We start from the raw sequence: 144,179 nt of genomic DNA on the forward strand, positions 1-144,179 counted from the left end.
CCTGTATCAGCTAGCCATTGGAACATTGTTCTTAACTGCTCATTTTGTTGGAGGAAGTCTTCATGTTCTTGAGGCAGATCACCTCCCTAACTCACTGATGGGTGTGAGACCTGTCAGTTATCTTCACCCTGGTTTTGCCTGTTTTCTTTACAGAGGTGTGGCCACAGTGGCACATGCTACAGCTTTTTGGAGGCACAGGTGAAAACTGGGTTATTGGTACACACCAAAGGTGGATGAGCAGCCCTGAAAAATGCTCTGGCAAGATCTCACAGCAGATGTTCCAGTCCTCCTGAACACTCCCATATACCCTTAGATGTATGATTAGATAAAAGATTCTAGGATACATAATGTACACACCCCACACTAATGGGATGCATTTTTAGAAGTAAATACAGGCCAAGTGTCACACAAATTACATCAGCCAATAAGTCAACAACCATTTTTTAACAACTTACTATGTAACAAGCACAAAAAGGAAAAAAAAGCATTTTTTAGAGTCTCACAAATTTAATAAAAGGACTTTAAACTGAAACAAAAAGTGCTGGCAGAAAATTGTTTATATATATATGTATATATTATATATATTTATATGTATATATATATATATATATATATATATATATATATATATATACATATATATTTTAATTATGATCCAGCAGCCAGTTGCCAGAGCACTGGCACAGCTCATCCTGTCTGCTTGGTGCCCAAGTGATGAGGAAATGACATCAATAGACTGAGTCTCTTGAGCCAAACATGTCTCTAGAAAGGTCTCAATAGCATTTAAGGAGAAACCAGCCTAATTTGCAAAGGCAGAGGGTTTAGGATACTACTGCTACTATATTCACATTTGTGTATAGACATTTGAGACCATGTGTTTTATAGATAATCCCTTTCTTAGATTTTGTTTCTTGTACATGTCTGGCTCTCTCCAGTGATATTTTTCTCTGGAGTATCTGATAGATACTCCAAGTTAGTCCATATTTATTATTATAATGTAATGTAATGTAATGTAATGCAGTGCAATGTAATGTAACAATTATATTATTATATATTATTGATCTGCCTCAATAAATATTCTTTCTCCATTTTCCTTTTTAGTTCAAAGCTCTTTTTGTTAAATTTGTGAGACTCTAGGCAAATTCAACTCACCAGTCCTTGCTTACATAGTAAAATTACATCACACCCCTTGTAAGGACTTGCCTGACATATCTATATTTTAAGCTATAAGCCAAGAATTGAAATTGGACACCATCTTCTTTACAGGATATTCACCTGAATCTGCCTTTCTCTAATGCAATCCTCTTCTTTTAATTGGCAGTAGTGATGAAAACACAACTTAAAATGAAAGCACTGTTCCTAAAGTCTTCAGTTTCCTAAGATTTCATAATCCTTAGTAATGCTTTCTAGTTTCTTTCTGGTAGAATTTGAGAGTTGGAAAGCATTTCAGAGGTCTTCTAGTCCAAATTATAAATGAAAGGAATTTCCATAATAATATACCTGACAAATGATTATCTAGCTGCTGGTTGATCATCTCCAAGAAGGATGGACATTCTTCACAAATGTCAGTTCATTGCACTTTTGATAGTTATCATTGTCAGAAGTTTTCTTGTTTGTTTTCTTTTGTTTTCTTTTCCAGAGATGAAGCCTAAAATTACTCTTTGCACCAGACACCTGTTACCATTGGCTCTGTTTTCTGAGGCTAAAGAAAATAAGTCTCTTCCCTCACATGACAACCCTTCAAATACTTCAAGATAGCTATCATGTTCCTTCTAAGTCTAAACATACCATATTCTTTCAACTAGTCCTTGTATTGAATTTCACCATCCCAGGTACTAGCTGCCTTCCTTTTCACATGCTCCAGCTTATCAATGTCTTGTCTTAAACTGTAGTGTTAAAAATAATAATAAGGAAAACAAGAACTAATATTTACATAGTACATACTATATGCCAGATACTATGCTAAGGGCTTTACAATTACTATTTCAGTTGATCCTCACAAAAACCCTAGGTAGGCAGGTACTATCATTATTCCCATTTTACAGATGAGGAAACTGAGGCAAACACTAGTTAATTACCCAGGGTCATACAGCTAGTAAGTGAACTGAACACAATACTGCAGATGAAGTCTAACAAGTGGAGAGGACAGAGGAACCATCAGCTCCTTATTCCTGGATGCTATCATTCTATTAAGGTAGCCTAAGATGACATTAGATTTTGAGGTTTCCATCCCACACCACTGACTCCTATTAAGTCCACTAAAATCTCCAATTTTTGCACATCCCCTCCCATATTCATCATTTTCCTTTTCTCTCATATTAGCGATATGATAGGTATGAAGTGGTATCTCAGAGATGTTTTTACTTGTGCATTTTTCTAATCAATAATGATTTAGAGCATGGTTTCAGATGACTACACATAGCTTTGGTTTCTTCTGAAAACTGCCTGTTCATATCCTTTGATCATTTATTTATCAGTTGGGGAATGGTTTTATTCTTATAGATTTGACTCCATTTTCTATATATTTGAGAAATGAGGCCTTTAGCAGAGAAAATGAACAATTTCTTAATCTGCTAGAGAGGTTTATGGGGCTTTGCTCATTAGATAAGGGCAAAGACATCACACGGGAAACATTTTGTCACTGATTGAGAGAATCAGATATCTGTCTTCAGTTCCATGTATAAAAATAGCAAGTCACTCAAGGAGTTTGCCAATCCAATAGTAGAGGACTAGAGTTCAAAGATTCATTAGATTGGAAGCTGAAGAGACAGACCTTTGTGACATTCTGTTCTCAGCACCAGGTCCATACTCAAATACTTTCTAACATGTGATGACCTACCATATTTCACACTTAGCTTGCACAGACTTTAAGAATTCAAGTTTACCTCCAGGTCAGAACAATAAATTTGAGGAAGATTGGGAAAGTCTTGAAAAACTGTAAGATAAAAATTTTTATCTCCTTTAAAGTAAACAGTGCTGTAAAACGATACTAAAGAAATATGAGCAGAACAAAAGAGAGGTTTTAACTTTTAACTCAGAATATTAATTTAAGATCAGTAATTTTTCATAGAAATATCATAACATTTCAGAAAAAAGGATTAAGGACCAACAACACTAAAGTTTTACATGTTGTAATAGTATATAGGTACTTGATCCCATAAGTGAAAGATTTTTAATTTACATTTGTTAGGTATGATCTTTTGATTTACTTAGTTTTACCATTTCTTTAGTGTTCTAGAGACATACCATGAAAGAAAATAGCATGTAAGAAATATCTAAATACTATAACATCTTTTTATGCACAGCTGACAGAAAATATAGCATTTTTTGCTCTAAATCACTTTTGATTAGAGAGATGCAAATCAAAACAACTCTGAGGTACCACATCACACCTATAAGATTGGCAAACATGACAGAACAAGAAAATGATAAATGCTGGAGAGGATGTGGGAGAGTTGGAACACTAATTCATTATTGGTGGAGCTGCGAGTGCATCCAACCATTCTGGAGAGCAATTTGGAACTATGCCCAAAGGGCTACAAAAATGTGCATACCCTTTGACCCAGCAATATCACTACTGGGACTATATCCCCAGGAGATCATAAAAATGGGAAAGGGTCCCACATGTACAAAAATATTTATAGCGGCACTCTTTATAGTGGCCAAAAACTGGAAGTCAAGGGGATGCCCATCAATTGGGGAATGGCTGAATAAATTATGGCATATGAATGTAATGGAGTACTATTGTGCCACAAGAAACGATGAACAAGAAGACTTCAGAGAGGCCTGGAAGGACTTATATGATCTGACGCTGAGTGAAAGGAGCAGAACCAGGAGAACTTTGTGCACAGCAACGACCACAGTGTGCGAGAGTTTTTTCTGGTAGACTTGGAATTTCGTAATAATGCAAGAACTTATTAAAAAAAAAAATCCCAATGGTGGATTTCTAAGGCAAAATGCCTTCCACACTCAGAGAAAGAAATACGGAAGTCATTTGCAGAATGTAGCAGATCATGTTTGTGTATGTGTATGTTTTTGTGTATCATGTTTTGATTTGTTATATGATTTCTTCCATTTATTTTAGTCTGACTACATAACATGACTATAGTGAAAACGTATTCAGTAGGAAAGTATATATAGAACCTATACAGAATTGTATGCGGTCGTGGGGGGGGAGGGGGGTAGTGGGGGGTAGGTGTGGGGGGGGTAAAATCTTAATTTTATGGCAGCGATTGTAAACCATTAAAAATTAAAAAAAAAAATAACATGCTGGGGCTGATTCCTGATGCCTTTTAATGAAGAGCATATGTTTCCTGAACCCCATCCCACCTGAGTACTTAGGGCTCACATCTAGTACTCCATTTCTACTTGGCCCCATATTATTTGATATAAAGTTCCTTCCAGCTCAAGTGCAGAAAGCATGATCAAGAAAAAGAATCTGGAGGATAACTTTCTTTCCCTCAGTGTTCAGAGGTGAGGGGCCATCACTCATTGGGAAAAACTGTCTAACCTATGTTTACGAGCAGGCAGTGATGGCACCAGATGAGGACTCTGATGATGTTGAGGGGAAGACTCTCTCAGGGAAAAGGCTTAAAATGCAGGACAGTGGTACAAATGGACGAAAGAAAGAGAAGCACAGACCTGCACAGGAAAGTGTGGAGTTCAAGGCCTTTGTGTTTTGTGAGTTCCAAGATGCCCCCAAGTAATTAGCAGAGAACTGAACTTGGAGATATCAATAAGGTTGTGGAGCAGGAATTCAGATGGTGTCCTGATTACCTTGCAGCTAAGCTGAGTCCTTCCACTTACTTCAGCTTGCTCTTCCAAAAGGCCCACGTTTACCAGAGATGAGAGAACACTGATATCAGATATGGACCTGTTGACAATTTTCTCAGCCTCACTGCTCTGAACCCACCTAGGGAATAGTTTCCCTACCTTATGTGTTTTCCTTAGGAAAGATCTATCCCATTTCCCTTCTGGGGAAATGTATGGAATTAATATCTATTTGTATATGGATGTAGAGAATGTTTTTTGTTACTTGATTTTCCTTATATGTTATTTGTTTCATAGTGCTAATTAAATTCATTTGCTATTGAAAAAAAAAAGAAAATATAGCATTTTTATGAGAGGAACTGCCAGGCCTAGAGGCCTGTGGGCTACCCGAGTCTTCCCTTACCTCTATCGGAGGTCTTCGGTTGGCCAAACCGGATGCTCGTATGAGAGAAAGGACGTTCCAGAGTGGAACAAAGGTTGAGCTTTATTTCAGGGTCTAGTTACAAGTGCAGGGGAATTCTTCCTTAGGAGGGAGCGAAGAATCTCCCAAGGAGGCAAAGATCTTACAATAAGAGATTGGAAGTAGAAGTATAAGTGGGGAGAGAGGGGGAGGGGAGAGAAGAGAGAGGAAAAGTGGAGCCTTGTTGTCCTCACACGTGGCCCCTCCGCCCAAAAGAACTTTCAGGCTTTCCTGATCCTACTTAAGCTCTCCAGCCGCATAGTTTGCATCTGAATACCGTGCCTGTTAGGTAACTAGGTGTGCCCAGATCTGGGACAATCTCGAGGGCGGGGAGAGCTCTCTCCCATCACGTCTCTCACGGGAAGAGGTGGAAATACACGAGATAGCTCGGTTCACCTCGATTCCCAGTCGTTTCCTGGGGGGGCCTCGTGAGAACTCTAAGATTTAGAAGTTCCCACCTTTACCCGCCCGAGACTGTCCACATGGAATTGAGCTTCCATCCCCAGCATCTCCCCCTTTTTGTTTTGCGCAGCGTGCACATGGCTCTAGAGCAAATAGTGGCTGGATGCTGAGTGGATTAGGAAGGCGTTTAGCATATGAGTACCCCACAACAAGACTTCATTCACACAGAAATCTGCAGCTAGCACAACTGACAAAGAGAGGCATCAAATAAAACAAAGATGAAGCTAAATGGCTGAGTTACAACAAGAGAAAGGGCAATCACTAATTCCAAAGCATAATCTAAGAGAAGCAGCTAGTGCTGGCACCTTACACATCACCACCCCCTCAGTCATGCAAATGGATCTCAACGGCCAAGCCTGAATGGCCAAGCCTGTGGTATTCAGGCGAAAAGTTGGTCATCTCCCGAAAAGTTGGTCACCCCTTCCCCCCCCAATGTCCTGGGTTTGTGATATCAAAGTCCTCCTTCAGCCGCTGGAAAGAGATGCCTAGATGGGAAGCTGTCAGCAGCAGTGTCTGCGGTTGTGATGAGGGCTGCCTCCTCTCTGGGCAGCAAGGTTAAAGCTGTCAGCAGCAGGCTCAGGTGGTGCATGATCCTTCTCCGGGGTCTCCGGGCTCTCTGGGGTCTCCGCCTCCTGCGTCTCCATTGTCTCCAACACCGGTTTCCACCTACGGATCCTTCTAATGGGAATCCACGCATCCCCTTTTCCTGTGGAGACACAAACATACCCTGGGCCCCATATTAGTATCTTATACGGACCTTTCCATTTCCCTGAGGCCATATCCTTTACCATGGCCCATGTGTCCTTATTTCCAGCCTGGGTATTACTTTCCTTGTGGGGTTGTCTTGGAATAGTCACAAAATGTCTCATAGCTGGAGTAGTATGTGAATTTTTTGAGATATGCAAAAATTGTGTGTATACACAGCTGTATCAAGCTCTGATTGTGTTAGGCGACCTCTTAATCTCCCCCTTTTTTGTTTAGCGAGAATCGCCTTTAAGGTGAAATTGATAAGGCTGCATACTGGCTGTTTATTTTGGTATAGCTGCTGCCAGGTGCTTACAAATGCTTGATTAACATCTGTAAGGAACCTGAATTTCCCGGATTTTTTCTTTATAACAAACACAGGAGCATTCCAGGGTGACTGTGATGGCTCTATATTTCCTTTTTCTAATTGCTCCTTAACCAATAGTTGTAGTGCCTGGAGTTTTTCTGGAGTCAGGGGCCATTGCTCCACCCAAATCGGGGTGTCTGACTTCCAATTCAAGGGTGGGGACTCCAGTAAAACAGCAATGGCCCTTACTAAAAATTTGATAGCTTCATCCCCAGGCGGCTCATGATGTCTCTGCCCCAGATGTTAAAACTAAGTCCTGGAATCACCAACGGCCATACGGTCCCTTGGCGATCCTCTGCCTCCCACTTTACTGGGTGCATTGTCTCTAAGGTATTTTGGCACCCTCCTATTCCCCACACTGGTCTCTGGCTTTCTTTAAGCTTCCGGTGCCGGGGTACTGAGCGACCGCTAAGGCAGGTCCTATCCGCTCCAGTATCAAGGAGGCCAGTCATGGGAATTCCATTGAGCCAGATTGTACACTCAGGTCTATTCTGTCCTATTTCCTTTAGTAACAGGATTTGAACTGAGTGCTTTAAGGGAAGGGCAATAGCTATGGGAAGCTGATCCTGGCCCCTCCCTGTACTTATTTCTTTCTGCCCAGGGGTAAGGCAGGCTCTGGCTAAGCTCTTCCAGTCATTAGGAGTCAGAACGAACTGACCACTGAGAGTCTCAAGCATGGCTATGACAAAGGGTGAATTGGGGCCGTGCTTGGTACAAGCCTCTTTGAGAGTTGCTACTCTCTTCCACTCTATAGGTACGTGGCTCCTCCAAACCCCACCGGGGACACTGGGGTCCGCTATTTTTAGCACAGGAAATGTCCCTACGTCTTCTCCATTCTCTATAGCCTTTCGTATTCCCTTTTCCAAACTGGACTGTGGCCCTAGACTGTCTGACAAATGGAGCATGCTATAAGGAGGCGCAGAGGGAAGACACGGCGTATGCTCCCCTGCTTCGCCTTTCCCATCAGCTAGATGGAGCTCCGAATCTATTTTTTCTCTACACTCCTTAACTTTCTGCTTACCAGGGTTCTCCCCTCCCCTCTCTCCGCTTCCACTCTCATTCCAATCCCGCCCTGGCCTCTCCGGCCCTTCCAAAAGGCTCTTAATTACACCGAATATCAGGAAATCTAAATCCTCCAGCTCCCCGGGGCATTGTTGCTCATAAGCGGTCATTTGTTCTCCGACCGATCCCCATTTTCTCTTGATATTCCTGTCGGCTCGAGCCAAGGAGAAACTTTCCAAATCCTTTTACAAAATTCTCGGAGGTCGTTTTAACTCTATAGTGACCCCCGCCTCCCTGCATTCCCTGTAAAGTATCTCAGCCCAGACCTCCTGTTCCTCTGGCTTTATTACTGGCAATTGATTCCCCATCCCTGCCCTTTTCCCATGGGTGTGGGAAGCTACTCTCACTCTTTCTCTCCTTCCGAATCTAGGCTTCAGGACTCGCGTCTTTCACAGCCCCTTCCGGGTGTTCCCAAAGCACCCAGGATATCTGTGCTCCCAGTCCTCTGTTTGGGGCGCCAACTGCCAGGCCTAGAGGCCTGAGGGCTACCCGAGTCTTCCCTTACCTCTATCGGAGGTCTTCGGTTGGCCAAACCGGATGCTCGTATGAGAGAAAGGACGTTCCAGAGTCGAACAAGGGTTGAGCTTTATTTCAGGGTCTAGTTACAAGTGCAGGGGAATTCTTCCTTAGGAGGGAGCGAAGAATCTCCCAAGGAGGCAAAGATCTTACAATAAGAGATTGGAAGTAGAAGTATAAGTGGGGAGAGAGGGGGAGGGGAGAGAAGAGAGAGGAAAAGTGGAGCCTTGTTGTCCTCACACGTGGCCCCTCCGCCCAAAAGAACTTTCAGGCTTTCCTGATCCTACTTAAGCTCTCCAGCCGCATAGTTTGCATCTGAATACCGTGCCTGTTAGGTAACTAGGTGTGCCCAGATCTGGGACAATCTCGAGGGCGGGGAGAGCTCTCTCCCATCACGTCTCTCACGGGAAGAGGTGGAAATACACGAGATAGCTCGGTTCACCTCGATTCCCAGTCGTTTCCTGGGGGGGCCTCGTGAGAACTCTAAGATTTAGAAGTTCCCACCTTTACCCGCCCGAGACTGTCCACATGGAATTGAGCTTCCATCCCCAGCAAGGAACCATTTATAAAGCTTAATAATTTCTCCATTCAATTAATTTTTTTATTTTTTAACTTAATTTATTTGTTTTGTTTTCTACAGTCACTTCCATATATCTTTGATTTTCTACTCCTTCTTCACCCCCTCCCCGAGAGGGTGTGCAATCTTACGTAGGCTCTATACATACTTTCTCAATAAATACATTTTCATCTTAGTCATATTGCATAGAAGAATTAAAATGAATGGGAGAAACCATGAAAACAAAACAAAACATAACACAAGAGAAAAGAGTCTGCTTCATTCTGCGATCCAGTTCCACAGTTCTTTCTCTGGATGTATAAGGCATTTTGCCTCAAGAGTCCATTGGGAATTTTTTAGGTCCTTGCATTGCTGTAAATGGTTAAATCTACCAGAAAAATTTCTTGCACACTGTGGTAGCTGCTGTATACAAGTTTCTCCTGGTTCTGTTCCTTTCACTCAGCATCAGTTCATATAAGTCCTTCCAGGCCTCTCTGAAGTCTTCCTGTTCATATACCACAACTTGTTCAGTCATTCCCCAATTGATGGGCATCTCCTCAATTTCCAGCTCTTGGCCACCACAAAGAGAGTGCTAAAAATATTTTTGTACATGTGGGACCCTTTCCCATTTTTATGATCTCTTTGGAATACAGCCCTAGAAGTGATATTGCTGGATCAAAGGGTATGCGCATTTTTGTAGCCCTTTGGGCATAGTTCCAAATTGCTCTCCAGAATGATTGCCAATTACTTTATTTAAATAGGCCAAAGCAATGCAAAGACCTAAAACATTCCCAAAGGATTCTTAAGGCAAAATGCCATCCACATCCAGAGAAAGAACTATGAATCAGAACACAGAATGAAGCAAACTATTTTCTCTTGTGTTGTGTTTTGTTTTGGTTTTTCTCATGGTTTCTCCCATTTGTTTTAATTCTTCTATGCAACATGACTAATGTGAAAATGTGTTTAATAAGAATATATGTCTAGAACCCATATGAGATTGTAAGCCATCTTGGGGAGGGAGAGGAGAAGGAAAGGGAGAAAATTTAAGACTTAAGAAAGTGATTGACGAAAACTGAAAACAAATTTTTAAAAAAGATCCAAATTTTACATTAAAATAAATTATAGCTTATCAGAGCTTTCATGGTAGATTTTTTAACCAATCGCTTAATCAACAGGCATTTATTAATCACCTATGACATACCAGACCCTATGCTAGGCACTGGGGATAGGAAGACACAAGAAAAGAGTCCCTTTCCTCAAGTAACTTACAATCTTTCAACCTTAGTTTTTGTTTTTCTCTTACAAGCACTGGGCAAATAGGACTTTCACCAGGGCACTAAAAATGAATGCAAAGAGGAACACATTTCATTATAAGAAATCTACCTCAGAGTCCTACACTGATCTGCTGTGTCATACATTGAAAATGACTTCAGGGATAACACACTCAAGGTCCTATTACCCTGTTCCTCTCATTCACTTACTCTCTAACTCCCACAGGGAGTAAAGTCAGTATCTTTCCTAGGATGATGGTTCCCCCAATCCAACTTTCTCCTTTGCCACTGCCACCTCCAAAAACTTTTTACTCTAGGTAAAAAGTTCCTAACTGTGGCTCTGCTTTATTACATACAAGGACCTCAAACTAAGAAATCATCCATGAAAAATTAAGTCATCTGATTCTATCCCATGATTTTGGACTAGAAGCATGAAGGTCTAATTATTTCATATACGAATTATCTCATGAACCTCACAACAATCCTACGAAATGGTTACTATGGGTATTATTATCATTCCCCATTCTGCAAACAAGGAAATGGAAATTCAAAGAGGTTAAGTAAATTGTGTGTGGTCATACAACCAACAAGTACCAGAGGCAGGATTCATGCCTATGTCTCTTATAATTCCAAGTTTAACTATTTTGATAATCTAGAAAGAGGAAGGAAACAAGAGAAAAAGGAATATAGGTGAGAAGAAGGGAGAGAAGAAAAGCAGGAGGGAGGGAAAGAAGGAAAGAAAGGTAATGAAAATATATTCTTTTTACTTAGCTCTAGAATATAACTTCCTACCAAAGTTAACCAATAAATAATGTTCATTTTCACTATTTAGATAGTATGTAATATATTATTTCATTTATGTTGAATCACTCATAAACATTTGTTGTTATTGTTGACATCATTGGTGAGACTAATATTAGTATTTGCACATTCTGTTGAAAGGGTCAAGACGTCCTCTCAAAGACTATATTTGTCCATTTGTTTTTGTGCCCTATGTAACAGAGAACTGCACACAGTTAGACATTGAATAATGAGTTGGAGAGGATGACAGTAGTATATGACTGAAGGGGCTATTTGCATAGTGTTTCATTTGCATCTCTCCTTGATGGGTCTATAGTCTGCTCAAACTTATCAGAGAGAGCTTCTCTGTTCCACATAGCTCTGCCATCCCAAGACTGTTTCTTAAAGGAGAAAAATGCTTGTATTTCAAGAATATTTCACACTTTTGTTGTACTGTTTTACTTGTGTTCCAGGATATCCTGCAAGGGTTTCTTCTGCCTTCCCTCCTTGAGATGAACAATTTCTTGTCAAAGGGGCAACTAGGTGGTGCAGTGGATAGAGCACCAGTGCAGGAGTCGGGAGGACCTGAGTTCAAATGTCACCTCAGACACTTGACACTCACTAGCTGTGTGACCTTGGGAATCACTTAATCCCAGTTGCCTTATCCTGGGTCATCTCCAGTCATCCTGATGAATATCTGATCACTGGATTCAGATGGCTCTGGAGGAAAAGTGAAGCTGGTTACCTGTACGGCTCTCCCGCACTCAAAAAACAAAGTCAAGTGCAAATCATATCATTTCTCTGATAGCATGGTCTTCTTCAGCAATAAAGGATGAATACACACTATTTCTTTCAAAGGAAGCAGCTTCTGAGTTTTTCTGCTTTTATTTATTCTCTCCTGGCATGTGGTGTCTTCAAACAAATGACTATTTTTTCTAAAGAAGAATGCTTCAGCATCTGGAGGTTTCATATTCTAGAACTTTGTTGGTGTCTGTCAAGTTTTTAGTGTGGAATGTTGGAAAGAGTGCTGGATTTGGAGTCAGAGGACCAGGGTTCAAATCCTTACTCTTCCCCCTTTATATTTATACCTGAATCATCTTGGGCAAGTAATTTAACCTCTGTATACCTCAGTTTCCTCAACTAGAAAAGGAGAGTGCTGGGCTAGATGTTCCCTATCATTCTTTCTAGTCCTCAATGGATGAGCTTATGAATGATTCATGAAACAGAACATCTTCTATGGTCAGGATGGTTGTGTAGAAAATTACAGAGTATTTTCTGCCAAACTTTGTTGACGCACTCTGTTGGTCAGCTTTTCAGGGGTCATGATGTTCTTCTTTATCAAGTTCTCTACCTCTTGGTTGGTCAATGAATCAATTGACAGCACAGTGACTAAAAAATATTTTTTTGTTGTTTTTGAGGGGAGAGATGAGGCAACTGATTTGCCCAAGGTCACACAGCTTCAAATGTCTAAAGTCAGATTTGAACTGAGGTCCTCCTGACTCCAGGGTTGGTGCTTTGTTCACTGCACCACTTACCTGCCCCTATAGAATCTGAATTTAATGATAGCTCCTCTGTTCTCTATCTAACCAACTTTACAAAGAAGTTTATTAAGGAAGACAGACTGGACTAGATGTGGCAGGAGCCCCAATTCAGCTATAATAGTAGTAGTAGTTACTTGTAGTAGTAGTAGTGGTAGTGGTAGTGGTAGTGGTGGTGGTGGTGGTGGTGATGATGGTGGTGGTGGTGATAACAATAATATACATGCATACAACACTTTAAACTTTATAAAATGCTTTGTATATATTATTCCATTTTCACCTCACAACAGCCTTATGAGGTAGCCAACCACCACAGGAATTATTTTTCCCAATTTAGAGATGAGGAAGCAGGTCTGCTCCCAGTCACATATAAACATCGAGTGAGTATCAGAGGCTGGATTCAAATCTGAGTCTTCCTCATGTAGGGGCAGCTAGATGGAACAGTGCATAGAGTGCCAGGCCTTCAGTCAGGAAGATCAGGAGCTGATCTCTCTCTGATCTCAGACATTTACTAACAATGTGACCCTGGGCAAATCATTTAATCCTGTCTGCATCAGTTTCCTCATCTGTAAAATGAGCTGGAGAAGGAAAAAGCAAACCACTCCAGTATCTTTGCCAAGAAAATGGGGTCATGAAGTGTCAGACATGACTGAAATAACTGAACAACAAAACAAATTCCTCATGTAACCTTGGGCAAGTGATTTCTCTATGGGTTTCCTCTTCTATGAAAGAAAACTGGTGTGTTAGAGTTCCAAGGTTCCTTCCAGTCTTAATGTTTGATTCTATGCATAAACTTATAATTCCATTGAATTTACCCACACAGTTGATGTTAACATTCTGTCTTCCCATCACTACTTATCCCTAACAAGGTGAGAAACAGATAAAATGAAGAACAGAAAATACAGATCACTAACATAAAAAAATCATAATATTCTTTGCTTATGTATCCCAAACTCTAACTGCTGAAACCTTTAAAAATGGAATTGCCATTCTCCTTTACTTCCAGAGCTAGGAAGATGTAAAGGAAGGAGGGTGGGGTGAGAGGGGCAGTGCCATGATCTAAATAAGTAATGGCACTAGCAGCTCTGGGACATCAGAAATGAGTAGGCTGAAGATATAAAGTATCTGCAGCTGGAAACAGGACAGATAACTAGGGAAAGTAGAAAAATGAAGGTTCTTTCTCATTTTAGTATCACTTTTAAAATCTTTCATATGTTCGAAAATTATGCCTTCTAGCTAAAAAAATAATTTTATAGTACAACATGCTTTAGAATAAAATTACATTACCAGAAACTGATTCATATTCTCATCTATTGAAAAATCAACATGATTATGTGGCCAAAGTCTTACTTATTTACTTATACCAAATTAGTATGGGACTCAATTAAATGAGGTAATTGGACTAGATAATCTTTAAGGCTTCTTTCATCTCTAAAGTTCAAAAGAACTTATAAGATATTTTCAGTAGGAATATATATTTTATAGGATTATTCATCATCATTATAATTATTCATATTTGTACAGTACCTTAAGATTTTGTTGTTATTCCGTGGTTTCAGTCATGATCAACTCTTCATGACTCCATATGGCAAAGATACCGGAATGGTTTGCCATTTCCTGCTCCAGTTCATTTTGCCTATGTAGAAAGAACTGATAAGTAGAAATATGCATAGTGTTGTTTTACATATATACATACACACATATATGAGAGATATATACATATACCTACAGATGTGTGTGTTTGTATGAGAAATGTTGGCCTTCTTTAGTGTAGGTTGGGGAGAGAGGGAGACAGTACGGAATTAAAAATTAACCAAAAAATTAATTAAAAAAAAGAATCTGAAGTTCTCAGTGTATTATAAAGAACTATTTAAAGCTTCCTAGGATCAGACTTAGACACAAAAGTTACCTTTTATAAAAGTTATCTACTCTCCCATATTTTACAGGTGAGAAAAGTGAGACCCAGAAGAATTCAGTGATTTGCCCAAGGTCATGTAACTAGTATGTGGTAGAGGCAATATTCAAACCCAGGTCCTCTGATTTCAAATCCAACACTTTCTTCAGTGCACCATGCTATTAGTTTTCACCTTTTAGTTGTTTGTTCTTTGTTTTAGAAGAGGACCAAGACATTCAGGAGGTGATACCATGACATGCAAATGAATTGGACTGGAGTTCTGCAAAGCCACCAGCCTCATTGTTTCCTCTGGAGTCATCTAGGTCCGGTGGTGATATATAGATTGGGGGAAGACTGTAACAGCTGGGGAGATTAGGAAAGGCTTGATGTAGAAAGTGGTGCTTGACCTGAGTCCTGAAGGAAACTAGGAATTCTAAGAGGTGTAGGTGAGGATGGAGTATATTCCACGAATGTCATTTTGGAATTACACCCCAGGGCTTAGCTGAACGGCCAGTGGCAAACTCATCTAAATGACTACATCTAGCTTGCCCCAGACCATTCTTCTTATTCATCCAGTTATCTTGGGATATCATATCATCAACTCTACCATTGTTTGAGGACTGTCGTTACCCCTAGGACTCCTTGTTATAGGAACTGCAAACAAATACCATTTTTAACAATGAAAACCACTTCTGGGCCCAAAGGGCTAGGCACTCTCCCTCTTCTAAAGGGTTCATCTGTTCTGAACTTAGACTTCAGCACTGGCTTCAGTAAGAAATTAGGCTTAGTCCTGAGAGAACTTGACCACCTAAAACAAATTTCTGATAAGAAGGGATGATAAATTTAAACAGGTACCACTAATAACTTAGGTCTTCTTTTCAGATATCCTAAGGATGTTTTTACACTAATAAAAAGATCTATAAAAATCATTCTTTTCTCTTTCAGGGGATTTGCTTTTGTTCTGTCCTTTGAAATAAAGTGAAATTATTACAAGAGGCATTATCACAACTTATGTCAAATTAATTTCACAACTCCTTCTTTATCAAAGTCCATTTAAGAATTGAATAGGTGATAGCTATTTCCAAGCTGATAGCTAGGCCTCCAGGTAATTAATAATGCCACAAAAACACTTTATTAATAGCACACAATGAACAGAGAATGCTGTACTAAGGCTTGGGAGAAATACAAGGTGCAAGTTTAATCCCTGCCCTCATGGAGTTTAATAAAGAAGAAAGATGAAAATGTAGACTGTTTCATGTAATGTTTGAAAACTGATTTAGAGATATAAAACAAAGTGCTATGTGAAGTCTGAAGGGGAAAGCTGGCATCAACATTAGGAAAATCTTCATAGAGGTTTGAGGGAAGAGCTGTTAGGAAGGTAGGATTCCTATTGCAGATCTAACTCAGGGGCCAGTCAAGTCACCTGCCTGAGCAAATTTTCAAACAGACATCCCTTTAGAAACAAAAACTCAAAATGAGAATTACAAATGACAAATTTATTAGCTCTTCAGCTTTTTAAATAATATCCTGTGAATGTAAAAATACCCTGGGATACAAAGTTAACCCAGAAACAAGCTTTCACCATAAAAGTGCAAATGCCCTTTAGGTTATAAGTACTATAAGTGAGACCAGATATTCATCAGGATGACTGGAGATGACCCAGGATGAGGCAATTGGGGTTAAGTGACTTGCCCAAGGTCAAGTGTCTGAGGTGAGATTGGATTCAGATGGCTCTGGAGGAGAAGTGAGGCTGGTGACCTGCACAGCCCTCCCTCACTTAAAACAAAGTGCAAGTCATGTCATCATTACTCTGATGGCACTGTCACACACATTAGACTATAAGTGTAAAAGAAATTTACCAAGGTTTTATGTATCAGTACCAAATTGCCACAGTATGTCAGTTCTATTATTTAAACTTCTGTTATTCTATATCATAATTGTTTTATTTTGCAATCAGCTATTTTAGTAAAATTGGATGTAAGAAGTTATCCTGAACATTCCATAATCTCATGTAATGACCATTTTTTACTGGAAGATACATTCTTATATTCTTCAAATTCATGTTTATGCCTTTCAGCTGCATTTTGAATTTGTCTTGAACTCAGTCATGTCATAGTCTTGAGTTTCATCGATTGACATGGATGGGGAATTACCATTTATGTAAATAATATTAAAATATATGCCTCCCTTTACCCTCCCTGTCATCTTTCTTGTCTATGCCAACCAAATTTCAGCTTAAGTAGGCCAGACCTCCCTTGTTTCAAACCCCAGAACCAGTTTAAGTGACATCTTTTGATGCTATTTTGGACCTGTTTTTCAGAATGGAAGGATGAATGCTTTCTTTCAATTCAAATGTTTTCAACTTAATTTATGCATTTGTGGTATCCTGATATCATGTTTCATCTTTCATAAAATTTGGAAACATTTTACCATTCTTGTTGCTAAGATTTGTGTTAATATAGTAACTGCCAACTGAACCACTATTACATTCTCTTGGAAGGTTAATCTCATTCATTTATTTAGATTTGGAGAGTTGATTAAATATTTCTCATCTCAGTATTTTCCTTATACTTTTCCTAATTCTCTGATTTACTCCTCTCCTCAAATTTAAACAATGAATACATGGTATTTTATTATATAGAGTTCATATATTTCATTTGGACTCATGGCAGGTCTAATTTATCTTCCAATTCACATTGTTCTCTTTCAATATAACATCCTAATCTCATATTATGCACATTTCCCTAGTTTCTTTGCACTATTTTCCTTTTCATTTATGGAAAATATATTTTCTCTTTTATATTCTGTAATAGATTTACATAGTTCTTAATTCACTAGATTCCTAAAGAAACATAGTATGTTTTGGACAATGATGAGTCATAAAGCCTATATCAAGAAACCAAAGTAAAAGCTTACTTATGTAGAAGCAGGGGTCCTTGCCCTCATCAGTATTCAGCATATTACTTTATGCAGAATATGTACTCAAAAATTATTTTTAAAAATTGGTATACCATTGGATCATGAATATGCTCCTAGAGCTTAAGGGGAAAACAGTATAACAGAATTCCAAGACAGATTTCACAGTCACTTTGTTTTCTTTTAACCACCAGTTGACAACTATTTCTCTCAAAATAACTAAATGAGAGACATTCCTGTGGCTTCTATGCTTTGTGTAAGTCCTTTCTTTTCTCTCTTCCTTTCTTATTCTTCCAGATACCATTTTTTCCACAAAAGATTGGATCACAGGATAATAGATTTAAAGTTGGAAGAGATCTTAGAAGTCACTGAATTAAGACTCCTCTGCAGATGAGGAAACTGAAGTCCAGAGTGGTTAAGTAATTTGATCAAGATCACTAAGCATGACAAAAGTCACAGAGCTCTTTAAATATGGGCAAAACTTGAATCCAGGCCTTTCTGATTTCAAATTCAGCCTCTATTCACTAACCCACACTACTAAATTTTTGCCTCTTGGAGTGTCTTTTTCCACTGCTTCTTTTGAAATATATTCTCAATTAGTGGAACCTTCACTGTTACTTAAAAATCTCAAAGGAGTTCAATAATTAATAATTAAGCTATTCTAGTTGTAATTCTATATTGCTCTGCCTAGAGTTATAATTCTAAATGACTTAGACATTCTCAATTTGTATGTAAATTAAGAATTATATGGATAAACCATTTAAAATAATGGGTACATGAAGAAAATAATATTAAATTTTTGAAGATTTAACTGACATATTTTCAGTGATACTTTCCAGTTGATGTTAAATTAAATTAACAGCAGTTCTCAAGACTTTAGTTCTAAAATTCATAGTCACTTTGCTAAGTAGATCATGTTCTGTAAACAAAGGCATCACATTCCATGTAAATTTGACACTTACAGGAGTTCTTTACTCCCTGAAGACACTCCCTAAAAAGAATTAGTTTTAAGGAATTCTGAAATGGGATAATAGTGAAGGTTAAATGTCATATGTGGGAAAATTTAAAACAAATGTTAACATCATGTCTCTCTACTACTTAGAAAGGGATTTTTGACAAGCCATTTCCTGTAGCACCAAAAAATATGAGACAAAAAATTTTGTCTTTATTTTTCCAAAGGGATCACCCACAATGATGTAAAATGAAAACAAATGGAACACAAATTATTGTGGCAGTTAAATAAACATTTCTGCTTATAACCCTTAATAATTATTCAATTTCTGAGCAGCTAAGTCTGATTTCAGCTGAATCTCTGCTACTTTCAAAGTCATTTCTCTGTAGATAGCATTGCTCAGTGTTAGGTTCATGCCCCAGGTGATTTGTTCCCTTTCCTGCTGAAGCTCTTCTCTGATCCACTGTACTGCTTCCTCCGTGCCCAATGAGGAAGCCTTTGGCATTCGGCTGCTATTGTTTTTCTTGATTATTTCACACCTTTGTGCCAAGTTGCTTTCAACTTCAGATACAGCTGAAGAAAAAGAATTCTTAAGGGTAACAATTTCCTTCTCTAAAAACAGTGCCAACTGGTTAGTAAGGAATTCCTTGCTTCCTGATTTTAGCTGTTTTATCACACAGTTTATAGGGAGAACTTGGGTGAGATTATGAAGGCACTGCAACAAAGCTGTTTGATTCCTGGAATGGAGAAAAAATCATGTTGAGTTTTCTGTACAGTGTCTCTAATATATTAAATTAAATTAGTAATTTATAACCATGGTGATACTGAAAAGAACATAATATACTTTTTGTTCCTACAGAATATTCATGTATAAATGTGGATTTATACATGGATTTTTTGTCTTCCATTCCTTGTCTTCCCATTCCCTTTCCTAGAAGCAAAGGTTTAAAAAAAGAAAAATAAAATAAAAAACCCAACCAGTATACAAACAGTGTCAATTTACGCAATATTCAAAATATCTAGAGGACCACAACTTGGAAGCATACAACAAAGGAGAGTGTCCCCTCATCCACAACAACTTTTTAAAATCTAACGAACCTTCTTCCATCAATAGTCATGGATACCTAGATGATAAGCTTCAAGTGGGATGAATGGTGAGTAAGAAGCAAAATAATAGTAGCTGAGCAAAGCTTTTTTTTTTTAGTTACAAAATGGCCAACCAACTTTCTTTTTCCCCAATTACTTTTTCATTAGTCTCTCCATATAGATTGTAGTATCTTCAATACTTTATTCAATAACTAGTAAACTTCTTTTTACTGGCTAAATTCCTTTGGAAGGTATCTGACTGTTGCCTTTTCTCTTACTTTCTTCTAAACTCTCTGCATTCTTGCTTCTGACCTCATCATTCTTTCCACAATTATCAATGATCTCTTAATTACCAAATCCCAATTTTTAGCACTGTTCATATCACTCTCTTCTGGATACTATCTCCTTTCTAGGTTTTCATGACACTAGTTGCCCTCCTGGTTCCCCTTCAACCTCTCTGATGACTCTTTCTTAGTCTTCTTTGCTGGATCTTCCCTCTGGTCACTTCCACTAACTACAGGTACCTTCCATGTCTCTGTCCTAAAGTCTCTTCTATTCTCCCTCCTTACAATCTCATATGGTTATCTCACCAGCTTACATGGGCTTAATTATCTCTAAATAGATGATTTCAAGATCTATATATCCAGCCTTAGTCTCACTTCCGAGTTACAGTCCTACATGCCCCATAGACATCTCAGATTCAACATTTACAAAACTGAACTCATCTTTCCACACAAGTTCTCCCTTCCTAATTTCCCTATTAATGTCAAATATATCACCAATGGTATTCCCAGTTACCCAGGTGTGCAACCTAAGTATTATTCTTGAGTGCTCAATGGTATTTGATAAATGTTTATCATGTGTATCATAAGTGATTCATCCTACAGACCTAAGGTGTTACTAACTTTTGTCTCTACCTTCATAATATCTTTCACATACAGACGACACCCTGGTATGGGTTCTTCCTCACCTCATGCCTGAACTACAGCAGTAGCCTGTTGGTTAGTCTTCCTTTCTCAAGTGTCTGTCCTTTCCAATTCATTCTCCATTTCTCTGCCAAAGTGATCTTCCTAAAGCACAGAACTGACCATGTCATCCCCTCCATTCAATGAACTTCAGTGTCTCCCTGTAACCTACAGGATCAAATAGAAAATCCACTGTTTGGATTTTAAAGCCCTTCATAACCTGACCCTCTCCTACCTTTCTAATATGCTTATATTTTACTCCCCTCTAATCAACAGTGATTTAGAGCATTTTTTTATATGACTATAGCTTTTGTTTCTTCTTCTGAACAGAACTATTCATATCCTTTGACCATTTATCAGTTGAAGAATGACTTGTGTTTACATAAATTTGAGAAATGAGCTTTTTATCAGAGATGTTTATTGCAAATTTTCCCCTTAGTTTTCTACTTTCTTTATAATTTTGGTTTGCACAGGTTTTGTTTGTGCAAAAAACTTTTCAATTTTATATAATCAAAATGATCTACTTTACATTTTGTAATGCTCTCCATATTTTCTTTGGTCCTAAAATCTTCCATAGATCTGCCAGATAAACTATTCCATGCTCTCCTAATTTGCTTATGGTATCACCTTTTATGTGTAAATCATGTATTCATTTTATCTTATCTTGGCATATGGCAGGCCTGCACAACCTGCTGTGCACACTAAAGGATTTCCTCTTTGTACAAAGGATGTTTTCCTCTATGTTTTTCACCCACTGCCCAAAATCCTTTGGTGTATGGCGAGCCACAAGTTGTACAGGCCTGGTACATGGTTTTCAGTGTGTACCTGGAAAGACTTACACGAACTGACAGGAAATGAACAGAACCAGGAGAACATTGCACATAAGAACAGCAATATTGTGGCTATTCTCAACAATGCAATGATCCAAGACAATCCCAAAGGACTGATGAAGCATTTTATCTTCCTCCAGAGAAAGAACTGGCATATTTTAATATGTACTGAAGCATATTATTTTCACTTTCATTCTTTTTCTTTTATTCACATCTTTTTCTATAAAATGACTAATATGGAAATGTTTTACATGATTGCACATGTATAACTTATATCTGATTGCTTACCATCTCAGAGAGGGGGAAGGAAAGATAGAATATGGAACTCAAAATCTTAAAAGAAATTTTAAAAATAGCTTGAACATGTAATTGGGGGGAAATTACATATATATAGATATATGTACATGTATATGTGGTATGTGTGTGCCCTTTTCATTGGCTATCCCCCATGCCTGCAGAGTATTCCCTTCTTACCTTCACAACTCTGGCCTCCTTCAAGATTCAGCTCAAATCCCATTTCTGGGAGAAGACTTTCCAGGTCCCTTCCTCCCACTCCCCCTAAAGTTAGTGCCTCCTCTTTAAGATTACCTTTCATTTACACTGAACATGTCTTTTACATACATAATTGTTTTCTATTATTTCCATTATTATTATTCCCTCAAAGAATGTGAGCTACCTGAGGGCAAGGAATGTATTTTTTGTTTGTTTTAAATATCCCTAGATTTCACAGTGCTTGATACCTAGTAAGTGCTTAACAAATTCATGTTTACTGACCAATGGTTGTTTTGAAGATCAAATTTATGTAATGTCTTCTGTAAGCCTTAAAGTATTATGTAAATGTTAGCTATTATTATTTACACTTCATAAATCTCAAGGCACTATGAAAATGTCAACTTTATATTAATTTACCTGCAATATACTATTAAAATTCCTTCAAAGGGTGTTTTTTGTTTCCAGTTGAAGAATGTTCCATTTAAAGCTCCTAGACTTTTACAAAGGAAGCTATCCGGAAATTCTTTGATTGTTTCACATTCCATGTGTTCAACAAGCCATGTTTTCACTGAACTCAATGTACAATCAGGTGATGTTATTTGAAAACAAAATTTGTGAAATACTGCAAGAAGTGCAAAGAGATCTTCCACAGGTTCTATGAGAAAAAAAATGACATGAACTAAAAATCTAAACTATTAAGCTTTTAAAATTTTCAGTCACCAAAAAAGATGATGCACCATGCACTAATAAAAAAATTACCTTTCAAAGGTTTATTCTTCTCTGGTAAGGTTACTGAATATTTTCCATTGGAAATGTCTTCTATATTTAAAGAAAGTCTCCCACAAGGTACAGTACAGCTCTCTCCACATTGGCCACTGTTTTCTCCCCATCTGGCATGTAGCATTACAATACAACAAAAATTATGGAATGCCAAAAGTGGTGAAAGAGCTGTAACAACTGTAAATACCTGGATGCAGTCAGCCTCAGATAACTGTTCATGAAAATTGCTTTTCCTTTCCTTGTTATGAAGGATCAATTTAATCCTTTTTGCTGCTGATTCACTTTCACATGGAGATGACAATGTAGGGAAAGACACCTTATCCAACCTGATCATGCTGTTTCTACACTGAATAAGTAGAGGGCTGGAAGTACATGCTTGATCCATTAACAATGATAAAGTCACATTATTTAGGAATCTGTAAAAACCACAAAGATTTATTGTAATCCAAGTTCATTTTCTAAAATCACACAACTATTATGGAGAATTGGGCAAAGAAGTATTGTGACATTTTGGGTTTTTTCCCCTTTCCCTTACTGAAGAATGTTTCAGATTTGAAAGCCATATCACTATAACATTCATGTATTTAACCCTGTTACTACTGCTCCTCTTGAAACAGACAATTATAAATATCTTAAAATATTTTATTCTTCCAAGGAGCTTAGTAGTAAGTTCCTTAAATCAATAAATAAATCATTTTCTAAGACTAACCAACACCTTGATTCTACTTCAATAATGGAGCATTAAAAATAAAAAAAAAAAAACAACTTAAACTATTCCTCAACTTTATTGCAAAGAAAAGTACAAAGTTAACAAGAGCATGAAATAGAAACATAAATCAACCCTCATCCTAACTTCTCTATTTTTGCTGAGGGCTCACTCAGTTTCACAATTTCATCATCCTTCAATTTTTACTATCCTTCATCCTACTCTTCTCACATCCAATTAGCCATTAAATCTTATCAATTCTACTTCAATAACATCTCTCACATCCATTCCCTTCTCTTTTCTACCCTAGTTTGGGGCTCTTGCCTGGATTACTAAAATTGTTTCCTCATTAGTCACTTGATTGAAGTCTCAACTCTTTCTAATCCATATCCATACTCCACATAGTTGTCAAAAATTAGATTCTTGAAGTACATAGGTCTGACCATGTCATTCCCCTACTCAATAAACTTTGGTGACTCCCTAACACCTTCATAAAAACTCTTATTTGACATTTATAGTTCTTCACACACTAGCTCCAACCTACCTTTGACCTTATTACACATTATTCTCCTCCAAACATTCTATGATACAAATTGGCTCACTTGGTTTTTTTGCTTGAATATTATATTTATTCTTAGCACAGAATGAGTAACTGAATTAACATTACATAATAAAGATGAAATAACACATAACAAAACATCAACCAACAGTTTTTTAGCTTCCTGCTAGACACTAGAAGTATCTCCCTTCTCCAAAGAGTACAGATGTAACTTCAAACCTAAAGGTTCTAAGAAATGCACATTTCTGAGTTCTCCTTTGAATATGCAAAGGAATGTTATCAAGTTATCAACTCAGTGTTCAAGGACTATTTGGCTCATGATAGAAAGTGAAGAAGTTCCGTATTCAGGATTTCAGCTCAGACTAAGGTGTAAAAATCAGAATTTGGTGTCTACTGAAACTCTTATTCCTGGACTAGAGAAGAATCTGTTTTCAGTTCTGAAAGTCTATTGATAGGCTATTAGTAGTACTAGGGGAGTGGAAGGCAAGCAGGTAAGTGTAGTAGACACAGATTAAACAATAACTAACAAGAATTTATAGTTTAGGCAATCATAGAGATGGGCAGGAAAGGCCATATAATTCAATCTCCTAACCTTAACAGAAAGAAAGATCTGCTAGTTCACTTTTCTAATTGCTAGCTCCTTCCACTAAGCACACTGTAGTTGTGGAGCAACTCTCACCCTGTCCACTATAACAGGAGCAACAGAAAGAAGGGAAAATTCTTTAATTTGTGGGAAGAGATACATTATAATTTTGATAATTCCTTTGCTTTTCTGTCCTGTCATTAATATCTTAAAGACTACTGATATCACTGAATGTATTAAACAGACATTTGACTATCTTGGTACTACCATTATTATCTTGTTCCAGAGAAACTGACTCAGCAATGTGTTGAATCTAAAAATCTTAGTATAAAAAAATCCCATTCTTAGAATATTAACTAGTCTAACTTGATGATGTCAGAGTTTATATTAACTTACGATATAAAAGAATTCTTGATTTCTACTCCAACAATCAAGTGGTCATCCAGCACACGACACCACATCTTCTCTATTATATGTTCTGAATCATGAGATATGTTTGATAGCTTTTCATTCAAGGAATGGGGAAGCTGTTTTTTATCACCACAGAGAGAAACGAGAATGCCCTTATGAAGAAAAAAGAAACATCTCTTTAGATCTAGTATGTTCAATATAAAGCAACTAACTTATTTAGGTCTTATAGTCTAAAATAATTTATTTTTTGTCTACTATTTAATTTCTTTAAAGATTTTCACATAAGTTAAACATGTTATCTCTATTAGATTGACAAATGAAGGAAGTTGGGGAAAGGAGAAAAGGTATGAATGTTTGATGACCTTTTTACCTATCAGGAAAGCTAATACAAGCTGTATAAAAACACAAAAGGGACAGATTTCTTCACATAAATAATAATAAGTGGAACCAAAATATTCCAATATTGATGACTGAGAGAGTTTTTAATTTTTCAAAATTTTAGCTATCAATCTATTTTATGAAACTTACTACTAAGCCATCTGCTTTTCCACGTAACTAATTTCTCTATTTGCATAGGCCTCTCATTACATCAATGTCAATTATAACAATTGCTTAGAAGTAAAACTTATCTTGGAAGTTAATCAAGCCTAAGATACAAAATTTTATCTAAAATAAAATAGGAATGATCCTCAAATTAGCACGAGTATTTAAGAATTTTTGTGTAACCCAATAAGGCTCTATGACCAGATTATTAGACATCCTAGGAAACTCTCTTTCCAGGTTCCCTACCAGATCTATCCTCAGATGGACAACGTATGAGCAAAGTGGGAAGAAAGTTGCCAAGGCCCTCAGGCATATAAATACAAAGACAAGAACAAAATGGCTCCTACCAAAGATGTACCTTAAAAGGTTCCTGTGGGTTTCCTGGCTACTTTCTTAGCTTCGTTTCAGCCTCTCAAGCCTTGCAGGGGGTTGCTTGGACCTACAAGTTTAGGGCTAAAGTGAGTTTTATATATTGATGTGATGTTTTATGGTGCCTTAAAAGTCTCTGATAGTTGCCTGGTCTTATCTCTTTAAAGAATTAGCAAAAATGTCCATAATTGTAAATTTGTAAATTATATTACAACACTTTAGTGATTACAATAAAAACTCCTTGAAGGAACTGTTTTCACATATCTTTGCATTCCCAGACTCTAGCACAGATCCTTCAATATAAGAGGATAAATTAATAATGTTTAACTAATAATGTTTGTTGGACTGGAATTAAGAGAAAAAGAAAGTCTGTCTTTTGAGGGAATAGTCCCAACAGACTTCTTACGCTTTCATAACTCACTTTCTGTTGAATTTGTAAGATCAACCAACCTACAAGGGTTGGGATCTAAGGAAATTGCCAGAATAATTAGGGAATTATAGTTCTGCCAACTCAAAAAAAAGATAACTGTGAAAAATTACTTAAGAGATCCAGACATGGGGAACTATGTTAGACAAAATGCCTTATGGAAGACTGACTTAAGGCATCTATTTATCCTATTGAAACTTCTCATCAGAATCATGACATGGCCCAAAGGATATAATGTAAGGTTACAAGGATTACAGCAATTGAAAATTGAATCCTAAAAACTACTAGGTACCAAATTCAAGCATTCTATTATTTTAAATTTCCTAAATTTTCTGGGAAGTAAATAATTTTTTCAGATTGTAAATTTTTTTTTCCTTTTTAAGACTTCTGAATTTAATTACATAGATTATAACTGGAGAAAGCAAAAACAGACTACACTATTTTGGCAAAACAAAGAAGCTTATAAAAACACAGTGACAACGTAAGTAATTTGGATTCACATAGTCAGCAACTTTATTTCTCTGGAATTGTGATTAAATTCAGAAGAGTAAACAAAAAGGGACCCAAAAGCAGTCTAAGTGGCCCATCACTCAGAAAAATGTTACTCTTTCTTTATACACAGTCTTAATATGCTTGACTTTTCTTTTAAAGAAATGTTATTACTGTGTTTTGTTTTTACATCTCCTATAGTTCCCAATATGTTATTTTCTCATATTCTTCCCTGAGAACTATCCTTTAAAATAAAGAATAAGAGGAATAAAAATTCAGCAAAGTTAATCAACAACATACTGAAAAAATCTGATGTCTATATGCATGCTTGGTTTATAAGACCACAAGAGATTTAGAAACAACAGAAATTAGAAAGTGGGAAGGGGATGTTTATAAGCAAGCATCATGACAGCTAATAGCAAAATACGACACATCAAAACAATAAAAGGCAAACACAATACATTAAAAAAACACCTGACAATCTTGGGCCATTTAGCACAAAGGCAAGTGAACTTAGAGGATTTAGGCCCTGAAGACATCATTATATCATCACACAGTATAATACCTGATATTCAAAATGATGTCATTGGATAATCAAGAATAAATGTTCGTCAGTTTATAATTTTAAGAAGACAAGAAAGTGCAGAATATATTTTTAAAAAGATTTTTTTTTTATGGACAATAGTTAAAAGTTTTTTTAGTGCTTAAATGAATAACCCCTCAGTTCTCCAGTAAATCCAATTATTTCTAACAATAGGTCTCCTGAAGGATCTGCCATCATAATGCATTAATCAATCAATTAATAATGAATTAATAATTAATCAATAAATAGTATTCATTATTAATAATCAATTATTAATAACCAGTCATTATTTATTAAATAAAATTTAAAAATCGATAAATAATTAATTAAATGGGTTAATAATTAATACTAGTTAATTAATTAATAATTAAGGGTAAGCTACTAATAAAAAGTCAACCATTGCCTCTTTAATGAATTGTGCTTCTCAATCCATAAAGTAGTATTTTCTGATATATTGGTGATTGAAAAAGAAATAATTAGGAAATTATAGTTCTGCCAACTCAAAAAAAAATAACTGAAAAATTACTTAAAAGATTCAGACATGGGAAACTGCTTTAGACTAAATGTCTTAGGGAAGACTGACTTAAGGCATCTATTTATCCTACTAAAATTCAATACAGTAATTCACCTAAATACTAGAGTTCTTTCATACATCTCAATTTTCCATCTTATAAAGTGTTATAATGGTCATATAATTAATTTTACCTCCTCTTCACATGGTGGAACATATTCTTTCCCTTGAACAAGGCCTACTAAAGCTTTGCAAGATTTTGAAAGAACTCTTTCCTTAAGTAGGAGATGCTTCTGCAATTCTTGAATAGATGCCAAACCAATCTGTAAGGTTGAAGAAAAGATGTTACCCACAGTTATAATTTCAATAGAAAGTAGAAGGATTTGGTCAAAACTGAGAGTTGAAATGTTTTATTACACCATTTTCAAGCATTTCCATATTTAAAAAAAAACCTGCTATCCAATCATTCAAGTCATCTTTGAAGAATCTTTGTCTTGCAGTCAGTCAATAAGCATTTATTAAACACCTAGATGTACTAGACATGGTACTAAGTACTGGGGATACAAAGAAAGGCAAAATGATAGTTTTTGCTATCAAGTAGCTCACAGTCTAATAGAAATAGACAAAATGAAAATAACTATGCACAAACAAGCTATATACAAGGAAAATGGAAAATAATCAACAGGAGAAAGGCACTAGAATTTGTAGACTAGAAGATGGGATTTTAGTTGAGACTTGAAAGAAGCCAAGGAAGTGAAAAGGAGAGCATTCCAGGCATGATATGAGACAGCCAACGAAAATGTTCAAAGGGTATAAGGGAGATGGAGTGTTTTTTTTGCAAGGAACAGCAAAGAGGCAACTGGCCCTGGATCCAAGGGTATACAGGAGGGTATAAGGAGTAAGAAAACTGTAAAGTAAAGGATTTGGAGGGGCACATTACGAAAGGCTTTGAACTCCAAAAAGAAGATTTTTATATTTGATCCTGGAGGTGATAGGGAGTCACTGGAGTTAACTGAATAAGGGAGAGAGGAAGATCATGTTCACAGCAAACTGAATGAAGGATGGATTGGAGCTGGGGAGACAATTCTGGCAGAAAGATTAACTTGCAGGCTACTGCAGTAGTTCAGGCATGAGGTGATGGGGGCCTGTACCATGGTGGGACAGAGAAGAGAAGGGGACATAGCTGAGAAATATTAGGAAAGTAGAAAAGCCAGGACCTGACAACTGACTGGAGTGAGAAAGAGTGAGGTATCAAGGATGACACCTAGGTTTTCAGTTTATGTGATTGGGAGGATGATAGTACCCTCTACACTAATAAGAAAGTCTGGAAGAGGGAGAAAATATGATGAGAAATGGGAGAAATATAATGGGAGAAAATATAATGAGTTCAATTTCAGGCATGGTGAATTTAAGATGTCTGTAAGACATACAGTTCAAGAAGTCTAATAGGTACCTAGAGGTATCTATTAGGTACCTGGAGGTCATCTGAGAGATTAGGGCTGAATAAGCAGATCTGAGGTTCAATCAGCAGATCTATAACTGAAGATAGAGATAGTAACTGAATCCATGAGAGCTGATAAGATTACCAAGGAAAACAGCATTAAGGGAGCAAAGAGCCTACAGGTGACTTGGATGATGATCAAACAAAGGAGACTAAAAACAAACAGTCTGACAGGTAGGAGAACAAGGTGACAGAAATATCACAAAAACCTAGAGAGAAGACAGTGTCTAGGGGAAGAGGGTGAGCAAAGAGTCCAAGACTAAAGAGAAGTCAAGAAGAATGAGGATTGAGAAACGGGCACTGGATTTGACAGCTAAGAGATCATTGGTTACTCAGGAGACAGCAGTTTTGATGGAATGATAGGATCAGAAGCCAGAGCGTAAGGGGTTAAGAAGAGAGTATGATAAGAGAAAGTGCACTCATTAATTGTGGGTGGTCTTTTTCAAGGAGTTTAGTCACAAAGTGCACAAGAGATGCAGGGATGGAAGGATCAAAGTAAGGATGTTTTCAGGATAAGGGAGACATGGGCATGTTTGTAGGCAGTAGGGAAAGAGCCAGTAGACAGGAAGAGAATAAAAATAAGTGACTGAGAGGAAATAACAGAAGGGGAAAACTGCTGGAGAAGATGGGATAGAATGAGACACCTTGAGCAGACAGAGGTTAGCCTTGGCAAGGAGTAAAGCTACTTCATGATAGGAAATGAAGGACAAGACAGTGGCATAAGGTATCTGGGAGGCAACAGGGAGAAGAGGGAGCTCTTAGTAAATTGCCCCAATTTTTTTTTTTTAAGTAAAGTAGGGGGCAAGATTCTCAGCTGAGAAAGGGGGAAGAAGGTAGAGCCCTGGGAGGTTTGAGAAGTGAAAAGGTTTGGAAGAGCTGCTGTGGAAAATGGGATAGTAAGTTAATTAGGGATGTGTAAGAGGACTGCCTTGTAGCAGTGAGGCCACAGGTGAGGATATGTGGCCAATTAGCACAGTTTCATGATTTTCTGCACCCTCATTCAGCAGCATGTGAATAGGAGGGATGGCAGCAGATGGTGTGAATGATCCAAAGCTGAGTTTTAGAAAGGTAAGATATGACAAAAGGACAGGGGATTCAAGAGGGCAGTGTAGAATTTAACAGGGACAGAGAAAGGAGGACAGAATATTTAGTGTAGGGTTGATGGCCTGAAGGAGTGGAGGAGACAATATGGAAGAACATAGTTTGGGTCTGCAAGGCAGAGGGAGAGGTAGATTGACACTAGATCGTGATTACGTAAGGAAGTTTCAGAGTTCATGAATATGGAAGTGGTGCATTTGAGGGTGACAGCAAGATTGATATGACCATCTGTGAGTGACTGAGAAGTGGAAGAGGAGTAGGTCATGTGAAATTGAGATGAGGAACTGTAAAATTAAGATGTCTCAGAGTTATCTATATATGCTGAAATTCCCTTTTATAAGGGCAGAAGTTTGTGGAGATCAGGATTATCAGAACTCACTGAGGAACGAAAGGGAGTGTCCTGGAAGTCAGTAAACAGTAGCTACCAGAATTTTGATTTGATGGTATAGATTGAATGAACCTCACAGGAGGAGAGGTTATTGAATGAGGGTAAAAGGGGGAAACTGAGAAAGAGGAAGAAGGAATATTCCAACTCCCCTACCTCAACCAGTAAGTTGGGGTACTGAATAAAAGTGCAGCAAGTGCCTTGAAGTACAGCCAGGGAGATTGTATCATTGGAGGGAGCCAGGTGTCAGTGAGAGTTAGAAAATGGAAGAAGAACTGGCTGGGAAAATGCCCAGAGAAGGGGGGGAAAACATAAGACCATAGAAGGTTACTTTCTTGGTGAATAGATATCTCCTCCCTTCCTTTTGGATGAGGAAGAACAATGCTTACCATCAGGGAAAGACATAAACATCAAGGCTTCTGTATCCCAAACATCCAAAATAAATATTCAGTGGGCTCAGGCCATGGAAGAGCTCAAAAAGGATTTTGAAAATCAAGTTAGAGAGGTGGAGGAAAAACTGGGAAGAGAAATGAGAGAGATGCAAGAAAAGCATGAAAAGCAGGTCAATACCTTGCTAAAGGAGACCCAAAAAAATGCTGAAGAAAATAACACCTTGAAAAATAGGCTAACTCAATTGGCAAGAGATTCAAAAAGCCAATGAGGAGAAGAATGCTTAAAAAAGCAGAATTAGCCAAATGGAAAAGGAGATTCAAAAGCTCACTGAAGAAAATAGTTCTTTCAAAATTAGAATGGAACAGATGGAGGCTAATGACTTTATAAGAAACCAAGAAATCACAAAACAAAACCAAAAGAATGAAAAAATGGAAGATAATGTGAAATATCTCATTGGAAAAGCACTGACCTGGAAAACAGATCCAGGAGAGACAATTTAAAAATTATGGGACTACCTGAAAGCCATTATCAAAAAAAGAGCCTAGACATCATCTTTCATGAAATTATCAAGGAAAACTGCCCTGAGATTCTAGAACCACAGGGCAAAATAAGTATTCAAGGAATCCATCGATCACCACCTGAAAGAGATCCAAAAAGAGAAACTCCTAGGAACATTGTGGCCAAATTCCAGAGTTTCCTGGTCAAGGAGAAAATATTGCAAGCAGCTAGAAAGAAACAATTCAAGTATTGTGGAAATACAATCAGGATAACACAAGATCTAGCAGCTTCTACATTAAGGGATCAAAGGGTGTGGAATAGGATATTCCAGAAGTCAAAGGAACTAGGACTAAAACCAAGAATCACCTGCCCAGCAAAACTGAGTATAATACTTCAGGGGAAAAAATGGTGTTTCATTGAAATCAAGGACTTTCAAGCATTCTTGATGAAAAGACCAGAGCTGCAAAGAAAATTCGACTTTCAAACACAAGAATGAAGAGAAGCATGAAAAGGCTCTGAGGAGGTAAAGGAGATTGGAAATGGATACAACTTTGTGGCTTTGAAAGGTCAGGAAAATGAAATATTAGACATCCAGGATTTGTCAAAAGTCAGATGGGAAGGAATGAAGCTTAGATTGATCAGCTGAGTGGCAGCCAAGACTCAAATTCTTCTAGCAGCTATGTTATATTATGAAGTGAACTTGGTAGAATCAATTCTATACGAAAATTGCATTGTCTGAGATCACTGTTCCTGGTGGTACTGGGGAAAATGTCTATACTTCTGTTCTTATTGGATCTTTGCAATAAATATCCCTTTGTAAAAGCTAATCCATTTTGGTTGATTAAATGAATCTGGAAGCTAATCAGCAGCATTTAACAGTGGAGAGAAGTCACCAAAGTGGGGCTGTAGCTGACAGCTCACCTCTCGAAGATACCCCTGAGGAGAGAATGTAGTAAGTCTCATTCTGGGAGAGTGAGTCCAGAGTATTGTAATATGTAATATAAGTTGGACTTCAGAAAAACCTGGAAAGACTTATATGAACTGATGCTGAGTGAGGGAAGCAGAACCAGGAGAACATGGTATACAGTTACAGACACATTATGAGATAACTAACTCTGATAGGCTTGGCTGTTCTCAGCAACGTAAGGTTCTAAGACAACTCCAAAAAGCTCATGATGGAAAATGCTACATCCAGAGAAAGAATTATGGAGTCTGAATGCAGACTGAAGCATACTATTTGGTATCTTTCTTTTTTGTTTTGTTTTGTTCTGCTTTGTTTCTTCTTTCTCATGTTTCTTTCCATTGGTTACAATTCTTCTTTACAACATGCCTAATGTGAAAAAATATGTTTAATGTGAATACACATGTAGAGCCTATGTCAGATTGCACACTGTCTTAAGGAGGGTGGAGAGAAGGGAGGGGAAGAAAATCTAAAAAGTTTGTGGAACTGAATGTTGTAAACTAAAAGTAAATTAATTAAAAAAAGAAAAACATTAACATTAAAAAAAAAAAGAAAATGGAAGAAGTGGGAAGGGAAGAGATTTAAGATGAAAGTTTGTTGCCCATGGAGTTGGCATTCCAGAGAACATAGTGAAGGGGTGGGGCATTGAGAAGGGTGGTGTTGGTGAAGGGAATGGAAATTAGGAATTAAACAGAGAGGGACAGGGAAAGGGGTTTGAACAACCAAGGGGAGTTCAGAATCACTGGGATAGCAGGGTATGACCAGGAGGAATTTGTTAATTTTGGGAAGATTTTAGAAAGATTTGCCATGTCCACAGACTTTGGCCTCAAGGTAGAGTTCTCTTAGGGCCTTAGGCAATTCAATCAAAGGGGCAAGAGCTTGGAGTTGAGGGAATGGTATTACTATCCCTCCCTCAAACAGGAAAGCAGGGCACTAGGCTGGCAACTAGATGTAATGGTGTAACTCCTCTTCTCAAAGGGAGGTGTCTGGTGCTTAACAGAATGGTGTTTCTTCTCTTCAAACAAAAGGTTGGACACAGAGGAGATGTGGCATGATGGAATGGCACTCGCATTACAGTGGCAAGAGACTAGCACAATGGTGTGGCAACTCTCCTTTTCCTGAAAGAGGCTCAAGGTCATGCAGAAGATGCATGGTGAGATTCAACCAATTGACAACTACTGTCTATACTAAACAACAAAATCTCCTGGCATCTGTCGCCTTTCTTCTACTTCTATCACCATCCTATTTCAGGCCTTCATTATTTTTCATCTGGTTACCTGCAATAGTTCCCCAACTGGTCAGTCTACTTCCTGTCTTTCCCCGTTCCAATCCACCTTACAGACTATTGGTTAATTTTCCTAAACTACAGGTTTGATCATATCACTATCCTGCTCCAAACCATTAAATAGTTCCCCATTGTCTATAATAAAGTACAAATCTCTTAGCCTGACATTCAAAGACTTCCATGATCTGTCTAGTTTATTGTTCCAACCTTATTTTCCATCATCAACATCATTCCCAGACCTTCTGTTTCAGTCAAATTGAATTGCTTATCAATATCCCACAGTTTATCTCTTTTCTCTGCTACTAGTGATTTTTTCAAAAAAGTCACTGTTAAAATCCTAGTTCAGGACCCAGATAAAAAATCTCTTCTGCAAAGCTTTCCCTAATCTCCCCTTTACTCCTGACATTCCAAACACCTTTCATACTACTTGTCACATTCTGCTTCATGTATTAAATTGTTGCATGCATCTTGTTTTTTTTGTTAGACTACAGCTATCTAGAGCAGGAGCTCTTGACTTGGTTATCTGTGAACTTCCAATACAATTCATTTAGTTTGTGCAGTTGTTTATCCACTTAAAACCACTATTCCATGTACGGATCCATAAGTTTCACCTGATTGCCAAAAAAAGTTAAGAACCCTTGACCCAGAGAAAAGAACTGAGGACAAAACTAGAAGATTAAGGTCTTACTGGATTCCCTACACTGCTCCAAGCTTGCCTCAGTGGTAACTGCAGATACACCAGCAGCAGCATGTTCCACTGGAAGTTCTCCACTCCCAGGCATGGGTCTCTGGGCTTCCTGCCTTGAAAGAGAAACAGCAGGCACCAGGAAAAGGTGAAGAGCTTCTCCAAAGATGACCCCTCAAAGCCCATCTACCTGACCATCCTTCTGGGCAACAAGGCAGACATACATGACCCATATTGTTCGAGAGAGGCCTGGCTCAAAGGTCAACAAAAAGGAAGTGGTTGAGACTGTGACAATCTTGGAGACGCCCCCCACGTTCATTGTGGGCATCGTGGGCTATGTGCAAACCCTGCGAGGCGTGCGGAGCTTTAAAACCATCTTTGATGAGTGCATCAGTGAAGAGTGTAAGAGGCAATTCTATAAGAATTGGCGTAAGTCCAAGAAGAAGGCCTTCACCAAGTACTGCAAAAAGTCACAAGATGACAATGGAATTCCCCGTACTACCTAGTACCCAGTACCTAGTAAGAAACAAACAAGTTTCCTACACAAAGAACATACTCAATAATTAAAAAAACAATAATTACTTAAAATATTTAATAACAAGGAGAGAATGATTCCTCCCCACACACCCCATACTAATAAATGAAGAGTGAACAGCTGTAATTCCAAAATTTTTTTGCTATGCCACTGATTCATGGAGCCTTTTCTCCAAGGTGGCACAAATTTATTTTCCATAGGAAAACAGAAATGATAAAGCAAGATTTATAATTAAGTCTTATACTAAGCTTTTTTATTTAAAAGGAAAAAAATTACCAACATCCATTCATAATACATAAATATGAAAAAGAACTCTTCTGTACTTTCATCAAAGTTCTATCACTCACACTGCTGTGAGAACATCAAGATAGATGAAAAACAATTATTTTTTCAAAACATCAAATTTTCACAGTCTTTTCAAACAAAAGTTAAGTATGTATACATTATAAAGATGGCTTAAAATAACATAGGCCAACAGTCCCAAGATATGGAATGTGAATTTTGAACTCTAATAATGTACTAGAAATGATGTACAGATAAAATTTTTTAGAAGTTTTATAAATGTGGATTGGCTCCGGTTCATCTTCTTATAAATGGTCTCAAATTTTTAGGTACTGAATTAAGAATTGCTCAAGAAATAAGTGTTTAGCTATCAAATAAACTTTAGAACTACAACTGAGATTAATTGTAAGTAGCATTATCCCTGTTTTATAGGTGAAGAAACTGAGGGTCGGGGAAGTAAAGTGGTTTGCCAATGACCATGATTTATTTGTTCTGAAGATCTACTTTAAAGTCAGTAAGATCTGAGTTCGAATCTTGACTATGACACATATTGGACGTATCTCTATGGGCAAATCACTCAACATTGTCAGGGACCTAGGCAATTCTCTAAGACTCTAGCTCATTGAGGAGCTGGTGAAGGATGATCTCACTGGTAGGGGTGCTTTCCATACTGGGAGTTCCCTTAAACCATGAAATCACAAGCCATCTTTCCCCCTACCCAACCCCTTGCCCTTGCCAATACCTCCATTTACACTAGGAGATAGCCACACAAAGAAACATAAACAAAAAGGAAGCTTATAGACTAACTTGTAATCTTCTTTCCAGAGCCTGGACTGTAAGAGAATAATTCTCTTGCACACTGTCTTCAAATAAATCATTCTCCATGGGATCAAAAGCATCATTCTAAAAAAGAAGATACAGTGAAATTATAAAAACTATTTAAAGCACATAAAATATTTTGCTGGTACGAATAACTTTATATAGATTAACTTTATTTTCATAATCCTGTGAAGCCAGTAGTCCAAATATTATACCCATTTTATGGATGAGGAAATAATGAAAAAAATCTTAGATGTTATTATATAGACTAATCTGAAAGTTGATCTTATAATTTCTTGACCATCTTCTGGTCAACAGAAAATAAGCACTATGATTAATATTAGTAGCTTGATGTATAACCATGAACCTGTATGACAATTACTTCAATTATCAATAAGGTGTCAAAGTGTTATCAATTATTTCTAAGCCTAAGAAGGACAAATGCCTATATAATTAAATCACTACAGTAGGATAACATTGTCAATGAATAAATTTTATTGTTATTTGGTGTCCACAGTGGTTCTCTTATTTCACCTAAGATTAATTTTTATAGTGTATCACAATGAGAGTCAATAAAGGGCATTAAATAATATCTGACTTAAAGTATATTTAAAAATTTTTAAGCTTTCTTCCCCCTCACTATTAAACTAAAAACATTTTAAAATGGGAGTAGAAAAAACTTGCACATAAATAAGTCTAAAAACTTCAAGAAATAGAACTTACTGAATAGTTCACATTACCAAGATCTGTTAACTTGAATGAAGTCAGACAATTTGTATTGAATGTATCCTTAAAAACTAGCAACAGTTGTTCAGTTCCAGCGCCAATAAAGTCATCTACTAGAGCTGATTTAACTTTTTGCCACTTAGATGAAACCTGCAAGGAGAATTCAGTGAGACAAAGTAAAAGAAAGATGATGGTTAGAGAGCATTAACAGCACCCAAAGCCAAGAGGCCTGAAGGGCATGTTAGGAGAAGCACAGCGTTCAGAATAAGAGAGGGGACAATTCCATAATAACCGGATGCCATAAGATCAATATAACATAGTTTTTATACTTGTAGAACTCACTTTTTATGATATACATTGACAAACTAGAGTTTATCCAAAGGAAACCAGGATGATAAGGAGATTCAAAACCATGTCATATGAGAACTAGTTGAAAGAATTAAGGATTTTTAGCTTGGAAAAGATAAGTCTTGGCAAGGGCAAGTGAAAAAGGCATAACAGGTGTCTTCAAATATTTGAAAGGTTGCTTTAAAGAAGGATTATATATAAGCATTATATATGTTTTTCTTAGTCCTAAAAAACAAAATTATGGATGAGCTTCAGAGAGACAGATATGAAAACAAAATTTTTATTACAGCTGTGCAAAAGGCTGCCTGAGGAGATAGTGAGAACACTACTCCTAGAGTTCTTTAAAAAAAGGCTATCGGGGATAACTGCAGAGGATATTCCTGTTTCTGGCACAGGGTTGGACCAGATAAATCAGGGACATTTACATTAAGTGACTTCATTGCATTACTTGACACTCTTATGAGTCCAACAAATATGACAAATAAAAAATGATAGATATGATCTAAAAAAAAACCAGAAAATTGAGCCTGACTTTGAATAACCAAATATAAGCAACTAAAATGGCTTTGCAGGGGGCAGGGGATTTAACACTCATTCTTATTCATTTACCTCTGCAGTAGTGCATGGGTTATAAAGGAGTTTAGTTTTCTAGATCACACTTAAAAAAATGAAATCACATTCTTGCTTATAACATATAATATTTATCATTTATTGGTAATAAAGTTACTTACTTTACGTGCCAAAAGCAATGTAAAGAATACCATATGTCTACAATTAGACATGATTTACTAAATAAACAAATTTTTTATTCTTTACAAGTTTGCTTAAAAAGTAGATTAAAACAATTAACATATTTTTTGCTCTTAAAAAGGCCTTTAACAAAACTTTTGGCATCTCCAGAAGTCATGAATTTGGTTCAATTGCTATTATCATAAAGTGATTTGTAAAACTAGTTTCGAAGCAGTAAAAGTTTTAGCTTGTTATCATCACTAGGAAAACGTACTGATAAAGTAAAAATGTGTATTTGGGATTCTCTAGCACAGAAGTGGGGAAGCTGAGGCCTCAAGGCCACATGTGGCCCTCTAGGTCCTCAACTATGGCCCTTAGACTGAATCCAAACTTCACAGATTTCAGTCTAAGGGCCAATCCAAACTTCACAGATTTCAGTCTAAGGGCCACACTGAGGACCCAGAGGGCCACATGTGGCCTCGAGGCCACAGGTTCCCCACCCCTGCTCTAGCCTATTAATGATCTTCAGTATCAAATTAGAGCAGATTCATAAGATCCAATTTAGAAGCAGAAGAGACCATGGATATTATCTAGTGCAATACTCATTTTACAGATAAGGAAACTGAGGTCAGGCAGCATAAAAGGCTTGCTCAAGGTTCCAAAGGTGGCAGAGCCTGGAATCAAATCCATGTTGCATAACTCCAAATTCAGCATTCTTTCCATTGCACCACATGGCCTCTATCAGTGTCAAATTGCTCTTATGAACTAAGTGAATGATAAGATGCAGAAGCTAAGATGACACTATGTTCTTTGCATCTTGCCTTTTTTTATGGGACACAAAGGAGAATGTGTATATGGTATATCTTACATTGCTTTTGGGACATCATTTCTGTAGGGTGGGACCTGCCTATAAAATGCCTAGTTTAATATTACACCACAAGAATACTTAAATATTAAGTGTACTGAAATATGGGAAACTGATACACAAGTGTATCAGTTCGTCCTTCGTTGCCGAAGAAGACCATGCCATCAGAGAAATGATGACATGACTTGCACTTGACTTTCTTTTGAGAGGGGAAGGGCTGTGCAAGTCACCATCCTCACTTCTCCTCCAGAGCCATCTGAATCCAGTGATCAGATATTTCTCAGGATGACTAGAGATGACCCAGGATGAGGCAATAGTGGTTAAGTGACTTGCCCAAGATCACACAACTAGTGAGTGTCAAGTGTCTGAGGTGAGATTTGAACTCAGGTCCTCCTGACTCCTGCACTGGTGCTCTATCCACTGCACCACCTAGCTGCCCCACACACTTAAGTATAAAGCAGAAGGAGATACCCAAACACACATTTCTACCTCTCTATATCTCTAAATAGCTATTTAACTTCTGAAGAGAGAGACTATTTTGAGTAAATATCCAAGCTTTATGTTAAAAAACAAGATGTGCAGATAACCACTATATAGTATATAAATTTTTACCATTATTTTCTAAACAAAACAAAATAGCGAAAATTCTCCTAGCAAAGTTTTGGGAAAATATTTAACACTAACCAAGTATCACCATAAATAACAGATTGCACAATAAGTTCCATAAAGTGCCTTATATTCAGAGAGCATAATAAAATAAATAAATAACTCCATGTAAACTGATCATTTATTTTAAGCTGGACATCTGATTTAATTTGGTTCTATAACATAGTTTCTATAATAGGTAAATTCATATGATATTTTCTTATAAATAAAAATAATAAAACAAATATGTTTATTATATTATAAATGTCATATAGTATGTTATTATAAAATAATAAAATAATAAATCAAATCAAATAAAATCCATCTTATAAATAAAAAAACTTAGAAATACTAGCCTAAATTCAGTGCTAACTAGCTGTCCTTTTTAAAAAAGGTTTTGAGATATAAAACAAATATATATATATACGTATATAAATATATAAAACAAATAAAATAAATGATCAGGTAGCGTTTAAATAAATGTGTGAAAGCCATATAACAAAGTGATAAAATTGATACCTGAGTCCTCCTTTTGAAGAGGCAAGTCTGTCACTGAAAATACACTAAGATATACTCTATAGACTGAAGGAACATTTTTAAAAAATCCATCCCCTATAAGCAAAATAACTGACATTTTATGAGAACAAGTATTATACCTGAAAGCTTTTTTTCCAGATGGCACAAACATCACTGGACCTAAATGATACAATACAGAGTAAGTCTCCACTATCTGAAGCCATAACTTGTAATGCACACGGATCCTGAAATGGAAGCTGGCATAGATTTTTAGGGACACCATCTTGGAACCAAATAAGCTGATTCTTTTGAGTTAGAGCAAGCAGTGAAATTCTTAACATAGTATTCACTACTTTAGTTGCACAGATATGTATACAAGTTACCACACTGCCATAAGCATGAGGCAAAAAATATGCACCACTTAATATTTTTTGATTTTCAATAGAATATGCATAAAATTCAGTACCCCAAACTGCATAATCTGACTTTGAAGACCTCTGGCTACTTTCTCTCTTAGTGGAATGAGGTTCTCCTACTCCAAATAAAACAGTACCTAAATTTTCAATCTCCCCTGCCCACTTGATGGAAGAAAATTTAACCGGAGCACTGACAATTGTGTCATTTTGGGAAGAAATATAAAAGGAAGTTCTGCTATGTCTCCACAAGACTGATGGGCCATTAAGTATCCTTATGTCATCCTTCATCTCATAGTCTAATGTAAAATTTATTCGCTGTTCAAATTCATTAGAACTGTGAAGTAACAATAAAAAATATTTAAAAACACTTTTCTTTTTGTTTTTTCTTATCAAAACACAAGGGAGATTAATTCCTGTTCTGAAGTCTGCTGCACAGCTGCAACAAATCATTTCAAAACTTGAGTGTTCTCCATGCATGCTAAATATACCAGTGGACTTCTGAATGAATGCTCTTGTGCTTCTATTAAATGTCATTCTTCTTGCATGTAATTTGGATGTTTTTGCAGTCCTTTCTTCTGCCAAGTCTCCTTGTGACAATTGAAAAATAAGGACTTCTCCATTGTAAGATAAAAGCTTCTCTTGCTCATGAGATGACATTGCTCTTCTGCTGTTGTCTTTCAACAATATCAAATCTTTATGTGAATTTGATTTTAGGGTGCAAACTGCCTCAAAGAGGATGATTCCAGTCTTCAAAAAAAAAAGAAAGAAATGTTGACATTAATTAAAAAGACTGTTTTTAAATAGAATGTTACATACTCCCTACAGCAATGTTCACATTTACCAAAAAAAATAATCACCATAAAGTTGTTGATGTAGTTTCTTTCTCAGTCATGTTTTTTAAACTTTTTGATTAGGATGCAAATTAACAATCAGAAAAAGAGCTATAATACATGAATATATAAGCTTAAGGAAATAAAATTTAGGTAAACCCCTAAGAATTTTAACATACAAGTATTAAAATGGAGTTATCACTACTTCTACTCAAAGAAGGGGGAAAAAAATCAATGAAGGTTAATGATTTAATTATATATCAAAAAAACTTTTTGATCAAATCACTTATAAGAGACATAAAGGCAATCACGTACTTTTTAAAAATTAAAGTAGAGCTATAGGCACTTAAGTGAATGAAATATCTTGCTTTAGTTGTAAAACAATGTCTCTAAATTTTGATATTAATAACTAACCATTAGAAAATGGGAAAAAAAAAAACCTCTTTGTATTTGAATCTTTAGTCTACCTTTAGCAAACTACATTCTAAGAAATGGAAATGTATCTGTTACAAAGCATGACCCTTAAGTGAAACACAGAGACTGCCTATGTAATGGAAGTATAATGAGTATATGGAAATAAGTATACACTAAGTTATCTGTGAATATCAGGAGATCTCTTTTTTTTTCCCCAGGAAAAAACTCTCTATCTATATTTTTTTCTGTTTTATATGATCATCCTATAACTGCTGTTATACTTACTTGAATTTCAGGGTAACTTTCAAAATAGATGGGGCAGAAAATTCAATTTTTTCAAAAGGAACTGATGACTAGGTAATAAAAAAATTGAGTATGGATCTAATGTAAAATTTCCCTAACTAGATCAAAAGGTTGGGTATCTTCCAAAATGGTACCTTTCATTGTGGTAATTAAAAATTTGTCAGCATTCCAAAATAAAAAAAAATGTATGTAAGAATGATAAATTCTAAACTCATCTGGAATTGGTCTTCATTTTCTAGATGTGTCATTTCCAGAAGCAATAGCTTAGTAGAAAGGTGATTCTGCTAATACCTAGTTTGGGGTTTTTTCACTCCACTGTTATTAGAATTATGAACCCTTAATCAATGTTTGATTTCCTGACACCGAATCACATATACCCAACATATTATAGAAAAAATAATTTTAAATGAAAACAAAGTTTTTTTAAAGGGAATTTTGATACTCTTTATAGGCAACATAAGCAGAGTGATTAGGCATGATGGTATTCAAATCAAAGGTGTGGTTATTATTTTCAATAAAATTTAATTATATTATATAATAATAAAATATAATTTATAATATATATAATATAATATAATGATATAGTCAACTTACAATTTATTTTTCAAAGGATAGCATGAAATATTCTAATCCTATAAACACCTGTAGGGATGACACATGTCTATACTTCAAATGTGCCACAGTCACTTGGGATTTCTGGGAGGAAAAAAATAAAAAGCACTGCAAAGTATTCTGAAGTGATCTAGGGATTCATTTGGTGGAGAATTTTCCCTTTTACTACATATTCTTTAGTGCTCAGTATTCTAAAAAATAAAAAGGCCTACCTATTTTTCCAGTGCTTTTGCTACAAGGACTATTGTAAAAGTATCTCTGTTATTCTGTAAAGAACATGTGACTCTGAAATGGAATACATTCTTATTCAACAGTGGCTCTTAACTCTATATCTCTTGGACTGGGAGCACGATAATGCTGTGGAGATAAAGCCTTTGGCAAGTTTATGTATGACAAAAATTTTATTTTACACGCACACAAAGGGAAAAGGGTGAAGTGAGAAAGAAGTACAGAGCCTGTATATGGAAGATGAGCTGAGTCCAGAATTTAACAAGTAGGGGATAGCTGACTGAGTTGCCTTTTGGCAACTTTCTGAAGCAAAGGCCCATCTCTTTAATACCAGGATTCATCCCATTATGTTGGGTGGTTATGTGGCACAGAACACTATATGGTGGGCATGAGTCAGCTACAATATGTAAAAAAAGGAATGACAAAGTAGAAAAGGTGTAAAGGATGTTATGGGAAAAAAAGTATGACTAAAAAAAACCAGGTGGAGTAGCTAGGTGGTAAGAGATGATGATCAAGTTATTGGTATCCACAAAATGCTGACAGATCTGGAGGAAGGAACCTTGCAAATTATTTATGGGAGGCCATAAGTCACACAAGTTACACAATACAGGCAGGTGTGGATGGGCTCTGATCAGAATCACTAGAGCGATGTCCTCACCCTCCCCACTCTGTCCCCCCCCCCCCCCCCATCACCCTCAATTCTGTGATTCATCAAAGTATTCTGGAGTAAAAGAGTATTTTCTTTCCCTACATGGCCTTGGAGGGTATGTTTTTAACTTTGCAAAAGATATGATAAGAAAACCAGGTTCAATGTTTCTTCTTCCTATTTTAGAAATGAATTCTAGGTGAATTCATTATTATTTATTACTATCAAATTAGAGGGTAGACATTAGTTTTATAATTGGTTCCTTCAAAGAACTTGAACAAAATATTAGCAGAGTGACAAACAACTGAAAAAAAAACCTCTGAGGGAGGGAACCCCACAACATCTAACCATTAGTTTTAAATAACACATCTGCCACAGGCTTGCTGCACACATAGCACCTACTTAATAGGCATTTTCAAAGGTTTCCTAGATCTGAATAAAGCAGTTCTCAAAGGCAAAAACTACTGATGAAATAAATTATAAAGTTTTAATTTTCCCCCCATATTGAAAAGCTTAACACAAAAGATTCCAAATAATCACAGAATTCTCATTTTAATGACAAATTCAATCATCTGAATTTTGAATATTATACAAGTTAGATGACTTAATTACAGCACATTAGTTTATGAAAGTGAACATAAAAAGTTTTCTGTTTATAATACATTCACCATTTCAACACTTTTGTAATGTATAAAGTTGAGACTAAAAATGCTATTCTTCTGCAACACTAGTTTGAAGGCCAAGTGCTTTACAAAAATTTCTCAAAATTAGAACCCATTAAGTAGGTGATATTATTAATTCTATGGATCAAAACATGGAGTCAGAAGTAGCATAACTTACCCAAGAACAGTAAGCAAATCTCAATTCAAAAGAACTAAGTTATTTGGAGGCTGCCAGACTCAGCATAATGGGGGCAATCCTTTATTATTTTTTTAACTTTTTTTTTATTTTTGGAGGGGGGAGGTGAGGCAACTGGGGTTAAAGTGACTTGCCTAAGGTCACACAGCTAGTAAGTGTCAAGTGTGTGAGGCCAGCTTTGAACTCAGGTCCTCCTCACTCATGGTTGGTGCTCTATTCACTGCACCACTTAGCTGCCCAATCCTTTATTATTTTGAGGTTGACTTTCAGTGCAATAGGCTCTTTGTTCTTCCCTATTCCATCAGTGAGTGGGTAGAGAAGGTATAAAACGAAAAAAATCTGAAATCTTTGCTTCACAACTAAACCTCTGTAGCAAAAGCATTTGAGAGGAAGTTAAAATGGATGTTGGGGAGTATCTATGAAATTATATTATCAGGACTATTCCTGTTTTTCATGACCATAGGTGCTAGCTGATTAGGCTTTATATGGTGAAAATGAAACCAGGAATGGTTATATACTATAAAAAGTAACAGGCACTTCATTCTTTAGATGATCAGTAATCAAAGAATATGAATAGGCAGTTTTCAAAAGAAATCATAGCTATCTATAGTCATATCAAAAAAATGTTCTAAATCACTACTGATTAGAAAAATGCAAACTAAAACAGCTCTGGGGCACTACTTTACCACTATAAGATTGGCTAATATGACAGAAAATGAAAATGATAAATGTTAGAGGGGGATATGGGAAAACTGGGATACTAATGAACTGTAGGTGGAGTTGTGAACTGATCCAACCATTCTATTTTGGATTTAGAAAATAATTTGGAACTAAGCCTAAAGGGGCATAAAACTACATATCCTTTGATCCAGTAACACCACTACTAGGTCTGTACTCGAAAGAAATTTTTTTTAAAAAGAGAAAAGATCCTATTTGTACAAAAATATTTATAGCAGCCCTTTTTGTGGTGGCAAAGAATTAGAAGAGGGGATGCCCATCAATTGGGGAATGGCTGAACAAGTTGTGGAGTATGATTTACTACTGTGCTATAAGAAATGACCAGCAGGATGATTTCAGAAAAACTGGACAGATTTACATAAACCAATGCAAAGTAAAGTGAGAAGAACCAGGAGAATACTGTACATAGTAAGAATAATATTGTATAAAGAGCAATTGTGAATTATTCTACAGCAATACAATGATGCCAGAAAATTCCAAGGAACTCATGATGAACAATGTTATCCACCTCCAGAGAAAGAACTGATGGAGTCTGAATACAGATCAAAGCACACTATTATTCACTTTTTAAATTTTTATTGTTCTTTTTTGGGGGGCTATGTGTTTTCTTTCACAACATGGCTAATATGGAAATATGTTTTGCATGATTGCAAATGTATAATCTATATCAAATTGTTTACTGTCTCAAGGAATGGGGAGAGGATGAAGGGAGGGAGAGAATTTGGAACTCAAAATTTTAAAAAATGAATGTTAAAAATTGCTTTTACATATAATTGGAGAAAATATTCAAAATTTAAAAAGTAACAGGTATTAATCTAAATATAATAAATTGGAAGTTAATTATCCACCTTGTTTATTCCATGTTTTTTGATATCATCCTTCCAGAAGGATTTAGTACTGCTTGGTTCTATATCTGGGCTTTTCTTTCACATGATAATCAATTTACTTTGGCACAAGAAATGAAGTTTGGACTTAAAAGCATTGGATAAGAGTCAGAGGATTTGGGTTTATGTCCTAGTTTTTTCACATATTAGTTATGTGATCTTGATCTACAGCCTCAGTATCCCCAAGTATGAAATGGAAATGATACCTATTAAAAATTACTACAAAGATTGGAAGAAGACAATATCAACGTATAAAAATAACAGAAGACAGGTGAATGACCCATAGTTTCATAGGCTGAGATTGTGGAAATGACCTAGGTGTAGCAACTTACGAAAAATGATCTAATAAAAGTGAATCTTTGGAAAATAAGTGTACATAGGTGGGGAGTGGCATGAGTGGTAGGAAAAGAAATGGATTTGGAGTCAGAAATGAGAGTTCAAATTTTGGTTCTGCTACTTAATTACTACCCACTGGGACACTGGGAGTATCCTACAACTTCATTAGATCTGTTTCCTCATTTGTAAAACGTGAGAGTTAGTGGGTGGATTTCCAGCTCAAAATTCTGTTATGCAACCAATGAGCTCAAAATTCTATGTTATGCAACCAATGAGTCATAGTAGGTGCTAAACTTTCACAAGCTGCAGCAAAGTTTCTGCCATCTCATTGTATAATCTACACTGATTAGTAAATTCAGCCTTCTTAAGGAGAGCCCTTCTCTAATTTATGGTGGAAAGCATAACAGAACAGGGGAGATGGGAAGGCATAGGGATCTACTATCTTAGTAGACGAAATGTAGTGGATGACTTTCGGTTCATTCAAGGTGTATGAGCAGCCATGTGTGCTTGACAATGGAGGAGGCAATGCTGGAGGGGTCTAGACCAATACCATTAGGAAGGAAAACAAAGGGAGGACTCAGGATTCCCTCCAGGAGTATACAATGTGGTGAGGGAGAGAGCTTAGCATCTAGCCAGATGAATGAAAGAGGAAAGGAATATTAGAAAGTCAGTAGGAAGTTAGAGAAGGGGAGGAGGGTATGTGACTTGCCCAAGGTTACACCACAGACTGCATGTCAAAGACTGAGTTGAACCCAGGTCTTCCTAACTCCAAAGACCCACCTTCTATCCACTAACCATGATGCCTTAGAAAAAACTATAAACAATACAAACTAATGTAATTATTATTATTAGTTCCTCTGTGAAGCCTTACATGGTGTCCCAAGTAAAAATGTTCTCCCCTCATCAGATTGCTTATTATATATTTACAGGTTACATCCCTTCCCTGTGGGCATCAAGGTATCATATTGTATCTTTGTATTCACTGTGCCCAGGAGACAGGCAAACAGCGGGAGAGAGGGCCCACTTCTGAGTTCAAGTCCCATTTCTAATATCCTGGCTGGATTATTCTGGGCAAGTTGCAATCCTTAGCTCCCCAGGAAAATCTCAATACCATAAATTGCAGAAGGATAGCTAACCTGTATTTAAGAAGGGGGAAGATCTTCACAACTCCCTACACAGATGACATCATAGGTTTCAGAAAGGAAATAACCAAAACAACAACAATGTATAATTAACATTTATGTAGCACCTCAAAGTTTATAAAGCAAGTAGTGCCTTTATTGTACCCATTTTCTAGAGGAGAAAACTAAGCAGACAGAGGTTAAGTGACTTGCCCAAGAAGACACAGCTCACAAATGTCTGATGCCTGGATATGAACCCAAGTTTTTCTGGCTCCAGGTTCAGCACTCTTATCTACTGCACCACACCCAGCTGCCTTGCATATTCTTTTGTAGAGTAGACCTTTCCTGACCGTTGAAATAGGCATTGCCTAGTATTATTAGTAATCCCTTCTTTGAAGGAATGAAAAAGAGCTGGGGAGGGGTGGAGGGAGGCCCATGAAGATGAGAGAGGGATTTATGGTTCTTATATTCTATATATCCATCTGTGAGTGTATATATGTATATATCTACATACCTATACACACACACACATACACATGCATTTCTATATGTAGATGTATGCATAAAGACATTATATGTAAATGATATAAAATACATACATGTAAACATACAGGGTATCCCAAGTCTTACAAGTCTTGTAATGAAAACTATTAAGCTTTAATATTTTTAAAATTTTAATTTTAATTACGTTTTAAAATATAATATTTAAGTTTCAAGTAATTAATACTTAAAACGGCACTAAGACTTTTGAGTCAGCCGTATTTGATGGATGGCACACAGTGGGCACTTAACAAACGCATACTTTCCTCCCAGGAACGCTGTGAGGTGACATCTGACAGATAAGGAAGCCTCATGACCAACCCCCTGGGTTCGTGGGCATCTCAGACCCGGGACCTGGGCTCAGGTTTCCCGTTAACGAGGCAGCACGAGTGAAGTCAGCCCCTGAAGGGTGGAAGAGCTCCGACTTTCTGCCCAAAGGGCTCATTCACGGAGATAAGAATTGCACAAGTCTGATGCCCACTACCGATCCGGACAATGGGTACGCAGCGCGGGTTCCAGGACTGCGGGAGAGGGGGGTGTGGGGGGGAAGGAGACCCCGGCCTTCCCTCCCACTGAGGTGCCTCCTCCCCCACCACTCGGTCCACCAGGAGGTCAGAGGTGAAGTTTTTCATCATTCCTTCTTCCACAGCACCTACCTCCCAGCTCTCTCTCTTCCAACCGCTGCCTCCCACTCCGAAAAGTCCCGCGCCTACAAAGCATGCTGGGAACGAGGGGGAGGAAGGGGAGGCCTCCTAACCCGGAAACGAAGCCGAGAGTACTGGGAGGAGCTCAGAAGGGGAGGAGGGAAGGGCGGAGGAGGATGAGGAGTTTGACTACAAAACCAAAAGCGTCCAGCGCCGGGAGGGGAGGGCGTGGCCAAAGCCAAGGGGCGGATCAGGGGGCGGGGAAGGAGGAGGAGCCTCTATTCGGGGTGGGTCTTGGTTTCTGGAGGAGGGACACGAGAGGGCCGGGATTGAAGGAAACGCGTTCTGGTCCCGCCCCCAGACCCGAGGCGGCGGTCGTGGATTGGACAGCCCGTCAGGAGCCTCCTCCCTCTCCCTCTCACCTCCGTGCTTTGTCACGAGACCTCTCCGCCCCGCGGCTCCCTCCTGGCTGTCGCCCTTCTCCTGTTTGGCTTCGGCGGCCCCTGGGCGGGTGATGTGAGGCTGAGCGGCGGCGGCGGCGGCAGCAGCAGGGACCATGGCCCAGGTGAGCACCCGCCGGAGTCGGCGGGCGGGCTCCGAGCCCAGCTGGGCCTCAGGTGCCTCCCGAGGCCTAAGAGGCTCCTCTGGGAAGGGGGTGGGGGTGGGCAGGAGAATGCGGGCTCGGGGAGACCCTGGGGAAGGGGCCCCGGGAGGCATCCGCCCGTCTCAGCTTGGGCTCGTGTGTCCTTCCCCAGGTTCCCTCTCCGGAGAAGTCCAAGCTGGTCAGCGAGACCCGGAGGAGGTTTGAAGCCGAGTATTTGGCAGGTGGGTACCACGAAGGGCGTATCACTGTCTCTCTTCCCAACTTTTCTTCGGGGGCCTTCCGGGGGCCCCCCAGAAAACAGCTTGAGCTCTCACTTTGGGGGCGCTTTTCCTCAAGGATTCCTCTACCCCCTCCCCTCCGTGTCTTTAATCTCACGCCTTGCTTGGACCAAGTCACCCGAGGAGGAGTGGGTGTGTTGGGTTTGTGTTGCTCAGCTTAATCCTTGGATTTAAGAAATTGGAAGGAACCTCGGAGGTCACGTAGTTCAGGGCTTCTTAAACCTTTTTTGAGTGTCAAGGTCTCCTTGGGGGTCTATGGACCCCTAAGCCTATGAACCCCTTTGGAAATCTGACCCTTTGACTCGGAAATAAAGCCTATGGACCCTTTGAGCAGTCTAACACAATAAAGCCTGTGGACTCCTTTTCAGGATCTTGTATTTCAATGCATTAAAAAATATAATTTTAAAAATAAAATACATAGGGATGCAAAATAAACCAATTACATTTAAATGCACTTGTCAAGATAATGTTTCAAAAATTCATGAAGCACAAATTTAGAACCTCTCATTTTCCCAGCGAGGAAAATGAAGCCCAAAGGGTAAGCCCTGATGTCACATAGTAAATAACAAAGTCTGGATTGGAGCTTAACTGAAAAAGCAGTGATAAGTGGACTTGTTTATTCTGAAGTGGTAGTGTAGAGATATAAATGGACAAAATGTGTTGGAAGGTTTTTTGGTGGTTGTTTTGGTGTTTTATTGTTGTTGGGTTTTTTCTTTCCTTGGGGTGTGCCTGATTGAGGTGAGTAGGTTGTATCAGTGCTTCGTGTTAGAATACTTGACATTACTCTGCAGATGGTTTCAGTGCTGATAATTGCATCAGTTTACAAGAACAAAATATGTGCTGTTACAAAATGGGATGCCTCTAAATGTTCTGCTCTTTGGAAAGAAAAAGCCTATGTTTCTGTGTTGCCCATAGTTCCTACCATATAGATGCTTAGTAAGAAATACTTCTGTCTTGGGCAGCACAGTTGTCATGGTAATGAGGTAGCTTGACTTTTTGTGTTACCTGTATTGTATACTTTTTAAAAAGATTCCAGTTGTGTTTGTTTTGAAGTATGAATGATTAGTTGTATATTTTTGCAAGTAGCATATATCTTGTAGGCAGTAAATTCTCATTTGAACTATTTTAGCTTCCCATTTTATCTATAAGGAAATGCTCTAAGCTATAGGAGCTTGACACTAATGTTGAGGGGTTGTGTCATACTATTAAATACAGTTCTGGGTTAGATCCTTAGTAGTGACCTCAAACAAGTGATTGAAATCTTCACAACCTTCATATTTGAGGAACATTGTAAATTCTTAGCATCTGTTCTCTTTACACCCAGAATTTTGCCCAAGAAAGTTGTAAGAACTTTAACTTTTAGCTACAGATATAAGAAGTGGCCCTTGAGCCAGCAAACAAGTATTTATTAAGCAATTACTGTTTCAGACACTGTGCTAAAAGAGGCAAAAAAAAAAATCCTGCTCGCTTATGATTTCTCTTTGAATGGGATGGATAACATGTAAATAGAAAAATACTTGCATATATATACATACATACATATATATATATATATATATATACACACGTGTGTGTGTGTGTGTGTGTATGTGTGTGTGTGTGTGTATGCATAGTAAATAGGAAGGGATGGTCTCTTGCGGAAAGTGGAATTTGGGCTGACTTGAAGGAAGCCAGAGAATCCAAGAGATAGAGATGAAGAGAGAGCGTGTTTAAAGCATGAAAGATAGCCATTGCAGAAGAGGTAGAGCATTTTGTGTTAAGAACAGTAAGAACACCAATTTAAGCTGGCTCATAGAGGATAAAATAGTCTGGAAAGATAGGCATGTGCCAGGTTGTAAAGACTTTAAATGCCAGGGGACTTCATATTTGATCCTGGAGATGGCCATTGAAATTTGAGTACAGAGATAACGTACTTTAGGAAAATCCTTCTGGAAGCTTAATGGAAGGTTGATTGGATTGGAGAGAGACTTCCAGCATAGAGACCCACCAGAAGGCTTTTGCAGTAGTATAGGTGAGAAGGTGAATAGGTTGATATGTGAGTGAAGTGTGTACAAGAGACTATAAAGTTGAAGAGGATGCATAATCATTTTATGTTCTTTCTAAGATTACTTTCACTTATATGTCACTAAAACATTTTGTAAAAAATTGTAATTTTTTAATTTTAATTTTTAAAGGATCCCAGTACTTGACTTAATAAGTCACGGCTATAATTTACAAGTGATGCCCTGGTGAGTATGGTATGCAACCTAACTTATACGCTACCATTCAGTAACATAGGTTCATAGAATCGTAGAACTGAAAAAATGCTTTTAGAGATCACCTAATCATCTAATCCAGCATCATTTGGAAAATGAGGGGATTGAACAAGATGACCCCATAAGGTCCCTTTCAACTCTCTATAGTCCCTATGACCTGGGTCCCTGCAGATGATGGTTTAGACTTCCAGTGGGTCTCTTGTTCTCTTTTCATCTAGTATGTGCAGGTAAAAACATTAATCCACCAAAATTTCTTTTGCTTGTACAAAGAAAGGAAATTGATAAACCTCCATGTTCCTTAAGTGTGTATCTTTGAGTTATTTCCTGAGTTTAGGACTGAACAAGGAAAAGCCGAGGAAAAGAATATTTTTTAAAAGTGTTTTTGATTCTGCCTGCTAGAACTAGATCCATCCTTAAGTTAACTGTTTAGAAATTCCTATCCTCAGTAATTTGCTCTCCTCTTTTCCTTTGCCTTATTGCCATTTCCATTCCATTTGTGATGTTGTGGCCTGAGTAGAGCCTCTATATAAACAGAGGGGTAGATGGAAGTGTTTTGAGTATCAGTTATAAGAATTAATAATAGCAAACTGAAAAAATCACAAGGTACACACAGTCTTTGACTTAAAACTAGGATGTGTTCCAAAAGTTTGTAAGTCCTTTTGAAATGTTTTTAGTAGAAACAACAATTGGAATTTAGATTTGTCCACAGAAGCACAATTTATGATAATTAGGTAAATTCTACTAGAGTATTAATAGTCTTCTAGTGTTTAATTTTTTCCATAGGAAAAGATAGATGGCATGTGTTGTAAGATAAACCCGAATCAGGCCAGTCTAATGGTTCATGTTTGGTTTTGCAATGTTTTTATTACTAGTACATTACCTCTCCTTTTCTTTCTCTTTTCCTCCCTGCCTCTGTATGTAAGTCCTCCTTTATAATCTTAAGTATAGTCAAAACAAATCAACAGATTGGTTATGTCTAAAAATGTATTTCCTACTCTGATCACCTGGTATCCTTTTGTGTTTGGACTCCTGTTTCACTTGTTGCCTATGTTGTAATTATAAGTGCATGATTTTCTTTGATATAGAATGGAATGTGAAAACCAAGGAGACTGTTACTAGTTTGCTGTCTCCTTTTCATTATCAATTTCCAACTGGTCATTGGCTCGTTTAGAAAACTGTTATATTAGATGTGTTGACAGCATTATACTCATTCTGTCCTGACATGGGATGCCCATTTGATAGGTTTTATATTTTTTGTTTTCTCTCTACACTTAAGGTATCCTATCTATAATCAGTTTTGGTGTGATAAGATAATTTAGATTTAAGGAAGAGTTCAACTGAATGAATACATTTTCTTAACAAGTTTTTGGGGAAGGTTTTCACAGTTGTCACTTGTGATTATTTTTAGCTAAGTGCTAGAAATTCAACTGAGAATAGGAGAGGGAGAGAGAGAGTATGTGTGCGTGTGTGTGTAAGTAGGTGAGTGTAGATGAGGCAGTGCAATGTAATAGAAAGAGTTCTGAACTGAGAGTTGAGAAATGTAATGCTAGTGTAAGAATGGGCAGGTCACTTAATTTAACTCACAGGGTTATTATGAAGCTCAAATAAGAAGCTTCTGTAAAATATGTAGCTGATACATAGCACTTTAAAAGGTTTGCATGACAAAACTATTACTTTGAACTTGAACTGAAGAGACTTCAGAAGTAGTGCTACTTGTTTCATTCTTGTAGTTTCTTTCAGCATTCTCCATTTGCATTTTACATTAGATTACCTATTGACAATTTTTTGCTGTACATTTAGAGGAAATTAAAATGCATACACACAGCTCAGTGTAAAATTGTCTTGCTATATCCCTCCCACCTTGCAAAATAACACTAATCAAATTAGAAGTCACATTCAATTCATCTGATATTTATTAAGCCTCTTCTATTCACAAGAAGGCACTCTGCTAGACACCATGGTGAATGAAGAGATAAATGAGGCAATCTGCTTTATATACTGAAGCAGTTTGAAAATACAGTTTGTATCAATGCCACTATTTGATTTCATAGGTGAATTGATTTTGAAACTTTAAGTATTGTGGTTGGGAAAAGAAATTACAGAAGACATTATTATTATTCTTCTTGCCTAACCCTTACCTAAGTATTTATATTCCCATTTAATTTTCTACTTTTGTTTTCTTTTCCTTTTAAAGGTATACTAGTTTCTGCAGCATTTTTATTTTAGCCCTGCTTTAAGGAATGAAATCGTAATTGGACAGTTATAATAGATATAAGTCTGATATCTTGTAAGTGGTCTCCTTGACTCTTAATTTTTCTCCCCTCAATCAATTCATCACATTACTTCTAAAATGACCTTCATAATACATAGATTTGACTAGATCATCTCTTCTGTTTTACTCAGTAGTGTCATAGCCCCTATAAAATAAAACCTAAATAAATTAAATTGAAATCTATGTAATTAGTACTTCCCCTTCTTATGCAATTATTTAGTTATATTGAGAACTGACTGCAAACTATTCTCCATTAGAATTGCTGTATAGTATGTAGAAACAGGCAATAATAAATCTACAAAGAATTTACTTTTTAATGCAATTAGTTTAAAGGGGTGGAGATTTAATTTAGAAAACTGGATCACTGCTACACTTTCCTTGCCACCACTTAAAAACAAACAAACAAAAAACTTGCCATGGAATATACATTTATATGCAGACTGATTTGGGTAGCACATATTATTATGTTGTTAAAGCAACTAAAATTACTTGAACTCATGAAAAAAATTTTTTTTTCCCAGTTTATATGCCATATTATATAAAAAATATTTTGACCAAGGAGGTCAATGACAAAAACAGAAAGAGGCAATTAACATGGAAGTATTTATAGCAGTACTTTTTTTGTAGTTGAAAAGGACTGGAAACAAAGTAGTTACTGATCAATTGACTAAACAAGTTTGTGATCTATGAAAGTAATGGGTTATTGTTGCATTATAAGAAATGATGAATACAGAGTAGCATGAGAAGACTTACATAAACTGAAGAAAAGTGAAGTTAGCAGAACCAGAAAACAATATACTCATTGACTGTAACAAATCAAATAGAAACAACAAATAAAAATTGAATACCTTGAAATTGTTTTGACCAAACCTGGCATCTGAAAAGAAACCATACTGATGACAACCATTGCAACTTATTTTTATGCTATCTCACAGACATACTTTAATGTGTTCTTAGTGCGTTCTTATTGTTCTTAATTACTAAAACTAATAACCTCTTTTCAATTCTTATAAGAGATCACAGATTTAAAGTTGGAACAGATATTTAGCAATCACGTAGCCTAGAGATTCTTACCTAGGATTTGTGAGCTAGGCTATTAAAAAAAAGTTTTGATAATTTTATTTTTATTTATAACTGTATTTCAATATAATTGGTTTTCTTTGTAAATACTATGTATTTTATTTTTTATGTTTTATTCTGAGAAGAGTAGGTGTCCTCAGATTGCCAAAGTAGTTCTTAACTCATCTTATGCCTGGACTATTACAATAGATTACTGATTGATCTCCCTACTGCATGTTCTTTCCTATTCTAATCTGTCTTCCACTCAACAATAAAAATGATCTTCCCAAAGTCCTGGTCAGATCTTGTCATCTACTACCTTCCTTTTTGTTAAATTCTAGCAGCTCCTCAGTAAGTCTAAAATCAAATATAAAATCTTTTTTGTTTTTTGGCTTTTAAAACTCTTTGTAACTTGGTTCCCTTTATACTTTTCCAGTCTTCATACATCTTACTCCCCTCTACATACTTTATGTTCCAGTGACACTGACCCCCTTCCCTTGTGGTTCCTTTGCACAAGATACTGTTTCTCACCACTCTGCATTTTCACTGATTGTCCTCCATGATTGTAATCCTCTCCTTCATTCCACCTCTTGACTTTCCTGACTTCCTTCAAGTGTCATCTAGAATTTCATCATCTGAAAGAAGCCTTTCCTAAGTCTTCCTTAATGCTAGTACCTTCTCTGATTATCTCCAATTCATTCTGTATATATCTTGTTTCTGCATAGTTATTACTGTGATGACTCCCACATTAGATTGTGAGCTCCTTGAGGGCAGTTATTTTCACATTTCTTTGTATCTCCTAGGGCTTAACCCAGGGTCTGGCATATAATAGATGCTTACTGAATGCTTGATGAGTTACCTACATTTAAATGCTGGATGACTTGCTTACATTTTCCTTCCTAATAGTCTTGGTCCCTTTGAATTCCATTATTCTATTCTATCCTGTTTTTCCTCCTCTTCTGAATACTCTTCTTCCTTTTCTGGTAGTTCTCTCTCCTAAATTGGGATAGCTCTGAAGGCTCCATCTTTGATCCCTCTCATTTCCTTTTCTCTCCCTCCCCCCCCCCCCCCCCCCCCCGTCTCAATTTAAAACCATATAACTTGGTTCCTTCTTCCCTTTTCTAGTTTTATTACACATTGCTCCCCTCAACATCCTTTGCAGTCTAACTGACCTTCTTTGCACCTCACACAACACTTCATATCTTTATCCCTTTGCACTCTCTTCTCTGTGTTCCTGGAAGAGGAGAAGTAAGACCTTTCTGAGACCATTCATCTTTCATGTTCTGGTGCAAATGTCCTCTGAAGGACAGCAGTCAGGGATCAGATCAACTTCAGTAAGCATTAGTGCTACTTCTGTAAGCAAGACTTCTACCTCCTGCTGGATCTGCCTGATCACCAGACTTAGGTAAGAAGAGGAGCAAGACCTTGAGAACTTCCTTTGAGTATAATCACATGCCTTCCACCTCCTGCTGCCCGTGTCCCCTGAAGAAAGGCTGCTAGAAGCCAGGAGTTCTGCTTCCACTTGCACCAGCCCAAAGCAACTTCTTCCTCTTGCTTTCTTGATCTCTGGTGCAGGAGGAGCAACCTTACTTTTGACCTTAGGCCTTCCATCTCCTACTGCATCTGTCTCTTGAGGGAAAGGAAAGAGGAAAATATATGGTGTACATGACTTCTAAGAGAAATGGTACCTTCCATTCAATGATGAATATTTTCACACCTGGTCATAATGTACACATCCCAGTGATTCTGTACCAATTTAGGTCATCTAAATCCTTCATTCCTCATCCCCTACTATTTGATTCCTTATTTCCATCTTTCTCAACCCTCTTTCCCAAAAGTCCCAACCAAACACCACCCAACCCTTCCACTGTGCCTTTTGGAATGCTGGTTCCATAGGCAACAAACTTCCCTTCATTCTAAATCTTTTCTTCTTCCACTCATTCCATCTTCTAGCTATCACTGATACTTTGCTACCCCTGATGGCATAGCTTCCCTAGCCATGCTATTTGAGTACTGACTGCATCTTTGCTTATTCCCATCAGCTCACTGGTTGAGGTGGTGGAGTTGTAATATTCCATGCTCTGCATTACCACTTCTAGGTTCTCATTGCCTACCTCCATCATTCAGTAACCTCTCCTCCTTTGAGGACCATGCTATTCCTAGTTTATCACCCAGTCAGAATCGTGTTAGCTGTTGTGTACAGACCTCCAGGTCACTTTCTCTTTCCTTCCTCATTGAGTATGGTACTTGACTCACAATTTTTCTCTTTTTTTCAAACACTTGCTCTTATAATTGGGGACTTCAACATACATATTAACTCTTCAAATACTCTTAACCATCTCAGTTCCCATTACCATGCACCACCCTACCTCAGCCACACATAAAGATGGTTTTACCCTTGGTCTTACCATTGTCCTCTAATATGCCACCTGATGTCTTGGCATCCTACTTCTCCTGCCTTCCCTTACCAGATCCAACTCTTTGTCCACAATGACCTTCAATCCCTCTTTCCTCTAGTTTCCTCCCAAGCTATTTCTCTCCTGCACTTAGTCACTCTCTCCTCTTTTTATCATCTTGACTCCTTGATGAACTAATTTAACTCTATACCTTCCTCTTGAGTTCCTGGCCCCTTATATGATCAGCTGTGCCCTGTCAGACCTCAGGCTATCTACTATCCTTCACATATGCAGTTGAACATAGGTGGAGAAAATCACATAAACATTTATGTTTAGATTTATTTATAATTAGTGAACTGGATCTTCTTCAGATTTATGTTACACAACCTCAAATGGGCCATTGGTGTTGCGAGGCAGTTCTTCTATACCTCCCTTATCAACTCTCCTTAGCAGCTCTTCCAAACCTTTACATCCTTCCTCAGACCTTCCCTTCCCCCATCCCACCCTCTCAGCTGAGAACTTTGCCTCATATTTGGCTAAAAAGAAATTGAATGTTGAACTAAAAAAATTGAATTCACTGTGAGCTCCTTCTCCTCTCTTTCCTCATCTTCTTCAGTCTCTCCCTGTTTACTAGCTCATTCCTTTTTGCTTACAAACATGTCCATGTCTCTCCTGTCCTGAAAAATCCTTGGTTGATTCTTTTTATCTGCACTATTGTCCTATATTTCTTCTACTTTTTGTGGTTTAACTCCTTGAAACAGTGCAATAGATGCTTTACTTTCTCTCCTCTCTTCTTAACCCTCATAATCTGACTTTCAACCTGCTCTCTCTAGAGTTACTTGTGACTTCTTAGTTGCCGCATTCAGTGTTCTTTTCTCAATCTCATTCTCTTCTACCTCTTTAATATTTCTTCTCTTCCTTGTTACTCTTTTCCCTCTAGGTTTTCAGGACACAACTCTCTCCTGATTTTCCTGCTATCTACTTGACGATTCTTTCTCAGGCTTCTTTGCTGGACCCCAGTCTAGTTCACACCCTCTAACAATAGATATCCCAAAGGGTTCTGTCCTGGACCCTCTTCTCCAGCTATATTACTTCACTTTGTGATCCCATTAGCTCTAGCAGTTTCAATTGTATCTGTTCTGATGATTCTTAAATCTATTTGTCCAGCCTTAACCTCTCTTCTAAATTTTAGGCTTGAATCTCCAATTACCTATTAGACATCTTAAACTGGATTTCCTGTAAACATCTTTAATTACACATGTCCAAAACTAAACTCATTTCTCCCTCCAAACCCTCCCTTCTTCCTAGCTACTATGTAGGGAACTATCATCCTCAGCCATCTAGGCTCCCAACTGAAAGTTTCTTGATTTTTATATCTTCTCTTATTCCCTTTATCTATTCTGTTGCTAAATGCTGCCATTTTTGTCTTTATAACACCTCTTGCATATGCCCCCGGCTCTCCTCTGATGCTTTTGGGCCCTCATCATCTCAAACTTAAACAATTGCAGTAGCTTGCTTGTTGACTTGCCTACCACTAGACTTTTTCCACTACTGTCACTTGCCACTTGTCAAATTAATATTATCTGAGCACAGATCTGACCAGGTCATTCTCCTATTCAATAAACTCCATCCCTGTCATCTCTAGGATCAAATAAATAATTCTCTGATTGGTGTTCAAAGCCCGTTACAACTTGGCCCCGTCCAACCTTTTCAGTCTTCTTACACCTTATTCCTCAAAAGGTATTCTGCAACACTGTGACACTGGCCTCCTGGTTATTCTTGCACATGGCACTCCATCTCCAGACCTTAAATTTTCCCATGCCTAAAATACTTTCCCTCTTCATCTTAGCCTCCTACCTTTCCTGGCTTCTTTCAAGTCCATTAAAAATCCCAGCTTTACAAGAAACCTTTTCTGAAACACTTTGATGCCGGAGCCTTTTACTGACTATCTTCAAAATGTCTTATTTGTATATAATTGTTTTCATGTTGTCTCCTCTGTTAGACTGTGAACTTCATGAAAGCAAAAAATGTCTTTCACCTTTCTTTATATCCCCAGGTTCAAAACAATGCCTAACACAGTAAATGTTTAATAGGTGCTTTATTGATTGCCCAAACCATGAAGCAAAAAGCAATAGGGACTGTACTTGGAAAAAAGTAAAAAAACTTGTCTGAGGTCCACTATGGCAAAAGATTAAGAAGACCAAGAAAAGATATTGTCAGGTCTCCACAAACCTAGAACTTCATTAAATCAGAATGGGCCTTAGGGGTAATCTATTATAAACTCATTTTTACAGATGAGGAAATTAAGACCTAAAGAGGTTAAATAACAATAAAGTTGTATAGTTATTTGATGAAGGAATCAGGATCAGAACTCAGGTGTCTTCACTCTAATCTAAACTCTTCCAGCAACTCTTGTTGCTGAGGGAGAGACAGTTTTGATATTTGAAATGGAATTTTTGGTGTTGTTGTAGTGAACCTTGCATCATTAGAGGTGTCCAGAGGTGGAAAAGGGACAAGGAGTGGAAAAGTAAGAAATGGGAGGAAAAACTTGGCCTGCTCTATAGTTTTGCTTGGAGTTGACCTTACCTTACTCCTCCTTAGGAATATAAGACTTAGGAGGAGAGTTCCATCCTCTCAACTAACTTCCCCACAAGAGATTTTCTCCTCATACAGAGTGGAAAAGATAAAAAGTAAAAGAGGATAGAGAATTTCCTGTTCTTTTCTCTAGAGAACTAGTGAGAAATTGTGTCTAAGCACAGAGTTGCCACAGGTGGGAATAGGAAACTTAGCAGAGAACTTTTGGTGCTGGCTCCCCTCATCTTTCTCTCTTTTGCAGTGGTTGTAATCTTACTTCCCTCTCTTTACTGAGACTTCCATTTTTCAGGTCTTTGTGATGGTACCAAGGCAAAGGTTACTGGAGCTATCTATAGATGTGGTCATCCCTTAAGAGCTTTCATCAGCCATGCTATTGTCTGTTGCTGCTTGTTTACCTCACCTTCTTCTTGGTACTGTGAAGTTTATGATCTTACCCATCTCCAGTGATTGCATAGCTGCTCTTAAGGGTATGGAGTAGGGAGAATGAAGTCAGTATCAGGACTAGCCAGAGTATCAGAACAGGGAAGGGGCTTCTGGCAAGAATTCTGAGAGTTGTTGTGAATAGGCCTAGCTGCACCCTCCAGAACCTTAAAACAGCAAGAAATGTTCTAAGTTAAAAAAAAATTAAAATTGAAAAGAGAATTTCCATAAGAACTATTTCCCCATCACTGAGAGTAGAGACTCTGAGAAAATGAGCACAAATACAAATCAACACAATGAAAAGGATCTGGGGTTAAAGAATTTTAGGATGAAATTCTAAAAAAGAATAGTCAATATTTACATGTTGTTGTTATTTAATCCTGTCCAACTCTTTACCTCTCTATGGAGTTTTCTTGGCAAAGATACTGGAGTCCTTTGCTGTTTCCTTCACCTGTGTATTAAGGCAAAAAAAGATTAAGTGGCTAGAAGTTTTCATTTTGGGCTCTCTTCTAGGAGGGTGTTCGGTAATATCAAGGCAGTTTTCTTTGGTAATTTCTTGAAAAGATGATGACTTTCAGGTAGTCTAATAATTCTGAAATGATCTCTCCTGGATCTATTTTCCAGGTCATTTGTTTTTCCAAAAAGATATTTTACATATTCTCCAATTTTTTCATTCTTTTGATTTTGTGTTATTGTTTGTTGGTGTCTCATAGAGTCATTAGCTTCCACTTCCCCAACTCTGATTTTTAAGGAATTATTTTCTGAGCCATTGTACCTGCTTTTCCATTTAGCCAATTTTGGTTTTTGTAAGAGTTCTTCTCATCGCTGGATTTTTGTGTCTGTTTTATCATTTGGCATGTTGTTTTGTAAGGTGTTAATCGTCAGCATTTTTTTGTTGTTGTTGTTCCTCCCTTACCAAGATGTTGACTCATTTCTTTCCCCAGTTTTTCGTCTATCTTACTTGATTTTTACAAATCCTTTTTGAGCTCTTCTAGGAATTATTTTTACGGCCTGAGACCATTTCACATTTTTCTTTGAGGCTTTGAATGTAGCAGTTTTGACTTTGTTGTTTTCTTCTGAATTTGTGTTTTTATCTTCTCTGTCACCATAGCAACTTTCTGCGGTCAGGTCCTTTTTTGTTGTTTGTTCATTTTTCTAGGCTATTTCTTGACTCTTAACTTTGTGTTAAAGTTGGACTGTTCTATAGGGTGAAAGGGGCTTTCTCCCAAGCTTCAGGTTTTTTGTGTATCTGTTTTCAGAGCTAGTTCTCTGGATCTTTTAAGTTTTCAGTTTTTCCATACTGGTATGATCTAAGAGATGTATTTACTACTTTCCTGGCTTGTGCTCTGGTCTGTGAAAGATGAAGTCTTTTCCACCATGGAACTGTGAGCAGGGTCCCTTCTCCCTGTATATACAAGTTCTAATGTGCTAGTGCTTCTCCTCACCCTGGGACTGGGACCCAATACTGGGATTAGATCCATCTGTGGCAATGCAACAGAATCCTATATACCCAGTGCCAGCAAAGGGACTCCTGTAATCACTTTCTGAATAGTTGTCTAACCCCTCTGTGGGCTGAGAGTTCTGGAAGCTACTTTTGAAGATTTAGTGGCCTCCAAAGCCTGCTAATGTCTTGTGCTTTTTTCCCACTCCAGTACAATAGACTTTTCCTGCCAAACTTCAACGTTGCCTTCGGCCAAACAATTGTTTCACCCCTCCTTTTTTGGGTTCTGCTAGAATTTGTTTCACACATAATTTAAAGTTGTTGGGAGGGGAATTTGGGAGAGCTCAGGCAAGTCTTCCTTTCTCTACTATTTTGGCTCTGCCCCTAAGGATACTTCATATCTTTAGCTGTGTTTCTAGTACCAAATACTTACTCAGTAAAACAATAACCCTAACTTAGAGTCAAAATATCTTATATTTGTTTCCTATGATTAGAAGCCATAGAAATTAAGGATATATTTCTATCTGAAATTCTCTGAAGGAATTGTGTCTGTTAATATATCTCCCTTTATTTTATATAGCATCACTTTAATTTCCAGTTTTCATTCTTTTTTTCTCTTAACACTGTATGTTTACATTTGCATTTTAAATGGGTCTAGTTTAAGAAACACTTAGTTGTTAGTTATTGGCATAGTTGGAAAAAGAAAAACATTTTTGTTTAATGATTAATTGAAGTTTAGCTTAATTCTTAGGGCAAGCAAAGATCCCTTTTAACAGTACAAGTAGGGAATATGTTAATGAAACGTGTCATAGTTCGTTGGTGAATTCTCTTGTTAGATTTTGACTATATATATTTAAGAGTAATTATGATTTTGTAGAAATATACTTTCCTGATCATACATCTTCAGTTTAACAATTAGAGAATCAATATTCTTTGAAAGTGGTCTCTAGAAAAATATGAAGTTAAAGTTGTTTCTGACTTTGAAGTAAGCAAAATAAATCTAGAGGGTAAAATAAATTTGAAGGAAAGATTTGGTAATCTTAGCAGCCTTAGAAGGCCATGAAAAATATCATCAAATATTTTCTTTTAAATAAAGCTTTTGATTAGAAATTTTGTAAGCTAGAAGTAACATTTAAAAAATTAATACAATCAGGAAATATTTATAATAGTAATCCACTGTAGAGAGACAGTAATATAAACTTCAAATTACCTTTGTATCTTTTAGCAGAAAAAGCTGATTCAGTTTCTCTATGTTGAAGATTTTACAAGTTCATGGAGACAGGCTACATTAAACAAGGGAAAGAGCACTGGACTTGAAAGCAGGGTTGGATTAAAATCCCACATCAATTTTGTAATCATTGGCAAGTCACTTAAACCTTTCTGGATTTCAGTTTTCTTCATCTGTAAAATCAAGTTATACTGGTTTCTCTTCCTCCGGGGTAATTGTGAATAAATCACTTTGTAAACTTTAAAGTGTTATATAAATGATAGTTATTATTAGATATGCCTCTTAACCTAATCCTTTCTAGACTAAGACTTTTACTTTGCCTTGAGCCAACCAATATTATTTGTAAGATGTAGTGAAAACAGGAAGGTGTCACTGCCAAAGGCCTCAGCCTGGTACTCAGCCTTTGGAGTGACACAATAACTTACTGAAACACCTTGATGATCTTCAGTGACCTTAACTAAGCTAGGTAAAAGCCCTTTAAAGTGGCTTCTGGCTTGTGAAGAGTTTGTCCTAAAACTTGAAGTTTCTTTTGTAACTTCCCAGTTCTGTCTTCAACTCTTTTGAGAAATTGTGATTAACTTATACCAGTGTCTTTGAACCAATCTAAGTATCAGTTAATCAGAGTATTTCTTTACTTGACAGCCTCATAGTATCTATTATCAGTAAAGCTAATGTTATCTTCATTGTACTAGATTGTGGTAAAATTATTCTTAACTTCCTGAGATCTCTCATACTGTTTGTAAGTTTATAACTCCCCTATTCATTTATCACATTCTGATTTTTATCATATAGTGTCTTATCCCCAGTTAGATTTTTAACTATTTGAAGGCAAGAGTTACATCAGTTTTTATCTTTTTTTATATGCTGCCTTACAAATGGCTGCTTAACAAATATTTGTTGAATTAAAATGTGCATTTTCAACTTTATATTTCCTATTGAAAATCTCCTCCATGTCAGTACCAGATTTTTCTGTGATGGTTAGCCACAGAGTTTTTTCTGTTTCATCATATATTAATCACTGTTTGATGTATCTAGATAGTAAATCACTTCTTTTCCTGCTAATGATGTGGGATATGTTTAAATGTTTAAGTTTCTATCTACTAATAGTATGTTTTCTTCTTTCCTTGCTTCCTTCTTTCGAAACTTTCTTTCTTTTTTTCACAGTACTGTAAACCTGGTGTCTATTTAATCACAGTAGATTTAATAGGGCAGAGAATAGGACAAAAGATGTAAAATTTTGTGACTTTGGTTCATAACTAGGTCCTTAAGTAATCAGACACTTTAGTGAATCTAAAAATTGTAGCTGGGAGCTGTCCAGAACCTGTTTCAGAGATATATATGTATGAAAGCTATCTTTCAAATCACTAATGACTTTAAATGTAGGAAGTATGGTTTATAGAAACATACACTGAAAAATTGTTGTCATGTAACAGCAGTTTGATATAAAATTAATTCATTTTAAATGCCTTGTGTACCTGTGTTGATATTTATTTTAGATTGTTGTATAATCTTTATAATTTTCCTTCCAAAAAATTCTTGTGTCAGTGTCTTAAATTCATTGTAAAATGCCTTTCATTGATGTAGAGAGTAGAAAGGAGGAGAGAAATGGTAACTGGCAAAAATTTGTCTGGAATGTAGAAATCTTAGCAAACTTAGGATGTAGGTGGTACAATAAGGTTGTATAGAAGGAATACCAGTAAGGTATTAGTTTGAAGGAGGTCTTCACCTGAAATTGAGGGAAAAAAATCTCATTTAGGTTGTGTAAATTATTGTGGAAAAGGTGGGAGGAAACAAGAACCCTCCCATTTTTCGTAATATAAGTTATTTTACCTGTCACAGGGGAATGAGAGGACACCAACAAATTAAACTGTACTTTATTTTCTATATTAGGCATAAGTAAACTAATTAAAAAACGATATTGTTTCTCAAAGTGTCTTTAAAGACATCCTTCAGTACAAGGCTAGGAAAGTACAAACAAGGAAGCAGCCAACTATAAGCAAAACAGACATTCCCAAAACCTTGCCTGGTGAGTCTATAAATTGAATTCCTATTTCCAGAGAACATTATTATATCATTTTGAGAGAAGGCAGCATGATGTAATGAAAAGAACAATGAACTAAAAGCCAAAGAGACATGGATTCTAGACCAGACTTTGGGACTGACTAGTAGTGTGTCATTGAGCAAGTTATTTTCCCTGTTTGTAAAATGGGTTTTGAAAAATGAGATAGCTCTAAAGTCGCTTCTCAGTCCTGAATCTCTTTTGAATTAGTTTAGGATATATGAAACCTGACCTTACACTGAGACTATCACATCCATTGAAACTTTTTCCATTTCATAAAGTGGGACAATTTCTTTTGAAACCCGTGTTATCAATTATTTCCACTCTCTTATCTTTGTTGCTAATCGTCTATTTTTCTCATTGTTTTTCTCCCTACGTTGTTCTTTGCCATTATCTTTGAGGATTTCATTGTACATGGTGACAGTCCCTATAACCTTAAGATCACAAATTGTTCAAACTGTTCAGTTATCTCTTTTTTCATTTTCACTTCAACCATATACCAACATAGCCATGTGTAGAACCATTACTATGTCCCAGTTCAAGGTCTTGAATTTTAAAAATGTACTCACCAACTCCAAGTCTTCAAGTTAACGTCTAAAAGATAAATAGATAACAATCAAAATGAATGCTTATAGGATTCATTTACAAAATTTAATAAAATTTGTGAAGGGAAAATAAGACATGAGTAGTCTTGACAGCAAGTTTGCTTTTGAGAATCCCATAAAAAGTGAAGAGGAGAAACACCTGCCCAAGCCCCTGTACTGGCAAAAACTGCTTTGCATTCAGGTGAAGTGTTATACGTATTAAGGGTAGCATTAACTACTGAACTCTTGTGTTCTGTGATCTAGCAAAGGTATTCCTTAAAGTTATCCATCATGAACGAATAAGTGCTTTGGTGAGTACTAGTCAAATAATACCAAATAGTAGAAATACACATTAGATGTTATCTAGACTAACATCCTTTCCCTCCTCTCATTTTACAGATGAAGAAAATAAGGTCATCAGAGGTACTACTTGGCACAAGAAAACACAACCATGCATAAATTTGTAAATTGTGATAGCAATATCGCTTGAGTACATTTAATTTTTTTCAAAACACATTCATATATGTTATCACATTTAGTCATTATGATAACCTTGTGAGATAGGCAGGGCATGTATTATTTCCATTTTAGACTTGAGGAAATGGGCCTACATTTATCTTCCCTAATTCACACCTGTAAATGGAAGTTCTAAGACTGGAACCTTCTAACACACTGCACTTAAAGCAGCATTGGCAGTGTCAGAGACACCATTCAAGGTTATTGCTGAGTACTAAAAAACCATTGTTATAAATTGATCTATAACATGAGCCTGTGATTTGGAACCCCAAGAACCCCAAGTTCTTCAAGGTCTTTCTTCAAACAGGCATCAGCAGACTATGATGGAGTAGGTGCTTTAAGGCCACTAGGCCTTGGGCAAAATTTGAATAGATGAAATTTGTCTTTGGAGCTCCTTTCATCTTTCTGTTACCCACTTTGCCTGAGTTTCCTTTTTCTTCTTGACTCCCAAAGGGGTTAGTTAGTTACTTTGTTTCTGAAAAATTACCATCTCATCTTCTAGTTTGTTTTTAGTATAAACTCAGTGGGAAGATATATATTGGGGACAAAGATAAAACTCTTAATGAGTGAAATTTGAAAAATAGTAAAAGGCAAATGATGCTAAATCTAAGGTCTTCCTTTTCATTCATCAGATTTGCCTAGTAAAGCCTCACTGTGTAGTTCTTATGGATAGTGAAGGCAACCAGAGCTAAGTTTTATATATCATTAAAGAACTTTAGGTTTAATTTGAGCTTTATAATAGCCTTTGATGAATGTACTACAAGACTGATTATTCTCATTTTGCAGATGTGAAAAACCACAGCTCAAAAGCATTAAGTAGTCACCTGTAACAGAACTGGGTTAGGATCAGAACTTTGTATTGTGGAGCCCCTGTACTTTTTATCAAATTTAAAAGCTTGAGCATCTTTGAAAGCAATGTCAGTGGTTACAGATTTTAGTCAGAAGAAGAAAGCTATAAGAAAACTTCATAAATCTAAATTAAGTGATTGAAACTTTGACTTTGAAAAACTTGTATTTCAAAATTTTTATTTCTAGTAGTAAAAAGATTTTTACAAAAAAATATGCAGAATCAACCTGCCAAAATACCCTTAAGGCTTATATAAATATAATTGCAAAATATTCTTTGAAGAAATAGTGACTCATAATTAGGATATTTATTGGCCATGACTAATGAGTTGAGCATCTAGATTTAGCCCATTTCTTATACTATATGCCAAAATATGCTTAAAATGAGTAGGCACATGAATATAAAAGTTTATGTACCATTAAAAAAAAAAGAAGACAACCAGATTAGGAACCTTTTACCACTATTACTGGTGTACTTAGGTAAAGGAAGAATAGAAGTTATAAGGGATGATTCCCTGTGTTGTAGTGAGAGAACGGTATATTTAGGGGGAAAGGTGATATAAAAACAAAAACCATCAATTTAAAATGATAAAAAGAAAAAAAATACATGAAAATAGAAATACTCAACATTTAGCTTAATGAAACTGAAAGTACATTTCATTCAAGGTTTGCTCGGTGAAGTAACCTCGTCATAATTAGGCATAAAGGAAAAATCAAATATTCAGTTATAATGTTCTAGTCTTGTTAAGAGAGAGAATACATGTAAACTAATTTAGTCTCTTCCAAAGTTGCTGATATTAAATTTAAAGTGTTATTTTTTAAAAGTATACTAGTCCATATCATTAATTCTACTTGAGAGGCATTATGATATACTGGGGAAGAAAACAAAACAAAACTGGACTTAGGTCAAAGGACTGAATGCTAGCAGCTCTGATAATTGCTGTGTGACCTTGGAGATGGTGCTTAGTTCTTTAGGCTTTTTGATGTCTTATCTGAAGAATGAGGTTGTTGGACCAGATTAGGCTCATAGTCCCATCCAGCTCTATATCTTATGAATTAAATAAATACCCCTTGAAGAATTTTGTATCTTCCACACTTAAAAATGTTCATTACACTTTTAAATTGAATTTTCATTTGAACTTAATACATTCATCTGTCCTCTACAAATAACCAAATAATTTTACTATAACATCAGTAAATCTAATTGTGCAATATTCAGTTTTTTCCCGTTTATGACATTAGTTGTTTTTTTCTCAGATAAGTCAGATAAATATGATTCGCGAGATGTGGAAAAACTACAGCAGGATGATGCTTGGGTTGAAAGTTTTTTGTGTTGGCGGCATGATGTGGTAGAAGAAACACTGAAGATGATTGATGAAAGTTTTCAGTGGAGGAAAGAATTTGCTGTCAATGGTAAGCTTATTCAGATGTAATTATTTTGATAATATATTGTGGTATTATATTTATTTAGCATTATTTGCAAGTGTTTCTTGCATTGGTTATATAAAGTACAATATAGACATAAATATTTTGTTTAGACTTGGGAAAATTTCATGTAAGATGTCTCAGTGAAGCCAGGAGTAATAAATTGCCTACAAGAAAGCTACGAGTAATCCTAAACTTGAAAACGTAAGCAAGTTTTCATTAGGTTCTCCAGTGGACTGCATTAAAGGGTTTGATCTATAAGATCAAAGGAGGATCATGAATAAGGGAAAGATCATTGTCAGTAAGCTGATTCAGGTCAAAAAATGTTTGCCTGATTGCTAGTAATATAGCAAAGTTATGCAGAGAAAGGCAGAAATGAAATGTTTAGTCTAGGTTGTGTATTAGAGAACTAATGCAGGCTCATACTGGTGCTTCTTGACACAGGAATGTCTGATTTATGAATCCCTAACTTTCCCCTGAACACCACACAGCAAAAAGTATTCTCTCAGCCAGGTAGTTTCCATTACAGGGAAAGATATAGTAGGCACTTAATAAATGCTGGTTGACTTTTATTCCTGTACCTCGTGATATATGTAAAAAACAAAAAAAAATGCTATGGACCAGATGATTGCAAGAGAAAGGGAACCTTTCTTCAGGGTTTGAGTGGTCGGAGACTTGTGATCTGAGGGTCCTATGGCACAAGAGAAGGTCATCACGCAAATGGAAACTTGTAGCCTCAGTTTCATTAAAACCTTTCTCCCCTTTGTTTCTTCATCTTAGTTCCCATAGTTGCTCTGGGTCTCTAGGTAAAGTTGTGCTCTGAAGATTTTTACACAGAAACATTGCAAAGGTTTCCAGGTGTAGTATCCTAACCCCACATCCCAACAAAATTAGAGTAGTTTTTACATAAAAGATACTGAGACCATTCTTAACACTTGGTCGGCCCAAATTACTGCCCTCAGTTTCTTGTCATCTGAGTATAAAACAGCCACTAGAAGCTCCAGGCCAGCTCTCTCATGTGTGTATGGTCAACTCAGACAAGGAAGCATCACTTAAGTGAATCAGCCCTAAGTGTCTTTAGTGCCTCTTAAAAAAATGAGATTTTTCATATCTAGAATACTTTAAGTGTAGTGCTAACAGTAAGCTCATAAACTCTGCCAACTGGAGAACTGTAGAAATTGGGTTTCCTATTATTTTCCCATTATAAATCTTTAGTCTAAAGCCAGACCATTAATCACAGTGTCAATTTACTTGGAGAGAGTCCTAATTAAAAGACAAAGCTAATGTTTATGCAAATAAAATCAAGATAAAGTTTTTTTTCCCCCCTAAAACGTCACTCAAATATAAAGCTTCATGGGTCTAGGAGAACTAAGTATTTAAAAAATATTCTGATTGCAATTCTGATAAATTCGAGGTAGGTTCTAAAGAACAGTAAAGCATTTGAAAACTTTGTTTTAAGTTATCAGGCACTGAAAGGCAGTCATAATATTAATTTATAGTTATCTCTGGATCACTTAGCTGTAGACTGAATTGGAATCAGTCTTTTCATTCAGATACGAAATGGGTTTTATATAGGTTAATATCATAACACAAAGCAGAAAATTTCACAAGGTCTTGGAAAATGACAGTAAACCAGAAGTTTTTACATTTGTTAGATTGCTCCTCTCAAATCATTTTCTCCTCACTATCTATCCTTGGTACCATGGGTTATCTCAGCTCTTGAGTCCATTACAGATTTGTCTCCTATTAGTTTAACAAGTAGTTTCCACTTGATCCAAGGTAATACACGTATGGATGGTTTTAATTCTTATTTTTAAACTGGAATTTTAAACTAGATAATGCTCTTCTCCTTTTACCCAATGTGCCAGACAAGAAGGCATACTTTGGTAGCAGTAGACTGAGCTAAGTGATAGAAATATAAGAATATCAGCAAAAGGTGAGATAGAGCAGATGAAGTAACCCTAGTAGGGACTAGGGGCAGAAGAGAAGTATAGTATGAGTAGAATAGGAGATCGGACTAACTAGGATCACAGTAAGACTTTGGTTGTAAAGTATGCAGGATTTTATAAGATGATTTTGGGAAGACCAATTTCGTAAAATATGAGACTGACTAAAATTTTTAAGGAAGAAGATACTCTGACATATAAAGTGGCATGTCTTGCTAGCGAAAATAGTGGTTTTCTTCGGTTATTATAAAAACTATATTCTACCTGCTCTTGTTTTTATTTTTCATAATTTGGAGGTCATAATTATCATGCCATTGCATGAAACAACACTATACCATATATCACAATACTTGACCTTCATGTAAAAAATTGGAGGAGAAATGGAAGGAAGTACCTTTAAAATCATAGTGGGTCTATGCAACATAATGAAAACCTTTCCTTAGGTAATTTAACGTTACTTGTTAAATACACTAGTGTGGCATGTGGCCTTACCCTTCTCTTATCTCTTACTGTAGCAGCTGACCTCATTTTCTAATGATACACCTCTGAAATGATGTCTTTTCTGCTGCTTGAGTAGATACAAGTTGTTTTAGTAATATCCTGAAGGCCATGGCAGTCTACCTTAGACATTTCCATTGTCTTTAAGTAATTGAAAGATTTTAGTCCAAGTATAAATTTGTGATTTTTTTATCTTTGTAAATTTGAATAAATGAATGAAAAAAACATTTATTAAGTGTTTACTATGTACAAAGCACTATAAGTTTGAATAAAATTACTGAGGTTTATTCAAGCTGTTTTGTAAAATCATCTCTGTCTTATAAGTTTTCTATTTTAGTTAGGCAGGCCCCTAAAGTACAACCACTGATCATTATAAAAATATTTCAATTTTTAGACCTGAGTGAATCCACTCTTCCCAAATGGATATTTGAGGTTGGTGCTGTATATCTACATGGGTATGACAAAGAGGGGAACAAATTGTGTAAGTATATGTGGATTTTGAGCTCACTTTTTTGACTTTTGAACATCTAAAGTTTTGGCAGCTACCACATCACACTGTTGATGCAATTTCTGAACCTGCAAACCACTAAAAACTCATTTTTTAGTTCAGTCGTTTCAGGGTCATTTCACTTCAACCATTATGCAATGATTTAATGTTAATAATCAGTGTTTGGGAGGTTGTAGTTTGACTTAAGTAGAACATTATTTATTTGGGAGAATATTACTGAAATAGCAATGTTTGTTAGAGTTAGAATTCCAATTACTAGTAGGTGAGAAGCATATGTTTATGTTATAAAAATTTACTCAAACTTATTAAAATAGAATTATCTGAAAGGTACTGAAGCAATTCATTAATTGCCCATAGCAAAACTGAGTTTACCACTTAATACTTTTCAGTTGACTTTTTCTTTGTTTTACAGTGTTTTTATACTATACTACCTTCATTAGAAGGAAATAATATTCTTCATCTCTGGAAAAATGAAATAGAAAGCATGTCAGGGAAAATTAATGACATTAATTGTGGTCTTTTTGTGTTTGGAATATTTTAATGTTTCTACAAATTTTTTCTACTTTTTCTTCTGATTCAAGTCTGGTTCAGAGTGAAGTTTCATACAAAAGACAATAAAACTATTTTGGACAAAAAGAAGCTTGTAGCTTTCTGGCTAGAACGTTATGCCAAAAGAGAGAATGGGAAACCCTTAACAGTGATGTTTGACATGTCAGAAACTGGACTGAGTAACATAGTAAGTATTTTCATTGACACTATAATTTTAACTTTTAGGTTAATTGGTCTATTTCATGATGTTTAGGGATTTTCTTATTTTCCAGTAATCAAAACTGATATAGTAAAATTTATAGCTATAAAGGGGAAAGCTTTTATTTACTTTCCCCCCACACCCTGAATAATAGCTATGATATAGTACTGAGTTGATTTACCTTAAGCCATGATTTCTCAAAAATTATGACTGCAATTTATACCTAAGTGAGTGAATTCAGTTATTATATCGTTTCATTGTTTTGCATTAAAGTGGTAGACTTCATAGGAAAGCTTAACATATAAAAGCAAAAGATTTATTTTGTTCCTCTTTATGTGATTTTCTTGAAAACATAGAACATTTTTATACAAAATAGATTTAGTCTAAAAGTCTTCTTGCTTAGCTATACTAGAGTAAAATACCTGTACTAATAGTAATGATATTTAACCAGTCAACATGGTAAATAGAAATAAGATTCAGAAAAAAAAAGACTTTTTATGTCAAAAGATAATATCTTCCTTTGGTTGTGATATAAATTTACTTTTCTCTAAGCAAACTTTAATGGTGGCAAATTGGCCATACTCCCTTTGGCTATTTGACAGGAGTTGTGCCTATATTCTTTCAGGTTGGCTTTGCTTAGGAGCTTTTCTCTAGGTGCTGGTGCTTACTTATTTAATGTATAAAGCTGGTAAGTATCAGATTGGGTCTTCTGTTACCTTCAAGCCTTATACATACCTTATATGCCCTAGAGGCAGTTGAGATCAGCTGGAATATTTTGGTTTTTGTTTTTCATATTTTAATCTTGGAGGAGTTTTAAGATAGTCTTCTTTGAAAGTGTCCTATGTGCTGTATTTCCTCAACCATGTAGATTGATCATCCTAGATTGACCATAAGAAAGATAAGTTTCTGACCTAAATTAAATGGTACAAATAGATAAACATTGGCATAGGTGTCAGTTTGGGGGAAGTTAAATAAACATTTAAAATCTGTGGTTTCATGGTGTTTGTAGATGTTATTATGCTTCTGCTCATTTTATGTTTTATATTTTTCATTTTGAAACCAGGTGCAAGAAAAATGTCATTGTTTCATACCTAATCACTAAAGAGGGAGGGAAGAGAATTAGTTTCATTAGCTAGTAGTATTATCTTTTATCAACCAAGTTCCCCTGTATTTTATCATTTTTAAGTTATTTGCTTTCTTGAAAAAATTAATGGTATAAGACTTTTCAACTCCTTTTATAGTATTTGAGGGTTATGTCAACACAGATGAGTAGGAGGGTTGCTGTTATACTTTTTTTTTTATTCTTCTTTTAACGGGGCATTGATGACTACATAAATGAAGTTTAAAAATCAGTCTTATTTGTAAGTCTCTCATCATTTCAGATCATTAATGTAGGAAACTGTAATCTCAAGAATTTTTCTCCAATACCAATAAATATTGTTTTGATCCTTCAACTTGTAAAATATTCTCTTTAAAATCTCAAGAGTTTTAAGTATTATGTGACATTTTATATATTTTATATGACTCCAGGATATACTGATGCTAAGTTCCAGAGCTAGAATTGCTCATTTTAATATTCTCAAGATAACATACCACTTTTCATCATAACTAATGCCAAAGATGTGGTCTTATCAGTCCCATAGATCTCAATCCAAGAAAGTGCCATGTTAAAACACTTTGAGTTAATTACATGCCTTTTACATTTAATGAAATTTTGAGGCTTAAATGTTAAGTTGGTATTTTCTTTCTAATATGTAATGTTTACCAAAAACTTTCATGTTGTACATTATTTCATTTTGGTAGACAAATATAAATTTGATAAGTTTGTGAAGAATGTATTGATTCCCATGTTTTCACTCTTGAGACATAGGCAGTTATTTCTGGAACCTTCCTTTTTACTTATGGTAAAATGAAAGGCAGAGATACTTAGGTGTAGGTCAAATCGAGATGATTGTTTATTCTGGAGGTACTTTATTATGATTAACTGGAATTTATTTTTAATCTAAATTCTTTATATTGTATATTCCAGTTAAAAGCAACTCACTATAGTAAAATCCCAACTTTACAAAAAATAATAGTTCATATGCCACCTTTTAAAAATGACACTATTAATCCAGGATTCATTTACATATACATTAGGATATATTTCTTTCATATTTCATAGTTACATATCACAATTCCCATCACAGCACAATTAGGGACAGATGGAGCTCCTGGGGAATACACACACACATGACATCATAGACTTTTGGGGCCAGAGTGGTCCCAGTCTTTCATTTTACAGTTGAGAGAACTCAAGAGCCTTGCTCAGGGTGGCACTATCAAGCTCAACACAGCACTAAATCTGGCTTCCTTTGTTTACATTATAATTGATGTTTATGGATAGCTTTAAAGTTTATAGCACACTTTACATAGAGCACCTCACAACAGTTCTGTGAAGTAGGTATGACTAATGTTATCCATATTTTACCGATGGGGAAGTTGAGTGGGATTTGTGTTCAAACAATGAGATAGATTAGATTGTGTTCAAATATTAAATACTTTCCAGAGTATCTAATGATAGCTCAGAATTACATTTTTTCATTTGTGGTCAGCACATTCATTTTCTTCTGACAGGTTACATTTAAATTTTATAGTACAGAAATCTTCATTTATTAAATATGTAATCTTTATTTTAGGACATGGAAATTGTTCGGTTCATCATCAACTGCTTTAAGGTTTATTATCCTAAATACCTCAGTAAGTAATAGATTTCTTTTTGTAGACTTTATATACTTTAGCTACAGAAGATATTTTGGCAATTAGGGGGAGTTTGACCTATGGAGTTTTTATTTTTGTGTGGTAAAAAAAATATTCCTCAAACCTGCTACATATTCGCAGATTTCAAAATAAAACAGTTTTTAAGGAATTTTATCCTTTATAAAAGTAAATCCACATTGCTTATACATATACCATATATGGATATATACCCATGCATATGTGCATATCATAATTAACTATCTTTAAAATTATCTATTTCATATAATACTGTGTTGGTGCTTTGTTTTTTTAAATAGATGAAAAAATAGACAGAATTTCACAAAATTTCAGTTAACCCTCAGCCACAAAATATCACAAAAAATTCTTTATCATAGGTTCTAGTATCTAGAAATCATATTTTTTTGTCCTTTAACTTCCATTAATTTCCTAAAAGAAAAAAAATTCTGTAGCAACTTGGGTTTTCTCATTTTATTTATTGCATATATCATTTCAGTAAGTGAATACTAACATTTTTAAGCTAAGTTAAAAAGGAAGAGGGGACATAGAAAGATCAAGAAATTAAAAGTTCAAATCGCCAACCACCTAAATCCTTGCATAACCTTGCATAAAACCTTTCATAACCAGTGTTCTTTTGGGTCCTGTAGCTCAGATGCTTTGGTATGACTTACTACCAACTTCTGTCTGAGAATTGCTCTAACATGAAACACAGGATAAGAAGAAAGCTCTATGTAATCACGTTTTTCTTTTTCTAACTCAGTTTTTTGAATTAATATTGAGTAATATAATCTCCTGGTTACTGAGCTCCTTTCAGCTTTGTTTCCAAGAAGAATACTGGTTATCTCCATAGTCTAAGCAAAAGGCCAGTTTCACTAGTATTCAACATGGGGTCCCACAGTTTTGAAGTTATGCTAGCTTTCCCCTGACTCCATTTTATCCACTTAATTTATTAAGGCACATAGGTGAGTATCAGTGGTCATTGTGAGGCTATGTTGATTTACTGTTTGGCTTCTTGTTTTCCTTTGGTTTTTTTTTTTAAATAGAAATAGTTTATGTAATGTCTTAGGCTTTCCAAAGGACTTTGGAAACCTTGTGAATAATTGTACTTGACTGCTATTTAAAGTAACCAAAGCACATTAAAGAGCAAAGAACCTATGCAAAATGAATTTGAATGCCAGTGACCTGAATTAAATTGGAAGATTAATTTATAGTTAGTCACGCACACACACACACACACTCATATGTTAATCTTATCAGAGTTTTAAGATAGTCTTCTTTGAGGATTTTCTATTTATTATATTGACTACCTAGATTCACTTTAAAGTAAGTTTTTATAGCCAGCATTTAGTTTTGTAGGCATGTAATATTTTTAAAAATAATTTTTTAAAGTATTTGGAATTTTAATTGAATTCTATGCTTAAAATGTAATTGTAAATTCTTAAGCTTGAGACTTAGTTTAAATTTATCTGAGAGATTTAACTAGAGTGATCTATCTTAATATTATTTGTTCTTGTAATATGGGTATGTGCTTCAAGAACTCTACTTGAACTCTTAAGATAATTCTATGTTTTCTGGTCCTTTCTCACATTTATAAGTGTCTGCTTAATATCTTCATCTCAGTATGAAACTCATATTTTTGTGTTTGGAAGTATAGGCTTCTTAGAGTACATAATATTAAATATATCAATTATTTTTGTTTGCTTGAACATACTCATTTTAAAATAACCAGTAGAATTTAATAACATAACTGATTTAAATAAATATTTTAAAAATATTACTCAGTTTGGATATCAGATTTGGAAATCACTTTTCAAAAAGCTCAGTGGCCCACAAAATTTAATAGATCAATTTTCAGTTCTCCCTCACTACTAATAAACAACATTGTGTATACTTTTTTCCCTTTTTCCCTCTCTGACTTGAACCCTCTTACTCTCATTCTCTAACTTCATTTATTCCTCTTTTTAATCTATTTTCTTCTCTCCCCACCCATTTATTGATTTATCACTAATTGGCATTAGGTTGCTAACTACTGACTCCTTTCTTACATTTCTTCATACTTAGAAGACAAATGCAGCAGTAGAAGATCTAAGGGTTGATTTAAGTTGCCAGGAAACAGTACTAGAATCATATCATTATGACATGTTGGATCTCCCAGTGTTGTTGGTGCTATATGTTCTGTATTGGACATTTCACTTACTAATAGGTCAACGAGTTTGCAAGCTTCCCAGTTTTAGTTTTAGTTTCTTGACCAATTATTTTTAGGATTGATAGAAATGGATAATTAGTATTACTTTAGAAGTATTAAGCCTTATCAAATTTATTCATTCTTTTATCTTTCAGCAAAAATTGTAGTCTTTGATATGCCATGGATAATGAATGGTGAGTTTTTATTACTTGGAAATTTTTATATAGTAAAAATACCCTTTACCCTCTCATAGGCTCTTCATGTTTTGTCCATGTCCATATATACAATGGTAATAAATTTTGTGAACTTCCTTGAAATCTAAAGCCCTATAGTGTATTGAATTCCCTGCACTATCTATCTATCTAGACTTCGGAGGTAACCCTGGAAGCATCTGTCTGCAAGCATCAGTTTTATCAGGGAAGCTCTGATCAGAGGCTTTTGTAGAATGTTAGAAAAATTGGTTCAGTAATGGAAGCCATTGGGTCTCAGGTTGTAAACATTCCTGCTCTGTCCCAAAGCTCTTTAGGGTCAAAATACTTAAAATAGATTTAACGGTAACTATACCCCAAAGACTTGTTACAAAAGTCTACGAAGCATTCTTGACAGTATCATGTCACATTTTCTAACTTATTTAGGTTACAGTAGGTTTTGAAAATATGAGACCTTAGCTATTATTCAGTCCCACCACTTGGTTTTCCCAATGAGTGAGGCCTTAAGTGACTTGCTTACATTCACACAACAAGTGTTTAGTAGAGCTAGGGTTTGTCTGTGTCCTTGGACTCCAAATCTCCAATTTCAATCTGTCATGCCATGAAAAATTTTAGAATGACTCTCTTTATCCTGTATATAAAAATAAATGTTAGCATTCTGTTACAGTTAAGTCAGTAGGCATAATATTAAGTTTAGGCATAAATACAAGAAAAATACTTATATCCACATGGATATACATTATATGTGTAGTCTGCAGAAAAAAATTATAACATATTTAGCAAGGTAATAAAATGTTATGGTTTTCCCTTTTCCATTTCACATTTGTAAAATTAACAGAATGTTCCTCTGAGACTTTGGTTAAAGCTATTATAGAATAATAATTGATGGCTGGTTCAATTCAACAAATATTTTTTAAGTGTCTATGTGCATATCGCTCTAGTAGGACCTGGAAATACAAAGACCAAAATAAATTCTCTCCTGCCCTCAAGGAACTTACATCCTATTGTGGATATAAAACACATATCAAAGTTTAGCATAAGAAAATATGAGACACAGATAAATGGAATGATCATGGAAAGCTTCATGAAGGATAAACCCTCACTTCACTTTACTTCTACTATTGTCTTTGAAACACCGTAGGAAAAAAATTTAATGTGATTGCAAAGTCAGTGAATCCTTAAAGAGAGGACATAGTTTTTGAAAGGGGGAGGTAAGAGGGATTGCATTCCAACATGAGGAACACCTTATGTAAACAGAGTAAGAGAATAGAATATTGAGGTCAGCTTGTCAGTTCACGAAGAAGAATTGGTATGAAATAAGGTTTCATATCATACTAATGAAAGTGTTGAAAATGTTAAAAGATGGAAAATGTTGGAAGGATTAAGGAAAGTCAGGTACACTACACTAATACACTGTTGGTGGATCTGTGAATGGGTCCAATCTATTTGGAATTACAGTATGCTTGAAAAGAAGGTGACAGAAATGTCTGTGTACTTTGACTTCTTTGGGGTTTATATCAAGCTGTGGAATCTCTTAGTCAAAGAAGTAAACACATAGCATGGAATTCCTCAGAGTCATATTCTGAGCTACATCTTTTCACTTGTTTTCTTCAAACATCTTAGCTCCACCTACCTTACTTAAAAATATGTATAGGATATTAAAATATACATATATGTGAAATACATTTAAACCTTATGGTTTGTAAACTTTATTAGCATGCACATATTATATATTTGTCAACCATCCTAATTCATTTTACCTAAAAATATATATTTAAGATATAATACATATTAAAGTAGGTTTTTCAACTATATTTATATTAACTATAATAAACATAATTTATATATTTTGAATACATATTTAAAGCATATTTTAAATATGTTTAAGGTATCTTAAATATTTTAAAGATATATTGAGAAAGACAAGTTGAACTAGGATGGCTTAAATATATATAACATATACAGATTATATCTGGAATATATTTTTGAAATATATTTTAAGATATACTAAAATACAAAAAATTATATACACAAAAAAGAGCTTCATGAGGAAACCTTTATATGTATATATATATGCACACATATATATTTATAATCTACACACACATACATATATATATGCTATGTAAAACTTCACAAACTTTATATATTTGCTAATAAGATTTACAAAGCTTTTTTTCACCTTTTTAAAGATGAGCTAAGAGAAGATAGGTTACAAACTCACGTGCCTTAGAATTAGAAATACATATTTCATTATATCTTACTGGATATGCTTCAGATTGTTTTGACCAGTAAAAAATCCATATTAGTTAAATCAAAATGGAGGCTTATAGAGGAGAATTACCAACCAACTGCACTGATGGGTGTTCCATGGTATTTTTACCCTTTCCAACCCTTTGATAAGTAATTCTTTCTTTCCCCTCACCACTAGAAGAGTTCTGGAAGACAGGCTGAGAGTTCTTAGAAGAGAGAACATCTAGGTTGAGGTAGAAAGTTGGGGCCTAAAATCTTGTGTTCCGAAATTGTTCACAGTGCTTGACACATAGTAGGCACTTAAATGCTTGTTGATTGATTATGATGTCAATCCAGTGCACCTGAAATACTGTCTTGGTGTGCATGGGGTATGTTCTGACATGAAGTTAACCTACTCAGGCTGCTCCCACATGGGTAAGCAGTGCCAGTGAAAACACTGCAGTTTGCTTAAGACCATTGCCCTTTTCATTCCACCCTTGTGATTAGTGGACCCAATCTTTGAGATTGTAGCATCTGGAGTAACCATGGATTTCTGTAAGGTCTGAAGCCTTGGGAAAAATGGCAAACTGAATGATGATTATGACAACTTGGCTTATTGAATGTTAGGCATTTAGAAACTATAAAGTACAATAATGTTATAACTGCCTTTTAGCGTTAGAAAATGTTAGTAAATATCTTTTAAGAAAACAATTGACTATTATATTCTTAGACCAGGCTTTTGTGATGTGTGCAATAAGTTAAATAAGAAACAATTTAATGAAATTATTGTATATTCTCTAGCTGCTTTTAAAATTGTGAAAGGCTGGCTTGGTCCAGAAGCAGTGAACATGTTGAAGTTTACTGGTAAAAATGAAGTGCAGGAGTACGTCAGCATAGAATACTTGCCCCCACACATGGGTGGAACTGTAAGTATGGTGGTTGACAAGTGTAAAATATTTGTAGATAAAGTCTTGTATTTTTCCGTAGTTGGGGGAGGGGAGGGACCCTTAAAAATTTAGCAGTGGAAAATATAATTAGTATATAGAGGAAGATCATAGATACCCAATAGTCATAAAGTAAGAATTTCTTAAGATAAAATTAATAAATACACATCACAAAAAGAAATGTATAAGACCTTAACAGAATTAATTGTAAATTTTAAGCCAAGTGGGTTTACTGATGAAAGAAATATTAGAGATCATCTTCTAAGGTGGGGGAACCTATAGTCTGAAGGCTACATGTGTCCCTCTAGGTCCTCAAATGCGGCAGATTTGTACCATGAAATCTGGATTCAGTCAAAGGGCCATACTTGAGGACCTAGAGGGCCAGCCGCATGTGGCCTTGAGACTGCAGGTTCCCCACCCCTGATTCTAGTCCAACTGCCTCATTTTACAAATAAGGAAACTGAAGCCAAGAGAGGGGAAGTACTTTGTGCACAGTAGTGTAAGTGAGTGTAAGGGCCAAGACTTGATCTTCTTAGATCAGATCCACTTCTCTTTCCATAACCCCACAACTTCTCTGTTATGACTAGTTGATTAGCCCTTAGGGCTGGGGGAATGTCAGTTAAATGTTATAAGTTATGTGAATATTAAGCTGTAACTAGTGGTGCTGAAGACATTTTAAAATGTAACATTTTATTGAGCAGTGTATGTGCTTATTTGGAAGTGTCAGTTAAATCATGTAGGAACTGTTTTTTAAACCTTATTTTTTCTATCAAGTTAACATCATATAGCGATTACTAGGCTAATTTTGAATTACAGTCTGAACCAAAGAATGGCAAATCCAAAAATCAACATAGAATAATTTTTTGTTCATTTTTCTTGAGTCTTTAAGTTAGAAACAGTGTAGTTTTCATAAAATTTCCTTTTTTCTATAGTCATTGCCCCACAAGACTTTTGTAACAAAGTTTAGAAATATAGTAGAAAAGCTTTTTAAAATGATTCAACTCTAAAATATCACTTCAAGAATGAGTATATTTTAAATCCATTGGGGAAATTATTTATTTTTCTTAACATCTTTATGATAAGGACTAATATTTTGTTCTTTTTATTTCAGGATCCTTTCAAGTACAGTTATCCGCCACTAGTGGATGATGATTTTCAAACCCCTTTGTGTGAAAATGGACCTATTACCAGTGAGGATGAAACTGAAAGTAAAGAAGATATAGAAACAGATAATAAAGAAACTGGGGAAGCAAATTCCAGTGAAGAACAAGTTGTCATTCCCAGAAAGGTAATTTTAATAATAAGATGACATTGGGTGTAAGAGATGGAAAAAAAAAATATGGAAATATTTGTGTATCTTAAATGACATAGATTAAGCTTGTACATTCACAACTTGCACCAATTTTTTCTTTCTTCTTTTGGCTACATTGTTGAAGCAATATAGCTGTTCAGTATATAATTTATTCTTCCTGAGCTGATTATTTATTCTAAGTGGGCTAAAGAGATAGTACTATAGTGTTCTAATTTAAATCAAATTTAAGGGGCTATTGTATGATTTAATAAGAGTTCCTAGAGATTGTAAATCTTTTGAGGATATATTTTGCAGTTTCTCTGTGTCCTTGCAGTCTGAGCTGTATCCTTGCAGCCTAAGCACACAGCACTCAAGGAATATTTTTGTGATGATAGTAATAATGATGCAAAAGTCAACTAGAAAGTTTTCATTAGAACCATCATTCCTGCAAATTATTTGCAATAGAATAAAAAGTTTAATTGTCAGTAGGTTTATTACCTTCCATTTTTCTTTAATTATTGCATTTTGTTCTCAAACAGATTAGCTCAATAGAACAAACTTCCAAAATAGAAGAGTCCGATAAAGTGGATTCTAAGATAAAAACTTTCAAGAAATCATTGAGCATGTTTAAAGGAGTCCTATTGCACATCAGGTAAAGATTTCAAGATTTGCTTACCCTTACTGTGTGTGTGTGTGTGTGTGAGTGTGTACATGCATTTTTTAAAAATAATTCTAACAATTGTGAAACACAGGACAGTTCTCTATAGTTCATTGCTTTTTGAAAATATAGGGATAAGGAGATATTAACTAGACTTGTGGTTTCATTGATATAGTGAACTCTCCTGCATGAGAAAATACATTCTACCAATACAGGTAATCACCTTCGTTACAATTTACAATCTTGGCACCTACTACCAAGAGCTCGAGCAGCATGCCTAGGGTCACACAGCCAACGTACGTCAGACGGATAGCTCACATACAGGTCTTCCTGGCTCCAAGGCCATTTCTCTCTCCTTGCTGTTTCTCCATTTGAAGATAATACTAGCATCATATCAAAAGTTGATCAGGAGGGTTCTTTTAAAAGAAACAAGCAGAATTTTTCATATTTTTTGAGAATTTCTCTTGATATAAAGAAGAGTCTTAAAAAACTTGAGTTGGGATAATTGATAGGGGTTTTTAGATTTTTTTTTTTAATGAAGCAAAATATGGTGATTTATATTTTCCTTCAGAGAGGCTTGATTCAATTTGACCAAGTAAACTAATTCAGAGTACTATTGAGTTATGTTTTAATGTCATTAAAGAAAGGGGGAAATATCATTAAATTAATTCTAAGTTGAAAACAGTAAGCATTGTCATGAGCTCTTCCTTGCAAATTATACCCAAAATTTTATTTTAGTTTTTTATAACGCTGAAGTTCTATCTAAATTACTAAACAGTGTCCCCATATCAGAATTTTAAACTTTCATTTTGGTCATATTCTATTCTTATAATTATCTTCTAAATCATTATTTACTGCTAGACTTGGTTTTTGTAAAAACACTGCTTTTTATTGTCTTACAGATATAATTGTCAATTCTTTATTTATGTTTTGACCAATTTTAAATAACTTTCCAAGATGTTAAATATATTAAGGGACTGATGAACTACCCTTCCTGGTTCTTTTCTTTCTTCTTAGGAGATAAGAATATGATAAAGGAAAAGTAACCTGAAAGATAATCCCCTAGGCTTGAGTTTTAGCCATTATCTTTATTATTATGAAAAAGTTACTTTACTTTTCTGACCCTCTTTTTTTTTTAATTTAATTAAATTAATTTAATTAATTTAATTAATCCAAAATGAAGGATAGTTATACTTGTACTGTCTGCCTCACAGACTTATGAAGAAGCAGTTTATAGCACTGTATAATGTGAGTCAGTGTTACGATTTTCTTATTTTCCATTTTGACCTAAGTTAACTCCTAATACTGTATAAATTAAATATATAGTGTTTATAAAAGTAGAATACCAACTACTATTTGGTTGTGTTTTTTTTGACAAGTTTGTATCAGCAGATTTCTGTATCTGAGTACTGATACTAAAACACATTTAGCTTGTTTTTGATTGAAATTAATCTAAAGTGTAGTACAAAGGATTATTCAAACTAAATAGCAATCTTGTTTTGTTTACATATAGCCCTGCTGAAGAACTATATTTTGGATCCAGAGAAATTGGAGAGAAGAAGTGCTTAATAACCCTCACAAATGTAACAAAAAATGTAGTTGCATTTAAGGTAAATTGCTTAAAATCTACAAAATGTCACAAAATCAGTCTAATTAATTTTAAGGAAGTCATCTGATGTGTATAAGATTGTCCAGGCAAATTTTGGAGACAGAATCATTTTAGTAATAAAACCTCCAAAAGATTGATAATTAAATATGCAGCATAAGAATCTGTCTTTAAGGCATGTCATAATATTTCTAAAAGCTGCTGTCTTCTGTCTGCTCTTTGAGGTTTCTGCCTTTTACACGTGGAGAATTATAATTTATTTTTATCCTACCTGGACATTGATTTACCTGAGCAATCTTTTTCTTCAGAACTCCTGACATTGAATCATAAGATAATACTTGTCATTAAACTTCAGTGTTAAATAATTTAACATAGATATTAGTAAATCACTTCCCTTATGGGGTAAATAATTTATCCAATCAGTTAAGACAAATGGAATTACAGAATGGATAGTTCGATCCTTCAGTGCGTGTATTTGGATTTAGTATTTATCTCATTAGTGAACATACATAGATATATCAATATATGTATGTTTATGTACATGTATTTATGCATGTATGTTTAACTTATGTTGTGCACTAATGTTTTAAACTTTAATATTTAATATGTATTAAAATTCCTTTATTGCTCTTAGGTCAAATATTGTTATCTAAAGTTTATTAGCGAACAAAACATACATAGCATTATTTGAGTGTGTAGTTCTGGGTTTTTTAGAGTCAAATCATTTTTTTCCTTTATTACGTACTTTTTTAATCCAAGTGCTCATAGTAGTTCAGCAAAGGTCATGGGAAATACTAGGTCACTGGATTTGATCTATTTATCTTTTAAAACAAAGACTTTATATATTTACCCATCAAGATTGCTTTTTGAATTTTCTGGGAGTTTTTAAAGTAATGTAAGAGGTAGTCTGGCATAGTGACTGTTGAGTCAGACAGTTCTAGCTTTAGTCCCATCTCTGATCCCCTGGGTAAGTCATTCAACTTTTCAGTGCTTTGGACAACTGTCTTGAGACTCCCAATTTTCAGAGCATTGGCAGTAAGAGTTTTCTTACTGAATAAATTCACTGTACTGGTGAAATCAGAGGTCCATTCCACCCTAATCCCTCCAGAAGAGTAAACTATTAGCTTAAACTTTTTTTTTGTTTTTATTTCGTTTCACATTCACACTGTTTTTAAAGCATCTCACTCTGGGTGTGCTGTGCCACTGCTTCATACTCCATACCCTGCTCTTGTGCTGGGGCAGTCCTCTGCCTCTCTCCTTCACCTCTGTCTTTTGGAAACTCTCACTTCCTTCAGGGTCCAGGTCAAGTACCATTTCCTGCATGGAGTCTTTCTATAAATCCACAGTTGTGACTGTTCTTTCTCTTTTCTATGAAATTACTGTGTGTTTTCTCTACATTTGCATGTCCTTATGTACATATGATGTCTTCTCTTGTAGAATGTCAGCTCTTTGAGGGCAGGGATAGTTTCATCTTTTTTTTTTTTAACCTAACACAGTACATAGTACATCATAGGCATTCAGTAAATGCTTGTTGTGTTGGATGAAATTGACTTTAAATGAGGCTGAAATTTTTAATCTGCCTAAGTACACCTACTGTTTCAGGTGAGAACAACAGCTCCAGACAAATACAGAGTTAAGCCAAGTAATAGTTGCTGTGACCCTGGCTCATCATTAGATATAGTGGTGTCTCTTCATGGGGGTAAGTTAAATCAACTCACTGTCAAGTGGTATTTTATTAGCTACCAATAAAATCTGAATCTTTCATTTTTAAAAGAACATTTTCCTTATTAAATTGGCATTTCTTTTCCTCTTTTTCCTTTTATAATTTTTCTAAAACTGTGGCTTATAATCAGAATATTAAATCAAGGTGTTCTAATTTGAAAAGTAAATAATATAAATATTTTGATAAATATAATTTGAAAAGTAAAAAAAATAAGATGTCTTAATCCAGACATGCAAGTGACATTTTCCCCTCTTTCTTTACTTACCTCCTTGTTTTTCTTTTATCCTTCCTTTTCTGCTTTTTTTTTTTTTGCCTTTCTCTCTTTTTCCTTCATTGCTGTGCTGAATTATTTGGGACTGAAGGTTTCACAATTTCCCCTCAAGATCGTTTTCTAATAATGGCAGCAGAAATGGAACAACCTTGTGGTACAGGGGCAGCAGAACTGGCACAGTTCTGGAAGGATATACCAAGAAGCAAAATAATGGAGCATAGGTAAGCTGGTATGCACATGGGTAAAAAATAATTATGTGCCTGTGCTGGCTGAGACACCAATCACAATCACTTTAATGTGAACAGAAAGAGAAGTTAATCTGAGACTTTAACTGTGACATAATTGAAAAGAACTAGAAAATGAGTTAAGTTCTTTTCAAGTTCTGAGTGGCCTTGCTTACATGGACCTCATGTTGGAAGTAAACACAGGTCACACATCTCTAGTTTAAACTTCAGACTATCTACTAACCAAAAAATAGATTGAATTGTATATAACTATTTACATGAAATTGGGATACTTGAAATTGGTTGAAATGTGTTTAACTGTTTAAAACAGCTATTACATCAGGTGTAAAAATTTTCTTTATTATTAGGAACAGAATAAGTACAACATTTTAAAATAAATATAATAAAGCAAGTTTACTTCCATACACTTGAAAGTATATTACAGCCCAGCTTTTATATAACTGAGTTTTTTCTAAGGAAAGAAAAGCCTATGTGGTTTCATAGATTCATATTATTATCCTGAATTTCTACTTTCTTGTGCATCCCATCTTTGTTTGCAGTGTACTTAAGGTGTTAACAGTAGGTTCACTAAAATGCCAGTCAGAACAGAAAGGTAGAGATTGCCTATTAATTTTGATTACTAGTACCAGTCATGATTGAGGATGAGTGATGTGGCCTCATTACTCTAGAAGGGACTTTTCAGATTTTTAAAAGTTTGAATTGTTTCTGCTGAATACCATATACTAAGATTAAAGAAAATTTTCACAGGTTAAGATGCCACGTTGATACCAGTAAGCCATCTTCTCTTACATTAAAAGAAAATTCTTTTAACATTCCATCCAAAAGCAATGAGGATATTCATTTACAAGTAAGTTTTATTTCTTTCTAAGTTAAACACTAAGATCAAATTCAAACTGTTCTGAGGGTGACCCATCTAGCAAGAGACAGAGGTAGAGTTAGAGCACCAATCTTATTGATTCTAAATCCTTCATTCTGTGCTATTCAGTTTCTCCTCCCTTCTGTTTTTCCCATGCTCTTGATCCACAAACCTTCTTGTTGATTCCTTCCTCTACAGGAGATTTCCACGTGGATCCTGTCATTTTCATTTTCCCTTCTGCTATCCTAGTTCAAGCCTGAATAGGCAGTAGATGAAATTTTTACCTTTGCAAGTTGTAAATCTTTTAAGCCCCAATCATTTCTTTATGAAAAGACAACTAGTAGGGAGAAGTACTATTTAGTACACAAGAGTAGTTTATAATGATTATATTTCTGACAACCAAATTGATTTATGGTGGGTCTGTGCTGCCTGTTGGATTGGTGGTTGATGGATGGTCATAGGGGTGATAGTATGAAAGTGGTGGTTTATTGTAATAGAAAAGACTTGACCACTAGGAGTTACAAAACCTGGTTTGGAAGCCTGCCTTTGTCCCTAATTTCATCTCTGTGCCTCAGTTTCTTTTTCATTTCATTCCCACTTTAATGTTCCTTGAACTTAAACAGCTCCTAGTGACTGAAAATTTTCTCTACCTCTAAAGGTTAGTTCTTTGTTTTTTTCCTTCCCTACAAAAATAGACCTTTTTGAATTACATACTCACATAACAAATGTATTTTGGTGCTACATATATAGCTTTTAGTCAGTTTTTCTCCATCTAATTACATTACTTAAGTATATGGATTTCAAATTACATTGTTTATTTGTTTAATTACATTACCTAAGTGTTTGGATTTCAAATATTCCTATTCAGCATTCACATGATAAATATAATATTTTATGGATGCAGTCTTTCATCTCTTTTTTTCTCAGCTCACCCGTTTACTAGACATCAATAGGAAACTTCAAGATGAAGTTGATCGTTGTCTCTGGTTTCAACAGCTGCTGTTTTATTTAACTGTGCTTTTACTTGCTTTTGCCACTTCTTGCTTCTATCTGCTATATAGTCAAGGGAGTAATACTCTGTGAGAGATGTAGCTGGCTCTCTTAATTAGTGTGAAGAAGAATCAGACCTATACTTTGGTTATGTATACATATACTCCCTGGAGACCAAAGTGCAGCTCCCTGATCTTCTTTGCCATTTGAGAAGTGAATGACAGAGAGGAGCCAGGCTGTCATGAAAAGAGAAGAATATTAGAATGAGGATCTACATTAAGAACACAGAAGAAGTTGACTACAGATAACTAGTTATCTTATAAGTGAAAATAAAACCTTGGGATGTTATTGTTCTGAATATAAATAATTTTTTTTCCTTTTGGTTAGAGTACTTTAAAACATGACTTGTTTCAGTTTTATCTTGTTCTTATAAACTGAACTGAAAATGCAAGGAGATGCTTTGTTGCAACCAAAAGACATAATCTGCCTTTTTTATGGAATTGAATTACTGTAGTTGAGCCAAACGTGTTAGCTTTTCTATACTGTGTATATAAAGGAAGTGTATATTGAGTAAGAAAACATACGGAATAATTTATGTAATCATGATTTTGTAATTTTGAAAACTTCTAGTCAGTTATAGTTGATGTTCTTTCGGAATGTAAAACTATTTATGCCAAACCACCTTCAGCCTTTGTTTCCTATCAGTATTCCTTGACAACTTGCCTTCTATGAGTTTAGGGCTTTTTGACTAATACTCTGATTTAGATAGAATCAGTTTAAGACTAACAACTTTGTTTTTGTGGCTTTTACTTTAAAAATTTTCATATCATATTTTCCCAGAAAATATTTTTTTTAATCTTGTTCACTTTTTTTAAAGGAATTGCTATGATACATGTAGACAAAACCTGTTTATGGGGCAAAATCTATTGTACCCATACTCAGCCATTTTTTTTTTGTCTCTTACAAAGGCCTGACTAGCCATTTGTAATCCTGAAATTACACTACCACCAAAACTCCTCATTTCCCCCAAAAGGAGGAGGCACTTGATTCCCTATGGAAGTCATTCATTCAGAAAAGTTTTTTTTGAAAACTTTAATGTTTGAGAAATGTAATGATATCATTAATTCATATACATTCCTGGCTGAAATCAGTTAGCATTAATTAAAGAGAACTTAGGAAATATGGGTATCTCTAAAAGCACTCTGATATGATATTGTCAACTCTGTTTAAAAGAGAAAGAACCTGGATGGTACCATGAGATTTTTAATGCATATTTATTTGACTTGCTTGGTGTTTTGCCTTGGTACTTGAATTATTGGATAATTAAGATCGGAGATTTCAAATTTATTTCAATGGGAAGGGTTTCAGCTCACAATCCCAATTATATATAAGAGAACAACTATACTTGTAACATAAATCTTGAGATTTGACCAAGGGGTGGTTTTTTTCGTTTGTTTGGTATTTTACTCTGCTATAAGGTGTGACCATCTGTCTTCAGGGATTGTCTCTATAGAAATTGATTTATGAATATTTGTAGACTATAGATTCCTCCGATTGGTCTAGGCAGTAAAACATTAAAAGGACACTGCTGTAGTATTTTTTCTTAATTTAGTTTTTCTATTTCAGTTTATGAACTCCAGATGTGAAAATGACTGCTCTCCATCCTACTAAGTACTTTTGATTTTTTTTGTCAGTGTGTGTGCACAATGGATTTTTTATGTATGCTGCATTATTGGTTTTAAATAATCAAGTCCCAAGTATATATATTTTGTTCCTGCTGATTTAAGAAATCATCTGCTCACATTTTAAAATTATTTGTCCTAACAGTGTCCCTTTAATGTTTCAAGATGCAGTAATGTTGACTGTTCATGCTTTGAAGTTTGATCAATTTTTCATTATTGGATTCAGTAGTATAAAGCTGTTAATGTGGTGATTAATTGTAAGTAAGCAGAATTACTGAAAATATACTATAAAAATCAAAAGCTTCAATACAATTTATCTTTCATACTTAATCTTATATCTATTATGTGTTTGATTTCATCTGATCTCAAGTGTCTCACATGGGCTGTCATTTTTTTGGTTCTATATATTTTTGTCTTCTAAGTGCTTTCATATTCAAAATTGTCATTAATTGTTCATGAACACATTATTGAGGCCCAACATTTAAATGTTTTAAACCAGTTTTCGTTTTGAAAGCTAAAAAAACATTTATCATGGAGTTGATTAGCAAGTAGCCTAGAATTGTGATAACTGATGAATCTATCCTCAATTTCATAATACAATAACTTTTCAAAATTTTGCCACTAATTTTGACTGGATTTAATAGCACTTTATTGTACAATTGCAAGAAATATATTCTTAGAATTGTTGCCAGTGTAATTATTCTAATGTTCTGGTGCTTTCATATATTTTCAGTATTTTTTATTACTATATTGGTATTTTCTTTGTATAATTGATCAGAAGAACATGTTTTCTATTTTAATATGTTTTAGAGGAATAACTACATTTATGAAATAAATATCATTAAAAAACTTATGCTTTTTACTGTCACAAGATATTTTTGAAAAGTTGAATGATTAAACTCTTAAGTATTATTCTGACTTTTAGAAGTTCTATATTTCATCTGCATCTTTTTTTGACCATGTGAAGGCAAGAAAGAACAGGTTTCTAAAGGATACAGTTCAGTTATTAGAATGTAAATGAGGAAAACATCTTTTAAATCTAAAGAAAGCATTTAATGAACTATTATTGAATTGTTAATTCCCCCTCGCTAGTCTTTTTGACCTGTTGTCATCTTTATTTGCCACCGCCTTAGTTAAGTATTTTAAGTACTGAACTATTGTAATACATGCTCTCCTAATTCTTTCTTCAAGGCCAAGTAATCTAATTCACAAATATAGCCATGTCACTTCTTTTTTAGTGTAAGGTCATCTGATGTCTGGGACCTTTTTTTAAAAAATAATTTTGATAATTCTTGTTTAGTAGAATTGGTTTCCTTTGTAGTCCTTCACATTTCATTTTATCTTATGCATTTATATTTATGTTTGAAGTGGTTCATGAGTGTTGCCAGACTGCCAGAGGTGGTCCATGAAACTTCAGAGGTTAGGTGGCTTCTTATTGCCCGGAGGAAGAAATTAACACCCCTCTTAGCTATTATGTATTCTGTTCCATTCAAACTATGCTGTTCTCTGATTTTGTCCTGTTATCTCTGCCACTTGAAATTCTTTTTTTATTGGTCCTCATTTTGGTACTACCTCCTCCATTAAATCTTCCTTGGTATCCTTTCCCTGTCTATCCTTCAGTTTTCTCCCTAATTATTTTCCTAAAGAATTTTGCATCTCATCTTTGATCCTGTCACTTTGTACTTTGAATTATGCTTACCTATATCCTCTGTCCTCTGTTCCACTTAAAACCAAGATAACCCTACCTTACTCATAGTTGGTATAGCCCTAATTAGTACTTCCTCCGCAAAAATAGTCAATATCTTCCATTAAATGTAATCACTGTTGTTGGTACATTTAAAGGGAGGGACTGCAAATCAAATTAAAGAAATAGTCCCTGTTGCTGCCCTGACACTTTAAATAGCTAACATCTTGGGTTGGAAGAGAAAACACCTATCAGTGTTTCAGCTTTCATCCTGATGCTGCTGAAAAACCCCTCCCCCAAATTCCTGAAAGAACAAGTTGTACGAGTTGAATCTTTCTTTGTTAAAAAAGTAGAAGTCCTCAAGTCCTCCATTAGATTAAAAAGATTTTGAATGAATAAAATTAATAAATATAGAACAAGAAAAGAAATTATAGAATAAGGAAAGCATTGCCATCAAATACAGCAAGTCTGATACTCAAGATAAATAGAAAATTGAAAAATAGCTAACACTAGGAGCCATTCCCTATAGAGTTAAATCGTCAGGAATTAGTAAGAGAAATGTAAATTATAACAACCCTTATTTAAATCCTTCAAATTGGCAATGGTGATACAGTCATTGTAGAAGGGTCAGTCAGAAGACAGGTACACTTAATATGTTGTTGATTCTGTCCAACTGTTCTGGCATCATTTTGAAGTTATACAAGGAAAGAGAATAAATGACACCTTTTTTTTTTTTTTTTTTACACAGCAATCCTATTAAACACAAACCTCAATGAAGTAAATGAGAAATAAAGGTCTAATATACTACTAAAATACTTAGAGCACTAATGGTACCAAAAAACTAGTGTGGACAGGGGTTGGGGATGGGAAAGTTACATCAATCAGTGTCATAGTGCAATAAGAAGTGTTGCATATGAAACATTCAGAGAAGTATCTATCTAAAATATATTAGGAACTAACAAACACACAAGATCAAGAGCCATTTTCCAATAAATTGATCAGTGACTATCTTGAAACAAGATTATCAACCAAGAACAAAAATGTGAAAGTTTGATTCAAATCACAAGAGAAATACAAATCAAAACAAGTCTGAGGTTTCACCTAATTCCCAATAGACAATTTCTATTTTCAGTCATCTGCTAATGTTGGATGGGTTTGGGAAAATCAGGTATAATAAAGCAGTGAATTCATCCAGCTATTCTGGAAAGCAATTTGGAATTAGACTTTTTTTAAAAGGGAATAAAATTCCCTTTGCCCCACAAATTCTGCTGATAGTATACCCCAAAGATGTCAGTGACAAAAGGAGGATTTGTAGAAGCACTTTTAATAGTAACAAAGAACAGGAAGCAAAACCCTACTGAGTGAAGAAGGCCAAGTAAATTATAATACTAAATACATGAATGGATATCACTGTCCTGTAAGAAATAATGACAAAGAAACATAGGAAGCCTCATATGAACTGATGTTAAGTGAAGTATGTAAGCTGAAGAAATAGATATATATTTGTGTGTGTGTGTCTACATATATATCTGTATACAAACATATATAAGAATATAGATATATCCTTAAAGGAAAGAGGAAAGCATAAAAGGTGAAATATATGATTTTGAATCCATGAAATTTAACAACCAATACACACATTTACAATTTTTCTTGACCTGATTTTATACAATAATAAAACCATCAAAGAAACTCCAAATTGACTCCTTTGCTGTTATAATCCTTAAGTTTGGCCCCAAAGGAGAGAGGGACATAAGTACCTCCCTCCTTTTCAGAGGTTTTGAACTGTGGGTGTGAAACATTGCTTATACTGTCTATACTGAAATGTTAGTTAATTTTGTTGATGTGCTTTTTTCCCCTCATCCTTTGTTACAAAGGATGACTCTCTAGGGATGAGAAGGAAGAAATGACTATGTCCTTTGGAAGATATTTTCCAAAGAACATATTTAGAAATGAAGAGGAGGTAAAAACAAAATAGATCAATAAAACTATATTTTTATAAAGTATATTACCCACTGTTAGTGCTATGTATGCCTCAAAATAGTGCAAGAAAAATAAAGTGTGCAAAAGGATGAAGTCAGGAATGTGTTGGAGAGGGAGAAAAGAGTAGCCCCTTGAAACCTATAACTACACGAGAAAAAGTTTTTAGATTTCATGAGCTAAAGAGGGATAGCTTATTTTGCAGTAGGTTTTAGTTTTGGGGGCAAATTATACCGTTTTTTGTCTCTATATCTTTATATTTTTCAGATCCAGCCTTTTTAGATTTGTCACTCAAAAGAAATGAACCTTATAATTTTTTTCATAAAGTAAGCATTTATTAAATATTAAATGCTTACTTTTGTGGAGCGATTAGGTGGTGCAGTGCATAGTGTGTCAGGCCCGAAGTCAGGAAGACCCATTAAACATTTTTGTCAAGAAAACCCCAAATGGGGTCATGAAAAATCAATATCAGTCTTTATACTTAGGAGACTGTTTGCCCCTTCTGCTGCTCCTGCTGCTCCAGAATTTTTCCTGAGGAGATATTCTCTGGGCTCTTCGATGTCAACAAGGGCAGGGAGATAGCAATTACTGATCACTCCACCATCTTGGCTCCCAGAAGTCTGTATCAGTCAATAAGAATCAGACACAACTGAAACTACTGGACAACAAAAACAACTTGTATGGGGAGTGCTGCTAGGCACTGGTGGAGACAGAAAATTTAGTAAAGGGAGGATCCTTGCCTTCAGGAAACTTATTGTATGTGATAAGATCCACAGCAGACACTACATTCTATTTTTTTAAGTACGTTAGAGAATCTAAAACTGTGAGGTATGGGTCTTAAATTTATTTACGCAATCTGAATTCTAAGTTACCTGATTTTTTTTGAGATCCCTGTCATATATACAGTATATATAACCCACTTTTGGAAGCTCCATCCAAAGACTGGGAAGTAGAACAAGCAGAGACAGGAGCGGGACTGCCTATTGTTGACTACTTTTCTATCATTCCTTAAGCTTCAAGAGAATTTCAGACTTGAACAAAATTTTATTTGTTTTTCCCTGGGTTCTTTTGTGCTTTGAAATCAGCTTTTAACTACTTTTGGAAGTTTTTTTGAAAAATAATTTTGATAAGCAATTTTCTTTGAGATGGGGGAAGGGATACTTTCTTTTCTTTTAACTCAAAGTTTACATCCAACAAATGACAAAGCAGTTGGAGACTTGAAATACCTGGGTGTTGTTATACCTTGCTGACATTGTCTTTGGGAAAACATTGGAAAAATATTAGAAGAGACTTAATGACAGGAAAATGGTATTAGCAAGCCAACAAATGTTTATTAAGCACCTGCGTTGTGCCTGACACCATCCTAAAGGAAAGATAACAAAGAAAGTAGCCTGGTAAATCATTTATTATTCTCTGGGTTTCAGTTTCCTTACATAAAATGAGCAGGTTAGATAATCTCTAAATCTTTTCTAGCTTTCTATCTTTGATACTTTTATTTTACAGATGAGAACACCAAGGCCTGGATAAATTGTGATTTTTTTTTTCCCCCAGAGTTTACATAGGGAGTAAGCACCAGATTCAGGATTCATGTCCAGGTCATTCCAAATTACTGACCCTCTCAACTACAGCCAGCAAAATTTGCTTTTGATATTCTACGATCAGATTTTTAAGTACAGAATTGTTAACTGTACTGGGGTATTCAATTGAGATTTTCCCAGATTTTAGAACAGTCAGAAGAAGGAATTTAGCTGAGATTTGGAGGAAACCAGGGAATCCAAGAAGCAAAGACAAGCAAAGTTCCAGGGGGAACAGCCAGGGGAAATTCATAGAGTGTGGAAATGAGGTAACCAAAAGTGTCTATTGTCTCTGAATCTCAGAGTATGTAGTGTAGGGTAGGTTACAAAACGGCATAGGTAGAGGAATCCAGGCTATGAAGTTCTGTAAAAGCCAAACAGAAGTTTTTACATTTGGTCCTGGAAGGTAATGGGCAACTACTGAAATTTATTGAAAGGGAATGGGAGAGGGAAGTGACTTGGTCAGACCTGTGTCTACTTTAGGATGGTCAATATGACAGCTGAATGGAGGACAGACTTGAATGAAGGACAGACTGGAATGGAGAGAGATTGGAGAGAGGAAGACCAAGCAGCAGGATGTTGTAGTAGTCTAGGCATGAGGTAACAGGAAATCCCTGCATTGTATTGGTGGCAGCATCAGAGGAGAGGAGGGAGTATATGACAACTGATTGGATAAGGGGTGTAAGGGGTAAAAGAGAAGTTGAGGATGACAACTTAGGGAGTATGGGAGGATGATATTAAATAATGAAGTTTGGAAGAGGAAAGGGTTTGGAATGGGAAAGGAAGATGGGTTCAGTTTTCACATGTTGAATTTAAAATTTCTGTAGGACATCTAGTTTGCAGATGTTAAACTAGAGGTCAGCAGAGAGGTTAGGGCTGAACAAATAGATCTGAGAATCATCTGTATAAACATAATAGATCACCCAGTCACATAGTATAGAGGGAGTAGAGGAGAGGATCCAGGACAGAGCCTTATGGGATACCCACAGTTGATGAACATGACTTTGAAAAAGATCCACCAAAAGAGACTGGAAAGGAGCAGTTAGGTAGATAGGAAGAGAACCAAGAGTCGGTAGTGCCATGAAGATATATAGAGAAGAAAATATGTAGGAGAAGAGGATCATTGTCAATGTCAAAGACTTCAGAGAGGTCAAAAAGGATGTGTGTATGTTCATCCTTAGTTGTGAAGAAGACCATGACATCAGAGAATTAGTGACATGACTTGCACTTGACTTTTGTTTTGAGTGAGGGAGGGCTGTGCAGGTCACCAGCCTCACTTCTCTTCCAGAGCCATCTGAATCCAGTGACCAGATATTCATCAGGATGACTGGAGATGAGCCAGGATGAGACAATTAGGGTTATGTGACTTGCCCAGGGTCACACAGCTAGTGAGTGTCAAATGTCTGAGGTGAGATTTGAACTCAAGTCCTCCCGACTCCTGCTCTATCCACTGCACCATCTAGCTGCCCCTGGTCAAAAAGGATAAAGATTGAGAAAAGACAATTAGATTTTGCAATCAAAGATCACTGGTAACTTTGGAGAGAATGATGACATCAGAAACCAGATGAGAGATTTAAGTAGACAAGATGAAGGGAGGTGGAGGTGTCAAATGTAGACAGTTTCCTCAGGGATTTAACCATAAAAGGGAGGAGAAATACGGGATGATCACCTTCAAGGATGGATGAATTAAGTGAGAGGTTTTGAGGATAGAGAAGATAAGGGCATTGTAGGCAGTATGAAAAGCTCCAGAAAATGAGAAGATCGAAGGTTGTTGAGAAAGGAGGGATGATGATAGGGCATTCTGTCAGAGGAGACAGGGTAGTGTAATGAGATCACTTGTACATGTGTAAGTGTTTGCCTTTTTAAGGGGCACTTCATTATGTAAGACAGGAATGAAGGAGAAGATAATAGAAGGCATCTGCATGTTGTGCTGTGATTACAAGGGATAAGAGAGAACACGAAAAAATGGCTTCAATTTGTTTTTTCTTAATGACAGGTTGATGGTAGGGGAAGCTCTAGGAGGCTTTAAGAGGAATGAGAAGTTTAGAAAAGCCTCTGTAGTAAGTGTCAGGGTGAGTTAATAGGGAGAATAAGAGGATTGCCTTGCTACCTTGAGGACCTAGTTGAAATTATAGAAATATTAAATTTGTGGGGAAACCAGTCAGCATGGTTTTGTGATTTTCTTCAGTTTTGTTCAGCATCACATGGGTAGGAGTGAAAGATTTTGGGAAGCAATCCAAGGCCAGAGTTTGCCAGGACAAGATCTTTGATAGAATAAATGATCATTTGAGACATTACAGTATAGAATCCAACTGCTTCACCAAGTGTCAAGATAGGGAAGGACAAGAGAGTTTAGCTAGTGCAGAAGTGATCCTGGGTTGGTGGGGGAGTAGAAACTGATGAGAGGATAGATTGAAGGTTACAGTGACGGCAAAGGACAGAGCTTAGACTTGTCTAGTAGAGGGATAGGTGGAATGACAATAGATTATGATTAGATAAAAGGATTTCAAAGATCATGAAAATTGACGTGGAACTCGAATGATGACAAGATCAAGGGTATGACTGTCTCTGTGTGTAGCTGTAATTCAATGGAACATTAAGTCATGGGAAATGAATAATTTGAGAAATTGAGAGATTAGGATGTTTGAGAGGGCATATCATTATGTATTGAATTCTCCTAGAATGAGAACAGGAATTGTGGAGGAAAGGAAAACTTCACTTAAACCTATTGAAGAAGGATGGGGAGTGGCCTGGAAGTTGTCCTACAAGTCACAAGACTACTGATTGGGTCATCAGTACAGATTGTATAAACTTCAAAGGAGATAAGAAGCCTTAAGCTTTCAATTGACAAGTACTAGTTTTACAGACCCTCTCTCAGTATGTGTCACATATCACAGCAAGACATGAGAACTCACACAGAAAACATAGAAATGTTCCTGAATTGTCCACATACAAAGATTGTTCTAGATCTCAGTTTTTCTAGGATTTGACCATTATTACTACAAATTTGTTTAGGACTATGCTTCTGTTATTAAGCCACTGAATAATTTCACCTGTATTTGCATAACAGGAGAGAAAAGGCCAAATTGTCTTAAAATTCATTCAGAAAAAATCTAGTCATTTGTCTCATGAGTTCACTAGGATTGAGCTTTGTAGATGGGAACACACCTTTCGTCATCCTTACACAAATGCCAGTCTGTGGGGCTTAAGAAGTGACGTTGTACCAAGAAAGTTATAGTCACCAGAAACCAGTTGCTTTTGCCAAAACAAGGCTTAGGAAGAGCAAGACTCACCCTCTCATTGGTAAGGTGGAGTTTTGTTTTGTTTTGTTTTTTTCTTTGAAGTGGGTTTTTACTGAAAAGTTTAAAGACTGTGCATGTGAAGCTAGGTTGCAAATATGGACTGACAATAATTCACTGACATGTGTCTGCTAGTGCCAATTTAGATACTCCTTCCTGGAGATGGATACCAGAGGTAGCCAACTATGAACTGATCTTTCACTTTGAACCAGGAAAAAACTTATGTGAACACAAATTCTTTGTCCCAAATACCATGTAGCACTGAATTGATGGTGATACATAAGGAAAAGGTAAAAGTTACACGTGACATCCAGGGAACTGGGCTATCATCAAGTGGAAATGAAACTGAGAGCATGGATCTTCTTCTGGGCAACATATATGAACTTTGTTTCATTAAGTCAATCTTTGCCTTGATTGTGAGAACAGATGACTGATGAAATACTGTAAGAAGTGCAATAAGCCAAGAAGCAAGGCAGTGGTTTTCCCCAAAAAAATTATTAATTTTTTTTGTTTTCAACAATCACTTCTATAAATTCCGAATTTTCTCCCTCTCCCTCCCTAAGACAGCATGCAGTCTTATATGTGTTCTACACATATATTCCCATTAAACACTTTCACATTAGATATATTGCATAGAAGAATTAAAATGAAAGGTAGAAACCATGAGAAAAACAAAACAATATAAAAAAAGAAAAAATAGTCTGTTTCATTCTGCATTCCAATTCCATAATTCTTTCTCTAGATGTGGATGGCATTTCACATCATGAGTCCTTTGGAAATGTTTTAGGTCCTTGCATTGCTGTGAAGGGCTAAATATCAAAAACAGTCCTCCTCACACAGTAGTTGTTACTGCATATAATGTTCTCCTGATTCTGCTCACTTTACTCAGCATCAGTTCATATAACTCCAGGTTTTTCTGAGGTGCACCTGTTCATTATATCTTATAGCACAATAGTATTCCATTACATTCATATACCACAACTTGTTCAGCTATTCCCCAATTGATGGGCATCCCCTCAATTTCCAGTTGTTGGCCATCACAAAAAGAGCTGCTATAAATATTTTTGTACATGTGGGTTCTTCCCCCATTTGTTTTGGAAAGTGGTTTTGCTGGGTCAAAGGATATGCATATTTTTATAGCCCTTTAGGCATAGTTCCAAATTGCTCTCCAGAATGATTGCATCAGCACCAGATCCACCAACAATGAATTAGTGTTCCAACTCTCCCACATCTTCTCCAATATGTATCATTTCTCTGTTTTGTCATGTTAGTCAATCTGATAGGTATGATGTGGTACCTCAGAGTTGTTTTGATTTGCATCTCTCTAATCAATAGTAATTTAGAACATTTTTTCATATGACTATAGATAGCTTTAATTTCTTCCTCTGAAAACAAGGCAGTGATTTTAAATGGCTTGAATACCATTAACCCACATGCACACACAAGGCACAGTGACAAAAGTTGGAGCTTAAAATGTGCAAACTAATATTATCCCAGATTGAGGCTAATCCCACATAGTACCAGGAAGCAATTGATACTGCCCAGCACATATTGCTCTATGACCATGAAAAAACTGCTCAATAACTTTGGACATATAGGTCAAGAATGAAATTTGAAGCTAGTAAGAAACTAATTTTATTGGCCCAAGATAGCAGCATATATCACTAAGAAATGTGAACCATGTGCTCTTTGTTTTCAAAAAAAGCACTACTAATTCATGCTATACATTTGGAGAATATAAGCACTAGAAAACCTTTAGAACTTTTGTCATTTATATTCATCATCACCAAAAGGCATTTTGTAAGGCAATGTCCTACATATGGGGGAAACAAGAAAAGAAAAAATATGATCCCTTCCCTCAAGGAGTTCAATTTTAATGGAAGAGATTACATGTACGTACAAGATATATACTAGGTAAATGGGAGGTTGCTGCTGCTGCTGATTGTCCTTTGTTGTCAAAGAGGACCATGACATCAGGGAGGAGATGCCTTGACTTGCAAGTGAATTAGTTTTAAGTGAGGGAGGGCTGTGCAAAGTCACCAACCTCATTTTCTCCTCCAGAGTCATCTGGGTCCAGTGGCCAGATATGAATCAAGACAACTGGAGATGGCCCAGGATTCAGTGGAGACCTTGGCCCTTTTAAGCTAAGGTCCTTAACAGGTCTCAGTTTGACTGAGGCAGCACCCATTAAAGCTTAATAAGAAATAAGACAAAGAATGGAGTCTTAAAAAAAATAGATCTGTGAGGGGAGGATCATTAGAGTTTCTGGCCAAAACAGAAACAATTGTTCCTTTCTGAACCAATTCTCTCTGAGCCAATCACAGCCCAAAAATAACCAAGTAGGACTTGGTCTGGGACCTGTTGTTGACCAGTCAACGAGAGCCAGAGTGATTTGGGGTTAAGGCTGGTCTTTAACAGAAAAAAAAAAAATGGTAGGTAAAAACTGAAATGGAAGACATTGGGGGGAAGGGAGTGGGAGAGGAGTGACCAGGGAAGACCTCTTACAGAAGGTAGGACTTGAACTGAGTCTCCAGGGAAGCCAATAAGTGGAACAGGAGGAGGGACAGCATTCCAAGGATGGGGATCAGTCAATGAAAAGTCACAGTTAGGAGATACAGTGTCATATGAGAACAGTAAGAAAACCAATTTCCCTGGATCACAGAGTACACAGAGGGGAATAAAATGTAAGAAGACTGGAGAAGTAGAAAGGAGATAGTTTGTGAAGGGCTTTAAAAGCCAAACAGAGGATTTTATATTTGATCCTATAGCTAATAGGGAGCCACTGTAGTATATTTAGCAGGGGGTGACAAGCATTAACTTTTTATCCCTGGAAGGAGAGAATAAGGCTATATGTCATTTTAGTAGTGACTGATTATTTCATCAAATATACACAAGTGTACCCTACCAAGAAACAGGAAGAAAACAGTTGTTATGAGAGAAATGTTTCCCAGTGTATGGATTTCTTATAAGCATTATAAGTCAGAGACTTGGAAAATGTACCATTTAAAGAAAAGTGAGCCTTGTCAGCCATCAAGAAGTCTAGAAATACATTTTGCCATCCTAAAGGAGATGTATATAGATCATCTAAGGAACACTGAGCCCAGAACAAAAGTCTTGTGTGAGCATAGCTTCGTCAGGAATGAAAACACATACTTAACTGATTTTTGGCCTAGACCTATATTTAACCATTGACTTATGTTTTGGAGCCTCAGGCAATGAAGAAGAGGGAACACAATCTATTGGCTGAAAGAGGCATATGAACTAGCCACATCTTTGGTTGCAAAGAGCTTTGACTGAAACAAATGGCAGTAGAATACCCACCATCATTGCCAACACTGTCCACAAGGAGACAAGGAAATGTCCTGGTATTTAGGAACCCACAACTATTCAAATATTTCAATATATTATTACAAATACAAACACATAACTATGGAAAGCTGTATTGTTAATGAATTGTTAATGGAATGAGAAGATCTTTCCCAACCATTAATAGGCCTATGTGATCTGCTTAAGTTATATGGAAGCCTGAGTCACATGAGGAGGAAGGGGCGGAGCAGGAAGAGTGGAGTAGAGCTGACAGAAAGTGAGACAAAAGGCAGAGCTAGGAAAAAGAGAGGAAGCAAGAAGCTAGCTGTGAGTGAGAAAGGGAGTGATATTTTTTTTTTGCTTAAGTAGTTGATTTGTGGGAAGGCCTGATAATGTATATAGACTTCTTGGTTACTATGATTGATTTCTTTGTTACTGTGATGTATTTGACTTTTTGGTATTTGAATATATGTCTTGGTTCTGTCTTCAATGTCTGTTATATGTTGAGATTCAAACCTGGAAATACATGGGCATATTATAGCTGCCACTATGGGTATCGCCTTGGCAATGTATTTGGTGCTGGAACAGGGATGCAAGATATAAAACCTCTAGCTGGAGGCAGGAAGGCTCTAGGGAAAGAAATGAGTCTCCCGGGATTGAAGGATTTACTTTATTCTTCCCTAGCAAGAGAATGGGCTAAAAGCACTCTGTGAAAACTGGGAGCTGCAGCTACAGAAAGGAGAAACCAGAGATTTAGAAAGACGGTTGGGATGTGTAGGAGAGGATGGGCCTTATTGACAAGTATAGTCTGTTTAAAGTTTAGTCTTAGAAACTGACAGAGTCCTACCAAGGCAATCCACTACAACCATAGGAGAGTTAGTTGAATTCCTTGATGAGCAGATAGAGACAAGTGATGTACATCTACTACAACAGATTCTAAATAAAAGAGGTGGCCCGCCAGTTGCACAAAAACCATCTGAGTCAGGCACTGACTTAGAAAGTAATATTTCCAGTAAAGAAGACACTGGACCGAGTAGCTTTGTCATGGTCCAGTTGGGAAAAGAGGAATGGACTAAGCCCAGAGGCAGTAGCTTTCCTGCCCCAAAACTTAAGCAACAGAGACTCCTCAGAGCCTAAAAACACTTACAGTCAGCCTGGATTCCCTTTAAGTTCAGGTTTATGAACAGTTAATAAAGAATAAATCTTCAAGTCCCTACTATGTGCCAGGCACTTTGCTAAATTCTGGAGATACAAATATTAAAAAAGGAACAGTCTTTACCAGCAAGGAGCTTACAATCTGATGGGGGTGGGAGAGAGAACACAAAAACAACAACACAAAAAAGAAGGTGAAAAATATGAGGGGAGAGACTGGAGGGTGAAAGGGAAGAAAGTACTGGACTCAGGGGTGAAGAAGTAAATCAAAGAAGTCCTTAAGTACTAGTATGACCATGTGAGAAATGAGATGTCTGAGATGAGCTCTCTCCTTGAGGAACAAATAAAGGACTATAGTTATGATGATGACTGTGATGAGCCCATATCAATAACTAGTTCAGATTAGGACTATATAGATCAGTAGCTTACAAGAGAGCATAGACCTAGACAACCTGTTTCTAGATTAATCTATGACACAGCAGGTGAAACAGGAGAAGTGGTTATACAAATAGTCAAATGAAAGACATTCTACTGGTTACCCATGTAAAGTGTATCTTGCATATGATTGCATGTGTTTATTGATGTACATCACACAGAAATCATTGTACATCCCCATTATGCTGATGACTTTTTTGCTATTTATATTTATTTGATAACATACCAATGCTACACAATTTCTGAAGCTATATGTGTCTGTTAATTGTCCATCAAATTGCTTAAAAAAATTTTTTGTATATGCTTAAGCACATTTTGTTATTTTCTAGATCTATTGCTACTATATTACTAGTTTGCATTGTTTTGTTATTATGCTTATTTGATTATATCTATGGATATGTATGTATTTCTATATTGGCATGTAACATTTTCCACCTGTAATTTAGACAAGAACAACAATTTATGATTTAGACAGTTAATCAATGAAATAGCCTGTCAAGCTATGTACTTTGTGATGATTATCCCGATAGCCTATCATCCTCTCTTAGACATCCCAGCCATCTTTCTAAATCTCTGCCTTCTGTAGCCTCAGTTCCCAATTTTCACAGAATGCTTTTAGGCCATTCTTTTGCTAGGGAAGAATAAGGTAAATCCTCCAATCCCAAGATGACTATCTGGAACACTGGACAAATCATTGTTTTCTTAAGTGCTACTGTTTACTTTGTTACTTGTGTATTGGCAGTTGTCAGCTATTTTTAAAGGGACTCTCAAATATTCTAGCACTGAGGAGGAATGCAACCCACATTTTGGATCTTTGCCAAAAGACTTGGATACAGAGCAAGGGAAGATGGGAACAGTGCTCTATGTTATTGGGCATCCCATTGCTTCCCAGCATTGTTTAAGTTCAGAAGGAATTTCTGACTTCCACTGACAGACATACCTTGGGATTGTGTGTTCATCCTTTGTTGCAGAAGAAGACCATACAATGAGAGAAATGATGACATGACTTGCACTTGACTTAGTTTTGAGTGAGGGAGGGCTGTGCAGGTCACCAGCCTCACTTCTCCTCCAGAGCCATCTGAATCCAGTGACCAGATATTCATCAGGATGACTGGAGATTACCCAGGATGAGGCAATTAGGGTTAAATGATTTGTCCAAGGTCACACAGCTAGTGAGTGTCAAGTGTCTGAGGTGAGATTTGAACCTTGGGATACAGAAGCCAAGTGAAATAAGTGAGAAGAAGAGAAAGAAGTCACCATGGCAAATAGATGGGAGATCGGAAACAAATGATAGCTGCATACTGTGGCTGTCTCTTTTAAAATTGCTGTCTTTGTAAATTGGACTATTTGAAGTGTTTTCCAAGTGTATGTGTAGTCATGTATTAAAATCTGGATAACCATTTGAATCAATGCCAATTCTGCTTACTTCAATGTTTGTAGTTAGAGTGGGAATGGAGGAAAGACACCTAAAAAGATGCACAGTTAAAGTATTGTGGTTTTTCATAAGCTCAACTTGGATTTGTCAGTGCATACTTTCAGAAGCTTGAGCTGTATATTTAATTAAGACTATGGAGAATTAGAATGAGAAAGAAAGTAATATTTGGGGTCAGAATCCTCCTGAGATACAAGCCTATGTGAATCTCCCCTAGCCAATGGGCAAAATGCTTTCACTTTTAAATTTCTGACAGACCTTCATTTTTGGCACATCAGTGGGGTTTTCAAGGGAAATCTACTCGTGAAGGAGTGAAAGAGAGATAAAGTCTTTTTTTTTTTTCAATTAAAGGAGAAGAAGGAGTTTCTCCTCTTGGTACATTGACAGTTTAGCCTGTCTTGCTCATTAGCACCACCAGTTGCTTACATATAGGTTTGTGTTTTTATTTTTTGGCAAAACAATATAACTGTTTAAAAAAAACCGAACATAAAATTATAAATGTGATCATACAGAGAAAACATTTAAAGAAATAAATTCTTTGGTACCGTTTCTTCTGTTTCTCCCTAATTTATCATTGTAATTATTGTTCTGTTTACTTTTCCCCTTTGGACCATTAAAAGAGGGGAAAACCTCAGCTTTTCTCCATATCTATTTGTATTAGTGTTGAAGCTTCCTGGGGTCCTATAGAGCTTTCCAGTTCAGTGACTTCAGCTCAGAGTAGTGTTGAAACCCCTTCAAGTTTCTCCTAAAATTATACTAGATTAGTCTCTAAGATAATTGAATATTATTAAATTAGATAATATTTGTAAAGTGCCTAGCACATAGTAGGTGTTTAATAATGGCTTCTCATCTCTCTTTTTCATTCAAAATGCCATTGCAGTTTTGCAAAGCCACCGAAGTTAATCTCCACAAGATTGGGGACCCTACGAACCCACTCAACAAATGAGTATTTATTGAATGCACTTTAGCACATCATTTACTATAAATCATGATCATTTACAAATAATGTTACATACCTTAAGGGATACAATATATTATAAAAATACTCCTTTCTTTAACAAATACTTCATAGTAACTTCATGCAAGAACTTCTGTCTCTGTTCTGAGAGCACACTTCAATAAGAAAGAAGTAACATTTTGTTCTCAAAGTAGAGGAATAACCATTTTCAATGGGCACTTATACCTGCTACCTGGGTGTTGCTTGAATTTAAGTCCAACTCTTGTTTACAGAGCCGGTTTTTGGTTGCTAAAAGCTTAATTTCATAATTGCCTCAGTTCTAAAAAGAGTTCTAGAAATATTTTAAACTAGGTTTTTGAACACAGATTTCAATATTTCATAACAATTAGGATTGGTCATTTTGAAGTCCTCTCTCAAAACCTCACTTCTGAAATCCCCAGAAGGTAAATTATATGAAAATGACTCTACTTACTTAGCAAATTTATACAAAAATGTTCCTCAGGTATTTGGAGTGGGGTGAAAGCAACTGGTGACCTTTGTCTTCCTGCTGTGGTAACTGGGAAAAGGACAAAGGTACTTTTTCTTTCACCCTATTCATAATTCCAGTGACCATGAAGACAGCTGAAGAAAATGCTGTGGAGTGCTTAGAGCTTGGTCAAACATCAAAGAATCCAAGGTCATCTGCTGCATCCTGATCCATTGCTAGTAGTTTTGACTTTTTATCTTGCAACAGGACTTCCATGACTCAGGAAGATAAAGTGAAACTGATGACTTTGTCCAGCTCTGTCTCACTTAAATCCATTCATTCACAAGTCAAAACATCACCTATGATGTCATTGGTCCTCTTCAAAAATGAAGGATGAACAACTACTATATCCTCTCTCTAATTATACTTAAGAGCTACCTCTGAATCCAACTCTTCACATTTCTCTCTAGAAGAAATAATTTCCCTTTACTAGTTAAGAGAATGAGTTTGCAATATGAGTAAAGTCTCAAATATAATCCCAATAGAGGCAGTACTTCTTAGAAGAAAGAATAATGATTTCAGAATCAAGATGAGGTGGACTTAAATTCGGTCCCTGACAGTTTCTACCTATATGACCTTGGGTAAGTCATAACTTCTAGATAATGTCTCAAGTCTTTTCTAGCTCCAGAACCATGATCCCAATGATTCTCTACAGAACTGAACAGAAGGCAAGAGCAGAGACAATTTGGAGTCACTATCTGACCTCTCCAAGTGATTTCTCCCTTCTCAAGTTGTGAACCCCTTAAACCTTGTGAAGAATGTATCCTGGTGCTGTTTTAACAAATAAGCCATTTTAAATTCAGTCATTTTAAATGATATCTTTTCTTTCATTTTGAAAGTAAACATAGTGCCTGACAGTGAATTAGCATACTAGGAGGAAATGGTACTTCTGGTAATTGTGGAGAGCTTTTGTAAATTAAACACCTTCAGATGACATGTCATCATGTCAACAGAGCAATAATTTGTTAGGGTGCCAGAATAATCCATTCACTCTACTTAGTTTATTTACAGAAAAATCCTCAAAAGACAATTTTTCTCAGGTAGGCAATGTATTATCATGAAGCTTACTGAATGAGAAGCTTAAATGTTGTTTTGACAAAGATGAGTATAAAAAAAGTCTACACACACTGAGACATATAACTTTGCTTCCAGCATTAATGTCTCATGACTTATTTTTACCTAATGTTTGTTCACTCTCACTGTCACAAATTCCATGATTTCCTTCTGTATCACCAAGGCAATATTCACAGCACTGGTGGTGACTATGAATATGTGAGCGTAATTCTCAATCACAAAGTATAACAGATTCTCCATATAGAAGGCAGAAGAAAAACATTTATTTAGGCACCAGAAAGCCAAATCCCAGAACCATAAAGCAATATCAGTCATAGTGACCAAGAAGTCAATACCTGTTATCATCACAGAGGTCAAAGCCATTCTCAAGCCTCCTCACCCCCTGCTGGGACCTTCCCACAAACAAACACTCATGAGTACAAGCTGTGCTTGCCTACCTGTGTCCTTCCCAGCTCTGACTAGCCTGACCCACTTCCTCCCAGTTCTGCTTCACCCATTCAGCAAGCTCCTCCTACTACATGTGACAGGTTTTGGGAAAGATTTTCCCATTTAAATTACCATTACATTCAGTCCCAAGATCTTTCATATTCATTACATAGATCAGTGGGGCAAATTGTATGAACAGAATTATAACAGAGATATCAGAAAATAAGCATATAAAACAACATCTTAGGCAACTAGTGTCAACAGAACTTTACAACAATATAACAGGGATCACACAAAATAAGCACATAAAATAATACCTTTTTGTGAGGCTTGAGCTCAAGAACCCCATCACCTTCATGAAACATTCTCCTAGGACTCCCCCATCCCTTTTTTCTGCGTTAGGAGAGGAAATATAGCATAGCACCTATGCCTTTGTTTACAGAGGACACTGATGATTTACATCAGGTTCTTGGGTATTGTAGAGCCTCCTAAATGAAACCCCAAATCATAGAGAGTTTGGTCTAGCTATCTATATAGGAAAAAAACCAAAACATTAGAACAAAATGTCTTTTTTTATATGAAGGTATGCAGTTAGATGAACAACTCATAGAGTTGGTCCACCAGTACAAATATCTTGGACAGATGCTGCAGATAGGGGAAGGAAGGCAAGGGAATAAGCATTCACTAAGCACCAGTTATGAGCCAGGCAATGTTCTTTACAAATATTATCAATACTTTCAAAGACATGTAAAGAACTGGATACAGAATTGAACTGAGTAGGCTAGATTTTATTTGGGAGCCTGCCCAACTCTTTCACTAACTTTCAACTCCTCCCTGAAATAAAATTCAATCTTGTTTTTAGCATCATTGATCTTCCAGTGATGCTGTTTATATATATGTCAATCATGGACTATCACAACTTTGAAGGAATCAAGATTAAACACCATTCAAGTGGTATAAGAAACATAGAGGACATAAATAACCTGTTACATATTAAGAATGATGGATTAAATTATGAAATATCATAAATTATATCAAAGAGATATTGGCCTGGAAAAGGAGATATGTATTCACATAGCAAGAATGAAAGATAACAGATACACTAGTTCTCATGCCATTTTGATATCCAAGTCACATTAAGAATCTGAAAACTTCTTGGTGAAGGTCTTAACAGAAGCTATCAACAATGGATGTATAGGATATGATGTGAGTGGCTTCTGATCTGCACCACAGCAGTGAGATCATTGAAGAGCTGAAGTATACCTCTACATATTTCAACAAACACATTCCAATTAAGGAAAGCACCAAAGGGGGTAATATTAGAAGTCTCTTGCATGGCAGAATGGCAGAAACTTTAACCAAAGTTTTAACACCTAGGAAGTAAAACTGTCCTATACTGTATGTTCAGTAGAATAATATGGATTGAATCTGCATCAGTTAACTCATTTTCCTTTCCCAAACATATTTCCCTCCTGAATGTAATAATACTGTTATCCAGGTGCTAGTGATGCAATAACAGATGAGACTTCATCATCAATTTCTTTTAGCACCTAATTCATTAATTTAACCCCTTCACATGGGTTCCAAAGCAAGGTTGTCTCATGCTATATATTTCAACTTAAAATGACTCATGTTTGTAGTAAGACTTTGGGCTATAATTAATATATCATCTTTGTTTGCATTCTCTCACATTTGTGAGGAAAGAAATATATATTAGAATTCAGCAATCCTTCAGCACCCATTTTTTTTTTTTTACTCTTGGCATGAACTCCCTTTGAGAAGTATAACTATTGGAAATGGAAATGAATTCAGAAATGAAAATATAATAAAAGCATATGAACGTAAAAGTTTACAAAGGATGTGAGACTATCTAATTTATTTTGGTGTCTCTTATTCCTTTAGTGAAAAATCAGCTAATCTGAAATTTGATAAATAGATTTGGTAAGTAGATTAAAAACAAAAGAGTGAAAAAGGGACAAAGAGAGAAGTGCAACAGAAAAAGAAATGGGACTCAGCATAATACAAACACAGACTCTCTGAATGTGTTGAGAATGTCCTCATTAGTAAATTAATTTCAAAAATTAAAATAAAATAAAAAATATGACATTTTCACATTTTCAGTCCCGTTTCTCATCCTCCTCTCTGCTTTCTTTCACCTCCCTAAGTCCTGCCCCTACACTCTGCCTTATTTCTCTAATTTCTTCCCCTTCATAAGATGAAGAATTCACTTATAATGATTTACACTTCACTTTACAGGGATATTTACTTGGGGTAGTGGTTGTGGTTATTACATTTTGTTAGGAACTTTGGAAGATTTAACAAAGAAATGAAGACCCAATGGCAGAGGCTCAGGCTTGTGGTGTGTGTGTGTGTGTGTGTGTGTGTGTGTGTGTGTGTGTGTGTACTCTTATTTGGCAAGGGGTCCTACACATTGCTGACATATCTGAGCCACTCAGAGAAAATGGAAGTTACCATCCATAGGATATGCAGTCTAAAGGACCTCAGTGGAGACTGTGACCCATTGTTGATAACCTAGACAACAAATCCCCTTAATAAAAGATTTGTTCTGTGAAGTTTGTATTCAGTCAACAGGCCACACTTGAGGACCTAGAGGGCTACATGTGGCCTTGAGGCCACAGCTTCCCCACCCCTGGATTAGGACTTATAAGATAGAGATGTTATTGATGCTACATCTCCTTTTCTCAATGGGATTAATACTGCACAAATTTTTCATGATTTATCACTTCTGCTGCAAAATGAAGACTTCCTTTCTCTCCTGCTTCTATCCACTGTTACCACCACTTGTAGTATAACAGTGTCTGAAATTAAGAGTCAAAAATGATTTTATTGTTGAACTGCCTTATTTTACAAAAGAGGAAACTATTGCACAGAGAGGTAGAATAACTTGTTTAAATATCAATCCTGCGGTTGTTGAGTCATATCCAACTCTTTGTGACCATGTTTGGGGTTTTCTTGGCAAAGATTTTGGAGTGGTTTTGTCATTTCCTTCTCCAACTCATTTTACATATGAGGCAAATGAGGCAAAAAAATGTTAAGTAACTTGCAAGGGTCACACAGCTAACAAAAGTTTGAAGCTGGATTTGAACTTCCTGACCCTGGACCTGGCATTCTATCCACTGTGCCACCTCCCTACCTCATCGAATGGAAAATAATATGGTGCAGTGGATAGAGTGTTAGAGTTGAAGTCAGGTAGACTTGACTTCAGATCTCCCCTGGATTTGCATACAGTTCCAATTTACTTAGTATGCATTTTGCAAACTTTAAAGTGCTATATAAATACTAGTTGCTATTGGAAATATGAAACTAGAGCTCACTTTTCACTATTCCAGGCTTCCTGTTATAATTTGTATAGTGTTTTCTATTTCTGATACTTGCCCTCAGGCTTAGGAAATATGTGTCTCATGTTAAATGACTAATCTGCAACTGTTGGGAAGCAATTTTTATTGAAAAGTACATCAAGGAAATTTGGTACCTGGACCGCTAATCCATCATAACATTCCAGATCTTTCTCTCTTCCATATGTATGTTAGAATGCAACAGCCAGAATAAATTCATACAATCTAGTCATTTACATTTCTTTTCAAAAGACAGAGAACATTTTTTCCCTCACTAGTTGTAAGCAAATTTTATCATCTACCATTCCATGACATTTTCAGAGCCCTCTAAATCTATTATTAAAGGTCACTGTAGGTATTCTGGAGTCCTATTTTCATCCTCCATTCTTATTTTTAAGTAGTTAAGACCTTCTGAGAGAGAAAAAAAAAAAGGAGGGTAAGGATCTCTGGGCTGATTTTTTTTCAACAATTGCTCTTAGATGTTAATTTCACCTTCTCATATTTAATATTTTGATACAATGAAAAGGGTATGCTGCTAGGAAATATTACATAATCTTTTCTTTAGTTCAATCTTCTAAATTTTTGGTAGAAACTTTTGTCTTCAATTTAATCTATGGGTTATTTTTGTTTTTTGGGTTTTTTTATTGTTTTTGCCTAGAATTTAACCTCTTTAAGTAGTTTTTCTTTAGAAATAATTTATGCTCTTTAAAAAAGCCATCATACTGGACATAACAGAAAAAACTAGATTTGGCATCAGAAGAACTGGGTTTTCCCACCACTTAATAACTTGAGTGACTTTTAGCAAGCCGTTTTACCTCTCTAGGCCTCAGTTTTCTAGTATGTAAATAGAGGATGAAGCAGGGTAATCAGAAACCTTCCTCTTTTGGGAAACATGGAGATGGGGTATGGACAAAAACAGCCAGAGTTATTGACTAGAAAGCAATAGATGACACGATTATTATACAATGATAAATAGTGTGTTGAGGCATGACAAAATTGAAGCTTCCCTCTAAAATAATTATCAGGATAGGGATAGAGTTAAAAAAAATGGACAGATAGATAGACAGACAGGTATATAAGATAGCTAAATAGATAGGCAGTTTTATGTATATGTTAGTATGTGTGGCAAGGAGAAAAACAGAGACAAAGAATGAAGAAGTATGAGAGAAAGAATGAGACAGAGGATGAGAAAAAGAAAAAGGAGATGAGAGAGAAAGAAAAAAGAAGAGAGAAAAAGAGAGGGAGGAGAATGAGAGAGACTGAGAGAAAGACAGTGAGAGGGACTAAGAGAGAATAGAACTTATTAAATCCTTACTGTATGCAGTACTGGGATACAAATTCAAGCAAACAAGACAGTCCCTGGGGCAGCTAGGTGGGGCAGTGGATAAAACCTTGGGTCTTTAGTCAGAAAGACTCATCTATCTGAGTTCAAATCTGGTCTCAATACTTACGAGCTTGAGCTGGAAAACAAAATGACAAACTACTCCAGTATCTTTGCCAAGAAAACCCCCAAATGGGGTCAACAAAAGTCAAACATAATTGAAAAAACTGAACAACAAAAAAGACAGTGTCTGACCTCAAAGACTTAATACTCTAATGGGAAAGTATAAAGAAGTATGAGTGTTGGAAAAGGAGGGTATACATGAGGTTATATGATGAAGCATTAGGGAGATCTAGACCCAGGAAAGATAAGGCAAAAAATTCACCTAACTGAGGGAACAAAGGACAGCTTTCAAGTTTCCAAGATGGAGGAAATAGTCAAAAAATAAGAGATGGCCCACATGGAGGGGATTTTAAAGATGTTTGAAAGAGGCCTGAGTCCTGTCAAGATAAGACAAAAAAAGCTCATTTATCAGAGCAGCACCCAGCTTCATAGGAATTCTTTTATATGGGGAATTTTGATGAGGAAACTCCTTCTAGCAATTCAAGTTGGCACATTCTTTAGGGGCCTAAGGAGTAGCCCAAAGTGCAGAGACTTTAAGCACCTTACCTAGGGTCACATAACCTGTATGTATGTCAGAGGCTGTAGTTAAACCCAAGTGCTCCTGATTGTTAGGCCAGTTTTCTATCCACTGTGTTACTGTTGTTCAGCAGAAAGGATTGTGCTAAAAGTGTGCACAGTTGCAGATGAAGGGAAATGGGTACAAATGTCATAACTAACTTATAAATACTAAACAAGTCTTTTATGACTCAAATCTCTATGGATACAAAATAAGTAACACAACCTCCCCCATTCCCCCCATTCCAACTCCTTTACAAATATTATCTCATTTGATCCTCACAACAACTCTGGGAGGTGGGTGCTATTATTATTACCATTTTACAGATGAAGAAAGTTAGATTAAGTGACTTTGCCCAGGATTACAAAACTAACAAATGTCTGAGATCACAACTGAACTAGGGTCTGTCCTGATTTCAGGCCCAATGTCTCCTGTGAGAGTCATTGAGAGGATGGGAGTAAAATTCTCCCATCCCCATCACCTCATAAGCCAGTCAGCTAGAGTAAGTAATCAAAACAACTTTTATGCCAAAATCAGCCTCCTACCTTGTACAATTCTACATCTGAGTACTCACATGTACACATACACCTTCCTACCCTAAAGACTTAAAGGATCATAGTTTGGTAGGTAACTTTGAGATCTTTTAGTTCAATGCTGTTATTTGAAAAATGAGGAAAATGATGCCTGGAAAGCTTAAGTGATTTGTCCAAGTTCGTAAAATGGTAGGTAAAAGAGTCATCATTCCAGTTGTTGTTCTCTGACATAATGCAATTCAACTCAATTAGTGTTTATTAAATGTGTAGTGGAAAAAGACACAACATGAGAATCTCTGCCCTAAAGGAATTTGCATTAATTTTGTACATGTACAAGATGTAAGCCAATGAGATCAAGGTAATTAGGCCATGGGGTCCCTGTGGCTGGGAAGCTCCATTAGAAGTGCTTGAGCTGAAACTTGAAAGAAACTTCAAAGAAGCTAAGAATTCTAAGAAGCAGAAGTCTAGGAGGAAGTAAATTCTAGATACTGGCAGCTGCCACTGCAAATGATTGCATCATACACAGTATAAAAAGGGGGCGGGTGATTTTCCACTATTCTTTTTGCTCATTGGATCTGCGTAGCACTATGTGAATCTTCCAGGTCAGTATGTAAAAGTTCAGTGGCCAAATTGGTAGTGAATGTCACGTGATTTTATACAATGTAAGATTATTGGATGTGGTACCGCAGTGTTCTGACAAAAATTTATTAGGCAATATTTAAAAACTCTTGCATTTTTTTAATGTTTTCTTTTACTTAGGATGGAGCTATTATTTGTTGTTATTCCTCCTTCTTGAAAGAGAGCCAGTGAGATCACAAGGGTGATGCCATGACTTGCAAGGGAATTTAGTATAAGTAAGGCAGAGTTGTACAAAGTCATCAACCTCAATCTCTCCTCCAGAGTCATTGAAATCCCACAGCAAGACATAGGTCAAGATTACTAGCTATGGCTCAAGATGCAATAGGTGACTATGGCTTTAATAAATTAAAGCCTTTCCCAGGTCTCAGTTTGTCTGAGGACATGTCCATTCAATGACTAGGTAAGAGGTAAAGACAAAAAAGGGCCCAATTTACCATCACAAAGATATCAATCTGGGAGGGGAAGATCCTTAGAGTTTCTGTCCACAATAGAAAACAATTGCTATTTATATATAGTGGAGATGACTGGATTTCATGGTTCTTTCTCTCTTTCTGCCTATTGAAATAGGCCTCTTTCTTCTTCACAGGGTATATTGCTCAGATGTTCTACTTTCACAATATCTCTCATATTTGTCTCCTTTCCACTCCCAAGGTCATCACTCTTGTTGAGGGATCATCACTTCTTTCATGGAAATACCCTCCTAATTGGTGTGCTGAATCAAGTCTTTCTCCTCTCTATTGCAGAGGCAGCTAAGTAGCACAGTAGATAGGGCCTGGAGTCAAGAAGTGCTGAGTTCAAGGCCACCCTTAGACATTGTGGGACACAGGGCAAGTCACTTAACCTCCATAAAATAGACCTTTATCCAGGATTGTTGTGAAGATCAAATGAGATATTTTGTAAAGGGATGTAGTAGGCACTTGATAAATGTTTATTCCTTTCCACTAGGGGAGTGAAAAATTAGGCCATGGAACCCTAGCAGCTGGAAAGCTCTATTAGAAGGCAGCCTTTGAGCCAAGCTTCGAAAGAAGCTAAGCCAAAGTGATTTTCATAAAGTTCAGTTCTAACCATGGTACTCCCCTACTCAAAAAATTTCTAGTATTTTCTATTCCTCTAGGGTCAGATATAAATTACATTTGTCCTTTCAGACTATTCACAAGCTGACCCCTAAGAGAGCTTACCTTTCAAATCTTCCCTTCTCTGGCAGAGCAGTGTTGGACTTTCACATATGACACACTATCTGTCTGCCATTTCCCGTCTCTGCATTAACTCCCAACTTTTGCATTGACTGTTCCTCATGACAATTCCTTCTTCTCTTCTTCCTCTTAGAAACTCTAGTTTCCTTCAAAACTCATCATACTGATCACCTTCTGCATGAAATCTTTCCTAATTCTTTCAGCTGCTAATGGCTTTTCCCTTCCCATTTATAGTATTTAATTTGCATATACTTAGAGCATCTCCCCTGATAGAATATAGTTCCTTGGTATAATTTTTGTCACATCTCCAATGTGTAGCTGAGTGCCTTGCACAAGCAGGGGCTTGCTGATTGAGCAATTTTGTCTTTACACAGAATTATCTTTAAAATGTTAAGCCACTAAGATAGAAAAGTCACCTGAAATGCCTGAATAGGTTATCCTCCACTCAACTTGGCTTTCTATTGACACCCACTGGGTGAAGCTTGAGCTAAACAGTGGTTAGAACGTTAACTTCATGAAACATATGCCTACCTTATTCTGCTTTTGAATCTGTCCCCTCAGATCTGGGTAGATTTCATTTACATGACTGGGGCCCTACTTAGAGAAATACCCACAAATTCAACATCTAATCTATGAAGCTACTGAAACATTTTCTCCCTACTATCACTAGGTTTAGATTGAAACCAATGTAATACTTTTTTCTCTCCTACTGCATTTCCCTGCATTTACAATCTCTGATGTTTCTCTGAAGACAGACCAGATATCCATCCTTCCTGCTGGGCACCTCACTAAGCACTATCTCCAGAACAACAGTGTTCTGTTCCTCTCTCCTTTCTGTCTTTGATTTCAATGTTTAAAGAAGTAACCTTTGCCTAATGGGATCCTTTAACCCTTCAGCTCTTTCCCTAGACTGACAACAAATAGCTATATCCATTTTTTAAAAAGATTTGAAAAAACAAAACTCCCCTCCCCTGGTTAACTATATAACTGCATTTGATTTCCCACAGGCAGTTCTATATACTACCTATTGAATTTAATGTTCTTTGACTCAATTATAGGTGAAATTACCTTGTTCCTTCTCTTGCCCAGGGGATTCATTATTCAATATTTTATTTTCCTACCCTCAAGTAAATAGCACGCATAATAGCATCCTTCTGTTCACAGTTTAGTCCCTAAACAAACCATGCTTTTATCAACTGGGCTGAAAGTTCAGTATTTTATACTTTTCACAGAAGAGTAAGGAATGGAAACATGTTTCTTCTCATCTTAGCAATGCCCCATGAGAAACTGAATCAATTATAGAGGATGTATAGAGGTACCACAGGAAATAATGTCTTAGGCTGGGCCCTGGTTGCTTTTCTAGATCAATATTGCAGACCTTGGCATTTGTAGGGGAAACATTATAAAGGTTCCTGCAATAGGGAAATCCTTCTGATAACAGAAAAGAGGAGGGAGGAGGAAGCAGGGACTTGTGGGACTATCTCAACCTCTTTCCTATTGATTTTCATTTCATTCCTTTTCTTTTCTTCCTAGCTAAGAAGCTGAAGCAATTGTATTGTATGAAGACAAACCAGACTAAATGTGAGAGGGTAAATTATGTTACAGTGGACTCTGTCGATTATGCGATGGAATCAAGTCCATGGTCTTCTACACTAGTTCTCTGTGGCTCATCTCAAGCATCTGCCATTTAAAGTAGCTATTTTCATTGTCTGGTGACAGATCCCTATGCAAGACGTCAGCATTTGTACCTCTCATGTTTTTCTTCTTCTCCTCTATATCTAAGCTCTTCATTGACAACGGGAAACCCTGGCCCTTTTAGGCTAAGGTGATTTCAGGTTCTCACTTTGAGTGAAATAAGGCCCATTCAGTGAATAGTCCTCTTTAAGAAGTCAATCAAGGGATGGTCCCTTTAATTAGAAAAAAGAAAAAAAACCAAACTGGGTGTAAATAGTCTGAGCTGCCTGAATGGGTAACTCAACTCCTCCTTTCCCTCTCCTTCTCCTCTCCAAAGGAAGGTAAATTTTGATGGCTTTAACCCCCAACCCCCCACCCCCCAGTTCACTTGGGGTTTACTGGCTAAATTCTGGCCTTTCTGTCTTTATCTTTCTTTCCTTCCTTCCTCCCTTTCTCCCTTTCTCTCTTTCTTTCTTTCTTCTCACCCATTTCACTCTCAAGCTAATAGTTTGGACCACAATAGTTCCCTGCGCAAGCTGCACCTAATGACTCTATATTAGACCCTCCTGCCTCAGAGTGAATGTCAATGGTAACTGTTTCTCTTTTGACTAGCCACTCTAAGGGTCTTCTCCTCCCAGTTTGATTGTTTTTTCTTTTTTCTAATTAAAGGGACCATTCCTTGATTGATTTCTTAAAGAGGTCCATTCTTTGAATGGGCATTACATGGTTCTAAGTAAGAACCTGAAAAGGCCTTAGCCTCAAGGGGCTAGGGTCTCCCATTGCATCCTGGGCCATCTCCAGTCATCCAGATGAATATCAGGCCACTGGATTGTAATGTTAATTATGTTAGTGAGAATTAAATATCTTCCTTCCCCGTTAATGGTCACCATTAAGGAAAGCTTGATTAGGGAAGATTTGTTTAGCAGGAAGACCCACACCTTTTGTTAATTTCTAAAGTGACACTGATTCTCAAGGACTGTGATGCACTTGGGCTCTGAAAAGTGTATATATTCTCTGAGGTGAGGTTTTGTTTAAAATAGAAATGATCCTGGGAATTTAAACTTCAACTATATTTTGATATGATTTACTTTTGTCAAATACACACCTTACTGAGGAAATTTTTGATGGAATTAGTGTTGAATGTAGAGTCATAAGATTGGATCTAAAGTCTGATACCATCTGTGTGCCCTAACATAAAAGCTTGGGGAAATTTTGCTCCAATGTTTGTAGACTTATAGTAGCAAAGCAAAATTAATAAAAATGGAATGAGACAGTAACAACAGGTAAAATATCTTGGAGGTATAGTAGTTGCTTTACTGGTAATTTTGCAATTAGTTTAAGTGCATTTGAAAATGTTCAATTTTGATATTTAGTTTCATGTCAGAAAGAGTACAAAATGTACTCTCTAGATATATGGGACAAAGAGAAAGTATATTTGGATTAGAGGCACTTGGTTATTTGGAATGTTCCAAAAGTCTTAGTGCAGTTTTAAGCTTAATTTTAAGTTACACTAAAACTTTTGGGACACATTGTGTATACTTCACTGGATGTGTGATTTCCTTAATGTGAATATCTCATTTCCTACCCTCTGCCTCCACTCCCAATAACACCCATCTTAACACATCCAGTTTTGTTTTGTTTTTTCTGTTTACTCATAAATCCTTCAGAGAGGGCCTACATACTCTTCGGGGTAGAAACCTTTCTCTAGAACTTTTTTTTAATAGCAAAAATAATTTAATAATAGCCTCCCCCTACCACACCTCCCCCATAAATATGACATCCAATCCACCCACAACATTTTGCAATCAGTGGAATTAATAGTGAGATAAACATCATTCATAGATGAAATCTGACCAAATCCTTAGCTTCTAGGAAGACTTTTTCTTGTGCAAGATGTTTCTGTTGAGATGGAGCTTATGACAAAGGAAATCAGAGTTAGCCTCCTGGAAAAAGTCATCTCAATTTTGGAACTTGACATTGCAGCTACAAAATGATTTCTATATTAAGATGAATCAAAACTTCCATTGGTAAGAAGAAAGAGAAAAGCAACAGTGAAAACATTCTTGCTCCAGAGCTCCAAAAGACTATGCAACAGGAATTGGGTAAGACTTCACATCAGCATTATGACAGATTCATCTAACCTCAGAACCTTTTCCTATCTTAATAAGATATTTTCATGTACAATTTCCAGACAGATTGTAACATGAGACAAATGCCCCATAATGATATTTTTCTCTGTGTTTTGAACTGATAATTGATAGGATTATTAACTGGTGATGCCAATTCTAGCACTGGAGGTCCAAAACGGGGTAAGATTGTATGACTGTTACAGGAAATGTCATAACTGAAACAGAATGTAGAACAAAGAATGCAATACACAGCACACATCCCCAATGTTGTATGAATAATGCATTGATATTTTCACAGCTGATATGAAAATTATTATAGAAAGAATATTTTTCCATATTCCTATATTATGAGAGAAGCAATGAAATCATTTTGTGATTTTATTCAAGCGCAATAAAACAAATCTTGTTATATTTGCATATAAGATTTTTGAGATTGATGTCTATTATCAAAAGAATACTAATAATATTTCAGCATGGTTTCACATATCAGCTGAAAATGCTCATGATATCCTTTTTTCATTGATGCTTTTTATTTTTGCATCATATTCATTTCCAAAAAAGTACTTCCCCCACATTTCCCTGCCCAGGGAGCCTTCTCTTATAACAAATATTAAAAGTGGGAGGAAAAGAGAATAGTTTGGCAAAATCAACCAACCTAGTGTGTGGGATGGCTCAGGTCCCTACATAAATCAATTACTCAGAGGCCTCTCAAAGTGATGACAGAAAAGAGTTTTATTCGATTCTCGAGAATCTGGACAATCCCACAGCAGTTCACCTGGAGTAGGAAAGCCGAAGATAAAAATCAGGACAGTGATTTATAAACCCTAACGCAAGTCCCTCCTCCCCCCCACTGACCATTATCCTCATTAGCTGAGGATATGGTCTTACATTCTAGACACGAGATCTAACCAATCCCTTTGAAATGAAGACATCGAGGAATTACGCAAGTTTTGTCCAATCATTGAGACCCCAGTACACCACACAGTTTTATGCCTTATATGGAACTATTCTATTCCAAAAACACTGCAGCCCCGAGCCTCCAGGCCCCACCTCACCCTTGGGAGAAAACCACAATCTGAGGAGTCTTCACCAAGTCTATCCCACTCAATCCCTCCTCTTATTTTATCAGCCTGAAGACTTCTCACGGATGTTTTAACCAAAGTTCTGTAACATAATCTCACACTGTCTATTAATCTCCTCATCCCAATCAGGATCATTCATGTCTCTTGTCTCCACAGGTACCCAACCTTCCTTTTTTAATATCATCAGTCGAATGGCTCCTTCAGTCCTTTCTTCTACTCTAACAAGTTTTAGTAAAGAATTTCTAACTATTTTAGTAATTAGTGAAATCAAACAAGGTAGACAAATAGGAAGTAATACAATACCACTAATTGCTATAAGGCCAAACCACAGTAACCTCTTCCACTAGCTCCCCTCAAACCAGGACCACCAGGATGTATTGAAAGGGGAGCCCCAAGTTTGTATGGGAACATGAGCAACCTTCCTGATATTCTTGGTGATCTCTTTCACTATCCTTCCATTATCATCAATTTTTAAGCAACATGTAGATAAATTGAGCTTCCCACAAATTCCTCCTTCTTCTGCAAGTAAATAATCTAAGATTAATCTATGTTGCAGTACTGCTTCCCTAGTTTGTGTGGCTTGATCAGCCAGTAAGTCCAAAGCCTTTGCTGTTTGATTGGTTATAATTTCAACTACTGCTTGAAGTCTGATTAGTCTGTTTAATAGATATATAGGGGTTCTATAACCCCAGCTCCCATCTTGAGCCCAAGTTGCAGGCCCATACTCTCTGATTATCCTCTCAGGAGGCCAAGTATCACCCCACCCATTTGCATTTTCAGTCTGAGTGAGGGAGGTGTCGATGTTCCTCTTTCTTTTTGCTAGATCATCATATAGAGGGACCCCTAGATGCTGTTTCCCTGATTCAGGCAAGAAAAAGAATTTAGGTCTCACCAATCCAATGTAACAAACACCTCTCCAGTTTAGCGGAAGGTGAGTATAGGCTGTCTGTCCACATATCCAATAATGCCCTCTCAAAGCAGGATTTTCCTCTAGAAACAGTCTTACTCTATAATCCACAGCCGGAAAGTATTTCACATCATCCGGGCCTAATGGTCCCCCTTTCATGATTTCTGACTTACACCTCCATAGTTGTTGTTTCTTCTTCCATGTATAATGTTGATAATTCTCCCCAGTTCTATTGATTACACTCCAGAAAGTATCAAACATCATCTTATGTGTTCCATTCTCCCACTTCCATACCCATTCTTTATATTCTGTGTTATTCTTTGTACTATTCATATATATACAACTCCACAAATTGTCATGGTCGTGACCCCCCCTTCACATGGTTTTCTGGGATCAGAGGGGTTGTAAAACTTATACCCACAACTTTCATGATATTCCCCTTTTGTTCTCTCTTCGTATGAAGAGGATGGGAAAAATGAATGGGTACAGGGAATCACACTACCATCTGAACAGGTAATACTGTTCTGATCCCATCTATCTGCATACTGGCACAATCAATACGAGCTAGGGTTAAACTTGTGCACCACAAAACCTCACGGGGGAGTCTGAGCAATAAGTCCCTTAAGTCGTAATTCATGCAAATGTTTCATCAAAGCAAATACATATTCCCTTACAAATCTATCCTTGTTATCAACAATTGGATCCCAGTTTCCTTCCTGTATTCCCGGGGAAGGGATGCCCATATAGAAGCTCATAAGGAGATAGGCCTACATCTCTGCGAGGTTTTGTTCTAATCCTTAAGAGAGCTAATGGTCTAGTTAGTTGTTTCTTAATTTCCTGATTCATTCTTTCTATTTTGCCTGAGGAAGGAGGATGCCAGGGAGTGTGAAACTCCCAAGTAATCTCCAGTGCTTTTATTAATGACTGCAAAACCTTGGCAGTAAAGTGAGTGCCTTGGTCCGAATCTATCCTCTCCACCATGCCATACCGTGGAATTATCTGTTCCAATAATATCTTACTAACTGAGAAGGCAGTAGTTCGTGATAAGGGAAAGGCTTCTACCCATGAGGTCAGGTGATCTATTATGACTAGCAGGTATTTGAGACTGCCCACTGATGGTAGTTCGGTGAAGTCCACCTGAATGCTTTGGAAGGGTCTGTATCCCGGGGGCCTGCCCCCTTTGGGGGGGGTGGCGTTGAGCAGTCTTATTCGTCCTTCGACAAATCAGACAACCCTCCACCAATTGTCTGGCCAGTGTGTATAAGCCCGGTGACACAAACTTGGTCAATATAGCATCACACAGGTTTTGGACATCCCAATGACTACCTTGATGTAGGTATTGCAAGACTCGTCTCATCCCTGCCTTGGTCAGTACCTCACGGCCATCTGGGAGAAACCAGCGCCCTCCTTCTGTCTCCTTGGCTCCCATCTTGAGCCTTTTTCTTCTCTTCCTGAGTATAGGATGGGGAGGGGAGATTGGGAGGCAAAGTAGGAATTAATACCAACATTGCAGTCTGTCCAGGTTCCTTTTCCCCAGCCTTCCTCGCTTCCTCATCAGCAAGGCGATTACCTCTAGCCTCAAAGGTGTTCCCTATTTGATGTCCTTTCACATGCACAATAGCAATTGCTTTGGGCAACAGTAAACTACACAATACTTTAGTCAGTAGGATGGTATGAGCTAGTTCCTTTCCCTTACTATTTACCATTCCTCTTTCTTCCCAAATTTTTCCAAAAACATGTGCTACTCCCCAAACATACTTAGAGTCTGTATATATAGATCCTTCTTTCCCTTCTAATAATTTTAAAGCTTGATGCAAAGCATACAGTTCACAAGTTTGTGCTGACCAAGTCTTAGGTAAGCTACTAGCTTGTACTAGAGAACTTCTATCTCCATCTATTATGGCATACCCATTCTGTCTCTTTCCTTCTATCACCCGGGAGGACCCATCTATAAACCAATTCACTCCCTCAAACAAAGGGGATTCTTGTAAATCCTCCCGCACTTTTGTCTGATAATCAGTTATATCCAAACAGCAGTGTTCCAAATTTACAGGCTCCTCGGGTGAGGCTGACAGAAAACTAGCTGGATTAAGGTTATGGTCTTGGGACAGTATTAAATCATCCTTTTCTAATAATATGGCCTCATACTTTAAAATTCTTGAATCTGTCAGCCATCTCCCAGCTCTCTGATTTAAGATAGATCGCACCTGATGAGGTACACTCACAATCAAACAGCCTCCAAAAGTGATTTTTCTACTTTCTTCTACTAGGAGGGCAGTGGCTGCCACAGCCTGTATGCAAGTTGGCCATCCTTTTCCAAATTCTGTGTGTTCTCACACACGCTTCAAATGGAGCTTTAATACTGACAAGTGTGTCTCCAAGCATGAAGCTTGAGAGTTATTAACTAATAGCAATAATTATAAATGAAAGTAAACAACTTTAAAATTTTAAATGCAATAACCTTCCATAACTTTGTCTACTGGCTTCCCAATCATGCTAAACATTTTCTGAATTGGTATGGGGGAATAGATAGTTCAAGGTTCAACTTACCCATATTCCTCCCCTCCTCTTATTTTTCCTTTTTCCATACCTAAATCCAATCAATAAATACCTCTTCACATTCTTTCCCTTATGAATCCTTCCCTTCATCTATCTTCCTTTTTATATGAATATGGGAAGAAAGCAAAGTTGACTGATGCATTAGCAAATTACAGGGGGGCAGTCCCCTTGTCATAAGTACAGATACAGAGATTTAAATTAATGAACTGTCCATTTAGAGGTTCCATCTCATACAGCAGTCTGGGGAGAAATATCATCTTATGCAATTTTCTGATCTGGATGCTCCTTCAAACAGTCGTCAGCACAGCATCTCAGCATCTTCTTTTCTTTATCTTCTTGTAGAAATCCAGATGTCCACTCTCCTACAGAATTGAACTTAATACCATCTTAGATTACCAATCCTATCATTCTTACAAAAATCGAAATTGAAACTTTGACAAATTATCATTTTTTTTTTTTAAGAAAAATAAGAAATTCACGTTAAAATGCAGCTTCTACATTTCACAGCAAGTCATTATTCATTCCCTCATTAGAAAGATGAGATTTCACTAAGGAGTCAACACCAGGCTCCAGTACTTATATAAATACAATAAATAATCATTCTTAACACAGTGCATATCACATCATAAAACAATTCCAACTTCTGATCATGTGATGCTTCTTTTAAAGCATTTACAATATAGTCTACAAACCATTTTTCATTTAGCATTAACCAACTAGGACAAAATAATAACTATGCATGCTAGCCTCACAAGCCCTTAACCTAATCATCTCCACACCATTACTAAGAATTAGAGGACCCTAACTTATTGTTGTTGTTCTAAAGTCCTAAACCTGTTAGCTCAATGTTAGACTTAACCTCAGATGTTCCTCTACCAACAATCTATTATTCAACAGATCTGGTATTATTACTTACAAAACTTCTGATTTTAGGAATTTGCCACTAAGAGTAGGGACATTGCAGGGAAACATCTCCCTTACTTCACGTCAGTTCCAGGCAGGAGTAGGTTGTCAACTGGCATTCAGCCAGGCTTCAAGTCTGCCAGGTGTCAGTGGGTAAATTGAGTCAGGAAAATCCTACCTCAGCCCAGACTGAACAGTCGCTCTCCCGACCTTCCCATGAGATCACCTTTTTGCAGTTCATACCAGCATCTCACAGGCTTATTGGCATCATGGATCAGTGGCTCAGACCACCTCTCTTGCTATCCACACCTGGAGTTAGACTCAGAAGAACAGTCAGTTAATAGTCCCACAAAAATCTTAAAATAGCAAGCTCCAATAATCAGTTTCAGACATGACTAATTTCACATTGGCCAAGGAACATCTTTGAAGCAGGTCTAAGTAGCCTACATGCCTTCCTATACATGTTCTAGTTCCTGATTGAATAACAATCATAAGTCATTGCTCTAATAGATTTATATCTGTTTCCCAAACTACTTTATCCCTTTCTAACCCTGCTCAATCTAAAAGAATGAGCTACACATGTGATAAGTTCAAACACTAACTTGAATTTTTATGTTCATGTAATGAATTCAAATCAAAACAATCATTTAACTTTCAATGCCAAATATTACCAGAGGCTACCTACCTCTAAGAAAATTAGACTGAAATTCTTTCCCCAAACTGAAGATGCCTCTGATTTAGTCTCAGTAATTAATTCAGTTAATTGTTTTAATACTAATTGCTTTTACATCATTTTGTAACCTGTAAAGATCTCACTCCAAGTTGGGACCTTTGTCCATTACCCCAAAAAGTTTTAGTCCCATTTGTCTAAAGGCCTTGGAAAACCTCACCTTGAAAACTCCTTGGTTTTTCCACGTGAACCGGCTCTCCTAAGGTCCACTCTTATCACTATACCCAAGTCTATTCTACTTCCCACTCTTAATTCTATCAGTCCAAATCTCCAGTTTACTGGCCACTCCCATCAAGACCATTCCTGGAGCTCCCAGACCACCTGGCCCCCCGCCCTGCAAAGAAAAAGAAAAACCTAAACTTATTATCTTTTTACTTTAAATACATTGTCTGGCATCAAATATATTGATCTAATTAAACCTAAATCCAAAACTCTCAGCTCTAAGTTGCTTACTTGAGTTTTTTTTACTTTCTAATCTTCTGCTTACTTCCACCAAACTTTAATAAATTCTAACCTATCTGAAGCATTAAATTAAGAATGACACATTTCACCTATTCACAATTCCAAATACGACCAGAATGAATTCACTTAACTTTCTGTTATTTCCCATTACACTAAAATTTCTTCTTTTGGGTGAGGCAGGAAATGGTTAATTGGTTGCTAGCATGCCTCTTAGGTCTGAGGGAAAAAGAATTTTTTTTTTTTCTCTCCCTCCTTGTCCCTCCACCCCTCTGAAACTAGTCTGGAGGGGTTGAAGAAAGGGAGTAACAGGAATTTCAAGGACAGTTCAGCTCAGCCTTTCTGCTCCTGCTGGCTGGCTGGCTAAATTTACAACCTTATCAGATAAAAACAGAGACACACAGACTTTCATTCACACAGAAATACCAACACAACATATACAGACAAAACATTTAACAGAATAGAATAGGACATATAGGTTTAAATTTTTGTCACACCCAGTCCTCAGAGGAACCATATTTGGGCCAGATTGTGCCTCCTCCTCCTCCAATGTCTTTTCACCCCATATGAAACAACAGTACTTAATCATCTTCTTCTACATTCTTTTCTCTATAATTTTGGTAATTCATGCCAATTTTGTAATCAGTTTCCCAAGGGACTATTTACCGGTATCTCTTCCTGACTCCACTCCGAAGCTCTATTCCTGGACTGCTTTTGTCCCATTTTGGTCGAGGGTTGTCGCCAACACCTCCGAGTCTGAGACTCAACGAATTATGCTAGCTCCCTTGCTAGCTTCTCCTGCTGGCTCCTTTGGTCGAGGGTTGTCGCCAACACCTCCGAGTCTGAGACTCAACGAATTATGCTAGCTCCCTTGCTAGCTTCTCCTGCTGGCTCCTTTGGTCGAGGGTTGTCGCCAACACCTCCGAGTCTGAGACTCAACGAATTATGCTAGCTCCCTTGCTAGCTTCTCTTGCCAGCTCTCAGGTGAGGGTCGCCCGTCACCAACAGTCACCCAGCAAACGTTTTTGGGGGGGCCCTTCACCCTGGGGTCCCGCAGTCCACTAATTTGGTTGGGAGTCGTCACCTTCTCCCCGAGTCTATCTAAGACTCAACGAATTGACCCCCAGACCCCCCCCGCGCTTACCGCTGGGTTGTATACGCGTACAAGTTGCCTGACTGCAAACTTCAACACCAACCGGTTGGCATTTTTACACACTTCACAGCTTCGGAGTCTTTGGAGTCCTTATCTCTATTCTTTTCTGTCTTCACTGAGTTCCTCTGCTTCAGGTCGTTACCTTGCAGAGAGGGAGGCCCGGCAGCTCCTTTCAAGGACAATGGGGAAATCTCCCCACGGGCGCCCAAGTCCTTGGACTGAGCTGTCAGCCGTCTCTCAGAAAGGTCACAGATCCCGGTACGTGCCCCCAAACTGTGTGGGATGGCTCAGGTCCCTACATAAATCAATTACTCAGAGGCCTCTCAAAGTGATGACAGAAAAGAGTTTTATTCGATTCTCGAGAATCTGGACAATCCCACAGCAGTTCACCTGGAGTAGGAAAGCCGAAGATAAAAATCAGGACAGTGATTTATAAACCCTAACGCAAGTCCCTCCTCCCCCCCACTGACCATTATCCTCATTAGCTGAGGATATGGTCTTACATTCTAGACACGAGATCTAACCAATCCCTTTGAAATGAAGACATCGAGGAATTACGCAAGTTTTGTCCAATCATTGAGACCCCAGTACACCACACAGTTTTATGCCTTATATGGAACTATTCTATTCCAAAAACACTGCAGCCCCGAGCCTCCAGGCCCCACCTCACCCTTGGGAGAAAACCACAATCTGAGGAGTCTTCACCAAGTCTATCCCACTCACTAGCAGTCTCATCTGATAGGATATGCAATATACCCAGGATTCCCACATCTTCAATGATGTTGTGTATCCCTTGTTTGCTTAAGAATTTTCCCAGCAGCAAAGAATTTATCACCAAACAAGAGATAGAGAAGGTAAAAGGCATAATTTTGATTTGTTGTTGTTGTTGAATCATTTCAGCTGTATTTGATTCTTCATGACCCAATTTATGGTTTTCTTGGCAAAGATACTGGAGTGGTTTGCTGTTTCCTTCTCCAGCTCATTTTACAGATTAGAAACTGATATAAACAGGATTAAGACTTGCCCAAGGTCACACAGCTAGTAACTGTTTGAGTTACTAAATCAAGAAGAAGAATCATCTCACCTTGAGCCTCAGCAGTTTTATATGCCTAGCTTCCTATAATTTTAATTACATCAAATTAAAAAGATTTTGCACAAACAAAACCAAGCAGCCAAAATTAGAAGGAAAACAGAAAACTGAGGGAAGATTTTTGTAGTAAATCTCTTTGATGATGGCCTCATTTTGCAAATATGTACAGAACTGAGTCAAATTTATAAGAATGTTAATCTCCAATTGATAAATGATCAAAAAATATAAACAAGCAGTTTTCAGAAGAAGTCAAAGCTAACTACAGTCATATGAAAAAATGCCCTAAACCACTTCACACCTATCAATTGGCTATCATGATAGAAAAGAAAAATGACAAATATTAGAGGGGATATGGGAAAATGAGAACACTAATGAACTATTGGTGGAGTTGTGAACCTATCCAACTATTCTGTAGAGCAGTTTGGAATTATGCCCCAAAGGATACAAAACTGTGCTTATCAGCTACCCACTACTAGATCAGTACCCTAAAGAGATCAAAGGAAAAGGATCTTTATGTACAAAAATATTTATAGCAGCTCTTTTTGTGGTGGTAAAGGACTAGAAATTGAAGGGATGCCCATCAGTTATGAAATTATCAATTATGGAACTAAACAAGTTGTGAAATATGATTGTGATATAAACTATTGTGCTATAAGAAATGATGAGCAGGATGGTTTCAGAAAAACCTGGTAAGATTTATATGAACTGATATAAAGTGAAGTGAGCAAAACCAGGACAAAATTGTACACAGTAACAGCAATGTATACATTGATCCACTGTGAATAACTTAACTATTCTCTGCAATATAGAGATTCAAGACAATTTTGAGTTACTTATGATGAAAAACACTATCCACCTCCAGAGAAAGCTCTGGTGGAGTTTAAATGAAAATCAAAGTATACTTTTAAAACTTTATTATTCTTGGGGATTTTTGGTGGGGAAGGGTTGGTCTGCAAATTCTTTTGCAACATAGTTAATATGGAAATGTTTTGTATGACTGCACATCTATAATCTATGTCAGATTGCTTGCCTTCTCAAGGAGGGATTTGGGGGTGGGAGGGAGGAAGAGAATATGGAACTCAAAATTTTAAAGAGATGAATGTTAAAAATTTTGTTTATATGTAATTGAGAAAAAATAAAAATTAAATAAAAATGATTATCCCAGCAGAAATAGTGGTAAAAGATACCTCTGTTTCCCTCCATTAAAAATGATGTGACTGATGAGGTTCAGACTCTGGGAGCCTCCTTGAGCTCCCCTTGAATCTTCCCATTTAATCTGACCTTTCTTACTCAAATCTAATTTTCCCATTTGTTCTGGCAGTCTCAGGAAGCCCATGGGCTTTTCATTCTTGCACTCCCCACCTTTGATCCCATCAAAACCCCATGCCCCAGGCTGCCGACCACTCCCATCAAGATCTCTGGATTGCCCCACCTGCTTGCCACCTAGGCGCCCCCTAGTCTGCCTCCTAGTCTGTCTCGTGATAGCCTCCAGGTGTTTCCAGCCTTTGACCCTCCTTGGATTCCCTCCTTGGACTTCTCCTCAAGACCCTTCCTAAAACCCTCCTCCCATCACCCTGGACTACCAGACCCCACCCCCCCCCCCCCACCCCCAGATCCCTCCTATACTCTTTTCTGTATTTAAGTTCCATCTTGCCTCCATGAAGGCACTCAGATGCAATCCAGCTCAGACTCTGTCTAGCTGGGATTGTGTCTGGCCTGCTTGTGAATACAAGCATTACAAATGCTTAGGCTCCTTAAGAGGCAACCCAATTTGGCAAATCCTTAATAAACTTTGTTTTCTTTGGTTCTAAGAAAGCTTGAGTCGAATTCATTCGAGCACGACCCGGACCGTTGGTATTTTGGGGTCCCCATCACCCCTCAACCTCTTCATGACCTTTTAAAATTTAAGTTGAATGTTCCTTTGGAATTTATTTTAGTATATGGTAAAAGATAATGATTTAAACCTTTCCTAGGCTCTCTGTCTCTCTCTGTGTCTGTCTGTCTCTGTCTCTCTATCTCTGTCTCTGTCTCTTTGTCTCTTTGTCTCTTTCTCTCTCTCCAAATTACGTTCTCGTTTTCCTAGTAGATGGGCTTCCTCCATTTCGCCCAAGCTGGAAGTATAGGCAGTACTGATGGCCTCAATCCCACTGTAATCCACACAGTAGCCTTGACCTGCTGTGTTTTTTACCTCAGTCAGTTCTCCTCAGGTTACCTTGTAGACCCCTTCTCTGGTGTGTTTCCTATATTAATGCAAAACAGTTTGGACACATGAACAGTTTGGACACACTGCTCCTCAGACTTCCAGAACTCAAAAGATACACTGACTTCAGCCTCCCTAGTTCCTGGGATTACAGGTGTGTGCAACCATACCTGGACCCACATTATTCTGAACAGATTCTTAGAGATATAGACTTAGTGTTAGAAGTTACCTTCATCTAGGCCAGTGATGTCAAACTCAAATAGAAATGGAGGTCAATAATTCATACATAAAGATCCTTGCCAGGGCATATTGCCTTAATTTTACAATGTAATGTTATCTATGTTTTGTTGTATTTTTATTTATTATGTTAAATACTTCTCCATTACATTTTAATCTGGTTTAGGGATTATTGATGGGCTGTATGAGACCATACCTTTGATATCTCTGTTCTAGTCTAGCCCCCTCATTTTATGAGGTCCAAAAAGTTTATGATTACATGGGCAGTAACAAGGATATATTAAACCCTAGTGTAACTCTTTCCAAAGCACCACATTGCATCTTTTATAGTTTCAGAGAGATATATTCCATTCACAAGAGATCCAGAAAACTAGATCAAGTCTTGTTTTCCACATACTTCTCTTTACGTTGTGCACAGGGCAGGAGATGCATGTGCTATATAACCTGTACCATTCTTAGTCCATATATTTCCAAAACACAAGAACCTATTTAACCGGCTTTGTAGCACAATGCCATAAATACATCTAAATAAAAGGCTGCCATAAAGACCTGCTCAGAAATGTAACTGCCTTATTTTACAGTTTACAGACTGAGAGGTCACAGGATTCTATGTTTTTGTGGTTCATACCTATTAGGAGTATGAAAAGACACTCTTGCTAATAGACTACTCAATCCTTTAGTTATAGATGCAAAAAAGAAAAATAGCTGAGTACCTACAATTCATTCTGCTTAAATGTATCATTAAGACCTTGAAAGTTTATAATCATGGTGTTTTGAAGTCAGAAAAAATTTTCTTTTATTTTACAAAAAAAGGAAACTAAGGCAAATGAGGGTAACTTCCAAAGGTTTCACAGTTATTGAGTAGCAAGGATGGGACTAAAACTAATTAAGTCTCCTGGCTCTGGGTACAGTTATCTTCCTACCAGAATGTCTCAGATCATTCAAAATCACCACCACCTTTCTGGAGCATAGCTCAGAGAGAAGGGAAAGTTTTTCCATTGCCTTGAGGAAGATGCTTTATTATGAACATGTAATGTGGTAGATCATCAGCATTGCAAGGGAATAATTTCTGTAGACTCAAAATTTACAATGAAGACCCAAGAATAATTTTGAAGTTCCTACATCAAGATGTCACTGTGCATGCAGCAGACAGAATGCTGAGCCTGGTATAGTCAGGAAGACTTGAATTCAAATCAGTCATCAGAAACTATCTGATTAACTCTTCTCTGGCAAATCGCGGGCTGCTAATTTTATCCTCTTACCTTCCAATATATTAAATACAATTACCTTTTCATCAAGGCAGGGATTCTTAACTTTTTATTGTATGTCATGAACCCTTTGGCACTCTGGTGAAACCTACAAACCTCTTCTCAATAATACTTTTCAGTACATAAAATAAAATACATAGATTACAAAGGAAACCAATTTTATTGAAACAAGTTATAATATTTTTCCCATCCAAGTTCATAGATTCCCTGAAATCTAGACATGGACTTCAGGTTAAGACTCCCTGCTTCCTAGTATCAAGATGTAGAACTAAATATAGGTATGACCCACTTCCTAAGATGAAAGTGGGAGCATATGTGCATGTACAGTGAGAAAGGGGTGGCTTGGGCTATGAGACTGGTAAATACCCTTTGACCCAGCAATATCATTAACAAATCTGTAAAGCAAAGCCCAAAGAAAAGGGAAAAGGACTTATATGTACAAAAATATTTGTAGCAACTCTTTTTGTGGTGACAAAGAATCGGAAATTGGTAGGATGCCCTTCAATTGGGAATGAGTTCAATTCAATTCAGTTCAATAATTAAATGAGTTGTGGTATGTGAATGTAATGTGCTATAAGAAATGATGAACAGGTAGTTTTTAGAAAAGCGTGGAAAGACTTATATGAAGTGATGCTGAGCGAAATGAGCAGAACCAGGAGAATGTTGTACACAGTAGCAGTAGTTATGATAATCATCCGTGAAAGATTGATTGATTCAATGATCCAAAACAATTCTGAAGGACTCATGAGAAAAAAATGCTATCCAGCTCCAGAGAAAGAACTGATGATCTCTGAATGCAGATTGAAGCATTTTTTTCACTTTATATTTCTTAAATTTTTTTTGGGGGGGGGAACAATACGGCTTATATGGAAATATATTTTGCATGATTTCACATGTATGATGGACATCATATTGTTCACCTTCGCAATGACTGGGGGAGGGAATGGAAAGAGGGAGAGCATTTGGAACTGAAAATTTTTTTTTTTAAATCTTTAGAATTTGAAAGTACTCTAAGACACTTGAATGGGATATATGTTATTTAATGAGACCCTCACAGAAACTTTATAAAGTACTTACATTATCCCCATTTTATAGAGAAGGAAGTTGAAGCTCAGTGGGGTTAAGTAATTTGTCAGTGGTCACACTTGACAGAGCCAGGATTGATAATAATAAATAATAATGCATTTACATAATGTGTTAAGGTTAGCAAATTGCTTACATATTATCTCCCCTGACCCTCAACAAAACCCCTGTGAGGTAGATGCTATTATTATGCCCATTTTATAGATGAGAAAACTGAGGCAGAAAACTTAATAGACTTGTCCAGGGTCACATCTATTCCATTAAACACTTTGCTTGTTTCTTTAAGTAACCATCACTAGCACAGGATAAAGTAGAAGTTGATTTCTGTTGGAGTTCGGAGTGATCAACTTACCAACACATAACTAAAAATCATGTTTAAATGGAACAAAGCAGGGTTTTAAAATAGATACATATAGAGATTTGTCCACAGACTTTCATTAATGATTGTACTAATTCACATTTACATTTTTTGTCTGTTTCAGTTAGTTCAAAATGACAGAATGTTTTGTGCCCGTGGCAGGGCTGACTAGCCCATTTGTGTTTAAGGGATGGTTGCTTACCATTTGGTCCAAGTTTGCAACTATGCAGTATGTGATTATGCAAGATTTTACATATTTTTCTAAAGTTCCTGTAAATTAGATTTTTTTTCAGTCTCAAATATTTCAGACTGAAATAAACGGAAATAATAGCATGTCATACAAAATAATTGAGCATTATTACAATGGCCATAAGTAGTTTCACATTTTATTCGTTTAGTAAGAAAATAGTTATGAATCAAAACATGAATATAAAAATGTATTAAATGTCTTGTTGTTCAATTGTGTGTGACCTTATTTGGGGTTTTGTTGGCAAAGATACTGGAGTGGTTTGCCATTTCCTTCTGCAGCTCATTTTACAGATGAGGAAACTGAAGAAAACAGAGTTAAGTGATTCATTCAGGGTCACACAGCTAGTAAATATCTGAAGTGGGATTTGAACTCAAGAAGATTAGTTTCCCTGACTGCAGGTCCAGTACTCTATTCACTGTACCACCCAGCTGCCCAGAATGCTGTACTAGGTATGAATATATAAATATAAAAGTGAGATAACACTTATTCTCAAGAGATCCTCAAGGGGCTTATATTCTAACAGGGAAACATTACTTCTACAAGTAAATGGTAGCCAGGGGAGGGAGATATGATTTGGAGAGTTAACAGGAATTTTGAATGGCTCCAATAAGGCTTTAATTATCATACACTTTCTTGAAATGGAGATAGCTTGTGTGTGTGTGTATGTGTGCACGTGTGTGTTGTTGTTTGTCTTCTGTTTTCAAAGAAGACCAGTGAGATCATGATTGATCTCATGTCTTAGCTTGTGTATGAATTGGATGTGAGACATGTAAGTTGTACATGAGGATGTAAGTGCTCAAAGTTGTCAACCTCGCTCTCTCTTCCAGAGTCATCTAAGTCTACTGGCAAGACAAAAAGACAGGATGACCAGCAATATCTGGGAACACAGTGGATGACCTTGGTGATTTTGATAACCGTTCTCACAGAAAGAGGCCAAAGCAGAAGGGATGGGAATTGGTATGGGTAGACCTAGGTTTGCTATTGGGTGGCAAGTTGTGATAGGATGTGACATGTGGTCTCAGAACAGCTAAGATATAGTGGGTTAGGTGAATCTCTGCTCACTTATCAATCAGAACAGCTCAGGTCTAAGGCAACAATTATAAAGCCAAGTGAATTGACTCCTTTATGGAAGAAGGACAGGTTATTCTTGCTAGGGAGAAGAAAGATAAGAACAGAGTACAGAAAAAAATGTCTAGATAGGCCAAAGTTTTATGGTTGATTGCTGAATCAGATGCACAGCATGGATCAGACATAAAGTATGTAGAAACAAAGAATTATTTCTAAGTAAGAAGTTAAAATAGAATTTAAGGGTATCTTAAGGTGTAATCTCACCCTTATACTGGTAGATACTACAAGTCAGAATCAACAATTGAACTACAAATTAGACTTGAGCATGTACTACAATGCCCATACCAGAGAAGGACCTATTATATGGTAAAGCCTGTGTTAATGAAGGTTTCCAGTCTCTGGGCTTATGTAGCTCAAATGTCTCTCACTCTATTACAATACTTGCCAAAGTTTTTTGATTGTATACCCTAGTAATAAAAAAAGAATTTGGATCACCCTCCCCCATATGTATATATTTACTAATTTACAAACTATGCACATTTACTACTATATTAATAATTATATACATTATAAAACATATAAAACTGAATTTTTAAAAAGAATGACATAAAGATCAAATGATATTTGATCCTTATAACTCCAATGCGATACCCACAGCAGCCACTATGGATATGCATGCATATTTCCAGGGTAAATTCCCAAAATATAAACTCTCTTCCTCAAAGACAAAAGCAAAATTTTTATTCAGATACCAGAAAGTCAATTTTGCTATGGTAACAATGAAGTTTGCACATATTACCAATAAATAGAGCACCACCATCCTGAAGTCTTCTCTCAGTCAGACATCCCCACAAACAAGCTCCCTTAGGCAAAATTACTCCCTCTCTCACTCATGCTAGCTGCTCTGCCTCAACTCTTCCTCACCCTCTCTCAACTCCATTCTTCTTGATCCACCAGATAGGTAAACTCCTCCAACCATGCCATGTGACTGAGGCTCCATGTGACTCAGGCTGTGAGCTGTGCCAAAGCTCAAAGCAGGTCACATGGGCCTATTAAGGGGCAGAGAAGATCTTCAAATTCCCTTAATATTGCAATCCTAGAGGCAGAAGGGAGGCAATGGACTTTATTAAATAGTGGAGTTACATGGTCAGACCTGTGCTTTAGGAAGATTTGTCAGGTGTATGAAGGATAGATTAAAGAAAGGAGACATTTGAGGCTGGGAGATCAATTCACATGATCCAGGTAAGCCATGAGAAGGGTCTGAAATGGAGATGGGGAGGTGGGCCAGGATGTGTGTGAGTGGAGAGAAGGGGACAGATGCAATAGGTGTTGTGGAGGTAGCAATAACAAGATTTGGTGACTGTGTATGTGGGGTAAGGGGTGTGAATGGCCAAAGATGACAAAGAAGTATTGAATCTGAATGACTCGAAATATAGTAATAGAAAAGCTTGAAGGAGGGGTGGATTTGGGGGGAAATAAAATAATGAGCTCTTTAGTGAAGATCCATGTCTGTTTGTCCTGTGATATTCACTCAGTCCAATCAAATTTAAAAGGGAAAAGGGGGGCTTTTTACCTATCATTACCTCAGAGCCAAGAGCCCAAGATCCCAAGATCCCAGGGGTGCCTGCTTCAACCATGAGGTGATGTGAAGAGTGGGGGCTAAACTTGCTGGAAGGAGACAGGGAGGGGTTCTCAATGGCACTGATCTAACCACCTGGCTAGCAGTTAGGTTCTAAATGCCCCTAATGGACTAGGATCTGGCCTCAAAAGGGAGAGATCACATAGTGAGAGGCAAGGGTACAGAACAGAAATGTTGGAAGATAATGACTGTTTTGGAGACAAGCCTCACTACTGGCTTTCAAAGGTAGAGTGTAGTGTGATCCATCTTCCCACCTTTTTGCTGATCATGTACTTCTTGGGATCAGGCCACCATCCCCACTTTGAAGACCATTGCTCTTACCCTATTGAGAGGCAGTGCAGTATATTTGCTAATATAGTAAAAAACAACAGTAGGCTTGGAGTCAAGAAACACATGGGTTCAAGTTCAGCCTCTTATACTTACTAGCTTCATGAATCAATTATCACAACCATTCTTTTGAACTCTGTAAGCTTCAGTTTTATCATCTGTAAAATGGAGATGATAAAACCCATTGTACCTACTTCAAAAGATTTTGGTAAGGATCAAATAGTATGTAAAGTCTTTTGTTAATATCGAAGCTGACTTAATTATGAATTATTACTATGACCCTCGCTACGCATCCATCACCTACTTCACTACTTCATTCACCTTTCCCAAACTACCTAAACCAGGGCTCCAACTACTTCTTGATAAATGTAAAAACCTCCAGTAGAATGAGAACTACTTGTCTTCCCTACATTTGGCCCTGTAATGGGCAGGAAATAGCAGGGTGGGAGTTGTGGCAAGGAGACCTTCCTGTGTAAGATGTAATGCATCTATCTGGTAGCATCCCAAGGTCTTAACTGTTAAGAGTTAAGATTTAACTCGTAAGAGTTAAAACTTAACTGCTAAGTCCACGCAAAATTCCAAGATGAGCCAGGTAATTTGTACCTCATAGAATACCTAAGATCATGTCTTGCACATGGGAGAAGCTCAGTATTAGAATTATTTTTTTTAACAAGTCAAAAAAGCATTCTATTTTTTATTTTTAATTAAATTTTATTTTACTTTGAGATCAGCATTTTCTTCTTCCCATCTGCTCCCTGTCCCCTAATTGATAAAACCAGAAGATTTATCATTTTCTTGTTCTGTCATGTTTGCCAATCTTATAGGTGTGATGTGGTACCTCAGAGTTGTTTTGATTTGCATCTCTCTAACCAATGGTGATTTAGAGCATTTTTTCATATGATTATAGATAGCTTTAATTTCTTCTTCTGAAAATTGCCTGTTCATATCCTTTGACCATTTATCAATTGGGGAATGACTTGTATGATTATACATTTGGGTCAGTTCTCTATATATTCTAGAAATGAGGCCTTTATCCCCGAGCTTAGCTGTAAAAATTCTTTCCCAATTTACTACATCCCTCCGGATTTTGGTTGCATTGGGTTTGGTTGTGCAAAAACTTCTCAGTTTAATGTAATCAAAGTTATCCATTTTGCATTTCATAATGCTTTCTATCTCTCCTTTAGTAAAGAATTCTTCCCTTCTCCATAGATGTGATAAATACACTATTCCTTGCTTCTCCAGTTTATTCATGGTATCAATCTTTATACCTAAATCATGTACCCATTTGGACTTTATTCTTGTGTACGGTGTCAGGTATGGGTCTATGCCTAATTTCCGCCACACTGTTATCCAGTTTTCCCAGCAATTTTTGTCAAACAGTGAGTTCTTATCCCAGAAGCTGGGGTCCTTGGGTTTATCAAACAGAAGGTTTCTATATTGCTTGCCTACTGCATCTTGAGTGCAAAGTCTATTCCACTTGTCTACCTCTCTGTTTCTTAGCCAATACCAAGTGGTTTTGATAATTGCTGCTTTATAGTAGAGTTTGAGGTCTGGTAGGGCTAGGCCACCTTCCCAAGCATTTCTTTTCATTAGTCCCTTTGATATTCTGGACCTTTTGTTTTTCCAAATGAATTTTGATATTATTTTATCCAGCTCTAGAAAGTAATTGTCTGATAGTTTAATTGGTATGGCACTAAATAAGTATATTAATTTGGGTAGAATTGTCATTTTTATTATATTAGCATGGCCTACCCATGAGCAACTAATGTTTTTCCACTTACTTAAATCTGACTTTATTTGTGCAAAAAGTGTCTTGTAATTGTGTTCATATAATCCCTGGGTTTGTTTTGGCAGGTAAACTCCTAAGTATTTTATACTGTCTACCCTAACTTTAAATGGGATTTCTCTTTCTATCTCTTGCTGTTGGACTTTGTTGCTAATATATAGGAATGCAGAAGATTTGTGTGAGTTTATTTTGTACCCTGCAACTTTGCCAAAGTTGTTTATTAATTCTAGTAATTTTTTACTTGAATCTCTGGGATTCTCTAGGTAAATCATCATATCATCTGCAAAGAGCGATAACTTAGTTTCTTCTTTGGCTATTTTAATTCCTTGAATATCTTTATCTTGTCTAATTGCTACAGCTAACATTTCTAGTACCATATTGAATAATAGTGGTGATAATGGACAACCTTGTTTCACCCCTGATCTTATTGGGAATGCATCTAGCTTATCCCCATTGCATATAATGCTTGCTGAAGGTTTTAGATAGATACTGCTTATTATTTTATGGAAAGTTCCCTTTATTCCTACATTCTCCAATGTTTTTAGTAGGAATGGATGTTGTATTTTGTCAAAAGCTTTTTCTGCATCTATTGAGATAATCATGTGGTTTTTGTTAGCTTTGTTGTTGATGTGATCGATAATGCTAATAGTTTTCCTAATATTGAACCAGCCCTGTAGTCCTGGTATGAATCCTACCTGATCATAATGTATTAATCTCGTGATAAGATGCTGTATTCGTTTTGCTAGAATCTTATTTAGAATTTTTGCATCTATATTCATTAGGGAAATTGGTCTATAATTTTCTTTCTCTGTTTTGTCTCTTCCTGGTTTGGGTATCAAAACCATATTTGTATCATAGAAAGAATTTGGGAGGACTCCTTCTTCCCCAGTTTTCAAGAATAGTGTATGTAGTATTGGAATTAACTGTTCTTTAAATGTTTAATAGAATTCACTTGTGAATCCATCTGGCCCTGGAGATTTTTTCCTAGGGAGTTCATTGATGGCTTGTTCAATTTCTTTTTCTGAGATGGGGTTGTTTAAGTATTCAACTTCCTCTTCTGTTAATCTGGGCAATTTGTATTTTTTAAAATATTCATCCATCTCGTTTAGATTATCAAATTTGTGGGCATAAAGTTGGGCAAAGTAGTTTCTAATTGTTGTTTTAATTTCCTCCTCATTGGAGGTGAGTTCACCCTTTTCATTTTTAATATTAGTAATTTGGTTTTCTTCTTTCTTTTTTTTAATCAGATTGACCAAAAGTTTATCAATTTTATTAGTTTTTTCATAAAACCAACTATTGGTTTTATTTATTAATTCAATAGTTTTCTTAATTTCAATTTTATTAATCTCTCCTTTGGTTTTCATTATTTCTAATTTGGTATATACTTGGGGATTTTCAATTTGTTCTTTTTCTAGCTTTTTCAACTGCAAGCCCAAGTCATTCATCTCCTCTTTCTCTATTTTATTTATGTAAGCATTCAAAGATATAAAACTTCCCCTAATAACTGCTTTTGCAGTATCCCATAAGTTTTGGTATGTTGTGTCACTATTGTCATTCTCTTGAATGAAATTGTTGATTGTTTCTATGATTTCTTCTTTAACCCAACCCTTCTTTAGGGTTGTATAATCATAGGGTTGTATAATCATACAAGTCATTCCCCAATTGATAAATGGTCAAAGGGTATGAACAGGCAATTTTCAGAGGAAGAAATTAAAGCTATCTATAATCATATGAAAAAATGCTCTAAATCACTATTGGTTAGAGAGATGCAAATCAAAACAACTCTGAGGTACCACATCACACCTATAAGATTGGCAAACATGACAGAACAAGAAAATGATAAATGCTGGAGAGGATGTGGGAGAGTTGGAGCACTAATTTATTGTTGGTGGAGCTGCGAGCGCATCCAACCATTCTGGAGAGCAATTTGGAACTATGCCCAAAGGGCTACAAAAATGTGCATACCCTTTGATCCAGCAATATTGCTACTAGGACTATATCCCCAAGAGATCATAAAAATGGGAAAGGGTCCCACATGTACAAAAATATTTATAGCAGCACTCTATGTAGTTGCCAAAAACTGGAAGTCAAGAGGATGTCCATCAATTGGGGAATGGCTGGATTAATTATGGTATATGAATGTAATGGAGTACTATTGTGCCATAAGAAATGATGAACAAGAAGACTTCAGAGAAGCCTGGAAGGACTTATATGACCTGATGCTGAGTGAAAGGAGCAGAACCAGGAGAACTTTATGCACAGCAACAACCACAGTGTGTGAGAGTTTTTTCTGGTAGACTTAGATTTTTGTAATAACACAAGAACTTCTTACCAAAAAAAAAAAAAAAATCCCAATGGAGGATCTCAAGGCAAAATGCCTTCCACACTCAGAGAGAGAAATATGGAAGTCACTCACATAATGTAACAGATCATGTCTGTGTATGTGTATGTGTTTGTGTATCATGTTCTGATTTGTTATACGATTTCTTTCATTTATCTTAGTCTGACTACATAGCATGACTATAGTGAAAATATACTCAATAGGAAAGCATATGTAGAATCTATACAGAATTGTATGCAGTCGTGGGGAGGGAGGGGGGGAGTGGGGGGTAGGTGGGGGGATAAAATCACAATTGTATGGCAGTGATTGTTAAACATTAAAAAATAAAAAAAATAAAAAATAAAAAAAACCAGAAGAAAAAACATTTTTACAGAAATGTTTAGCTAAGCAAAACAAATTCCCTCATTGGCCATGACATCTCTCTCTCTCTCTCTCTCCCTCTCTCTCTCTCTCTCTCTCTCTCTCTCTCTCCCTCTGTACATCCCCCCTCCATCCATCTATTCATCCATCCATCCCTCTTTTTCTCTCTCTCTCTCTCTCTCCATCTATCCATCTATCCATCTACCTATCTGGATACACAGACATGTGTTTGTTTCAAATGTATATAATATATAATGTGTAAAAACATTGAACTTAAAATCAAAAGACCAGAGTTTGAATCCCAGCTCTGCTATTTATTAATAAGTTGGGGAAACCCCTTAAACTCTCTGGGCCTCAGTAAAGACCAGGAGTAAAGTTAGGGGGTTTCACTAGAGAATGTATAATACTCCTTCCAGTCCTAAATATGGGACCCTAGGATCCTATTCAACAAGCTTGTTTGCTTTCTCTGCTTCTTTCTTAAAACATCCCATCCTATTGTACTGTATATATAATAGGATAACTAGTTACTGTATTTTTCCCATCTGTCTCCTTGTTTACATTTCTACCACAACCTTAATGGTTTGGGTCTTTGTTACCTTTATCTTAGTTCTAAAAATGACTTCCCAAATGGTTTTCTTGCCTCTAATCTCTCCCCATCACCTCACAACCCTCCACTCTGTTCTTGATATCTCTAAAGAAGAGATCTCTCTAAAGAACAGATCTGTCACTCCCCTGCTCAAAATTCTTTAATATCTCCCTATTTCCCAGTGGATAAAGTATAATCCTCTTAATCTTGCATTTAAGGCCTATGTACATTTAAGGCCTATATTACAGGCTTAACTAAAGTCATGAGGGGATGAAGGATATTGGGAATGGAGCACTACCAAGATATCAGCATAAGGAAATAGTCATGATTAAAAATAGCCCTAATAAATCATTAGCTTCTACTTGCTCAATTTTAATTTTTAATAGTTTTCTTAAGTTAACTTTTGCATCTCCTTTTCCATTTGTCCATCTGTTCCTTTTAAAGAGTTATTTTCTAACAAGGTTAGGTTTTGTACTTCCTTTTCAATTTGCCCAAATTTACTTTTAAATTATTCTGTGATTTTTTTTTCATATTTTGAAAATCATTAGCCAATTTCTCTTCTACCTCTCTAATTTGGCTTTTAAAATTTTTCTGGAGCTCTTCCAAGAATGCTCTTTGGACTTGAGAGCAGTTCTTATTGCATTCTGAGGTTTCACATGCGAGTACAGTCTCAACGCTGACCCCTTCTGTATTCATGTTTTGGTCCTTTTCCCCATAGTAAGATTTTATGGTCTTTTCTGATTTGCTTCCTGCTCATGATAATTGCCTTTTACCTGGCTTTTCAAGTGGATCTCTGCTTCTGGGGCACAGGGGACTCTTTCCCATGGTTCTTGTGTTGAGAACTTGAGGCTTTGTGTATTGTGGCCTCTGGTTCTTTTATCTAGAAGCTAGAAGGCTGCAGCTTTCCTGGTGCTGAGCTGACTGATGTTCCAAGGCAGAGGCCAGGTGAAGTCTTTCTGAGTTTCCCTGGAGTTACCCTGGAGTTCATTCTATGAGGGGGAAGGGAGAGGTCGTCTGGCCACAGGAGGTCTCCTCTCCTGAGTTACAGCACATGCAGGCTCATCAGTTGGTGACTCCTGTCTGCACTGGTGTCTGCCCAATTTCCCTGGCTGTGCTGAGGCATGCCTGGGATCCTGGTGTTGGTGCTTAGGACACCACCCTGCTAGGGCTCAGGATCTCCTCCTGGTTCGCTGAGGTAGGGCTCTCTGGGAGCTGTCCTCCACTGGTCCCCTTCATCTACAGCAAGAGAGACCCCTCTTCATGACTTCCCTAATCTCTCAGGTTAAGAGACTATTTACCTTTCAGCTGATTCCACTGTTTCAGAATTTTTCCTGGGAAATATTGTCTGGGTTTTTCAAGGTCAGCAAGGGGAGGGGGAGAGCACTTGCAGATCACTCTGCTATCTTGGCTCCTGGAAGTTCAGGTAGGTGACTTACAGACATTTAATCTGCTGGCTGATAGGCTGAGCAGCAGCTGCTGCTGTTACTGGCATCCTACATTTCTATCTCACTCAGTTCTGCTGGACTCCTATCCTGGGCTGATATGTTTGAGAATCCACATTGCTGCTTCTGCTTCAGTCTGCCCTGGCACACCACTATGGCATGATCTCTGCTGGTGCAACCTGTGTGCTCTATGCTCCCCCAGCCCCATGTAACATATCCTTCCCATTGACTTTCTGAGCTGTTTTGGGCTGGAAATCTGCCACACTCTGCGGATTCTGCCACTCTAAATTTTGTTCAGATTTTCTTTTTAGAGGTATCTGAAGGAGTCTGTTGTAGAGCTTAGGTGAGTATTTGCTTTCTCTCTGCCATCTTGGCTCCACCCTCCAGACTTAATAAATCAAAGTGAGAGGATGGATCAAGGCACACAAATCATCTACTCCTCTGACCATCTCTCCCTTATCTTTGCCTCCTAATCTGGCATTGACTTTACAACCTAAAGACTCTCTGTCTGGCTCCAAATTACCTTTATTCATACTACTTCTCTTCATGTTTGTTATTTTCTAACCAAAATAAACTTCTAGTTGTATTCCAATCTTAACTTAGTCTCCACTCTATGCATTTTCCCCATATCATGTACTATGTTCAGGACTCCTTGAATATCACTGCCTGTTGAAATCTTTTCCTTTAAAGTCTAACTTGGATGCCACCTTTACTCTGACTCTCTCATTTCATTCTCACTTCCTCAAATGAACTTGCCTGCCATTTTATAACTCTTACTATTCTTCTATGTCCACATGGGCACTGACTGCCTCATTTGGTAGGGAGCTCCTCCTCACTGGAGGTATTCCAGGGTAGGCTGCCTGACTAGAGATGATAAAGAGGGGATTTCTTGAAGGACTAGATTAGATGAGATGGTCCTCTGAATCTCTTCAAACTTTGGGTTTCTGTGAATTGAATTGGATTGAAATAAATTTTCATCCATTTCCCTCCTGGACTGGAAACAGTACAGTAGCATTTCATCGGTCACCTTCCCACCTCCACATGTTCAAAGAGCTCTTCAATAGGTTCACCATCCCTTCCTCCCTGGGGTAGGCTGAATGAGATGCTATTGCTTGAAGCAATCCAATTGCTTTATAGCTCAGGTTTTGGTGCTTTGTTCTTGGAATTGGAAAGAACAGGTCCTATTTTCCT

At 36.6% G+C, this 144,179-nt stretch overlaps 3 protein-coding genes and 2 long non-coding RNA genes across 8 annotated transcripts; 1 reads left to right on the forward strand and 4 right to left on the reverse strand.

The window, feature by feature from the left end:
* Nucleotides 1–5,236: 5,236 nt before the first annotated feature.
* LOC140506776 (uncharacterized) lies at nucleotides 5,237–14,158 on the reverse strand. Its single transcript, XM_072614330.1, has 2 exons — nucleotides 14,054–14,158; nucleotides 5,237–10,860 (listed from the first exon to the last, which is right to left on the reverse strand). The coding sequence occupies exon 2, from the start codon at nucleotides 7,973–7,975 to the stop codon at nucleotides 6,992–6,994; it is 984 nt and encodes a 327-aa protein (XP_072470431.1). The 5' UTR covers nucleotides 7,976–10,860; nucleotides 14,054–14,158; the 3' UTR covers nucleotides 5,237–6,991.
* A 4,321-nt stretch (nucleotides 14,159–18,479) lies between these two features.
* Nucleotides 18,480–48,673, reverse strand: FANCB (FA complementation group B). Of its 3 annotated transcripts, none has more exons than XM_072614326.1 (9): nucleotides 48,476–48,673; nucleotides 40,034–41,056; nucleotides 36,788–36,940; nucleotides 36,053–36,148; nucleotides 27,817–27,945; nucleotides 24,686–24,852; nucleotides 22,421–22,551; nucleotides 22,079–22,316; nucleotides 18,480–19,025 (listed from the first exon to the last, which is right to left on the reverse strand). In XM_072614326.1, the coding sequence occupies exons 2-9, from the start codon at nucleotides 40,964–40,966 to the stop codon at nucleotides 18,599–18,601; spliced, it is 2,274 nt and encodes a 757-aa protein (XP_072470427.1). In that variant the 5' UTR covers nucleotides 40,967–41,056; nucleotides 48,476–48,673; the 3' UTR covers nucleotides 18,480–18,598. The 3 variants fall into 3 exon arrangements, with proteins under 3 accessions (XP_072470427.1, XP_072470426.1, XP_072470428.1); XM_072614325.1 differs by having other exon boundaries at nucleotides 22,421–22,857; XM_072614327.1 differs by lacking the exon at nucleotides 18,480–19,025 and adding an exon at nucleotides 20,345–20,507 and having other exon boundaries at nucleotides 22,421–22,857.
* A 204-nt stretch (nucleotides 48,674–48,877) lies between these two features.
* On the forward strand, nucleotides 48,878–90,643 carry MOSPD2 (motile sperm domain containing 2). 2 transcript variants are annotated; one of them, XM_072614328.1, is made up of 15 exons: nucleotides 48,878–49,028; nucleotides 49,219–49,288; nucleotides 68,274–68,429; nucleotides 71,280–71,366; nucleotides 71,975–72,129; nucleotides 74,820–74,880; nucleotides 77,239–77,277; nucleotides 80,326–80,450; nucleotides 81,580–81,756; nucleotides 82,299–82,411; nucleotides 83,931–84,027; nucleotides 85,626–85,722; nucleotides 86,109–86,238; nucleotides 87,010–87,109; nucleotides 88,046–90,643. In XM_072614328.1, exons 1-15 carry the CDS (start codon nucleotides 49,020–49,022, stop codon nucleotides 88,199–88,201), a joined length of 1,572 nt encoding a protein of 523 aa, XP_072470429.1. In that variant the 5' UTR covers nucleotides 48,878–49,019; the 3' UTR covers nucleotides 88,202–90,643. The 2 variants fall into 2 exon arrangements, with proteins under 2 accessions (XP_072470429.1, XP_072470430.1); XM_072614329.1 differs by having other exon boundaries at nucleotides 89,735–90,643.
* LOC140506777 (uncharacterized) lies at nucleotides 63,926–78,114 on the reverse strand. Its single transcript, XR_011968081.1, has 3 exons — nucleotides 76,944–78,114; nucleotides 65,640–65,664; nucleotides 63,926–64,737 (listed from the first exon to the last, which is right to left on the reverse strand). It is a non-coding gene; the product is annotated as an uncharacterized lncRNA (long non-coding RNA).
* A 35,760-nt stretch (nucleotides 90,644–126,403) lies between the features above and the next one.
* On the reverse strand, nucleotides 126,404–127,484 carry LOC140506778 (uncharacterized). The gene is made up of 2 exons (XR_011968082.1): nucleotides 126,635–127,484; nucleotides 126,404–126,548 (listed from the first exon to the last, which is right to left on the reverse strand). It is a non-coding gene; the product is annotated as an uncharacterized lncRNA (long non-coding RNA).
* Nucleotides 127,485–144,179: the final 16,695 nt, after the last annotated feature.

Source organism: Notamacropus eugenii, chromosome 5, assembly GCF_028372415.1.
Source record: "Notamacropus eugenii isolate mMacEug1 chromosome 5, mMacEug1.pri_v2, whole genome shotgun sequence".
Classification (NCBI taxonomy): domain Eukaryota; kingdom Metazoa; phylum Chordata; class Mammalia; order Diprotodontia; family Macropodidae; genus Notamacropus; species Notamacropus eugenii.

Bases quoted from the DNA above. Each gene is read 5' to 3' on its own strand.
- LOC140506776 (XM_072614330.1), bottom strand. From the start codon at position 7,975: ATGACCGCTTATGAGCAACAATGCCCCGGGGAGCTGGAGGATTTAGAT.
- FANCB (XM_072614325.1), bottom strand. From the start codon at position 40,966: ATGTCATCTCATGAGCAAGAGAAGCTTTTATCTTACAATGGAGAAGTC. The intron at 36,941-40,033 runs GTATAATACTTG...TTCTCCTTGCAG, and splicing joins TCTGGAAAAAAAGCTTTCAG to GTTTCATCTAAGTGGCAAAA. The intron at 24,853-27,816 runs GTAAAATTAATT...TTTCTTCATAAG, and splicing joins TTCCACCATGTGAAGAGGAG to GGCATTCTCGTTTCTCTCTG.
- MOSPD2 (XM_072614328.1), top strand. The intron at 77,278-80,325 runs GTGAGTTTTTAT...TATATTCTCTAG, and splicing joins TATGCCATGGATAATGAATG to CTGCTTTTAAAATTGTGAAA. The intron at 82,412-83,930 runs GTAAAGATTTCA...GTTTACATATAG, and splicing joins GGAGTCCTATTGCACATCAG to CCCTGCTGAAGAACTATATT.